This window comes from Nomascus leucogenys, chromosome 13 (assembly GCF_006542625.1).
Source record: "Nomascus leucogenys isolate Asia chromosome 13, Asia_NLE_v1, whole genome shotgun sequence".
Classification (NCBI taxonomy): Eukaryota; Metazoa; Chordata; class Mammalia; order Primates; family Hylobatidae; genus Nomascus; species Nomascus leucogenys.
The window spans coordinates 6,882,167-7,024,848 of NC_044393.1; the positions used below are offsets into that span (position 1 = coordinate 6,882,167).

General features: G+C 49.5%; 2 protein-coding genes across 2 annotated transcripts; one reads left to right on the plus strand and one right to left on the minus strand.

Annotated features, from left to right (window-relative positions):
• Positions 1 to 6,478: 6,478 nt before the first annotated feature.
• On the minus strand, positions 6,479 to 12,592 carry LOC115837975 (translation initiation factor IF-2). Its single transcript, XM_030826227.1, has 4 exons — positions 12,090 to 12,592; positions 11,797 to 11,940; positions 11,285 to 11,397; positions 6,479 to 7,059 (listed from the first exon to the last, which is right to left on the minus strand). The coding sequence occupies exons 1-3, from the start codon at positions 12,475 to 12,477 to the stop codon at positions 11,285 to 11,287; spliced, it is 645 nt and encodes a 214-aa protein (XP_030682087.1). The 5' UTR covers positions 12,478 to 12,592; the 3' UTR covers positions 6,479 to 7,059.
• Positions 12,384 to 109,678, plus strand: BMP7 (bone morphogenetic protein 7). Its single transcript, XM_012512018.2, has 7 exons — positions 12,384 to 13,027; positions 50,025 to 50,217; positions 76,439 to 76,587; positions 96,300 to 96,497; positions 105,127 to 105,203; positions 106,856 to 106,966; positions 109,061 to 109,678. The coding sequence occupies exons 1-7, from the start codon at positions 12,610 to 12,612 to the stop codon at positions 109,208 to 109,210; spliced, it is 1,296 nt and encodes a 431-aa protein (XP_012367472.2). The 5' UTR covers positions 12,384 to 12,609; the 3' UTR covers positions 109,211 to 109,678.
• The last annotated feature ends 33,004 nt before the right edge of the window (positions 109,679 to 142,682 follow it).

Sequence of the window (142,682 nt, forward strand, 5' to 3'; positions counted from 1 at the left end):
CTAAGCAAGGGACTCAAAATGTCCACACTAGATTGATTTCTTTTCTCTCCTTAAAAAAATGGAAATAAAATAACCAAATGTCTGTAAATTGAATTTTCTGGTTATAATGAGGCTTTTGAACCCTTGTAAATCATCCTTTTGTTTCTCTGGTTCCCACCCCACCCCGCCAGCAAATTCCTACGTGGCATTTGGGGATGAAAGAATATTACCCCACAAAAACAAAATCAGGGCTCCAGTGCCAGAGATGTGGAGGGTTGTAAGGAGCCATTACGGTGGGGTCCAGGGAAGGGAGGTGGTGGTGGCTTGAGGTGTAGGGTAGCTTCTACCCTTCACTGGAGCCCTAAAGAAAAAACCCTGGACTTGGTATCTAAACAGCAGCCTCAGGAAATGGTCTGGGTCTAAGGTGACCACAATCTTTTGCAAACTCTTTGATGTCTGGGAACATCATGTTTGCTGGCTTTGCAGATGCAGGCAGCTCGCTGGGAGCTTGTTGGGAGCAGAGATGGGTGGGGCAGAAGTCTGGCTGAGGAGGGACACTGAGCCTTGGAGGAGGAGAACAGACCGGGGCCAGCAATGCCCATGTCTGGAGACACTGTTCCGGGACAGGGATCACGGCTGAAAGTTGGGTCAGAGTTCTTTGGGCTGTGAGAGTTAGGCACTGACTCGAGCCACCCCAAGGAATGTGGTGGGATCATAAAGACACCTGTGTCTGGGGACCTGGGCACAGGGAACCATCGACTCCAGGAAAAGCTGGAGTTAGGAGGGGCTTCTGGAGCCAAGCATCCCAGATGCTCTTGTGGGTCACCACAGGGCCTTTGCACCCACTGTTGCCTCTACACACAGTCCCCTCCCCCTACTCCTCCTAGGCCTGGCTTTGGAGACCTCCCCTCCTCAGAGAGGCCTTCCCACCCTCTGCTCTCAGCCTCTCGCTGGCCTTTCTTTTTCTCCATGCACTTGTCAGTCACTCCTGCTTCTCGTCCATCTCCCCTAACTAAAATAGCTGTGTGAGAAGTCTTGAATATCTTTCCACTGCTGCCGTCTCATGGTCTGAAAGAGACTGTCACATGGTGGGAATAAATTAATATATATGTGAAGGAATCAATGAATGAATAAAATTTCAGGGCTGCTGGGTACAGTTGCTGCGAGTGTGTACTGCACAACTCCGGAGGTCACCGTTCTCAAAGGCAAGAATAGAAATGTTGATCCCAGAGTGCACAGTGTACAACCTACACTACTGGACCCCAGTGGCCTGAGCTCCTTTATAAGGCCAGCTTGCTCACCACCCATCATGGCCACACTTTCTACCTCTTGACCTGGCCTCACTCCTGTAACCTCGTTTTCTCTGGATTTCCTATTTCAAATACCCAAGGAAGTGAATCTGATAACTCTGGATAGTTGTCTTGCCTCAAGCTAGGTCATCAGTCACTCTGGGCAACTTAGAATAATGGTGTTCACATGACATCCTCTATCCTGATTATTTCTGGCTGGGGGGAGGGCAAGGTTGCCTGTGGTGGCCACCTGTGTGTGCAGCCTGCCTGGACCCATGCAAATACTTCACACACAATGTCTCATTTTATCCCCACGACATCCCAATAAGGCAGCATATTTATTTATGTATGTATTTATTTATATCTGAGATGGAGTTTTGCTCTTGTTGCCCAGGCTAGACTGCAATGGCACAATCTCAGCTCACTGCAACCTCCTCCTCCAGGGTTCAAGTGATTCTCCTGCCTCAGCCTCCCGAGTAGCTGGGATTACAGGCATGCACCACCACACCCAGCTAATTTTGTATTTTTTTAGTAGAGACCAGGTTTCGCCATGGTGGTCAGGGTGGTCTTGAACTTCTGACCTCAGGTGATCCACCCACCTTGGCCTCCCAAAGTGCTGGGATTATAGGCGTGAGCCACTGTGACTGGCCAGGCAGCACTATAATTATACCTACTTTACAGGTGAGGAAATGGGCTCAGGGACTGCTATCAGGCTAGCTGAATTAAAACATGGTTCCATTGCTTTCTGGCAGTGGAACTGATTAATCTGAGCCTCAGTTTCCTCATCTGTAAAATGGGCACAAAAATATCTATTTCAAAAGAGTTGTGAGGATGAAAGGAGGTGATGCAGATAACTGGACCAGACGTCTAGACTATTAGCCGTCATTGGTACTGATGTCTGTGGGTGTGCTATCCTTTCCTCTGACTTGGAAGTGCTTGATGCCACTGTCTGCAGTGATGACGGGGGTGGGAGGAGCTTGCATATGTTCTGAACACTGGACGAAAATGGAAAAATTTGTTTTTTAGGGTTTGTGTTCCCAGGCTCAGTTGTCTGGGGCATGAGTGCTTGAAGGAGAAGAGAAAAGCACACTGGAATGCTTGCACACGTGCTCTGGCAAGTTTGCATCTGACCCTCAAGGCTGTTTTGTCACCTGATCTCCCAGTGACTCTGAGATGTGTGATGAGTCCAGCTCAAGGAGTGGGGAGCTCAGGGGCATGCCCACTGCCACTCAGCAGGTGAGTGACAATCCCGAGTCAGGCAGTATTCCAGACAGAAACCAAGATGTGCTCGCAGAGAGTTCATTCGCTCATTCAGCGAATATTCACTGAGTATCAACTACATATGGGACACTGTTCTGGGCTCTATTCACGGTAGTGAACAAATCAGACCAAAACACATGCCCACATTTCCACGGCAGGAGAGAGACAATGAACAAATAAATATGTAACTATTGTATTTCAGGTGGTGTTAAGAGAAAAAGAAAACACGGGTTGCTTCTGACAGATGGGAAAGGGAAGCTTCAATGGTGAAATATTTGAGCAGAGACCCGGAGGAGGTGAAGGAGGTGAATATCAGCATGAGCCTTCCAGGCAAATGGCACAGCAAGTGCAAAGGCCCTGAGGCTTTTTGCAGAACCAAGGACATGGCTGATGCTTCTTGCTTTATGCATAAAAGCCCCTTAGTGTAGAACTGCCAGACAGAATACACGGTGAGAGGTTAAGTTTGCATTTCAGATAAATAAAGGCTCATTGTTAGTGTAAGTATGTCCCGTGCAATTTGGGACATATTTATTCTAAAAAAATTAGTCATTGTTTATCTAAAATTCAAATTTAACTGGATTCCTATATTTTTTATTTGCCAAATCTGGCAACTCAACTCAGTGGTTTGTTATCATGTGAGCTATGGAAATAAAAATCTCATGCTGGCTTTACAGGGGCAACTGGCTGGGTGAAATAGGGGATCAGAATTGGGTCATCCAGGTTTGAATGCTGGCTTTGTCATTTGTTAGCCATGTTTCTTGGCCAAGTCCTTTGACCTCTGGGCCTCCAGATCTTCATCTGTGAAATGGGAGATACTGCATCCAATTTCAGGGCGATTAGAAGACGAGAGCTAATCAGCAAAGCTTGGACATCAGATAGCCGTGTCATTCATGCTAACTCTTATTAGTTGTTGCATCATATGTAAGATGAGCTCAAATCTGTTAATCTTCCCATACGATCTTTTCACATGAGTTGGGACTAACCTGTTATATTTAGAGTAATGGTTTACCAATGGGGAGGGAATAAAGATAAAACTCAAAGTAAAAGAATACAATTTTTTAAATGAGCAGAAACACAGTGAAGGAGGTGAGAGAAGGAAGAGAACAACAGAGATGGAGAGAAGCACAACGTGGGGTGGTGAGGAGTTCCCAGGACTCTGGGAGCGAGGAGCCCAGTCTAATCCTAGCTCTGCCCTGATTCACTGTAAGACTTTGGGTCCAACAGTTTCTCTTTGGGTGTCAATTTCTCTATCTTCAAGATGAAGGAGTTGAACCATGTGTCTGCAGGACTTTTGTGGTAACTGACTGGAAACTCAGTACATAATGGCTTCAACTGAGTAGTCCTGGGTAGGGCTGGCTTCAGGGATAGTGGGCTCCAGGAGCTCACTGATGCTGTCAGTCTCCTGCCTCCTCTTGTTTTACTGTCCTGTGGCTTCTCTCACAGGGCAGGCTCTCCGAAAGGGAGGGAAGATGACTGCCAGCAGCAGCCCCTGACCTAGCAACCCCAGTGGGAGGAAAGACCCCTTTACGGGTAGTTCCAGCAAAAGTTCTAAAAGTTGAATCTCATTGGCCTGGATTAGGTCACATGACTGTCACCGAACCCATCGCATGGGCATCTCTGGTTGACCAGGCTGGGTCATGTGCCCACTCTGAATTTTAGACAAGAGGATAGTTCAACCTGAAATATAGGGACTGATGGTGAAGAAGGGGCATTTCCACTGAGGAAAACAGAGGAAGTCTTGGCCAGGCACAGTGGCTTATGCCCGTAATCCCCGCACTTTAAGAGGCCAAGATGGATGGATTGTTTGAGGCCAGGAGTTTAAGACCAGTCTGGCCAACGTGATGTAACCCTGTCTCTACTAAAAATATAAAAATTAGCCAGGCGTGATGGTGCACACCTGTAATCCCAGCTACTCGGGGGGCTGAGGAGGGAGAATTGCTTGAACCTGGGAGGCACAGGTTACAGTGAGCTGAGATTGTGCCACTGCACTCCAGCCTGGGTGACGGAGGGAGACTCTGTCTCAAAAAAAAAAAAAAAAAAAAAGAAAAGAAAACAGAGGAAATCTTTGCAGAAGAAGGAGAAAAGGCAGGGGTCTCAAATTAGGTGAGCTCCAAAGTGTTTTCTGTGGAAACCTGGGAGCAGAGAAAATGGTAGTGAAAAGAAACCAAGCCTGGGGGTTCTGGGCCCCTGCTGGGATCACCTGATAACAGGCAGGGTGTCCAGTCCGATTTGAACTTCAGATAAACAACGAGTAAATTTCAGTATGAGTATATATAATATATATACTCCAATATAATGGGATATACTCATTCTAAAATTCATTCATTGTTTATCTGAAATTCAAATTGAACTGGACACCTTTTTTTTTTTTTGCTAAATGTGGTAACCCTAGTCCCTCCCCTGCTCTATGTAACCGAAGAAGCTCTGTTTCTGTTTCCTGTGTTGAGCATGTGTGAAAAACTCCTTGACCAAAAGTTTTAGCTGCTGAACAAAAGAGAAGGCCTCTATTCTTTTAACTGACATGATTGCCATGCCCTCTCCAGCTCCCCAGTGCTGTATCCAGCAGGGCTCCTGGCTGCAGGCAACAGAAACCAGCTTGGGCAGGCTGGTGCAGAAAAGGAGACCACTAGAGGATCTTGGGGGCTCAGAGAACCCCTGGGAAGGCCAGAGAACCAGGCTTGGGGGCTCTGTAGTTGGGACACGGCCCCAGATCACTCTGCAGAATAGTCTGGGTCTGCACTGATAGCTTCTAGGGTGGGTGCCTCTGACTGGCTGAAACTTGGTCACCTGTCAGGGCTCTGGCTGCAAAGCAGGCTAGACTGTGCCTCTCTGGATCACCAGATGGGGCATCCTCAACCATAAGAGAGGGCTCAGATCTAGCTGGGAGGAGGGAGATGCTGAAAAGCAGAAGCAATGAACACTCACTCCTGCCCTTGCAGATGGAATTCTGGTTTTTGATGTTTCTGGGGAGAGGGGGAGTTTATCAGATCAGTCACCAGGGCTAAACAGCAGAGTTTTGCTGGGAAGGGACTCTGGGGAAGGTTAGGGTCAGATTTTGCCTAAAGGGGCAGACAGTTCCAGCCTTTTCAACCACTGGCTCAGTGGCCCTTGAATCATGAATTCAATGGAGCTGTCTGGAAATGCACCATCCTTGGTGGTCCTTTGGTTTGGGTGATGGGTTGGGGGAGGCTGGGCACATCCTCCAGACACAGCAGAGCCCTTTATGAGGCCAGGGGCAAACCAGATTCATCGAATCTGACTGGTAGATGTGTCTTCTTTGGTCTAATAAGCAAAACAAGTTGAATTAGTTGCTTCTTTGGTCTAATAAACAAAACGAGTTGAATTAGTTGCCAACAGATAAACATTGAGAGATGTCACATTCAAACTCAAGTTTCTAGCTTCTCTGGAAAATCAGAACTTTCTGGTGATGTTGAAATCAAATTTCTGGATGGCATCACCCATGGGCATGTGGTTTCCAGTTCACCCCAGTCTGCACCCTCCTTATTTATCCAGGCCAGTGTCTCCTGCCACCTGTCACCGTGTCTCTGCTCATGATTGCCTTCCATTAAATTAAGAGGAAGAGAAATATTCCCTGAGCCTCATGTTGCATCTCTGTATTTATGTTACCTGGTTGGTGCCCGTTGGCTTTTGAGTGCATGACTTCTGCAATAAAGGAGGAATTGAAGAGGGGCTCAGAGGTATGTTCCTCAAACACTGATAGGGCATCTACTGTGTGCAAGGTCTCTATGGGTACTGGGAGGTCCCTACAGGACTAAGACAAACCCTGTGTTTTGGTGTACCTCAATGTTTAAGGACTTAAGTCCTGGAACAAGATAGCCGGCGTCAGAATTCTGATTTTACCATTCACTCACCATTGGTGTGGCTTTGGGCAGGTTCCCTCAAGTATTTGAGCCTCGATTTCCTCATCTGTAAAATGGGGACAATAATAATAAAAATCATATAAGGTAGTTGGGAGAATTAATGAGTTAATTTAAAAAGACACCTGGAATCACAGATATTGAAGTTTTAATTTGAAGCCCCAATTTGTCACCTATAACTTCAGAAATCTAGAGCCTCGATCCTCAACATACAGCCTGAAGACCACAGCCTCCAAGCCCCCAGGAGCTAGTTAGAAGTGCAGAATCTCAGCCCACTCAGACTGACTGTGGGAATCTATGTTCTAACAGACCCCCAGGGGATTCACATGCACAGTTTGGTTGGAGAAGTGTTGCTTTAGGTTAAAGCAAGGAAGGAAGGGGCTGCTCTCAGGTCACTGAACGTGCACTGATGCTTAAAGGCCTGGGCTGTGTAGACAGATGTGGCTTTGGATCCTGGCTCCATTACAGATTGGCTGTCTGACTCTGGACAAGGTGCTCTCTGGACGTTGCTCCTCCTTCTCCAAACTCTGAGGAGCAGAACCAGCCTCTCCATGCAGTGAGGAGTTGTGGGTGATGTGGGCTTGGGCAGTGCAGGCTTAGCAGGTGTCCAGCAGAAGCAAGTGCTCCCAACAGGCGACAGGTAGGCCACTCCCCTGTCATGTTTTGAAAGGAGGAAAGGGCTACCTCTAATGCTGAACCAAGGATAGTTAGTGCTCAAAACCGTACCAGACTTCCTCCAATCAAGGAAGAAATAACAGCCCTGATAATAATAAACAAAACCACTGCTTCCCCCTAGCTGGCTTCCAGATCCTAGAAATCCTGCATGGTATCAGCTTTCTCTAGAGTGTGTGTGTCATCTGTATTTTCCATTTGGAACTGTGGCCACTGTCATGTGTACTTAAGACTGATGGAAGACGTTTAATCTCTTATTCTGCTGCTTTTAAAGTTGTGCAAAGAAAATCTCAGAGTGGGCAAGCGTGAGGAGTCCAAGCCTCCCATGCAATGAGAGATCTGTGGGGGAGACAAAATTTCACCACAGGTGCGCTCTAATAATTTCCTCTGCAGCGTCCACCTCTCTGCACACAAGGATTTTCAAGCCTGTGCAGGAGGCGGCTCTTGGCCCTCTATTCCTTGTTGGGGTTGGAGGTCCAGGTCATCTGGCCTTAGCCAGGTGGTGTGGACAGAGAGACAGCGGCCCACTGGCTTCCTTGGCTGTGCTCCCCAGGGAGCTCCCAGGCCAGCTGAGCCTCCTCTAGGGCAGATGGATGAAGATGAGGTCCCCACCTCGCTGAACAATGTGTGTGTCAGCAGAATTCTTTTCTTCTTTTTACTGCCTTAGAGAGACATGCTGACTTGGTCAAAATCGCTTCGGCAAGATGTGACCGATGATGTAGGAAATGAAAACTCCTGGCCCAGCACTGGGAGGCCAGCAGGCGAGGGGCGCGGACACTGGGATGGGGCCGCCTGACACAATAACACCCCTTACAATTCCAGGCCGTCTTTCATCCAGGCAAAGGCGGCCCCAGGTGTGGAGCAGACTGGGGCAGATCGGATTACGGTCCTGGAGCCCAGTGCTGGGTGCCCTGGCCAGGGGAACCACAACTGGGGGTGTATGGGTTGGGGGCTAGCTGCTGGGGAAATGAGATAGGCCCCAGGGAAGTCCCTGGGCCCCAGCTGGCCTGCAGTGGGCCTAGGCACAATGTGAGGATCGGAATGCAGTGATGACCCTTTCCTCTCTCATGCTCCCTTCCGCTTCACTCTCTCTTTTGCTCTTGCTTCCAGAGTCAGGATACATTTGCTTTTCTTTTTCTTTTTTTCTTTTTTTGAGACGGAGTCTTGCTCTGTCGCCCAGGCTGGAGTGCAGTGGCGCAATCTCGGCTCACTGCAAGCTCCACCTCCCGGGTTCACGCCATTCTCCTGCCTCAGCCTCTCCGAGTAGCTGGGACTACAGGCGCCCGCCACCACGCCCGGCTAATTTTTTGTATTTTTAGTAGAGACAGGGTTTCACCATGGTCTCGATCTCCTGACCTCGTGATCCACCCGCCTCGGCCTCCCAAAGTGCTGGGATTACAAGCGTGAGCCACGGCGCCCATCTGCTTGGCCAAAAAGCAGACCATCATGAAAAGTTTTGTTGTTATTTTGTAACTCAGGAGCCTTTCCTGTTACCATATTTTCCTTTTCATCCAGATGGTAACATAATAACATTTATCAAGGGTTTTCTCTGTGTCCCAGGCATTGTGCAAAGCCTTTTCCATGAGTTAACTTCTGAAATCTCACAGCCATCCCAGAAGACAGGCGCTATCAGTCCCCCCATTTTACAGATGGGTAAACTGAGGTGTACAGAGGTTAAGTCCCTTGCCCATGGTGCACAGCTGGAAGAGACAGAGCTGGGGTATGAATGCGAGTGGGCAGGCTCCAGTGCCCAGGCTACCTCCTCCACACAAGACTTGCCCTCGGCAATCTCAAAGCCTTTTCTGGTGGTGGGCTCAGCTCCCAAGCTGGCATCAGATGCACTCCCAGCCAGATATTTCATGCTTGCTGGTTTTCATTCATTCATTCATTCATTCGGCATTCCCTGAGGGCCTGGTGCAGTCTTGGGGTGCCTCTCGGGGAGGAAACAGGGAAAAGAAAGACCCCCCACCCCAAGCATGGATCACAGGAAAGATAAGGCTAAATGGGGGTTTGTGGGAGTTCAGAGGAAACCTTATCTCTTGAGGTCTTGGATATGAAGGGCATGTTGTCTCTTCCTCTTGCATGAGAAAAGATGGCGTCTCAGAGGAAGGGTTGTTGGGGTGAGGGATCTGGGAGATGCCTTAGCTTGGCACCTGCACTGGCGCCTGCAGTCAGCCCTCGGTCAACTGGTCTCTTTAGGTATTGGCTGTGCTTATTACTATTCATTCAACAGGTACTAATTGAGCACCAGCTGTGTGCCAGGCTCAGAATGGGCTCAGGTGAGATGCACAAAGAAAGGTAAACTAGAATCCTTGCTTAGACACTGACAGATAAGTTGTTTCATATGTAAATTGTAGCACCAAGACCTGCTGCCCCTGCCCCCAGCCTCACCTGCTTGTGAAGATCCCTCCAAAAGATTTGAGAGTAGATAAAAAGCAGAGACTACTGCTGAAGAGCAGGGCTGCTTTGGCTCCTTATTATTTCAGACTTTGGAAGAAAATGACCTCCTTTCTCTCCACAAGCACTGGAGGTGGCATAGCCTGCCCCTAGCAAGCCAGCGCTGGAAGGCGTGTGCAGGGCTGGGGACCGAGCCTGGTTTCTATTCCCTGCTCTGCAGGGCTCAAGCACTTGCTGTTCCTCCACCTGGGATGCCTTTCCCTGGAAAAGCCTGTCTCTTTCTTGTCTTTCAGGACTCAGGTCAGTGGCATCTCCTCCAAAAGCTCCCCTTCCCACCCTCCATCACCTCACCCTGTTTATCTGCGCCCCCGCCCCCACTGCCTGTCACTTATCACAGGCTGAAGTGACCCAGGCTCTCCAGTTGTACACTCTCAGATGGACCCTGGACGACTGTGGCACTTCTGCAATTTCCCCAGTCGCCCTGGGGTAGGATTCCTGCATGCCACGATGCCCACCTTTCCTTCTCCCTCCTGCATGTCCTCCTCTGCCTGGCTTCTGAATTGTTCCCAGAGAGAGTGATGGACAAGACCTGCCTCTCCTCCAGTCCCTGAATCTTATTTAAGGCTCTTGCTTTGCTTCCCTGGCCTGGAGGCCGGCTCCTTGATGGAGTCCACCATGTGGGTTCACTCATGGCCGTGTCTTCTTGCCCAGCGTCGTGCTTGGCCCTGGGACTGGCCACATAATATCTGGGCCAGGTGCAAAATTAGTACGGGGCAGGGGGCACTTTGTTCGTAGGTGATTCAGAACTGCATATGGTGACCCCAGATTAGGAAACCAAGCGTGGGGCCCTTAAGAGCTGGGGGACCCTGTACGACTGTCCAGGTTGCAGGCCCCACAGCTCCCCTCCTGATATCTTGTGCTCCATGCTTGTCTGTTGAAGGAAGGAGTGAATGGATGAAGAGCAGGTGGTGGGGGTGGTTTGAGGGCCTTGCCTGGTGGGTAGGCAGAGGCCCCTCCCTGGCATGGGGCCCGGGACCTGTTCCATCTCACAGCCTGGGGCCTGTGTGTAAATGTCCAGGACCCGAAGGCTGGCATTTTTCTGCTCCTTGCCTGGCCTCTGGCCTCCCCTTTCTCCACCCATGTGGCCCCTCAGGCTGCCATCTAGTCCAAAAGGGAGACCCAGAGGGCCACTTGGCCAAACTACTTCTGCTCCAGAAAACTGTAGAAGACCATAATTCTCTTCCCCAGCTCTCCTGCTCCAGGAAGGACAGCCCCAAAGTGAGGCTTAGCCAGAGCCCCTCCCAGAAAAGCACCTCCCCCCCGCCCGCCCCGTTCCCCAACCTCAGCCCTTCCCTGTTCATCCCGAAGGCCCTCTGGGGACCCACTCTCTCACCCAGCCCCAGGAGGGGAAGGAGATAGGATGAACTGTTACCCTGCTGCCCTCACTGCCACCCTGGGTGCAGTAATTCCCTTGAGATCCCACACCGGCAGAGGGACCGGTGGATTCTGAGTGGTCTGGGGACTCCCTGTGACAGCGTGCATGGCTCGGTATTGATTGAGGGATGAATGGATGAGGAGAGACAGGAGAGGAGGCCGATGGGGAGGTCTCAGGCACAGACCCTTGGAGGAGAAGAGGATGCGAAGACCAGCGGCTGGCTCCCTAGGCACTGCCACGGGGAGGGCTGATGGGGAGCCCTAGCGGTGGGGCTGGGGTGTCTGGTCTCAGGCTGAGGGGTGGCTGGAAAGATACAGGGCCCCGAAGAGGAGGAGGTGGGAAGAACCCCCCCAGCTCACACGAAGTTCACTTACTCAACAAATCGTGACTGCGCAGCTACAGTGGCTACCAGGCGCTGGGTTCAAGGCACTGCGGGTACCAGGGGTGCGGCGAAGATCGCTGATCCGGTCCCCAGTGCGCTGGGTGTCTAGCGAGGGTAGGAAGGCAATAAAGAAGGCACGGAGTAACTCAAACAGCAATTCCAGACAGCAAGAGAAAGTACAGGAAAGAAAACAAATGTGCGCGGGGTGAGGCGAGGAAACAACCTCAGCTTGGCAGGTCTTGGAGGTCTCTGGGAGGAGAAAGCAGCGTGTGATGGCGGGCGGGAGGTGGTGAGCGGGGAGAGGTCCAGGCGGAGGGAATGGCTAGCGCAGAGACAAGCTGGCAACGGGTTCAGGGAGGCGCGGAGGGGTCAGCGTGGCTGGCTTAAAAGGATACAGGGACTGAGGGGCAAGACCGGCTCAAGGGTCACCGCTTCCAGGAAGCCTTCTATTTCCGCGCCACCTCCGCGCTCCCCCAACTTTTCCCACCGCGGTCCGCAGCCCACCCGTCCGGCTCGGGCCGCCTTCCTGGTCCAGACCGCGAGTGCCGAGAGGGCAGGGCCGGCTCGGATTCCTCCAGCCGCATCCCCGCGACGTCCCGCCAGGCTCTAGGCACCCCGTGGGCACTCGGTAAACATTTGTCGAGCGCTCTAGAGGGAATGAATGAACCCATTGGGCACAGCTGGGGGGAGGGCGGGGCCGAGGGCAGGTGGGAGGCCGCCGGCGCGGGAGGGGCCCCTTGAAGCCCGTCCTCCTCCTCCTCCTCCTCCTCCTCCTCCGCCCAGGCCCCAGCGCGTACCACTCTGGCGCTCCCGAGGCGGCCTCTTGTGCGATCCAGGGCGCGCAAGGCTGGGAGAGCGCCCCGAGGCCCCTGCTATCCGCGCCAGAGGTTGGAAGAGGGTGGGTCGCCGCCGCCCGAGGGCGAGAGCGCCAGAGGAGCGGGAAGAAGGAGCGCTCGCCGGCCCGCCTGCCTCCTCGCTGCCTCCCCGGCGCTGGCTCTCTGGACTCCTAGGCTTGCTGGCTGCTCCTCCCACCCGCGCCCGCCTCCTCACTCGCCTTTTCGTTCGCCGGGGCTGCTTTCCAAGCCCTGCGGTGCGCCCGGGCGAGTGCGGGGCGAGGGGCCCGGGGCCAGCACCGAGCAGGGGGCGGGGGTCCGGGCAGAGCGCGGCCGGCCGGGGAGGGGCCATGTCTGGCGCGGGCGCAGCGGGGCCCGTCTGCAGCAAGTGACCGAGCGGCGCGGACGGCCGCCTGCCCCCTCTGCCACCTGGGGCGGTGCGGGCCCGGAGCCCGGAGCCCGGGTAGCGCGTAGAGCCGGCGCGATGCACGTGCGCTCACTGCGCGCTGCGGCGCCACACAGCTTCGTGGCGCTCTGGGCACCCCTGTTCCTGCTGCGCTCCGCCCTGGCCGACTTCAGCCTGGACAACGAGGTGCACTCGAGCTTCATCCACCGGCGCCTCCGCAGCCAGGAGCGGCGGGAGATGCAGCGCGAGATCCTCTCCATTTTGGGCTTGCCCCACCGCCCGCGCCCGCACCTCCAGGGCAAGCACAACTCGGCGCCCATGTTCATGCTGGACCTGTACAACGCCATGGCGGTGGAGGAGGGCGGCGGGCCCGGCGGCCAGGGCTTCTCCTACCCCTACAAGGCCGTCTTCAGTACCCAGGGCCCCCCTCTGGCCAGCCTGCAAGATAGCCATTTCCTCACCGACGCCGACATGGTCATGAGCTTCGTCAACCTCGGTGAGTAAGGGCAGGCAGGGGTACACGTCTCCTTTCGGGGGCACTTTGAGACCGGGAGGGAGGGAGCTGCTTCATCTATACAGCCCGCCCAGCTTTCCGCTCCTGGCTGAAATCGCAGTGCCTGCCCGAGGGTCTGCCACCCACAGCCCTGTGACTCCCAAGCTGTGTGCGCCCCCAGGTCGGGCACGCTGGGTTCGGTGGGCCTGTGGGGGTTACTGGGAAGGAGGGATCCCCCGAAGTCCCTTCCATGTTACGCCGCCGGCCGCATCTCTGGGGCTGGAGGCGCGGGCCGTTCAAAGCGCGGGGCTCGGTCATGTGAGCTGTCCCGGGCTGGCGCGGCTCGCGCTACCTGGATGTAAAGGGCCCTTCCCGGCGGGGCTGCCTTCCCGCCCTTCTTGGGCCCCTCTCAGCCCTGCCTGGCCCTGGCATCGCGGCCGTCGCACTCCCTTACCCGCCCTGACAAGCCCTACCTGTCCCCTCGTGGTGCGCCCGCCTTAGCGTACCGCGCGCTCCGAGCGCCTTGGGGCCCCTCTCCGGGCCGCCGGATGCCCCATTCTCTCTTGGCTGGAGCTGGGGAAGAAACGGTGCCATTGATAGTTTTGTTTTCTTTCTTTCTTTCTTTCTCTTTCTTTCTTTCTTTCTTTTTCTTTTTTCTTTTTTTTTTTTTTTTTTTGAGGCGGAGTTTCGCTCTTGTCGCCCATTCTGGAGTGCAATGGCGCGGTCTCTGCTCACCGCAACCTCTGCCTCCCGGGTTCAAGCGATTCTCGTGCCTCAGCCTCCCGAGTAGTTGGGATTACAGGCATGCGCCACCACGCCTGGCGAAGTTTGTATTTTTGGTAGAGACTGTGTTTCTCCATGTTGGTCAGGCTGGTCTCGAACTCCCGATCTCAGGTGATCCTCCCGCCTCAGCCTCCCAAAGTGCTGGGATTACAGGCGTGAGCCACTGTGCCCTGCCGCTAGTCTTGTATTTTTTAATATTTAGTGGTAGGTCCCGGGCCGGCAGAATCTATTTTCAGCATTTATCACGTGTGGCGCGCAAACCACAGGTTTTGGCGATTGGGTTGCGCGGGATCTCCGAGCTGACGCCGCCTGGGCGGCTGGGGATCCCGGTTTCCGACTGGAGCCGCGACGACCCCGGCGACAAGAGCCTGGGGCTGCGGCGAGGGCCAGGGAGCTCCCCCCTCCATCTGTGCGCGCACATTCTCCAGACTTGTTCAAACTAACCCCCCGGCAGCGCACTGCGGGACTGATGATCAAATATTTGGTTTTCGAGATAACACACCCCGATAGCGCTGTTTCCTGAGCCGCTTTCATTCTACTTGTGTAACTTGCTGCGAAAACCCGAACCAAGTCAAGACAGCAAACTCACGCCCACGGGCGCTGTGTCAACATGGAAATAATGATACTGAAGCCCCACGCTGGGCACCCAGGGCGTGGACTGGGGGCGCGGGGGAAGCGCAGATCCGCCTTCATGCTTCCCCCTCCTGATAAGGTCCCTGGAGTTCCCAGGAGGCCATTGTCTGTACTTAATAATAACTAAATCCAACTAGTGAACCAAGCTTCAGCGAGCAAGGGGTGGGAGGTTTAGATGCCAAAATACCTTCAAGAAAGTTTAAATTATACTAAGCAGCCAGTTAAGAAGGAAGCAGCAACATATGACCTGATTTAGAAGCATCTCCAAGATGTATGAGGTGGAAAGAAGCAAGGTGCAGATGCGTGGGCTGCATGTGTGCTTGTATATCATCGTGTCCTCCTGGAGGAAGACACCAGGAACTGGAGAGAGATTTTACTGGAGGGGTAGAGAGGCGGGGGCACAGCTGGGGCTTAGGGAGTGGGAGCTGGGGTCTGATTTTTCGTTGTCTGCACTTCTGTATATTTGTGATTTTTTTTTAAACAATGTGTATTTATTAACTATACCAAAAACTAAAGGAAAAGTCCAAATACATACACATAAATAATGAATGCAGAGCTCTGTCGCCCTCCTGAAGCCTGGGGTTAGCCAGGGCCCTTTCTCTGGTGGGGGATTTATAGCATCTTCCGTTCTGTTGGGTACCCCGGACTCCCACTGGATGTGCAGGTCCCAGTGGCTGCCTTCAGAGCCTGGCTGGGGTCATTAAAAAGGTATTTGTAATCTCTGGCTTTTGTAGAAGGCCCTGCAAACCAAGAGCAAAAAAGCTCCCAGTGCTTATGGGCCGGCAGTGTGGGCTAGGCCCTGGGGCTCCTTGTTCCCCAGAGAAAGACCAGGTTGCTCGGAGGGTGCCTCTGGGAACTTTGGTGCGGGCTATTTGCTCCCCCCACGGCGGCAGGAGCAAGCTGGGACTTGTTTGGGAAGGCCACAGCTGGGTGGTTTTCCTCCTCTGGCTGTACACACACCTTTCAATCCATTTCTTTCATCTTGAAAGGACAAAGACCGGCTTGTCTGAGCCTCTTAATCAGTCAGGCTGGCTTTGGGCTTTGTGGGACCCTGACTTTCTCAGGTCTAGCTTTCTGGGACATCACTCCAAATTAGATGGCAGAGTGGCTTTTAACAGAGTGCACTGACCTTGTTTTCTTTCTCTCTCTGTCCCTAAACTCGAGGTCATTAGGTGAAGACCTGGGCTGCAGTTTGGCGAGACGCTTCTTGTAGATGCTTCTAATGTTGGCCTTTAATTTCTGCTAAGCAGCAGCACAGGAATAAATTGCCTGTCCCTTCTATTCTGTTGTAGCTTGGAATTTCTCCATAGGAGGGACTTGGGGGTGGCAGTAGGGTTGGAGAGGGTTGGGGGGAGGTGTAGGAGACTTGTCTGGCCACTGAGTTTGCTGAGAAAGAACACTGCTATGCTGTTTTTCCTTGGATTGCAAATCATGTTATCTGTAGTATTCGAAGTTTTGTAAAGGCAAGTTTATTCTCACAATTTACATAAGAGTGAGAAAATATCACTTGCACATATCAAACTATTACTTATTATTATGATGGGACTTTGGCGGGGGCGGGGGGCATGGGTGAGGATCTTGGCAGCCTCTGCTGCCCCTTCCCCCTGCACTGCATAGCTCTGCTGTCTTGCAGGCAGGCGGCCTGCGTGCGCGGGGGGGACCCCTGCCTGAATTCTGAAGGCTTTTGCAGACCTGGTGCATTTATTCTTCCTTCTGTCTGCCGCCAAACTGGTTTTTGTTCCTATAAGTCGTTCTTGGAATTCAAGTTTTTTGCCAGGCTGAGCGGGATCTAAACTACAGGGAAAACTAGAGGGGAATTTACGACAAAACCAGGTGGTGGGAATGAGGACTAAAGGCTGCACCTTATGACAAAGCCCAGCCTGTACCATAAAGCCCCAGGCAATGTGAACTGAGCTGCCTGAGTGAGACTCCCATCTTCCCAGCCTGGGCCCCTTAAGTTCAATGGCAAGATTTGTAAACTGGTTTGGATTAACTACCCCGACTCCTCTGTGTAGACTTAATTTTGGAATTCAAAACAGCTACCCTCTCTTAAATAATCCCCAGGCAATGGCGGTTCTGCACACTGAATCTAGCCATAGCCCGTTACCATTCTTTCTTTGGGAAGATCCAGCAGCTCTGTTAGGAATCTTCTAAAGTAGCCGGCTGGCACTAGGGGAGTGGAAGTCATCATGTTTATCTCTGGTCCAGGTAATGAAGGCATGAAATTTGTGTAATCTTTGAAGCTAAATTGAAAAGAAGAGAAAGTTGGAAACCTATCATTATTGGAGTCAGCCTATAAAAGTGGCTTTTGTTAATGTAGCTGAAGAGTAGGGAGAAGGCCGTGCAGTTTGATTTTTGCTTTATGCCATCTGGCTGTCCTTTTTGTTGACAAGTGTTTGGCATTAAGACCTCTCCCATTGCCCCTCAAGAGCAGGCCCTACCACTGTAGAGTATTAGAAAAAGATTCTGTTACAGTTTAAAAATTTCCTTCAGGGAGTGCTTCGCAAAGGGGAGCATGGACTGCAGGCATTTGCAGCTGTAACCTGGCTTGTGTTAAAATTTGGAAGGGGCTGCTCCACATTCCAGCACTCGGAGCGCCGGCCCTCACTGGTGAGCAGCCAAAGGTTAATATAGATGTCACACAGCTCCCTCTTTCTTTCTTTCTTTCTTTCTTTCTTTCTTTCTTTCTTTCTTTCTTTCTTTCTTTCTTTCTTTCTTTCTTTCTGCAGAACGCCTTTGCTATAGGAGTGCACCAACAGCTGTGTTTTTCGTAACCCTTTCAAAATCACTTCTTTTAAACCTCATTTTCCTGCTTATATAAATCAAAGATTTTCCTCCACTTTTCCCAAGCATGTATGTGACCCAGCTTTGAACTTTTTTCATCTTCTATGTATTTTCCTTCTGGAATCAAGGCAGGGTAAGGCTGGGCCCTGGATGCCAACTTGGGTAGCTGTTTTTGGTTTTGGTTCCAGGGTTGTCATTCGGTTGTGGAGCGGTCCCCATGGAAGGGGTAACAGAGATGGCCCACTTGCAAATCAGTTTCAGGGCATCAAGGGGGATGATTCTCTGAATGCACAGAGAGAAGAAACCACTTTTGAGATGCAGCCCTCTCAAGCTACGGTTTGGGGCTTTACCATGGCGTAGTAGGCTATCAAGCCTTTGCCGAGATAAACACAGCTGGTGCGCGATCCCCTGACCACCGGAATGCCTGCGATGTGAGCAAATATCACATGTCTGCTCAACTCAGAGACAACTGATGACTTCATTCCAGGGAGAGTCCCATCTAAGTTGATTGATCACTCCTATCGCTTTAATATCTCCCCCTCATTTGGTAAGGTCATATTTGGCCCATTGCAAGAATCAGTTGTGTCCTAAGTCTCCCCCGTCTCCACCCTTCCCCGTCTGCCCATCCGTGTAACAGGCTGAATATTTTGAATGGGGAGCCCTTTGCACCATGCTTCTGGCCACATTAATTCTTTCACACTCATTCTTCAGTCTTAGCGGGGGGGCTGTCGGCACACTGGTTTCTTGGCAAGCCACTGCAAGGCTTCGCCCTAATGCACTCTGGCACTGTCACCGGGGTTAGGGCACAGGCAGGGATGTGTGGGACCTGTCATGTTGTTGTCAGAAGGAATGTGCGGATTAGCCTTTACAGCATAGTGGTGGGAGAGCACTGCAGCTGTGTACACTTATTATAAAAGATTTAAGTCCCACTGGTAAAATCAATATATTGAATTGCACAACCCTCTGCTTTTAATTAGTTTAAATCAAATGCGCCGGTGCCATTTTGCCTTCTCTCGCCTTCATGGGGTGAGGAAATACCAATATTTACATAGAAACTGTTAATTTGTGGTGAAAATGATAACACATTTAGCTTTACACACTCAAATTGCTCCAACTTGATGGATCCCAGATCAACGTGGAGTTGAGCTGAGGAGATGACGTCACCAGGAGCAGGGCGGAGACACCCGTGATGTCTGTTGCCTGGACCCTGAATTCCAGATGCAGGTGGACATGTGTGTAGAGGCAGCGCTTGGGGATGCTGGTCCTTCAGGAAGCGAGCTGGTTCTTTCTATTGCAGGTCGGAAACCGTGAGATTTACCTACATCATCTAAAATCCTTTCTCGGAAGCATTCTTACAAAATTGCGAAGGGGGCGCTTGCTCTTGGGTCATTTTGAGCCTGTTCTCCCAGCATGCGAGGGTCATTTGTACTGGGCAGCTCAAGGCACGGTGCTTTATTTATTCCAGAGCTTCACATGCTTTTCTTTCCAATCCCTGAAACAGTTTACAGAGGAAGGGGGTTTGTTCACTGCAAATGATCCCACGTACGACCGCGGCTATTATATGAGCCGTTTGGTATTAGCTGTCTGTTCAAGCTGGGACTGAATTCCGGGTTTTGCAGCAAATGGCATCTGACAAATAATATTTGACAAAAAATATGACTTGGTATTTCTTAATATGGAACAGATAGTTCATTTAAGCTTCCCCGGCAAAAAAAAAAATTGCTCAAACCCAAACCGAAACAGCAATGCCAGGGAATACCAGGACTGCTGCTGTGTATTTTTTCCCTCTCCAAAGTAGAGTGTTTATGATTTGGGGGGATATTAGAGCGCATGAAGTTTGACACTTACTTATGCGAAACTCAGGCAAGCATGTGCAATACCGCCTTTTCAACATTTGTGTCGGAAGGCATTGTGGGGAGCCGCGCAAAGCCTGTGCTGATCCGCGTGGAGTGGATTGAATTAATGACAACTCCGAGAGCACCAGCTTTAGGGTAATTGCTTTATTGTTTTGGAGCCAGGGTGCTTATAATCCGGTTCCTGTGCAAACATGTTGAACGTGTGTTAATGCATTTCCAAACCAGAGCCTCTCACACAACCCTGCTTTTCATTAATTGATGTCGGTAGCATGGTACAGTATTTCAAAGGGCTGGCCAAGTATAAACTGTGTTTCCAATTTCCTTCCTTTCCTGTGTTTGGAATGCCAATGTTAATTTGTTCCCATGCAGGAGCGGGGGCTGCCAACCGCGGCTTTCTATAAAGGGCTTCACAGTGAAGGCTTCCAGCCCTCGCTGATGCTTGGGGCTGCCTGGCCAAGTCTCCTGACACTTTGCAGCTAATTCTGGGTGATATATGGAGTGGGGGGTTGGGGGCTTCACTGCCGTGTAACGGAAGTTCCCGGTGACAGCAGTGGGTGTGACTTGGCAAAGGAGATTGCAACGGCATCCACAGTGATTCTCTTTAGACACAGCCTAAACCCATGTGTCTGTTTCCACTATGACTGCATATTAGCTGTGTGACCTTGGGCAAGTTACTTAACATCTCTGCATTTCTGTCCTCATTTTATAAAGGCTACGAGAGAATCTCTTCCTCAACAGATTCTAAAGAAATAGAAATCATGTCACCCATGCGCAGAGGCCGTCACCTAGTAGGTGTAAAACAAATGGTAGCTCTTGTTTTTATTGTGTTGGCCAAATGAAGATTTACGTTGGTATATTAATCCAAATTTCAGTTTTTAAGTACTTAATCTTAAAATACTGAGATTAAACTGCCCATGTTATTTTAAATGTCAAGAAAATGGTCCCCAGAGCGTGAATATGTGTGCGCCTCCCTCTTTCAGAGATCACTGGAATTTGAATGAACACACCAAACTTATTTGAGGATGAATAGAGTCTAAGGCTGAATCTTTCCCCCAATTTTAGCATCTGTGGTTATTTAATGATTTTACTACTTGGGAAACTGGAACTCAGTGAGAGGGTATACCAGAACTCTCTGTAGTGCCTTTGCAACTTTGAATTAAAAATTAATTTCAAAATAAAGTGTTTCATTTAAAAAATTGCATTACTGAAGTATTTCTTCCCAATCCTTTCTGGAAGATGGTCAAAGTACAAATTGTCTTTTCCTTCAAGGGAGTGACAAGCCCAAAACATTCATTAACAGAACTGCACAACTTCCCCACTTTTTATTGGAGCAGGTGCAAGGCTGCCCAAGGCTCCCGCAGCTGGGGTTAGGCTGCAACAACAAAGCCCTGTGTGGATTCAGTGTGTTTAGAAGCCTCTAGAGACCAGAGGACGAAAGAGAATGTCTTCAGGGCCAGATACCGAGGGGTGGCATTTCTCATTCAAGACTTTCCGTAAATTCCCTTCAGCTCTTTCTGTTTGAAAAATCCGACTTACCAAGTATTAGGTTTCCCTGCATCTCTGAGGTCACGTGTTCTATCACATCTTTATCTCCCTGGAGTAGCTTTCAAGTTTCAATCTTTTGTTGCCTGGCTTAATTAAATTTGGCCACGAATAAAAACTTGCACCGTTTCCAAAATCGAGGACTTGCATGTTTCTAAGCGTTGGGTTTAGGCCTGCCCTGTCTTGTGCTTCCAGCCTCTCTTCTGCTTGCATGTAGTTTGGACTACATGAAAAAAAAGAAAAAGCTAAGCTCTTAGCATGACAGTTGGCATATAATGGTCCAAGTGCTCACCCCCCTGGCAACGTACACAGAGGCAGGCAAGTTTTTTTTTTGTGGCTTGTGTTTTGGCCTTCAATAAAGGACACTTTTCCTGTTTTTTTTTTCAGACAGCCTTATTCTCCTGCCCATGCACAGCCTTGCAGAATTCTCATGGCATAGAAGGTGCTCAGATATTGGTTGTTTCTGTGCACGTATGGCATGAAGACATTCTAAGCAGTCTCTTCTAAATGCTTTTGATCTCTAATTCCCACTACTACCTTACCCTACATAGTAATAAGTTGTATAACTACTGCAGGATAGCTAGGATAGCTTGTGCTTCATAAAACGTAGACAAAAATAGAAATTTAGGAGACACTAAAGCTAAAAGCAATACAAAATTTTGGTGTTTGTTAATTAATACAAATTTTAACTAATGAATCGTTTTAATTGTTAACACAGTTTTAATTAACAATATACATTTAATTAAAATGTAATTAAATTTTAATGTAATTTAATTAAGTTTGCAGTCACGAAAATTTGCAATGCAATGGACTGTTCTTTGATGTTTTCAAAATCATGATTTAACAGCTTAGGATCACTGATCGAAAGGTCTGGTTCCGAATTTTCATGACCCTTCATCTGGTCAGTATAAATGAAGTCATTGTATATGAAGAAACTCACAATCTTGGTGGGTTAAAAATCCCAGAAGTTTGTTTTTCATTTGTATCAAGTTATAGCTGTATCGTGGGTTCAGGGTGGAGGCGTGGAGTTCTGCACATTGGTTGCAGCAGAGTCCCTGGGAGAGGCTGAGGTCCTCAGAATGTCACGAATAAGGTGCCAGAAGGAAAGACAATCTGAACTGTGCATTGGCTTTTAATATTTCTACTTGGAAGTGACTTTCTCTAACTTCAAAAATTTCTATTTTTGTCTGTTTTATGAAGCACAAATGATCCTAACTAGTAGTTATATACAACTTATTTCTTTTTTTCTTTCTTTCTTTCTTTCTTTCTTTCTTTCTTTCTTTTTTTTTTTTTGGCAGAGTTTCGCTCTCATTGCCCAGGCTGGAGTACAGTGGCCCGATCTTGGCTCACTGCAACCTCCACCTTCCGGGTTCAAGCGATTCTCCTGCCTCAGCCTCCCAAGTTGCTAGGATTATAGGTGCCCACCACCACGCCCAGCTAATTTTTGTTATTTTTTGTTATTTTTTATTTTTAGTAGAAATGGGGTTTCACCATGTTGGCCAGGCTGGTCTCAAACTCCTGACCTCAGGTTTTATCCACCCGCCTTAGCCTCCCAAAGTGCTGGGATTACAGGCGCGAGCCACCTTGCCCAGCCACAACTTATTTCTATTTAGGGTATGTACCCCAAAATTTACTCTTCCACCTGAAAGAGCTTCTGTTCACATTTCATGGGTCAAAGTGAGCCATGTGGCCAAACCTGACCCAAGGTAGGCAAGGAGATGACGATGCCACCACTTGCTCAGAAAGGCAAAGCACCAGAGAATGTCTAGGAAATGGCACAGATGACACCACGCTGTCATGACTGAAGCATCTCTCACAAGATTCAAAGGCAGAAATGTGAGAAGTAAGTTGTGGGGTGCATTACTGAAACCAGAGCTTCATTTTTCAACCCCACCTGTCAATTATGCAGATATTTTTGTTGAAGCTAGTGAACTCCCATGATTGTCAGTTGGAATTTGCTTAACAATTGTAATTGTAATATATCTTTCCCTGACTCCCAATGGGTTCCTCTTGCCTCCTCGCCTTTTGCACTCCATTTTGGAGACTGATGTTCTGGAAGCTTCCATCTCACTGAAGTACTCAATTGGTTCAACAAGAATAACATCTCTTTCCATTCCCACTTGTAAAGTGACTTCCCTGTTTATGACTTGTCTTTCAGCAAAGGCAAGCTTCAGCTTTTGTCTAGTTCACTACCTAGAGAATTAAGGAGTGTTACTCTGCTCCTGGCTAATGAGGTGACTGCTGGTGTTTCCCCGGAAGGTGCAGGTTATCACTTTGCCATGAAATCTTGTCCACAATGGAAGAGCTGCTTGCTTTCTCTCCTGGGCCTTAGAGACATTCCTTTTGCTTTCTTTCTTTTTTTTTTTTTTTTGAGATGGAGTCTCTCGCTGTCCCCCAGGCTAGAGTGTAGTGGCATGATCTCTGCTCACTGCAACCTCTGCCTCCCAGGTTCAAGCAATTCTCCTGCCTCAGCCTCCTGAGTAGCAGGGATTACAGGCTGCCACCACCACGCCCGGCTAATTTTTGTATTTTTAGTAGAGATGGGGTTTCACCATGTTGGCCAGGCTGGTCTTAAACTCCTGACCTCAAGTGATCCACCCGCCTCAGCCTCCCAAGGTGTTAAGATTACAGGCGTGAGCCACTGCAACTGGCCCCTTAGAGACATTTCTTAGTCCAGGCAGGATCTTGCATGGCTGAATCTAGAGATTAAATTCAGAGACCCCTTCATCATCTAAATGCATCACTGAAATGGACTGTACACCTCAGAGGGCTAAGATCTTTCTGTGTAGCAGCAATGGATTCAGAGTAGCCATCTTTATGGGGCCCTCATGCAGTTCTCTCAGCATTCTGCAAAGTAAGCAGTGTCATTTCCATTTTAGAGAGGAGGATGCTGAAGGGGCCCAAACATGCACAGCCAGGAAGTATGGGGCCGATGTGTCTGTCCAGCTCTTGCTGGGTGCAGAGCTGCCCATTCTTTCCTCCTGAACCTGTGGGGTATTGAATAGTAGCAGGGAGCGTGGAGGAGATGATGTTGAGACCATTAAAACAGAAGCCGAGCCCACGGCCTTGACTCTGTGGTCCTGTGTTCTGATGAGTGACATAGAGATAAGCAGGCACACACCTTTCTCTTCTGTTATGCACCGTGCTTGTGATACCTCCCCTCTCCTTGGTCTTTATGGTTTAAAAATAATTGTCAGGGCATAGGGCCCTGAGTGCCTGTGGGGGGCACCTACATGTACCCCATACCCCCTCCATGGGGAAATTCCAGAGCCAGCCAGAGATTGGTATTTTAATAGCAATTCCTCAAGATGCTGTACAAAAAAGACCACAGAAACAGTCTTTTCCATATGTCCCAGCATGCCTTTGTGTATGGTTTGTAATATTGTAAAGTCCCCCAAATCAAAATGTGCATGAATGGGGGATTCGAGAGAGAAGCAGGTGTAGCTCTGGGAGGGGATATGGAATAGAGTTGCCCCAGCACAGGGACTTCTTTTCATTTTTTTCTTTTTTCTTTGTTTTTTTTACTGTATCAATGTAGACTGGAAACAATGTCAGAAGGGGAAAGCAAGTAGCAGAAGGATGTTTAGGATGTAACCATTTGTTAATTACACATATAGGCACCCCCCCAACCTCCCACACAAGGGCACCAACTCATAAATGTATTGTTTGTGGGTTCATACACATTGCAGTAATACCGTGGACACACGGGCAGGAAGGACTCCCTACCTTCAGGGTGAGAGCTGCCCCTGGGGAGGAGGGAAAGGATAGTTTTGATGAGAGTTTCAAATAAATCTCACCTATTTCTATCAAGTTTTCTGTCTTTTAATAAGAAGAAACCAAAAGAGGCTGAGCGCGGTGGCTCACGCCTGTAATCCCAGCACTTTGGGAGGCTGAGGTGGGTGGATCACCTAAGGTCAGGAGTTCGAGACCAGCCTGGCCAACATGGCGAAACCCCATTTCTACTAAAAATACAAAAATTAGTGGGGTGTGGTGGTGCACACCTGTAGTCCCAGCTACAGAGGAGGCTGAGGCAAGAGAATCGCTTGAACCCAGGAGGCAGAGGTTGCAGTGAGCCGAGATCACGTCACTGCACTCCAGCTTGGGTGACAGAGCAACTCTGTCTCGGGAAAAAAAAAAAAAAAAAAAAACCAAAAGAAAGTACAATGTGGTATCCTGGACTGGATCTTAGACCAGAACAAGGACTTCTGTGGAAATACTGGTACAGTCTGAAACAAATCTGGAGTCGAGTTGACAGTTACACAGCAATGTGAACATCTCGGTTTTGTCAAATGTCCTGTGGTTGTGGAAGATGTTCACTCTGGGAGGACTGGGTGAAGGGTACCCAAGAATTCTCTGTACTAGCTTTGCAATGTTCTTATAAAGTTATTCTAAAATAAAAGGTTTATTTATTTTTTTAAAGTAAGCAACTATGATGCTACCTCTCATCATTTCTCTGTTATGGGTGCATGGATGTCCACGAGCTCAGCCACCAGCTGCTGTTTGTGGTGGTCCTGCCATTTCCTAGGCTGGGGGCAGGAGAGCCAGTCCTAGAGCCTGTTCAGTGTGGTGCCCTGAAGGCCAATAACGAATCAATCTACGGACCCATTAACACGACAGGGACTCAGCAAGTAAAACAAAAACCCACAGGACAGTGCCCTGAGAACTTTAAAACTCTCTTTTCCCCATTCATAAGGTGCCCGATATAAAGCAGCTGTTAGTTTATGGTCAAGAAAGAGGGGGTAGGGTGGGAGGAGATGTGGAAGATCTTTCAATTTTCTTCTTGGTCCTGAATTTTGTAAAATGCCCCCCACTCCATTCCCCAATCTTCTCCCTTCTCAAGTTTCAGTTTTTGACTGACTTGACCTAACATTTCTTGAGAGAGAAGCCCTTAAAAATGGCAGCAGGGCCTCAGAACCTTCCAGGCTAGTAAATGTTTATGGGATGGAGGCACTGGCTGGTCATTTCCTTTAGGAGGAAACAATAAATGAAGCTACTTACCTTATGCCTACTCAGACCCTGAGCTCCTAATTATCGTAATATACTGGCGGGAAGTGGGGGTGGAAGGGGGTGGGAGACCCAGAAATCTCTGCGCCTCTGGAACTTGGAAGTGCCCTTTTTAGTACATTTAGTGTACAGTTTCTCAGCCTGGGCACTATTGGTGTGTTTAACCAGATCGTCCTCTGCTGGGAGCTGTCCTGTGTATTATAGGATGTTTAGCAGCATTCCTAGCTGTTCCTCCAGGATCTGACAACCAAGTGTATCTCCAGACATTGCTAACTGTACCCTGGGGGGCAAAGCTGCCCCCAGTTGAGAACCACTGGTATAGGGTAACTTGCCTCAACCTTGGGAATTCATCTGGGAGCCTTAGCCTCAAACCCATTGACCCACAGTGGTGAGTGGGAAAAACTGCATTTCTAGATGGACGGGTTATTTTCTGGCTGAAAGGAGCACAGATTGCAATCAAAACTCGAGCCTTCTCCTGGGAACACAGCTCTACCTGGCTTTGAAACACCCTGGAGACTGAAATGGAGCTGAAGTCTCTAATGAGCAAGCATTGTCTCCTGGGAACCAAAATACTTGACTGCACCTTTTGCTCGATGATGCTAAAAGTTTATTAAACACACATTGAAGACTGGCCCCTCTTTTACTTTTATCTTCAGACGTTCCTCAGGAAGAATAGGGCAGATCTCTCTCTTACCTTGTTCCCCTCTCTTGGCAGGTAACTTACTCGGGGGTGGGAGAGGGAGGGTGAGCATAGAAGCTATATTTTCCCGTGTCTCCTTGTAGCTTAAATGCTGCTTGGAGCAGGGAGACCTGCTTGCTTCAGACCCCAGCCCACGGGCCAACTCCAGCCCACAACCTGTTTTTGTACAGCCTGTGGGCTAAGAATGGCTGGTACATTTTTAAGAAGTGTGATAAATACTCAAGAAGAATCATATTTCATGACACTAAAATGACATGAAATTCAAATTTCAAGGTCTATAAATAAAGTTTTATTGGAACACATCCATCCACTTATGCATTTGCTCTGACTGCTTTACTGCCGCTGCAACAGGGTTGAGCAGTTTCCACAGACACGATGGTGACCGAAGCCTGCAATAGTTTCTGTCTGGCTCTTCATGGAGTTTGTTGATCCCTGCTTTCCACAGGCTATGTCCCCTACCTGGGAAAGTGCAAAAAGTAAAAAAGCCTGAGTTTTGTTTTGTTTTGCTTTGTTTTTTTGAGACAGAGCCTTGCTTTGTCACCCAGGCTGGAGTGCGGTGGCGCGATCCTGGCTCACTGCAACCTCTGCCTCCCGGGTTCAAGCAATTCTCCTGCCTCAGCCTCCCAAGTAGCTGGGATTACAGGCGTGCGTCACCATGCCCAGATAATTTTTGTATTTTTAGTAGAGACAGGGTTTCAACATGTTGGCCAGGCTGGACTCAAAGTCCTGACCTCAAGCGATCTGCCTGCCTCGGCCTCCCAAAGCACTGGGATTACAGGCGTGAGCCACCGTGCCCGGCCAAAAGCCTGAGTTTTTTTTATCTGTCCCTTTTGTCCTTCTGCAGACAATGACTCAGCCACACTTCCTGCCCCCCTCCATGTTCACCGGAGCTCCTCGGAGTCTGCGGAAGCTCTGGGTTAAAGGATGTGCCCTCGGAAGACCCCTCTGCGTCTTTAACATGAGGCATGTGCTGTGAGTCCCCACAAGGGTGATGTCGAACACAGTGAGGCTTTTCCTGCATTTGCTCGGGCCCAGCACCCTGTTCTCCTGTGTTCTGTTTTTGAAAAAATTCTAAAATGTCTCAGATGGTAGTTAAGAGTTTGGGTCTGAGTCAGACCATCAGACTGCAGAGCCCCCACCGCTCTGCCCCCACTTCCCCGACTGAGGCAGGTTGTTAAACCCTGGGTCTCCTGTTTCCTACTCTGGGGTTAATGTGGATGCCTGTCACCTGGGCTGCTGTGAAGATCCCATGTGGGGAGACAGGAGGAGGGCTGACCTCGGGCCACCTGCAGCTGGTGCCTGGGGATGCCAGTGGTAGGCAGCAATGCTGTCATTTGCTACACCGTAGCCAATCAGGAACCCACCGTGCACGGGACCTGCCTGTGCCCTCAGCTCAGCTGCTCTGTTACCCACCGTGGTGGGATGTGCTGCTGGTTTGTGCTGGGATCCAGAGCAGGCAGTGGGCACGGTGGCCCCTAAGCCATGTCTCCACAGGACTTGGATCAGGGCAGCTGGCCTTCTCTTTGCAATGATACCTCAGCTGAAATGGGAGGCTTGTCGGTGTCGACTGGGCACAGGCAAAACAGGAAACTGGCTGTATTTTGATGAATCCTGTTATACTAGAAAATTGCCTCCTCCTGATTAAGATCTGTGTTTATTGGTGCAGAGTTTTAAAGAGACACCCAGATCTGCCCACCCTTGCCAGCTGGGGGCACAGGCAACCTGTTGGGTTTAGACAGTTGACCATGGGCTGGCCTACTCCAAAAAAAGCACATAAATAAAACTTTCACAGTAAAGTTGTGTATTTTTCTTTTATTTCTCTGAACACTGTTCATGTCAGACTTAGTGGGGTGGCATTTCTGTGTTTCGCCCACTTTTTGATATGGGCAAATGAATTTCTCCTTTTTTTTTGAGTCAGAGTCAGGGTGACAGGTTCTGTCACCCAGGCTGGAGTACAGTGGTACGATCTTGGCTCACTGCAGCTTCTACCACCTGGGCTCAAGTGACCCTCCCACCTCAGCCTCCTGAGCAGCTGGAACTACAGGTGTGTATCACCATGCCTGGCTAATTTTGTGTGTGTGTGTGTATATATATATATATATTTATATATTATATATTTATATATTTATATTTTAATATATATATATCTTTATATTTATATGAATATATTTATAAAAAATATTTTTTTGTAGAAATTGGGTTTCACCATGTTGCCTAGGCTGGTCTCAAACTCCTGGGCTCAGGCAGTCCTCCTGCCTCGGCCTCCCAAAGTGCTGGGATTATAGGTGTGAGTTACTGCACCTGGCCCATTTCTTCATTTTAAGTGAGGACCTGCCCATGCCAGATGTTCATTAAATAGCATGATTTCAACATTTATTTTTATGTATGTGAAAATGGGATCAGGAATGACAAATCACTTGCCCAGCTTTGGGGATGGCAAGTCTGTCTGTCTTTGGGTCCAGGTCACTGGTGTGTGTCTTCAGGCAAGTTACTGAAAGGATCGGAGTGCTCTGGGCCTCAGTTTCCCTCTATGGTGGGCGGCTCAAGGCTCAGGACACTGGGATCAAATGAGATTGTGGCAGGAAGGGGCTCAGTCCTCATCTGCAGGGAACTCTCAATAAATAGGACTGCTCCTGGCTGCCTTGGGGTTCCAGTCTCACTGCAGAGCCTCTTCTAGGCTCATCTGTGAACATGACAGTAGACCGATGTCATTGGGGAACATGACAATGGCCTGATGATGTTTTAGTTCAGCAGCTGCAATTCATTGGAGATGCCTGGAAGTTCGTGACCAAATCCAGCCCTCATATCCAAGACTATACACTTCCCTAAGTACCTTCACATTTGAAACATTATATGTATCTTATTTACTCAACTCTCATCATAGATTTTGAAAAGAATCCGGGGCATTTGAAAAAGTGTGATGCAGTCACCCCTGCATCAGGGGTAGGCTAAAGACAGCAGGTAGGACAGACATTGGGCAGAGTGGGAATTACCTTTGAATTCCCATGGGAAGCTGTTTCATTATGCAGTGTCTCCATGTGGCTGAGTCCCTTCTCCCAGTTTCTCTTTCAGTGTTGTAGCAGATCACTGCTTCTTCTGTTGCACATGGGATGAAATAATCTGCTTGAGTGTAGGAACTGTATCGTACCAAAATACTTACCTTCAAACACTAGAAGGTAAGAAGTTTGGTATGATACAGGTCCTACACTTAAGGACCCTCTGGGTGTTATACTTACACTTAAGGACCTATAACACCCTCTGGGACAGCAGATACTATAAGAGATACACATCCTAATGGCCACTACCTGCTTCTGTGGAGAGGAATGGTGTTTCATTTAGAACTCATTCAGCAGTCGGCCGGGCACAGTGGCTTATGCCTGTAATCCTAGCACTTTGGGAGTCCGAGGTGGGCAGATCATGATGTCAGGAGATCAAGACCATCCTGGCTAACACGGTGAAACCCCGTCTCTACTAAAAATACAAAAAAAAAATTAGCTGGGCGTGGTGGCGGGCACCTGTAGTCCCAGCTACTCAGGAGGCTGCGGCAAGAGAATGGAGTGAACCCGGGAGGCAGAGCTTGCAGTGAGCCAAGATCGCACCACTGCACTCCAGCCTGGGGGACAGAGTGAGACTCTGTCTCAAAAAGAAAAAAAAGAAAAAACAAAACAAAACAGAAACAAAAAAGAACTCATTCAGCTGCAGTTCACAGAACACCTGCCTAGCATGGCTTCAGCACAAAAACATGTCATTATCTCCCCTAACAGCAAGTCTTCAGGGAGGCGAGTTCACGTTTGCAGAGGCAGCTCAGTGATACCATCCAAGCATCCATGAGCTTCCCACCTCCCCCTACCACCATCCTCAAATTCCTCATGTCTCTTACCTCATGCTTACAAAATTGCTGCTGCTGGCCCAGCCAGTTCATCCTAATGCAATCTCACAGTCAGGGCAGGAGGATGGGGAATGGCACAAAGAGCTCTCCTTGCCTGCCTGCCTACCTCTTGGTTTCCTAGAAGTTCCTTGGAAGACTTCTCCTTAAGTCTCTTGGGCTAAACTGTGTGTAAGCCCCTGTCTTATTGCTTCGAAAGAAGGTATGAAGGTATGCAGCTGGCATCTAGCCAGCATAGTGGGAGGCAGGGGAGGGAAAAGTGGGTTGGAAGTGGTTGTTGGGTGGCCACGTTCAAATGATTGAAATGGTTTCTCTCTCCCTCTTTGTTGTTGTTTCCTGTGTTGTATACAGTTAGATTTACAAAAGGCATTTGTACATGTGATGTGGCTCCACTATATGCACATATAAATAGAGGCCCTAAGCAAGCTTCCAAAGCCTCCAGGTGATAGTGTTCCACTGTGAATATATACAGAAGGTTGGTTGCATATTGACATTAATTTAACCAGACCCTCTGTAGCCCATAGAGAGATTTTAGTTATTCTTTAAACTCAAACCTGCCTACAAGTAGGTGCAACATTAGCTCTAACTTTGAAGACTATATAGAACTCTAGCCAACAGCCAATTGTTTGCTGAAAACAAGCTTTGTTTTATTAACATAACCTTCCTGATCTCCTGAGATAGGGGCAAAATTTCTTGAAAATGACCCGAGGAGGTCAGGAATTATTGTCCCCGGGGAGGAAGCAGAGGCTGGGGTGGAGCTTGGTTTGAGTTCTGCTTGTGGGACAGGCGGCTCCTGTTTCCCCTGAGTGGAGGATGAACAGAGCAAGAGACTCAAAGCATTTTAAGAATCTGTGTCAGTGTTTGTTAGCCAAGGGTGGAGAGCTGCTTGAAAGAAACGCCTGCCTGCCCTGGTGAAATGGTGGAACCTCATGCTTACACTGGGAGCCTGATCAAATGTTTTCTAGTAAAGGGTTCTGGCCACCTATATTCCTTCTGCTTATTCCCATGGGAGACTAATGTGATAGGGTCTGGGTGCCTCCTTAAGCCCATTGGTTGGAAGAGATGATTAGGGAGAAGCTGAGAGGTGGTTCTGAAAAATATTTTGCTTTCTAATAAATGGCTGCTGAGCAAACGGAACTCTCTGTTCTCTTCCCCATTTTCTTGCCTTGAATGTGGTTTTGTGAAGACATGTTGCTTGGAGCCACAGTAGCCATCTTGTGACCATGGGACAAGAGGCCTAAGAATTAAGTCAACATGCAGACAATGATGGAGCAAAAAAGACAGAAGAAATTGGGGTTCTTAGTCATATGGTTGAACTACTACATTCAACTACAATTCTTGGGGAGAGGCTCTTAAGCAGTTTTAATCACATGTTCACTCATGAATCAGTTGGTTCTAAAGGGTAGACCAGGCTACATCAACACACTTGCTGGAGTCAGCCTCTGGCCCTTTGTGCCTGGGCTGGGGTGCGGAGGTGTGTCTACTATCTGATTACAGCTGTGTTAGCCATTGTATAATCATCCCAGTAGCGAACATTTGTCAAAGACTTACTATGTGCCGAGCACCCTTTGTCCTCTTTTGGTGTTTTTTTGAGATGGAGTCTCTCTCTGTCACCCAGGCTGGAATGCAGTGGTACAGTCTTGGCTCACTGCAACTTCTGCCTTCTGGGTTCAAGTGAGTCTCCTGCCTCAGCCTCCTGAGTAGCTGGGACTACAGGCACGTGCCACCATGCCCGGCTAATTTTTGTACTTTTAGTAGAGATGGAGTTTCACCACGTTGACCAGGCTGGTCTCAAACTCCCAACCTCAGGTGATCCACCCACCTCGGCCTCCCAAAGTGCTGGGATTACAGGCGTGAGCCACCGCACCCAGCCTGTCCTCTTTAGTTAATATTACCGTATTTAATTTTCATGACAGCCATTTCAGGTGGGGGCAGTTATTATCACCCCTATTTTACAGAGCAGATAAATGAGCAGAGAGCAGTAGTTGGCCCAAGAACACATACCCAGTTAAGTGTCATTGGATTTGGAGATCCAGTTCCTGGAGCCTTCCCTCTTACACTTGATCCTGAACTGCTTCTCAAGCCTGAAGGATAGGTTGGAGCAGGCCAGTCAACAGCATTGCTAATTGGAGAGTCTCACATGAGGGCAGGAGGAAGCCACATAGGGGTTTTACGGTTATGCGTGTCAGGCCTAATGCCCCGTATCTTTGCTTATCAAAGTTTCTGAAAACCAGGATGTATTTAAATTGATTAAGATATTGGTATCTTTTCCCAAAGAGCTTCTGTTGAATTGATTGTGCCTCTTAGTATGGTGACAAGCGTGTGTTGAATAGAGCTGGCAATGGGTAAAGCTAACAACAATTATTATGAATAAAACTGCTAATTGAGTTTTAATGAAACTGCTTATCGAGGTGTAATGTGTGCAGAACAGCACAGAAATCAAGAACACTTGTGAGTGTTTGCAAGGCAATCACACAGGGTAACCAGTGTGTAGATCAAGAAGCAGAAGCGACCAGAACCCCCTCGTACTTGTACCCAGGGGTAACTTGTCCTGTTTTCTAATGGCATAAATTAATCTTGCCTGTTTCTAAGCTTTATATAAATTTAATTGTACAATAATACTTTTAAATCACTAACCATGGCCAGGTGCGGTGGCTCATGCCTGTAATCCCAGCACTTTGGGAGGCTGAGGCAGGAGGATCACTTGACCTCAGGAGTCCAAGGCTTCAGTGAGCTGTAGTTACATCACTGCACTCCAGTCGGGGGTGACAGAGTGAGACCCTATCTTTATAAAAAATAAAAATTAAAAAAAAACCACCACTTTTTTGTTTTGATCTCATATCCTCCTGCTTCCCACACCAGAAAGAGGTTCAAAGGACAACCATGCAATTTGAAGGGTGTTTTGATTGTTTAGCTTAGGAATTTAAGTTTGAGTTCTTACAATGTGAATTTGAAATGAGTGAGGCTTTCCAAGATTTCCAGTTCCACCAAATCTCCCCTATCAGCCCCTGGGGCGGCTTTTTTATGTCTCTGCACCTTCCTGTTTTCAGAAATGAAGCTGATTACTCTGGTCCAGGGACAGAGTGTGGCTTTAAAGAATACTCTTATTTTGAAAGGGAGACAGGGGCTGGGCATGAGGGAAAGGCAGAACCATCTTTTCCTTCGCTGCACCTGCATCTCCTGGGCCTAATGAGTTTAGGCTGATGGAACCCAGGCCCCAGGAAGGATTATAAATTCTCATTTGATTTGATTTGCCTCTAAAATACCTTAAACCAGCTGTGCCTGCCCAGCTGACCCAAGCCTCTCTGGCTGCTCTGGGGGGAAGGTCTGAGCAGGCCCCTCCTGTCCTGGGGAAGGGAGGGAGGACTGCAGCTTCACTTCCCCCACCTGGCTGCTCTTGGGGCCTGCTCTGGCCTGGCTGGGAGCAGGCAAGGCACAGGTCTCTGCTGCCCTCCCTGGTGGCCAGCCTCCATGTCCTTGAATTCTCCCAACAGCCTCAGAACTGGGGGCATCCCCATTTTATAGAGACAAAAAGTTGAGCATTCCAGAGGTGGGTTAACTTGTCCTGGGTCACTGCTGGTGATTGGCAGAGCCTGCATGTGACCCAGACCTCCAGGCCCCATGGCGCACGCTCAACCCCAGTTCTCTCCTGCATCCTGGGCTGAGTGAGGCTAAGGAGCGGGTGTCTTCCTCCTGATTTGCTCACGGAGAGAGTTTCAAAACCCACTTCACTAAGTCTCCGGAGAAGCTGCTGAGTGCCCAGCAAGTGAGCGTGGGAGATGGTGTGTGAACAGTGCTAAGCAACAGAGCAATCAGAGCGAATAGCTTCCAAGACTATTACATGTGCCAGGCACTCCACGGACACTCTCCTTTCCTCTGGTTCTCAAAGTGGGGTTTCTAGACCTGCATTATCACCATCGCCTGGGCATGTGTTAGACATTCATGCTCTTGGGCCCACCCTAGACCACCCACCTTAGACATGCTGGGAGTGGGGCCCAGTGGGCTGTGCTTTAATAAGCTCGCGTGTGACTCTGGGCATCCTGAAGGTGGAGCATGCCTGGTCTACTTTACTCCTGGGCTTTAATTGGCAGCCCAGTGGAGTCAGTGCTATTACTAGCTCCACCTGCATTTTACAGAAGAGGAGTGACGCGCCCCAGCAAGTGGCAGAGCCGAGACTCGCCCTCTCGCCCAGCTCTGCTCTGGAAACCTCCTGAGTCCTGCTCCTTTGCCCAGTTCTTACTCTCCTGGAGTTAAAATCTAGAAGAGAGGACAGTGGAGAAACAGGTCAGCAGGCCCGTCACCAAAATAATCTCAGTAGTTAGGCTATGGGAGGGAAATGAAAGGGGCTGAGAGGGAAGGAGGCCCAGGGAGAGTGTCAGTGGGGGTGAGACCAACTCAGCCATGGGGAGGGGCCGTGGTGCCCGGGCAGGCCTGGAGCAAAGCCTCTGTGGTCTTGAACTTGGCACATCTGACAATTACCAGCAGGATACCACTCGCCAGGTGCTTGGTGGGGAATGTTTGCTCCCTAGGTGACCCCATGAGCAGAGTGAGGATCCTCGTACCTGTTGAACAGCCCCCATCCCAGGCCTCAAACCCACAAGTCAGGAGTTAAATTCCTGAATGTCTCACACCGGGAACGCCATTTCATTATTTTTTTTAAATTTTTTTTTTAGGACAGAGTCTTGCTGTGTCACCCAGGCCGGAGTGCAGTGGTACGATCTCAGCTTACTGCAACCTCCACCTCCCAGGTTCAAGTGATTCTTGTGCCTCAGCCTCTTGAGTAGCTGGGACAATAGGAGTGCGCCACCATGCCTAGCTAATTTTTGTATTGTTAGTAGAGACAGGGTTTTGGCATGTTAGCCAGGCTGGTCTCCTGGACTCAAGTGATACACCTGCCTCGACCTCCCAAAGCGCTGGGATTACAGGTGTGAACCACCAATCCCACAGTTTTAAAGAAAAACTTTCTCCTACATCTCTGAGAACATAGTCAGGGACCCTCATTTGCAGTGGCCCCCTGCAAACCCTTGGTGCTACAAAGCAGTGTGGGCGACAGCACCTCTGCAGTGATGGGGACACCTGCAATCTGGGCTGTCCACTAGGAAGGCCATAAGCCACATGCAGCTGTTTAGATTTTATTTTATTTTTTTGAGATGGAATTTTTGCTCTGTTGCCCAGGCTGGAGTGCAGTGGCACCATCTTGGCTCACTGCAACCTCCACCTCCTGGGTTCAAGTGATTCTTGTGCCTCAGCCTCCCAAGTATCTGGGATTACAGGCACGTGCCACCATGCCTGGCTAATTTTTGTATTTTTAGTAGAGACGATGTTTCAGCATATTGGCCAGGCTGGTCTCAAACTCCTGACCTCAAGTGATCCACCCGTCTCGCCCTCCCAAAGTGCTGGGATTACAGGCATGAGCCGCTGTGCCTGGCAGCTGTTTAGATTTAAATTAATGACAATGAAATACAATTAAACATTCAGATCTCAGTCACGGGAGCCACATTTCAAGTGCTCAGTAGCCCCACGTGTCTCAGTGTGCCTTACCAGACAGCACAGATAGAGCCTCCAAGCTGCCCCGAGGTGTTAGGGTGAACCGCATACAGGTCAAAACTGGTAGAATATCAGCAGCTTTACATGGTACAGTCTAATAGGCGAGAAAAGGGACTTCAGAGAAATTCAGTCCTTTCCTTTGTTATGGGAGGAAACCGAGGCCCAGTGAGCCTGGGGTTATACCAGCCAGCTCACAGCTCAGATGAGGCCAAACCCCAGGTTTCTTTTTTTTTTTTTTTTTTTTTTTTTTTTTTGAGACGGAGTCTTGCTCTGTCCCCCAGGCTGGAGTGCAGTGGCGCGATCTCGGCTCACTGCAAGCTCCGCCTCCCGGGGTTCACGCCATTCTCCTGCCTCAGCCTCCCGAGTAGCTGGGACTACAGGCGCCCGCCAACACGCCCGGCTATCCTGAGCATTGTGAAATGTTTAGCAGTGTCCCTGGTCTGTACCCACTACATGCCAGGAGCACCCCCTCCTAAGTTATGACAACCAAAAATGACTCCAGACATTGCCCAAGGTGCCTTTATGGGAGTGAGGGGAGGAAAAAGTCAGCTCTGGCTGAGAACTACTGGTTCTTTTCCCTCAATTTCAATGAGCTGAGGATGGGGTTGGAACCCAGAGATCCCTGGAGACTGCGTTCCTCCCTCTGGGAGGTGGGAAGCCGTAGGCCAGGGGGCTGCCTGGGTCTATAGTAGAAAGAGCAACATGTGCTTACAGCCCATTTTTCTTTTCAGCTCTACAGGCATCTGGGTCTTTTTAGGCAAAGAACTGGCCTCAGCTCTAGAGATAATTAAACCCATCTTTTCTCCCTTTCCCTGCCCCATCCCCTAAACCCTTTGGTTCATTCAATTCACAATGATAACATTGTTCAAGCAGCACTGCACACATGTTGACATTGAAGTGTTTAATCTTGTGGTACAATCATTCCCTCTGGCCCCTACCCCAACATCTGTGCAAGCTGCAGGCTCGGGGCTCATGACAAGAGGGTGGCCAGGGAGATGGCTGCCTGTGGTCTCGCCTCCGGGTCTCATGTCTCTGGATGCAGCCCCCCAGCACCTAACAAGGAGGCAGTGTCTCCAAAGACCCTCTTGGAGAGCCAGGAGGGTAGGACTCCAGGTGGTACTGCTGGCAGCTGAAGCATTTGGTGGAAAGTTTGAGAGTTGAAGCAGTTCAGGGACAGGGGAGACAATGCTGCCTGTGTGCCCTTTGCCAGGCAGGGCCCTGCCCCCCAATCTGGGGGCCTGGGGAGGGGTGACGAGGAGATGGGTGAATGCTACAAAACCTTCAGGCTGTCAGCCTCCCTCCCTCCCTCAAGGACTGGCATTAGGCAGGAGCAAAATTTACAAGCCTGAGAGGGAGCTGAGTCTGATGCAGAACCTTCACTTTGAGTTTAGCTTTGGAGATTTATGTGGCGAGCGCATCGAGTGTGCCAAGAGCAGAGCGTAGTTCAGCTCAGAGCTGTCCTTATCGAATCATTGCCACAGCTAAGAGGTCACTGGCAGCTCCCATGTGAGGAAGAGAGTTGGTATGGCTGAGTGGGGAAGAGTATGGGCCTTTGAAGATTCAGATCAGCTGTGTGACCCTGGGCAAGAGACAGTCTGAGCCTCAGTGTCCTCATCTGGAAAGTGGGCACGACGTGTCCCCCTGCCTCTGAGAGGGGTTTTCATAAGGATTCAATGAGATGATGTACAGGACATGTGAAGTGGCAGCCAGGCCACTGCCTGGCTGCTCACCTCACAGCCATCAGGATGGTCACTGATATGGTTTGGCTGGGTCCCTACCAAATCTCAACTTGAATTGTATCTCCCAGAATTCCCACGTGTTATGGGAGGGACCCGGGGGAGGTAATTGAATCATGGAGGCCAGTCTTTCCCATGCTGTTTTCATGATAATGACTAAGTCTCACAAGATCTGATGGTTTGATCAGGGGTTTCCACTTTTGCATCTTCTTCATTTTCTCTTGCTGCTGTCATGTAAGAAGTGCCTTTCACCTCCCGCCATGATTCTGAGGCCTCTCCAGCCATGTGGAACTGTAAGTCCAATTAAACCTCTTTTTCTTCCCAGTCTCGGGTACGTCTTTATCAGCAGCATGAAAATGGACTAATACATTAATTGGTACCAGTAGAGTGGGGCATTGCTGAGAAGATACCCAAAAATGTGGAAGTGACTTTGGAACTGGCTAACAGGCAGAGATTGGAACAGTTTGGAAGACTCAGAAGAAAACAGGAAAATGTGGAAAAGTTTGGAATTGCCTAGAGACTTGTTGAATGGCTTTGCCCAAAACGTTGATAGTGATATGGACAATAAAATCCAGGCTGAGGTGGTCTCAGATAGAGATGAGGAACTTGTTGGGAACTGGAGCAAAGGTGACTCTTGTTATGTTTTAGCAAAGAGCCTGGTGGCATTTTGTCCCCACCCTAGAGATTTGTGGAACTTTGAATTTGAGGGAGCTGATTTAGGGTACCTGGCAGAAGAAATTTCTAAGCAGCAAAGCATTCAAGAGGTGACTTGGGTGCTGTTAAAGGCATTCAGTTTTAAAAGGGAAACAAAGCATAAAAGTTCAGAAAATTTGCAGCCTGACTATGCGATAGAAAAGAAAAACCCATTTTCTGGGGAGAAATTCAAGCTGGCTACAGAAATTTGCATAAGTAGCAAGGAGCCTAATGTTAATCCTCAAGACCATGGGGAGAATGTCTCCAAGCCATGTCAGAGACCTTCATGGCAGCCCCTCCCATCACAGGCCTGGAGGCCCAGGAGGAAAAAGTGGTTTCATGGGCCAGGCCCTGGGTCCCCCTGCTGTGTGCACCCTAGGGACTTGGTGCCCTGTGTCCCAGCCACTCAAGCCATGGCTGAAAGGGGTCAATGTACAGCTTGGACTGTGGTTTCAGAGGGTGGAAGCCCCTAGCCTTAGCAGCTTCCATGTGGTGTTGAGCCTGTGGATGCACAGAAGTCAAGAATTGAGGTTTGGGATTCTGCACCTAGATTTCAGAAAATGTATGGAAATGCCTGGATGCCCAGGCAAAACTTTGCTGCAGGAGCGGGGCCCTCATGGAGAACCTCTGCTCAGGCAGTGGGGAAGGGAAATGTGGAGTCGGAACTCCCACACAGAGTCCCTAGTGGGGTGCAGCCTAGTGGAGCTGTGAGAAGAGGGCCACCGTCCTCCAGACCCCAGAATGGTAGATCCACCAACAGCTTGAACCGTGTGCCTGGAAAAGCCATGGTCACTCAATGTTCGACGCCAGCCCGTGAAAGCAGCTGGGAGGGAGGCTGTACCCTGCAAAGCCACCAGGGTGGAGCTGCCTAAGACCATGGGAAGCCACCTCTTGCATCAGTGTGGCCTGGATGTGAGACCTGGAGTCGAGATCATTTTGGAGCTTTAAAGTTTGACTGACCTGCTGAGTTTCAAACTTGCATGGGCCCTGCAACCCCTTTATTTTGGCCGATTTCTCCCATTTGGAATGGCTGTATTTAACTGATACCTGTACCTCCATTGTATCTAGGAAGTAACTAGCTTGCTTTTGGTTTTATAGGCTCATAGACAGCAGGGACTTGCTTTGTCTGAAATGAGACTTCAGACTGTGGACTTTTGAGTTAATGCTGAAATGCGTTAAGAATTTGGGGGACTATTGGGAAGGCATAGGTGGCTTTGAAATGTGAGGATATGAGATTTGGAGGGGCCAGGGGTGAAATGGGTTTGGCTGTGTCCCCACCAAATCTCAACTTGAATTGTATCTCCCAGAATTCCCATGTGTTGTGGGAGGGACCCGGGGGAGGTAATTGAATCATGGGGGTGGGTCTTTCCTGTGCTATTCTCATGATAGTGAATACGTCTCACAAGATCTGATGGGTTTATCAGGGGTTTCAGCTTTGCTTCTTCCCCATTTTCTCTTGCTGCTGCCACGTAAGAAGTGCCTTTCACCTCCCGCCATGATTCTGAGGTCTCCCCAGCCATGTGGAACTGTAAGTCCAATTTAACCTCTTTTTTTTTTTTTCCCTGGTCTCGGGTATGTCTTTTTGTCAGCAGCATGAAAACAGACTAATACAGTCACCATCAAACAAAACAAAACAGAACAGAAAATCACAAGTGGTGGTGGACATGTGGAGAAATTGGAACCCTTCCCGACTGCCGGCGGGAAGGTAAAATGCTGTAGCCACTATGGAAAACAGTATAGTGCTTCCTCAAACATATTGAAAATAGAACTACAATATGACCCAGCGATTTCACTTCTGGGTATGTCCCCGAAAGATTTGAAAGCAGGGTCTCCAAGAGATATTTGCACACCCATAGTCACAGCAGCATTACTCACAATCACAAAAACGTGGAAGCCACATACCATTCAGGGATGAATAAACAAAACGTGGCCCATCCATACAGTGGAATATTATTCAGTCTTAAAAAGGAAGGACATTCTGACAGGCTACAGCACGGATGAAACTTGAAGACATTTTGTTAAGTGATATAAGCTGGTCACAAAAGGACAAATACTGTGTGATTCCATTTACAGGTGTTGCCCAAAGCAGTCAGACTCACAGAGACAGAAAGTAGAAGGGTGGGTGCCTGGGGCTGGAGGAAGGAGGAAGAAAGGGGAGTTAGTGTTTAATGGGGACGGAGTTTCGGCGTTGCAAGATGAAAAGAGTCCTGGAGACTGGATGCGCAAGAATGGCATCCTGTGTGTTTAAAATGACGGAACTGTACACATAAAAGTGGTTAGGATGTTAAATTGTATATTCTGTGTATTTTACCACAATTAAAAATAAAAGTTTTAAAAAATGGTGGCTGTTTACCTGGCTTAGGGGTTCCATGTGTTGTCAGAGCTGCAATCTAGGCGAGCTTCTATGAACTACTCTGCTACAGTACACCTGAGGGCTCTCACGTCCATGCTGGGGTGGCCAGAAAGTCCTTGTTGAATGAGTACAGTGGAGGTGTTATCTGAACAACGCGTATCATTGTCGACTTCTAGGCGATGTTCTGTTTCTCTGGGCATAGAGCATTCTTCTCCCTTCTCCCAAGAGCTGTGTGTGTCAGTGTGGCCTCCCCAGGCTGCTCATGTTATTAAGAGGACATTTTCCTGTTAGAGTAATCAGGTATGTCTGTTCCACTTTCCAGAATTCCCAATTTATTGCATGCCTCTGGCGGCTTTTTCAAGCTCCTTAATCTTGCCATGTAAATCTTTGAATGAATGAATGAAGACCCATCATCAAATTTCACATCCCTGAAACTGCGGGCCATAAACTGCCTCCTAACAGCAGCCGGGATAAGTCAGCTCCAGTGAGTTCTGGTGTGTGCCAGAACCTTCCAGATGAGCTGTAGCCCTCCAGGGAAAGAGCGAGCCAGGGTTGGTAGTTTCAGAGTTAAACGGGCACCGGGAAGTTCCGGGATATGGGGCCCTAAGCAGTCCTTGGGTCCGTGAAAACCCAGTTCTAACTTCTGGTTATAATGTAGACTTCGATTAGTTCTTTTAGCTCCTTGAGCCTCGTCCTCATTAAAGTGGGGTGTGGGGGTCTATCCCCAGCCCCTAACTGGAGCCGAAGAACGCTTTGGACTAGTCTGTGCTCACAGAAACCAGATTCTGAGTGAGGAACGTGGAATTCTAATGCTGGACTTGTGGTTTTTGCCTGGAAAGCATCCCTTTGCTCATAAAATATTTGTTCCTGCCTCGTAGTTTAGCGGCATCTTTGGGGCCAGTGAGAGGACCGCATAGTCTGGAAGGTTAACCAGATTTTTTCTGAAGACCATAGAGTTTTGGAAGGAGCTGCTGGGTGATTATTTACTATCCATTTATCAACTCTTTCCAGCCCTGGCTGGGAGAGCGGCTTCAGGAGGAAATGAAGGCGGCTTTGCCTGGGCTGACGGTTCCCCTTTTCATGGATACAAATATCTTTCATATGCAACTGGCCACGGTCTTGCTCATCAGGTGTTTTTTTTTTTTCTGCATGACTGTCCCCGTGAGAGCTGCTTCCTGAGGTCTCTGAGCAACCAGTGACCAAATCCAGTGAATAGTCCCCGGAAGAAGGGTCTCCCGGCCCCCTTTCTCTGAATCTGGCCACTGTTGGGCCATCTTGCCCTGCCAGTCCTCTGGTCCTGCCCTTCCTTTGGACCAAGTCCTCCTGGTGGCATCATTCTCCCCCTCCCAGGTAGCCCCCAAATACTGCTCCAAGGTCATGCTGGTCTTTCTCATCATAAATGCATTTTTCCTGCATAACTTTATCCATAAACCCAATTCAACAGCTCCCAGCTTGAGCATTCTTGCCAGGGTTATCCAAACCTCTTTTTCCAACTGTCCAGTTGAACTTCCTGCAGGTCATCTCAAGTTTCACCTGTCTGCAGCCACACGTGTTTTCTTCCCTACCACTTCACCTCCTGAGCACTCTCTCCTGTGTTGGTATCTACCGATGGTGTTATCGCCCTCCTGGCATTCCAGGCCAGCAGTGGGCAGCATCCTCTAGTTCCCCCTCTTCATATGCTTGCTTGTGATTAACTGTCTTGTCTCTTCCCCTAGAGAAGCACTTCTGGTCCATTACAGTTCTGGGGGCCTGACAAGAGATGGAAAATGCTGACATCTTTTCTCTTGAGCCAGTCAGGATTGATAGTGGCTGCCTGGGTGCCAGAATTAAGAAAAGAGTGTTGCCATTGTTTAGTGATGCCTACCTCGGGTGCCAGGAGGGAGGAGGAGGGTGCATGTACTGGGTATGCATCATCTCTGATCCAGAGCCTCCTCTGAGCTCCCTGCCTCTGTTCTCACTCCCTATAATCCACTTTCCACAGGGTCACCAGTCCTCTACCTAAGATAGATCTGGTCAGGGTACTGCTTTGTGTCTAACAAGGGACCAAGCCATCATGGTTGACGACATCAATGATCAACCCCTTAGCTTGACGTTCAAGCATTTTCCCAATGAGGAATGTGTTGCTTTTTTCTTGTTGTTCTCAGCAAACTTCTTACCTAAACTCCCCAGCATGTCCTGTTTCTTGTCTCTTGGGCCCTCGATCATGCTGTTGCCTCTGCCTACAGTGCCCTTCCTTGTCCTCTGGGACTAGTGGGCCTCCGTTCTTCCTTAAGAGTCCATTCAGCACCTCTCCTGGGAAGAACCCCAACCTGCAGAGCTGCCTCCCACCTTCCTCAAACCTGAACACAAGCACTGGGATTTGCCAAAATCAACGAAAATGAATGATCTCTTTAGGTACCGTGTCTCCTTTGGCCTCATACCCTGTTTCCCCAAAATTGTTGACATGGAAACAGTCAGATGTGGAACTAAAGCTGAACGTGCCTACCCTCTGACCCAGAAATCCTGCTTCAAGACATTTACCCAGTGGACACATGTTCACCAAAAGCCATGCACAAGAGTATGCATTGCAGCACAGTTTGTCTCAAACTGTAAACTCCCCAATGGCTCAAACTGTAAACTCCCCAAATGACTATAAAAAAACGAGTTGTGTCATATTCATATGACAGGGTTCTAGACAGCAGTGGGAATGCATGGACCACTGGTACACAGAACCACATGAGTGAGGCTGTCGAAGGCTGCAGACACAGAAGAGAACACATTTGTGATTCCATAGTCAGGTGTCATGGAGGCAGAGCCAGTCCATGGTATTGGGTGTTAGGAAGGCAGTCAGCCTTAGGGGAGGAGGGACTGGTGTTTGGGAGGGGCCCCTATCGGGACGACTTTGGAGCTGGTAATAAATGTTTTGTGTCCTGCTCTAGGTGTATTCACGTTGTGGAATTTCATCACACTTCATGAATGCTTGTCTGTGTGCCTTACTGTGTGTATGTTATCAACAAAGTAGTTTACTTGAACTAGAAAGGAATTGCATGAAGAGTAATGTGTTCAGTGCAGAGATTTATGAGACCCTGCTAAGCATCAGGCTGTGCAGGGCATGGGATCCAGAGCTGAGACAGTCATGGGCCCTGTTCTTACAGAGCTCAGTCAAGGGGGATGCCTTACATGTGGGAATGATCCAAGTCCGAAGAAAGCAGTTTTCATGGTGAATGGTCATCTGGAGAGAACACAGCTACCTGGGAGTGTTTCCTGCCCATCCATTTCCACTTCTGGGTGTGTATACAATTGGGCTTGTGTGTGTTTTGCTCAGGACTGCCTTGGTTGCAGTCAGGCAGCAGCCTGACTAGGGTTAGCTTAAAGGGGACTTCTTTGAAGCATCTCAACATAACTCATAGATTGGAAGAGCTGAAACCCCAAACTTCAGGAAAGGCAGAGACTACCAGACCAGGGGATCAACCCAGCAGGTCTCTCTCCTCAATTCCAACCTCAGTCCTCCGTGCTTGGAAGCTTCTTTCTCACAGACGAGCCTTCCCTGCAGGGCGCTGGCAAGGGGTTTCCCAGAGCACTGGATTACATCCTTAGAGATCAAGGCAGGGAGAGCGAACAGGGGCTCTTTCATACCAGATTCCAATAAAAATAAAAGAAGGCTTATGTGTGGCCAAGGTTAAGGCTGGCTTCCTCCCATCCCTCAACTGGAGAGAAGAGGGTCATGGAACAAGATGGTGGCTCCCTTGGAGTTGCATGGCTCAACTGGGACAGTGATGATGGACTCTCCAAGAGAGACAGACACACGAGGGATGGGAGGTGGGGGTGGGGGGACAAGGGCAAGGCTCGTTAACAGTTGTGCATCACAGTGAGCCATGCCCCAACTTTGCTCATCCTGATGAGCTATGCCCAGCACAAAATGATCCCTCAGGAAGCAGGAGAAATGTATCTTCTGTATCTGTTTTCTCATGTTTGTAGCAATTTATTCATTTAGTTTTGTGTATTATGATGTACGACTGTACATATGCATATATTTGGGTTCATACCCCTAATTTTTAGGGTGTTAAATACTGTCCCATAAAGCACGGCTCTGAATACTGCAGGTTCTGTTTAAGCATGAGCTGCCCTTTGCAAGTCTACACAGTGGGTTGCCAATTTCTTTGGTTGTGGCCCTCCCTTTGTATCAGACAACTATAACTTAGTGAGGGGTTTGCCTGAATATTTCTCATAACTGTAGGTGGGAGGAAGAACCCCAGATGTTAGGGAGAGGCAAGGTACTCCTGAGAGATGCTGGGGGCAGGTGTGACTCCCGTCTGGGACAGAAGTCTTCCCTGACATGGCAGAGGATCGTGAAAGGGGGGCGCCCAGGTGGGCAGCTTCTTGTTCCTACCTGCTCTAACCCATTACTGACACCCTCCAGCTCAGAATTTCCCCTCTTAGGGCTAGCTTTGGGGCTATTTTGGGTTTTTGTAAAAGAAAGACACTGAACTTGTCTTTGGGACAGTGATGGGTCTGCTTGCTGTCACGATGGTGTTTTCTGGAATCCACTTTCTTTGGACTTATCTTTTGGTCTTGGGGATTTAGGCCCTTTTCATTTTTTGAAGATGAAAGTCCTTTGTTAATTCCTATAAGCTCTCTCAGCCCTTGGGGTGCTGGGATGTAACTGAAGGTAGAGGGAGGAAATGCTGGAATCCTAGGCTCTGGGCTTCCTTAGGAAGCTTTTCTCTGTGGGCATGGGGAGATGTCAACTCTAGACATTTAGTTTAAAACTCAAGTCTTGGGTAATCAACTATATACAGTAACTTTAGAAGAAAGTATAAAGACATATTTTCACCTGAAAAATACATGCAGGCTTCTACCTCTTTTAGTGGTAGCAATTCAATTGTCTTGATACTTGAGTTGAAATGGTGTAGATTTCACGCTGTAGAGTGGCTTCCATAGAAAAGGGAAACCTTGGAAAGATGAGATTTGGAATTTGGTTTGGACTTTGAATTATCCACTGCTTATTTGTGTGTGTGTGTGTGTGTGTGTGTACTTCATTACTGTTCTTTCTTTGATAATGGATACAAAATTATTTTCAGAACATGTGACAATGTGGGTTTCAGGGAGAATAGAGTAGCATTGTAGTTCCTGCTTCTCATAGTCTCCAACTAATGAATGAAGGAAATCCTCTCAGAAAGCCATACCAAAGAGCCCACAAACATTTCTAAGAAATTTGGTTCCTCACTTTATCCCTGAGTTTCTTTTTAGAAAAGAACCTTGTAACTGATACCTTAACAGTTAAGATACAGTTCATCTTCTATATTAAAAACAGTTGTACCTGCAGCTGTTGTAACCTTGTGTTTGTGATTATGTGTCAGTGTTTTCTTTCTTCATTGGGCGTGACTCTAATGATTGTACCTGTGTTTATGTCATGCTTATTCAAACATATCTTTATTGTTTGGTCTATTGCACTTTTTTTTTTTCAAATGTAATCATAAGTGCACTGTGTAAATGCCCACAGCACATGTTGCTTCTTCTGCATTGGTTGTCATTCTTCTGGCTCATTGTTTTAGAGGCCCTGTAACAATGGCAGACTCAAATGGCTCACCTGTGGCTTTCTCCTGTCAGCAAATGGCTTCTGTGATCTTCCCAACAACTCCATGAGAAAGGGCCATTGTTACTATCTCCAGGGGGAGGGGAACACACAGGGATTAAGTAGCTTGGGGAAGGTCACACAGCTGGTAAGTGGCACAGCCAAGATCAAACTCAGGCCACCCGGCTCTAGAGAGTGTGAAGGTCAAGAGGGTGAGCTTTGGAGTTCAGCCACTCACCTGACTTGTGAACTTTGAAGGTTTCCCGGCCTCCCTGAGCCTCAGTTTCCTTATCTGTAAAATGGGGATCAGTCTTGCCTCATGGGGTTCCCTCAGATGATGGCAAAGAATGCTCAGTGCAGGGCTCACAGAGTAAGCACTCAGCAAACATGCACTTTGCACTTTCGGGCTCTTCAGCCATCCTCAGTTGTACATCCTCAGATGTTCCCCAGCCCCTTTCTCTGCTCAGGCTGATTGCGTATCTGCCCGTGGGGCTGTTGTGAAGCTGGGTTCATCCAGTGCTGGGAGCAGGGAACTGAGGTCTGCTGGGGACCCACTGTGTTCAAGGCATTGGACTTTGCTCCTGTGCGTGATTGTGGGAGCAACCCTCTCTGCTGAAAGTTGAATCATGGCACAAGGGCTCTTCCTGGTCTTTGGAGGTCTGGCTGTGCTGCGGTGGAGAACAGAGATGTTTGGAACAAGACTTCATCTGTGCTTCACCTCTCCTGGTCCCCTGGAGAAAAGCATTTGAGAAGCCATGAGTTGTCCCAAGACTGTGCCACCTTCTTCATGGGGTAGACCTGGCCTCTTCCACCTCTCTCCTAGCACACTCTTGAAAACCTCTCAGATGCAATGCTTTGGGAGAACAGCTTCCAGGGTGACTAAAGCTGCGCACGCACAATTCCACTTCAAGGCATGAAACACATGTCCTGTGATGTTCATAGCAGCACTGCTTTCAGAGCCCCAATTTGGAAACTCCCTGAATGCCTATGAACTGTAGAATGGATACATGAATTGTGCTCTAATACATTGATGGACTATCATATGACAGTGAGGATGAACGAACATGCACGGTGACATGGATGAATTACACAAGCACTGTTAAATGGAAGAAGCCAGATACAAAAGATGATATAGTGTATGAGGCCTTGCAGGGGCTGTTCAAAAACAGGTGAAGCTAACCTATAGTTTGGGAAGTCCAAGGAGGGAAAGGGGGTTGGTAATGTTCTGTCTCTTGACCTGGAGGAATCTCCATGACTGGGTTTACTTTGGTTTACACACACGCTACACGTATGCAACAGTGCAGTTAAAAAGTTCTAGCAAACGGCCAGGCATGGTGGCTCACGCCTGTGATCCCAGTGCTTTGGGAGGCCGAGGTGGGTGGATCACGAGGTCAGGAGATTGAGACCATCCTGGTTAACACGTTGAAAACCCCATCTCTACTAAAAATACAAAAAATTAGCTGGGCATGGTGACGGGAGCCTGTAGTCCCAGCTGCTCGGGAGGCTGAGGCAGGAGAATGGTGTGGGCCTGGGAGGCGGAGATTGTAGTGAGCCAAGATTGCGCCACTGCACTCCAGCCTGGGCGACAGAGCGAGACTCTGTCTCAAAAAAAAAAAAAAAAAAAAAAAAAAAACCCAACAAAACAACAACAACAACAACAAAAAACTACAAACAAGCAGAGGAACGGCCTTGCTGAGCTGTTCAGCTGTTCCTGCAGCCACAGAGATGAGTGGTGGTTCAGGCCTCTGGTTTGGGCAGGACCTGGGCTTAAATCCCAGGTCTTTGGCCCTGGGGAGGTCACTGGACACCTCGTGGGTCTCAGGTGCATGCCTCACCTACCTATGCGGGATTGTACTGACTTCCTCGGGCTGCTCACCTTTTAGGGCTGGCATGAGGGTCGACTGAGCTGGAAAGGTGACAGAGGACTGGCCCGGGGCAGTCCCACGGTGACACAGTCAGGCCCTTTGCCCCGCCTTCCCACCTGGGGTCACCTTCCGAGGCTCACTTGGTTCCCAAGTGGCTGCCCTTTACAGAGACTCCTGCCTTCTCTGTAAATCAAAGCGGGGGATTGGTGATGTCCCCATGGCCTTCTCTCCCATTCATCTGGCCTGTCCCATAGATTGGGTCAGGAGAGAAGGGATCCTTGTGGGCGTGAGGGGTGTGTTGTGACAAGCAGAGCTGTCATCTGGAGGGACCCACCCACGGTTTCTGGAGAGTCCTTCCCTCCTGCCAGCTCTCCATATAGGGCCCAGGATTCTAGCAGCTGTGGTTCAGAGGTCATCTTCCCAAGGTCTTTCCAAATACAGGGATGCTCCTGTGCCCAGCCAGAGACCCCAGCCTCAGGGAATTCATCTGCCCCTTCTTCCTGAGAGGGAACAGCCTGAGCGGGTAATTCCCCCATGCTCCCTGCCCTCACCCTGCTCTCTTTTTGGGCTATTGTTAAGGTTTAAACCAGATTGTTTTTTAATGGAGCTGTGCAGCCAGGGTCTTGGGGCTGCCAGTGCTGTGAACTTCTTCCTCAATGGTGTTCCCATCCTGCTGTCCCACTTGGAACCAGGCAGCCATAACCCAGCCTGAGAGCTGAAGCTTGTTGATTGTATTTCTCCTTTCTTCTGACCAATCTGCTGGCCAAACTGGTTCTGCTCTTTCTCCCTCTCTCTGCAGTTCTCCACCCCAGACAGGAAGTGGAGATGGGCTTGTATTTTCCTGCAGATGAAAGGTGTCTGGAGGTTCTTCTCACTGTCCCGAGTGAGAATGGTCATTCTGCCCCTTCCAGCACTCTGTGGCTCCCAGTGTCATTCCTGCTCCATGTTGGTCCAGAGGGGGCACGATCCACAGGAGCCACAGGTCCCCGCCCAGAAGCACCATTCCTGGGCTTTCATCTTGGTGCTTATCATCTGTGAAATGGACATGACATCTTAGTCTAATATTGCTGCCACGAAAAGGGAGAAAGGTGGAGGCCTTTTGCCTTATTTTGTCCTGAACTCACTTTCAACCCCCATCCCAACTCTGCCATTCACTCCTTTTACTGCTGTTAGTCTGCTGCTGTGACTGTAAACCTTGGCACCTCATTAGAAATATCTGGGGGTGCTTTAAAGAGATATGGATTCCCTTGGTTCAGGAGGGGGTCGGAGTAGCTGTGTGCTGGAGCCCACTGTGTGCTTCTCTTCCCATCCATGTCCAGCAACCTCACGTTGGTAGCTTGAAATCTGCCAAGATGGCAGTATTTACACGGTGGAGTCAGCAGGCGCTTCAGATCAGGTCCCTGAGAGTCGGTTGTTAAATGTTTACCAGCCCACACCTGGGCCAGGACATCAATATTTTCTAAAAGTTTCCACAGTGATTTTCATGTGCATTCAGGGCTGAGAACCCCTGGTCCTAGAGATGTCTCATACTAGGCACAGTAAGGTTTATGCTTACCAACAATAGCTAACAGTTATCCAACCCCAGCAGGTGTTAAACTATTCGTGTGAATGAGATCATTCAACCCTGACCATAACCCATGAAGGAGGATTACAATCCCCATTTTTTAGATGATGAAATCAGGTTCCATAGAGGTTTTCTGTTACCTTCTCTAGGGCCACTCTGTTGGTTAGTGGCTGAGGCCAGATTCCAACCCAGGCCCGAGCCCCTGGGACCTGAGTCTGGCCAGGACCTCTTGGATAGCTGTGGTTAGTGCCCTACTTTTCCCAGCAGGTTGGACGCAGAATCATGCTCTTGTTCAGGATGACCATGGGGACCATGGAGTCTGAGCCTGTGACCCTCCAGTCTGCAGTGTGTCGGTGCAGAAGGAGCAGTTGTCACTGGGGTCACTGGCAACAGGCATGCCGCCATCTAGCTTAGGCAAGATGCTTGGACTCAGAGCCAGAGAGTGAAGCCTAGACACTAATGAGCTGTCGGTGTTGGTGTGTGTTCTCTTCCTCTTCCAGTGGAACATGACAAGGAATTCTTCCACCCACGCTACCACCATCGAGAGTTCCGATTTGATCTTTCCAAGATCCCAGAAGGGGAAGCTGTCACAGCAGCCGAATTCCGGATCTACAAGGACTACATCCGGGAACGCTTCGACAACGAGACGTTCCGGATCAGCGTTTATCAGGTGCTCCAGGAGCACTTGGGCAGGTGGGTGCTGTACGGGTATCTGGGAGAGGTGCTGAGTTTCCTCTGGGGGCAGAGGAAGAAGGGGGTGGTGACGGCCGGAGGACGAGCCAGATTGGCGCAACCACGTGCCAGGCCCTGTACCAGATTATCCCTTCTAAAGAAGCTGTGTGGTGTATGTCACTTCCTTAAAACCATGACCGACAACAAATTCAGGAATAGTAGAAGGCCAGGGAGCCCCGGGATGCCTGGTGCCTTGTGGCTTTTTATAGGCAGTCTAGATCTGGCTGGGTGGATCTAAGGGACATAGAAGAAAAGGGGACGGGGAAGAAACATTTTTGAAGGGCTACCTCTCTCCCGTTCCTCACTCTGAAACCCACTGCACGATGTCAGGCAACCAATTAAGGTGGCCATCTAAAGTAAAATGTTAGGGGAAGAAAAAAACCCAAACCAAAAATAAACAGAGAACTTTTAGCCTTCCAAGAATCACTAGGTCAGAAACCAAACGTGTGTGTTGAAAGTCTTTAATTTATCAAGATCCATTAATTTCAAGGTCTTGTGAGAGGTAAGGAGGCTAAGAAAAAGGGCTGGGACATTTAGCAGGTGCATTCTATTCAGACAGTCCCGAGGCGGGAATGACCAAGGTCCTGTTACTCAGTGGCTGGTTGCTGGACCCCTCAGGCTGTCAGACGTCTACCGTCCCCACTGGGCAGGGAAATTAATGGAAGAAAGTTGGTGTGGGCACCTCCTTGTGATGTGCAGGCCTAGCATCTTCAGCTAGAAAGGGGACTTGTTACCATAGACAGGGACAGAAGAACCATCACAGCTATGTTTGCCAAGCACTGCTATTTGGTGGGGGCGGGGGGGGCGGTCATCTAGGGACCAAGAAAACAAAACTGCTCTTGAGCATTTCCAGAGTGTTTTGCACTCGATATCTTGTTTCATATTCACAGTAGCCTTCAGAAGTGGTGGCTCATCTGTAAAATGAGGAGAACTAAAGTTACCTGAAGCCAAAGAATGAGGCTACCCAGAGAGAACGTGGCCACATTAGGATGTGAGCCCAGGTTTGCAAAGCTGGAGCCCATGCTTATGAAAGATATTTATTTCAAAAATTTGTTTTTAGGCCGGGGGTGGTAGCTCACGCCTGTAATCCCAGCACTTCGGAAGGCCAAGGCGGGTGGATCATTTGAGGTCAGGAGTTCGAGACCAGCCTGGCCAACATGGTGAAACCCCGTCTCTACTAAAAGTATAAAAATTAGCCAGGCGTGGTGGTGTGTGCCTGTAATCCCAGCTACTTGGGAGGCTGAGGCAGGAAAATTGCTTGAACCCAGGAGGAGAAGGTTGCAGTGAGCCGAGATGGTGCCACTGCACTCCAGCCTGGGTGACAGAGCGAGACTCTGTCTCAAAAAAAAAAAAAAAAAAAAAAAAAGTTTTTGAGTAGGCAAGACATGTTCATGGTATAAAATCAAAAGGAAAGAAAAGGAATCACAGTGAAAATGAAGGCTTCCAGCCCCTGCTGAGGCAGCCCCTGCTGCCAGTTTCTTGAGTCTCCTGAAATCAGCGAAGGAATCTGTGTTGCTGTTTTCACCTGTGGAACCCCACAGCGCACTCACTCCTGCCCCTGGCTTTCATCGTTGGATGATGAACCTTGGCAGCCCTTTCCAGTGGTTCACACAGGGTGCCCTCGTCCTCTGAGTCACCTCACTGTTCCACGGCATGGGTTGTGCTGCGTTTAATGTGTGCATGCTGGCTCCTCTGTTCTATGATGGACGGTGCCGCAGGGCAGATACCCTCACTGACATACCTGTTCATGTCTATCAGTCAGGTAAAGTTCTAGAGATAGAATTGTGGGGTCAGAGGGCCCACACATGGGTGGCTTTGGTAGCCACTGCTGAGCAGCTCTGCTGGGAGGTGACATCGACATCTACTCCCAGCAGCCAGGGAGCTTCTTGCTTAGGATGAAACCACAGCCTCTGTGTCCAGGCTGTTATCTGGATTCTCCACTCAGCTCCGGCAGCTCTTGGTCCTTCCTGCTGGCTTCGTGGGCACCTGGTCCCATCATGGTCTGAGATGCCTCTGCTGTCTTGCCTGAGATCCATGGGGTGGATCCTGAGGGCTGCAGGGTTGGGCAGCAGGCCTGAGCACTGCGTTTGGAGGAGGGGTGGGCGTTCCAGGTGTCCTCCCTGCCAGGCTGCTGGCAACAAGCAACTTGGGCTGGGGGTGCCCATTCTAGTGCTGGGATCCTGCTCCTGGGGGCTTCTGGGCTGCTGGGTGACTGAGTCCCCCCACAGCACAGGTACCTGCTGCATGCCATGCCTGAGGGCGTCGACCAGAACGAACTAGATATGAGTCTCTGCCCTCTGGAAGCTCACGTTCCAGCAAAGGAGAGGACGTGGCAGGTGGGAGCATTGAGCAGGGAAGGGTATAGGGTGAGAAGCAGTGGAGGGGAAGACAGAGCCACTTTCTTTAGGTTTCTACATGTTCTTCCTGTGCCTCCTGCAGCAAAGCCACCATTCTTCAGAAGTTAAATGGTTAAATTAAAAAATATATATTATTTATTCATTTTTCTGGACACGTTATTTTGTTTTTGAACCTAGAACCAAGATACCCCTATTATGTAATTCCCCAGCTATTAAGAGCATAGATTCAAATCCTGCCACCAGGTACCCGTGTGGCCTTGGGAAAGAGTCATCTCTCAGAGCCTCAGTTTTTTCCTCTGTAAAATGGGGATAATAATTGAATCTCCCTCCCAGAGTTGTGCTGTGGATGAAAGAGGGTGACATACTTACAACAGTGTCTTACACACAGGAAGTGCTCAATAAATGGTCACCTGCATTAGTATCATCGTCATCACAGCAGGAAGTGGAGCAAGACCTCTTTAGGAAGACAAGAGCCCTGGGTGGTGGCTGTGGCACTGCCTTCCCGCGTATGTCCATCCAGCCAATTCCCCTAATTCTGCAATCTCCCAGTGGGAACAAAGCCCTGAGCTTGAAAATGCTCTTCAAATCCCCCCTGCTTCCTCCAGCTCGCCTGTTCAGAGATGGGGCTCTTCTTTGCATGTCCCCAACCTGGCCCCACACAGCTTCTTCCAGCTGAAGGCCTCCTGCAGACCTCAGCCCAGGGGAACCCAGAGCCTTCCCTGCTGCCCCCGCCATGTGGCTGCCTCTGTCTCTGTGCCGCCAGCTGCCCAGCTGTGCAGGGCTGGGACATCTGACGAGCTGGGCCTGAGCTCCAGGAAAGCCCTGGGGGTGCCGGGGATTAGCCGGCTTTCGGTCGGCCTCAGCGTCTGTCCCATTGTGGGAGTCACTTTCCACTGAGTCCTCTTGATCTCTCGGAATCCAGATTAAATTCCGATAATGAGCCGAGCTGGAGGCCTTCCATAGCCCTGCGGCTCTGCTTAAAGCGCGGCCTCAGACAGCTGGAAAGACACGTTGGAGCCGCCCTTGGCGGGCTGTGGAGCAAGTGGGAGCGCAGAGGCAGATCTGGGGACAGTGGCCTTGGCTCCAGAGGCCTTGCTGGGGCGAGAAGGAGCTGCTAAAGGATCGGAGTCTTATCCTCATTTTCTGAAACCCAGGCATGAGGCCAGGCCAGCTGGGGCCTGGCTTCCAGGAGCTGGACTCGCTCCTGTCCCCGTTGGTGCAGACTTTGGTTCCAGGTGAAGGTGAGGATATTTGGGGTAGGGGTCGTGCTGTTTGCCCTGTTTCTGCTGTGGAGCTGGGACCTGGCATCTTCCATCCCAGCCTTCCCCGTCTCTCCCTGAGCATGTCCCAGGCTTGCCCCACTCCGCAGCACTGCCCCACATGTAGGCGACACACTTCTGCTTTGGGAGCTGGCCTCTGAGAACCTCCCTGGGAGGCCAAGGCCAGCCAGGGCAGCAGAATCTGCTCCAAGGGAGTCGGCCGCCACCAAGGTCGAGATGATGTCGGCAGCTGGATGGAAATGTCCCTGGGTTCATCTCAGTGATTTTGGCTGCCAGGAGGGTGACCTCAGCGTGGTCTCCAGGGCCAAGATTTGGATCAGCTGCAGCCTGAGTCACTCTGAGGAAGAGGGAGCTGCCCACTGCCTGTCCCCACCACACAGGATGGATTGGCAGAGGAGGCCTGGGCTCAGCTTCCTGGGTCCCTTCAGCCCAGGCAGAGGCTCTTGCCCTCGACTAGCCCTGGGATGGGGGCTCTGAGTTTCTGCCTTTCTGAGAAGCTCCCTGGGGATGCCCTGATGATTTTGGTCCATAAACCTGAGAAGGTAGTTGGGGCTGGATGTGGTAGGAGGGACGATGCAGCCCCATCACAGGGCGGCCCTCGGGAAGTGGGCCAAGGGCTCCTTGCCCAGTCCTCCCCTGGAGATGCTGGGGTGGCGGCAACTTGTGATGTGCAGATTCATGACTTGGTAGCAAGACTCTGGGCGGGTTTTGCCCTGCTGTTAGCCCCCATGAGCGTGTTTGGGCAGAGAGCCATGGTCACGTTCCAGAGCACATCTCCACCCTGTGGTTGAGGCTTCTCGTTGCGTGGTGCTTACTGTTTATGACTGTGCTGGACACTTCAGCTTTGTTTCATGCCTTGGAAAGGTTCCTATGAAGATGTATCATCCCCATTTTACAGGTGCAGAGCCTGGCTCAGAGGTGGGAAGTAGCTTGCCCAAGAGCACACAGCCATAAAGTGGCAGAGGTGGGACTCGAACCCAGGCTCTTAGATTCCAGCACTCAGCATCTTAGCCATGGCCGCGCCTCAGTGATTCCCATAGTGCTGATTCCCTCACCTGGGGCTCAGATGGGTCCATTGATGAGTCTTGAGCTGGTTTTCAGTCTTGGCTGTGCATTAGAATCACAGAGGCTTTTAAAACTCCTGATCCGTAGGGGTTGAACTGTCATTGGTGTGCTTTAAAAGCTCCCAGGTGATTCCCTGTGTGCTGGGGTGTGAACAGGTGGCTAAGATCTCTCTAATTTCTCACCCATGAGCTGTCTTACATGCCCAAGAGGAAGGAAAGAGATTCCTTTTTTTTTTTTTTTTGAGATGGAGTCTCACTGTGTTGCCCAGGCTGCAGTGCAGTGGCACGATCTCAGCTCACTGCAACCTTCACCTCCCAAGTTCAAGTGATTCTCCTGCCTCAGCCTCCCAAGTAGCTGGGATTACAAGTATGTACCACTACGCCTGGCTGATTTTTTTATTTTTAGTAGAGATGGGGTTTCACCATGTGTTGACCTTCTGTGACACATTCCATGTTCCCTTCAGCTTGGTGTCTCAGAGACTTTTTCTTCCCATAAGACTGAGCCCAAAGTGTAGTCCAGACCACAATTGTCAGTCTCAATGGCAGAGGAAAGGGACTGGCTAAGGGTGAAGATCCCTTTGGACTCTGGCTCCAGAGGCTTCTAGAAGCTTCCGGAAGCCTCTGGAGCTTCTTGCTGCTCCTGAAGGCTACGTGCCTGTTTCCTCATCTCCTGGCTTCTACCCCTTGCCACTACACCTCAGCCCCAGGGCATGAGCTCTGGTTTTGAGCTGCCTTCTCAGGATGTGCCAGGTCAGCTTCTTGAGTAGCCTTTTCAGAGGGCAAGGAGGATTCCTTCTGGCTGCTGGGAACTTCCAGGATGTCCTGGAAGGTCAGAGGAGAGCAGCCCTCATCAAGGAGCCTTGGTTCTCTGGGCCCCACTCCAGAACCCAGACTGAAGCTGCCTGAGCAGGAGCGGCAGGCCCTTAATGCCTTTGGTTCCACTTGGGGTCCTCTCATGGATCTGTAAGGATCCCTCTGGAAAAAGCCACCCAGCTGGGCAGAGATGGCAAACCACTGTGTTCAATCCAGTTAATGCCAGAGACACGGCCAGCATCCCCTACTCAGCATCCGGGGGCCAAATGCCTGTTGGCTTCCTGTCCTGTGGCCTGAGGCCATCTGGTGGGCCTTGGTGGCTTTTTTTGATCTCTGTCCCTGTTATTTCTTCCCATAATTCATCCCAAGCCTGGCTTCACAGGGAGCATACGGGTGGTGGCTGGGAATCAATGGCAACAGATTCCGTTCGCTGAGTGTTTGCGGCGGGCGAGGGCCCAGCAGGTTGCCCGCATTTTCCCTGATTCCCAGTAGGTGTTATATCATGTGCAGTGAAGCTGAGCGGGTGTCCCTACGAAGTGGTCAGTCCTGCCCCTCTTGTAGACCGCCTGTGGGAAAGATCTGCTCCCTTTATGTTTCTATCGATTTAGCCGGGTCCACAATGCGATCCTGGAGCCTCCTCTCTCCCATGACACTTGTCTATACTGGGAGAAGGGATGGCTGTCTTTGGGAACAGTCATGATGACAAAAGCTAATTGCATGCAACGGGGACTCTTTACTGCTTCCCACAACAACCCCCCATGGAGACACCCTTATCCCTGCCCACCCCTCTTTTTTTTTTTTTTTTTTTTTTTAGAGATAGACAGGGTCTTGCTCTGTTGCTCTGCTGGAGTGCAGTGGAGTGATCACAGCTCACTGCAGCCTTGACCTCCTGGGGTGGAGCAATCGTCCCGCCTGAGCCTCTCAAGTAGCTAGGACCACAGGAACACACGACTATGTCTGGCTAGGTTTTTACTTTTGTAGAGATGAGGTCTCGCTATGTTGTCCAGGCTGATCTCAAACTCTTTGCCTCAAGTTATTCTCCTGCCTTGGCCTCCCAGGGTGTTGTGATTACAGGCATGAACCACCGTGCCTGCTCCCACACCCTTTTTCACAGACAAGGAAATGAAGGCACAATACTGGGTTGGGGATTAAGGATGAGAAGCTTGCATCTTTCCCCAGTCACATATGTTTTTCTTCCTTGGCTGGTGGATACACTTTTTTCTTTCTCCTCATGGCAGTCCAGTCCTGTAAATTGGGAAATGGTGGGGCAATTCGTATTTTCCACACCAGGAAATTGAGGCAGAGACCAGTGACCTGCCCTGCCTGTCCCAGCAGTGTGTAGTGAGGCTTTGCAGACACACCTGGAGCCGCCTCTCGTTCCACCCCTCAGAAGTTGCATGGACTTTGACAGTACGTGGACCCTTGCTGAACCGTGTGGGGCTGCATAGTGAAGATCTGAGCGGGATCTGAGTGGGCCCAGCAGAGACAGTGACAGGGGCTCCACAAGGGGACCAGTTTTGTTTGTTTTGCTTACTGTGGTATCCATTTTGCCTAGAGCCGGGCACATAGTAGGTGCTCAGTAAGATGCCAAATGCGTGAAAGGATGAAAGCACGACCCTGCCTCCCCTTTGAAGATATGGGCTTTCTGAATTCACAGACCGCATGGTCTGGTCCCGTGTGCCTGAGCGCATGCACAACAGATGCCTGCTGGATGAGTGAGTGCCGGCCACAGTATCTTTGCCCTGGGGCTAGTCCGTCCTAGCAAATGCTCCAACGTGCTTTTTCTCTTCCAGAACTGAAATTCGAGAATGCCTTGCTTGCAATCTTTCTTCAGCATCTGAGCCCAATTTCCAAAAAGTGAAAATTGCCTGTAATTATGATACTTTTTGATCCTATGGATGTTTCCCTGTGATGATTATAATTACGTTATTTAGAGCTGTGTGCCAGTGGGTGCCCAAGGGGTAGGTCGGTTCTTGTTTGCAAATAGGGGAGACATCAGCGTGTGCTGCCGCCTGGGGTTCTTTACACTGGAATGCATTTGGGGAGAATGGGCTTTCGTGGAGGCAGCTCTCTGGATAACTTGATTTGGCACTTTGATTCCAAAAGCACTTCATGCTTGGCCCTGGGCCTCTGCTTGCCTATAGAAGCTCATTTTTCCAAATGTATTAACATCTGTGTTTTGAATCAGGATCTGTAATTGCTTTAGCCTTTTTGGCAGGAGACAAAGAGAATTAATATTTTTCAATTTGGTCATAAGCAGTCATCTGTAGCTGGGAAGAAAAGTGTCTGCTCAAATATTAACTCTAAGGGTGGGGAATACAGGCTTACCAGGAAAATGATGTTTTAAAGGAGACAACCACAGTTAATGAAGCTAGTTCAAATTCAGATTGGAAGTAGGCGTGTGGGTAAATACTCAAGGTTCTTCCAAACCCTGCTTCTTCCTTTGTCTTCCTATTGCAACATCCATCGGTGCCATATTCTTCTTTTTCCTCAGCAATGCCCATGGCTTCCCATTTTGCCACCCCAAGAAAAGAAGAAGGAAAGCTGACACCCGGTCTTGCATTCCAGCACTCATGCCACCCTTCTCCTCCCGGGACCAAGGCAGGCATTGCTAATGGATCCCAGCCCTCCCTTTCCCTGGATCCTTGGTACAGGTCTCTAAATAAGGCAGCCACTGCCAGTTGAGTGAAGCTGCCATCAAGTGAAACCTGTTGGCCACTGGTTTCAGGTCAGGTTTCTCCGAAGCTCACCCTCAGCTGAGGATTGTGTGGCTGTGAGAGTGAAGGATTAGAAAATGTTTCCAGGAAAGGCCTTTAGGAGCATTGGGCAGTGGGGAGATGGGGAGGCCAGGTGAGGGAGCAGTGCTGCGCAGAGCACCCTGAAGGGTGACATTGGCTCACTCTTCCTGCTAGAGGTTCTGGAGACAAAGTTGCACCCTCATCCTAGTCCCGTCAAGAGAGCTGAAGTGTTTATACCCTGTCATTTGAGGCAGGGTTTTGGTTTCCCAGCCTCTGCAGTAGTGACCTTTGGGGGTGGCTCATTCTCTGGGGTTAAGGGCCATCCTGGGCATTGTAGGGCATTCAGTAGCAGCCCTGGCTTCTGCCCACCAGATGCCAGTGACACATCTCCACACTCAGTTGTGAAACCAAAAATGTCACCAGACATTGTCAGGGTCCCATCTTTAAAAGGGCCTCTAACTAGGCCCTGGGGAAGAGTTAGGAGATGGGGGCAGAATGGCCCTGACTGAGAAGCACAGGGTGGAGGGAGGGATGTCAAGTACCTCTGGGTGACACAGCCGAAGTTGAACATACTTAAGTGGGAAGTCCCTCGCCCACCCTGTCTTCTTCCCACCTTCCCATTCACCTTGCTCACTGCTACCTACCACCAAACACCACCTACCAGCAAACACTAGCTACCAGCAAACACCAGCTACCACCAAACAAACACAGCTACCACTAAACACCAGCTACCACTGAACAAACACCAGCTACCACTGAACCCAAACACCAGATACCACCAAACAAACACCAGCTACCACTGAACAGCTACCACTGAACACCAGCTACCACCAAACACCAGCTACCACCAAACCAAACCAACACCAGCTACCACCAAAACAAACACCAGCTACCACCGAACAAACACCAGCTACCACCAAACACCAACTACCACCGAACAAACACCAGCTACCACCAAACGCCAGCTACCACCAAATGCCAGCTACCACCGAACAAACAGCTACCACCGAGCACCAGCTACCACTGAACAAACACCAGCTACCACCGAACACCAGCTACTACAAAACACCAGCTACCACCAAACGAACACCAGCTACCACTGAACACACACCAGCTACCACCCAAACACACCACCAACACCAGCTACCACCAAACACCAGCTACCACCAAACACGAGCTGTGCAGCTCCTCACACACATCTGTCTGGGGTGGTGCTCAAATCCACCTGTTGTCAGAACCTCCTGGAAATACATTGGAAGAGAAAAATACAGGTTCCCATGTTTAACCCCAACTAGTCAGGTGTAGGGGCTAGGAGTTTTCATCATTAATGTTTAAAAACAAGCTCCCAGGACTGGCTGTGTCACTTTCAGGGCCCAGTGCAAAATGAAAATGTGTCAAAAATGTATAAAGGATTTCAAGACAGCAACAGCAGAGCATGAAACCAAGCTCAGAGTTCTTCTGTGTGTCGGGCCCTGTGTGACTGCATGGGTCACATGCCCATGAAGCCTGCCCTGGCCTTGCCATCTCCCTGGATATAGATGTCTATTGATATCTGTGTTGATAGATATCTTTATACAGATACCTTTCAGCCCCAGCCTCATTTCCAGCTGTCTCCTGTACACATAAACACGTGGAAACACAGATCCACAGAAACACAGACACAGACACAGCACACGGACGTGCAGACATGCCTGGTTTCCCCTATTTTAACACCTTACATCAATAGGGTACAGTTTTCATAATTAAGGACCCAGCATCTGCATTTTTATTAATGAAAGTCAATCATTTATTCCGGACCCCTTTGCTTTTACTTCTTGTCCTTCTGTCCTGTCCAGGACGGCACCTACCCTTCAGTGGCCACATTCCCTGGGGCTCCTCCTGCCTATGTGTTTCTCTGGCTTTGCTTATTTCTGAAGGTGACAGTCACCCAGCGTTTGGAGGGAGTTGATGCAGAGTCCTCTCCCACTATCACTCGGTCTATCTCAGCCCCACCTATTTTAAAATTCAACCTGAATCCTTATGCTCTGGCTGTGGCTCGATGTCTTCTGAACTTGAGTGACCTGGGTCACAGCCACACGGGGTCCCCAGACTGGAGTCCTTGTAACCCCTGGGCTTTCAGCTATGGCGACCCCAGTGCCTGGCACAGAGCACTCCATGTGGCTTTGCTTCTTGAGTGGAAACTAGATTATAAGAGCCTTTTTGGGGTAAGGGTTCTTTGTCTCCTAACTCTTCCCCAGGGCCTAGTTAGGGGCGCTTTAAAGATGGCACTTAAGGTGTCCTCAAAAGCAGGCTCTTTCCCCTCCATGCTGTGGGCTTAGGGAGTGGGCTCAGCCTCTTGCTCTGGGGTTGAACCCACAGGTCCCGGAAGTGGGAGAGGGTGGGTGGGGTGGTTTGGGAGTCAGGTTTGCAAGTGGGATTGAGGGCTGGAACCAGGAGCCTCCCAACAAATCTGTCATGGCCATTCTCCTTGGAAAGCTTTCTCCAGCTGAGTCCTGCCTCCATCCCTTTCCCCTTGGGTGTTCCACATGCAGGGGCTCACCGTGCAGTAGGAAAAGCATCTCTGAGGCCCTAGTCTTGCTCCTGGACATAAGAGGGATCCTCCAGCTTCCCCAGCATCACAGGTGTTTGAGTCTTTTCTCTGCAGATGCCACCACATGTCCTGGCGGGGGTCGCTGCCGTGAGTGTAGACAGCATTTCTCCTCCAGCCCATGTCTGGCTGCTCAGGCGGTGACTCCCAGCACATCAGCCTCACCAACTGCCACCTTGGACAGGGCCTCCACTCCTCCTCGGAGAGATGGACCCGCTGAGCCGCAGACCTTGAGGCTTCCCCTCTCCACACACCTTCCCCTATGCGGGAGCTCTGCTGGGAGCTTTCTCTGACCCACTGAGGAGTCAGAGTCGAGGTCTGTGGAGAATTCCCCAGCCCCTCACCCTCAGGAGACAGCCTCACCCTCAGGAGACAGTCCCCCCTCAGGAGACAGTCCCTCACCCTCAGGAGACAGCCCCTCACCCTCAGGAGACAGTCCTCACCCTCAGGAGACAGCCCCTCACCCTCAGGAGACAGTCCCTCACCCTCAGGAGACAGCCCTCACCCTCAGGAGACAGCCCCTCACCCTCAGGAGACAGCCCCTCACCCTCAGGAGACAGTCCCCTCACCCTCAGGAGACAGTCCCTCACCCTCAGGAGACAGCCCCTCACCCTCAGGAGACAGTCCCTCACCCTCAGGAGACAGTCCCTCACCCTCAGGAGACAGCCCCTCACCCTCAGGAGACAGTCCCTCACCCTCAGGAGACAGCCCCTCACCCTCAGGAGACAGTCCCCTCGCCCTCAGGAGACAGCCCCTCCCTCAGGAGACAGCCCCTCACCCTCAGGAGACAGCCCCTCACCCTCAGGAGACAGCCCTCCCTCAGGACGTCCCCCCTCAGGAGACAGCCCCTCACCCTCAGGAGACAGCCCCTCACCCTCAGGAGACAGCCCCTCACCCTCAGGAGACAGTCCCCTGCCCTCAGGAGACAGTCCTCACCCTCAGGAGACAGCCCCTCACCCTCAGGAGACAGTCCCTCACCCTCAGGAGACAGCCCCTCACCCTCAGGAGACAGTCCCTCACCCTCAGGAGACAGCCCCTCACCCTCAGGAGACAGTCCCCTCGCCCTCAGGAGACAGTCCCCTTGCCCTCAGGAGACAGCCCCCCCCCCCCCCCCCCCCCCCCCCCCCCCCCCTCAGGAGACAGCCCCTCACCCTCAGGAGACAGTCCCCTCGCCCTCAGGAGACAGTCCCCTTGCCCTCAGGAGACGGTCCCTCACCCTCAGGAGACAGTCCCTCACCCTCAGGAGATAGTCCCTCACCCTCAGGAGACAGTCCCCTTGCCCTCAGGAGACAGTCCCCTCACCCTCAGGAGACAGCCCCTCACCCTCAGGAGACAGTCCCCTCGCCCTCAGGAGACAGTCCCCTTGCCCTCAGGAGACAGTCCCCTGCCCTCAGGAGATAGGCCCTCACCCTCAGGAGACAGTCCCGTCGCCCTCAGGAGACAGTCCCCTTGCCCTCAGGAGACAGTCCCCTTGCCCTCAGGAGACAGTTCCCTGCCCTCAGGAGATAGCCCTCACCCTCAGGAGACAGTCCCCTTGCCCTCGGAGACAGGCCCTCACCCTCAGGAGACAGGCCCTCACCCTCAGGAGATAGTCCCCTTTCCCTCAGGAGACAGTTCCCTGGCCCTCAGGAGACAGGCCCTCACCCTCAGGAGACAACCCCCTCACTCTCAGGAAACAGCCCCCTGGCCCTCAGGAAACAGCCCCCTCGCCCTCAGGAGACAGCCCCTCACGCTGAGGAGACAGCCCCTCACCCTGAGGAGACAGCCGCCTCGTCCTCAGGTGCACCCCTCTGAAGCTGCTCCAAGAGGTTCTGACGGGCTTAAGTCCCAGGCCCACAGTGTTCTGTTTTGACGATCTCCAAGCCTGCCTTACTTCCCCGCCCTCTCCAGGTGGTTCCTGGGGTCACCTCTCAGACTACTTGCATTCAAGTCCTTGACTCAGGATCTGCCTCTGGAGTCACTGAAGCATGACAGAGGCTGAGTGTCAACCACACAGGGCAGCCGGGAGGGCTCTCTGGCAAGGGGCAGCTTTGGCACAGGCACAGCTCCTGGGACCTGGTGAGGGTCTACTAAGTGCAAGCTGATGTCCTCAGCCTGCCCCCTTCCTCGACCCCCCTGGCTTAAGGATGCTACCATGAGAATAAGTCTTAGAACACCCCGCTCTGGCCTTCTCTAGATGTTCCAACCCAGCCTCTGTTTTTGAGAATCTTGAATTTGGAAATTGCGTCACTTGTTTCTGTCTGCAAAGCACTGTCAAATTTCTTTCCCCTTGTCGCCCTGCTTTGCTGCACTTTTTCTGTCTCTGGGTTTGGAATCTTAAAACAGCCTGTGGTTCTCTTAAAAAAAAAAAAAAATGAGGTTGGAAAGATGACCCAGCCCGAAGACTGTATTTGTGGTGCTTGTTTATTCCTTGAGTGTGCTGCATGAAAGGGGCTGAATTTACCTCATTCTATTTTGGTCTGGACCTGGAGGCTGGAGGAAATGCGGTCCCCAGGGGAAGTCTAGAAAGATGAGTCTCCCCATCCTCCATGGCTGCCCGCCCACCTCCACAGTGCCAGACGCAGGGAGCTGCCCATCCGTGTGGGATTTCCCCCAGAGCCGTGTCAGAAGCTCTGCAGTGCCCCCCAGGTTTTTCTGGGGGGACCCCCCCAGAGTTCTTGATGTTTCACCAGAGTTCTTGGTGTGTTCTGTGAGCCGGAATCCAGCTCGTGGCTCAGTTCCACTGGATTTCTGGATGGATCATGCCTGGGTTGAATGGAATGGTAGAGCCTCCCGTTTCCCAGAAATTTTGGGGCTCAAACCCTGGTATCCTAAGCAAAGAGGGACAAGAGTCAGGTTCAAAAGGAAATGTGAGATGTGCTTTCTTCCCAGCTGTTGCTCTCTGCCCGCCTGAGTCCTCTTGACTTTTGCCTGATGTGGGGCAAGGAGGTGGCTCTGAAGAGGTGATGGGGACAGGAAATGGGGCACTAAACCAGAAGCCCATGCAGCCTAGCAGTTTCCAGCGAGGGGTCAATTTGAGGTAATTTGACAGCCCCCTGGTTCCATAGCCAGGCCTGTGAAGGTGGAGGGTATGGAGGTGCCCAGGGGCTGATGAGGGTCTCCCTTCAACTAACTTGTGCAGCTGGGTGCCCATGGCCTGGGAGTGGGCGACCAGTGGGGCATAGGGTAGGCTGGGTGGGCTACGGCCCCAGTGAACTGTGAGTCAGAGCCATTTCTGGAGCTATCTGAATAATCTGAAAAAGTATTTACCATTTCTCTTTTAATAATATAAACTATTGGAAGTGAAACCAGAAAACCTTACTGGCCGTAAGGATGCAGAGGATACCAGCCCATTTGTCCAGCGTGCATCTGAGGCCTGCTTTGTACTAAGCTGTGTGCTTGGTGCAGAGGCTGCTCCAGGGCTGAACAAAATAGGGCTGGTTCTTGCTGACAAAAAGCTTAAAACCTGGCAGGGAAAGAGGAAAACCCAAAAAACTATACAAACAAACTGAAACTCCAGCCCAGATGGCGCAGGGGAGAGGACTTGGGCTTGGAGGGTGTCTGACGTGGGCGCGCCATTAGGGCATCAGTGGACGCTTCCCTGGGATGCTCAAGAACAGGCAGGTGTGGGGGAGGTGAAGAGGCAGGGAACAGTGTTGCAGGCAGCAGGAACAGCATGTGTGAAGGGCGGTGGTGGGCTGGAGACTGGCACAGATGAGGAGGGCTGGGTAGGAGGAGACTGTGGAGACAGGGGCCGGACCATCCAGGGCCTTACAGGTTGGATGACCTGAAGTTGACAATAATGCCTCCTCTCTCTCCCCGGTTTCTCGGTTTGGACTGTCAGTTCCATAGTCTTCTTTATCACGGAACACATTAGAGAGCTTTGGCTTTTTATCCTAAGAGCTGATAAAGGGTTTGAGGCAGGGAAGTTAATTGCTCAGCCCCTGCAAGCTGCTGGGGCAGGGGGAGTGCGGGGTGAGAAGAGTGGAAGTGGAACCCCTGGGTTCTCTGGGTGGTAGCTCTCCCTCCACCATCAAACATCACCGTGCAGGGCTGACACTTTGCTGGAACAGGGCTCTGGGCTGGCTCCATTCACTGCCTGCATTTCTCTGAGCCTCAGTCTCCCACTGTGAGAGGGGACAACAGTGCTTGCCTCTCAGGTACCATAGGGTTCAGTGGGCTCGCTCCACGCCTTGTTCTAAGATGGTTCCATCTTGAGCTGGGGTCAGCTCGCTGCAGCTGTGATCTTGCTTTAAAGCCAAGGCAGCTTGAATCCCGTGGTGGAAGATTCACACTGACATTGAGGTTTGCTCCAACCAGCTGGGAGCCTTGAGTCTCTGGCCATGCGCTGGCATCTCAAGCATATCTTTCCATTTAACTCATTCTCAGAATAATCCTCATGGCTACCTCCATTTTACAAACAAAAGAACCTGATGGACAGAGGCTGACTTGCTCAAGGTTACTTCACTGAGATTTAATTCCAATTTTCCTCAACCCAGAGCCTGGAGCCCTACAGCCTACATCCCTGAGCACCCATTGTGGGACCCGAGGACCACCCTGGGGATTTCATCACAGAGAGGATTCCGGGCCTCTGATGCTCTGATTGTCTCTGCTGGTGGCTATGTCTCTAATAAGGGAGAGCCTTCCACTTGTCGCCGTATTTCTCTTCCCTCTTGACCCCCTGCCTCTGTGATCCACACCTTGACACAAGTTTGAATGGCTCATTACTGTGCTCCATTGCCGGAGCAGACATTTCTTTGCAGCAGGACTTCTCAGAGCCTTTAAAGAGCTAAGATGCATTATGACATCTCTAAGGAGCAATGTGTTGTGTGGCGCTTCCCAACCTTATTTCACCGCAGAGCATTTTGGATTTTTGACCCTCTCATTTTCCTCTCTTAGCTATCCTCTTAATAAGTTGCAGTTTTTCAGACCTTGATAAACTCCAAACCCTTTGTCTTGTGGATGGAGAAACTGAGGGCTAGAACATAAGGGCCACTGACTCGCTTTCTGACTGTGAGAATGCTGGCCTCCGGACGCTGGACGGGCATCTTCCTGACCTTCCCATGAGTGGCTGGGTTGGTGCTGTCTGCAGTCAGCTGGCCCTGCCCAGAGGGAGACAGACAGCTGGGGTGGGTGAGAGGGCCATGGGTGGCCACCCGAGCTCTGTCTGGGGCAGGAGGATATTGTGCCTCTTTGTGTATTTTTCCACCTTACTCCCCAAAGCTTTAATTTTAGTCTTCCTGGATATACACCGTCTTCAAGAAAGTGTATTTTAAAAAAGCTTTGGACCTCCCTGACTTCATCTTCCCATCTGGGGGATGCCAGGGACTGTTCTATGATTTGGCAGGAAAGCAGGGCATTCCCTGAAGCCAAGGTGGGGGAGCCTGGGGCCCGGGCTGGGTCCTCCCCAGCCTGTAGCTCAGAAGGGGCACCCCTTGGACCCGGGAGCTGGCTGCCAGGGTGGGGCCGGCTTCCTTCTGGGCTCCTTTGATCTCCTTCCCGGGCTTCCCTGCAGGCTGGGGTTGCTGCTGGGCTGTATCCAGGTGCACGGCGGGTTGCAGTTTCCCGGCCTGACTCACCGCAGCCGCAAGCCTGTGCTCCCTCCATGACATCATGCTAGCCTGGGAATGCTCTGGCCGTGCTCGCTGGCTCGCTCTCCTGCTCCTTTTCTTCTGAGGAATATCCTTGCAGCCCAGCAACCGTTCACAACATGCAGGCCTTCAGAATGTCCGGCCTGCAGTTTTCCAAAGAGCAGCTGGGTGAGGCGAGGGTGAGGGTCAGACTAGGGGTCGGGGAGCGAGTCAGCTGGGTCTGCGAGTGGCAGAGCCCGTGATCTCCACTCCTGCTTAGAACTCCTCCCGGCTTCCCAGCGCTCAGCAAGACCTGACCTCCCGCGGCCAGAGGCCCTGGAGGGGACATTGTGCGCCTGTGCCCTCTCCTCACTACTTTCTCATCATGACTTCTGCATTCGGTTCTCTCTGCCAGGAGCACTTTTCCCTGCCCTTTTAGCTGTGTTAGTTCTGCTCATCCTCTGACCCCCTTCGGGAGATGTTGCTGTGGAATGTCCTCCCCGTACACCCTCACACCTCACATCTAGGCCTTTTCTTCTGTCTTGCACACCCAGAGGACTCTTCCCTCCTTCACGGAGGGAAGAGGGTTTGAATGACACTCTTTTGTGCTACACACGCCCAGCCTCTGGACCCAGAGCTCCATCTCTGGCTGCTGTTGTGTCTCTGGCTCCTAGCAGAGCACCTGTGGAGAGGAGGCGTTTCAGTGTGGATCTCAGGAGGGAAATTGTATTCGTTCCTCTAGCTGCTGTACCAAGTGACCGCCAACTTAGTGGCTTAAGACAACACACATTTATTCTCTTAGAGTTTGGGAGGTCTAAAGTCTGAAATGGGTTTTACTAGGCCCAAATCAGGGGGTCCATAGGGCTGCATCTTTTCTGGAGGGGCTGGGGGAGGATCTGTTTCCTTGCCGTTTCTGGCTTCTAGGGGACAGAGCCCCCTTTCTTGGCTCAAGGTCCCCAGATGCAGTCACACCACCCTGACCCCTGCTTTCGCTGTCACAGCTTATTCTCTGGCCTCCTGCCTCCCCTGTTATCGGGACCCTTATGATTCCTTTGGGCCCACGAGGATAATCCAGGATAATCTCCCAACTCAAAAATCTTTCATCGCATCCGCAAAGTCCCTGCTGCTGTGGAAGGTGACATACCTATCTATAGCTTCCAGGATCAGAACATGGAAGGTGGCATACCCACAGCTTCCGGGATCAGGACCTGGAAGGTGGCATACCCACAGCTTCCGGGATCAGGACCTGGAAGGTGGCATACCCACAGCTTCCAGGGTCAGGACCTGGAAGGTGGCATACCCACAGCTTCCGGGGATCAGGACCTGGATGTATCTGAGGGGGTGTTATTCTGCCTACCACATCATCTGAAGTGTGTTTTCCTTTTTTTGATGGTGGGCCTAGGCCAGCCCCATCCTCTCCTGCCCTGCCTCCTCTAACTTGGGTGGGGCTCCTGGAGATGGCTTTCTGTGATTCAAGTAACCTCTGGCCTGGGGCCTGTTGCTCCCAGCGGAGGCGTGTCCTGAGCCTCCCTGCCCCTCAGTTTTTGGTACAATCCCCATCCCCATGTAATAGCTGGTATTAAGGTGATATTAAGTGGGGATGCGATTGTACTGACCTCACTGGAGGAGGGAGGAGGAGGTGGGAGAGTGTCCCTTAAGAGCCTAGTGTGCAGTGGGTGCCCAGGACGAGGTGTCAGGGTGCTGAGGGCCCCCGGCCACCAGCCAGGTGATTCCAAATGTGGCCCTTCCAACCCTGGCTTGCGTCTGCTACCTGAAGGTGGTGGGGGGCTGTGTCTGAAGGTAGCAGAGGGGGAGATCAGGCTGGCTCTCAGGCTGTGATGGCGAGAACATTTTTCATTACACTGCCCTAAATTATGGCCCAGAACTGGTATCTAATCCTCATTCAGCCACCAGCTGCCCATGCGCAAGACAGAAACTCTCTCATCTTCCAAGCTGAAAATTAAAATGACCAGAATGGATTTCCAAGGGCCTGTTCTGCTCCTAAGACCCTGGATGGCTGGGCCCAGGGGCAGGAGGCTGAAGGAGCCCTGACGGTGGGCACAGACTGGATGGGAACTGTCCCAGGTAACGAGACAGTGTGCACTGCGTGGCCATGTTGAAATTCGTGTTTCCTATGGCTCCAACGCCTGCCTGGGTGTCTCAGGGCCAGAGAGATCCTCAGACTCCCAACTCCGCTGTGTTTTGCCCTGGGGCAGTTTCAGGGCTGTCTTTCCTGGATCTGTGTTTGCGCTGAGGCCGGGTCCTGCATCCCACATGGGAGTCTTACTCCCCTGGGAGGGGGGTGGTAGGTGAAGGCCCATGAGGATCAGTCTCTAAATAGCCTCTAGGTAGGTAGCCAGAGGCCAAAAAAAGGACTTCCTGCCTTCCCACGTTTGAGATTTTAAAATATCCCCTTTTCCATTGTGGTAGAACTTTCCAGGGGAAGGTGGGCTGGGAGACACTGGAAACGAGCCTGGGGATGTGCGGTTCCTCGTCCTGCTCCCTCTAGAATTAGATTTCAGCCAGTTCACCTGGGTGTCCTTGGGAGGAGGCACCCGAAAGCCCAGCAACGCGCTGTCCCCAGGCTGGTGGTTAAATATTAACGCCTCTCAGTGCTGCAGCACTGGGGTCACCAGCGGTTCATGCCTTGCAGAGCAGGGCTATGGGAGAACCCAGTTTCAGAAGAGAAGAGAAGACGACTTTTGAGGTCTTGCTGTTTCTTTAATCAGAAACAGCCTGAGAAAGTGGAAGGATCATCAAGTTTATAGACAATAGACGTGTGGCCTGTCCCCTGGCTCTGCTGCCTTTCTCTGAGATTAGAGGAGTGGGAAAAACCGTCCGAACCCAGGAAAGCAGGTGAGAGCCAGGCTTGCCCCCTCACCTATGTTTGTTCTGCTGATCAAGTATAACATGGAAATGTGTTGCACCATACAGATCTAGCTTTTTCCTGAAATAGGGCATGCTTACTAAATTGAGACAATATTGATGTACATGTGTTAGCTTGTAAAGGGAAGCGAAATACTTCACAGTGAATTGTTGCTACCACTCTGGTCTGTATGCATATAAATGTTTCATGCAGATGTGTGTATACTTTAAAACAATTATTAGCATAATGGCACCATACTCTATATTTGGGGCTTAGATTGGCCTTATCCATTTTCAAAAAATAGCTTTATTAAGACATGAAGTGAATAATTCAGTGGTTTTTGGTACATTAAGTGTTGTACAACCAACACCACTGTCTAATGTTAGAATGTTTTCAGCACCCCAAAAGGAAACTCCATACCCACTAACAGTTACCCCCATTTTCCCTACCTCTCTAGCTGTTGGCAAACACTACTTTCATTTTTTTTCTTTTTTTTTTGAGACAGGATCTCACTCTGTCACTCAGGCTGGAGTGCAGTAGCATGATCACAGCTCACTGCAACCTCTGCCTCCTGGGCTCAAGCGATTCTCCTGCCTCAGCCTCTCGAGTAGCTGGGACTACAGGCATGTGCCACCAGGCCTGGTTAATTTTTATATATATATATATATGTTTATTTATTTTTGAGATGGAATTTTGCCATTGCTGCCCAGGCTGGAGTACAATGGTGCGATTTAGTAGAGACGGGGTTTCTCCATGTTGGTCAGGCTGGTCTCGAACTCCTGACCTCAGGTGATCCACGCGCCTCAGCCTCCCAAAGTGCTGGGATTATAGGCGTGAGCCACCACGCCTGGCCAATTTTTATATTTATTGTAGAGATGGGGTTTTGCCGTCTTGCCCAGTCTGGTCTTGAACTCCTGGGCTCAAGCAATCTGCCTACCTCTACCTCCCAAAGTGCTAGGATTACAGGTGTGAGCCACCACACCTGGCCCTACTTTCTGTCTTTATGGATTTGCCTGTTTGGGACATTTCATAGAAATGGACTCATACACTATGCAATCTTTTAAGTCTGACTCCTTTTTCTTCGCATAATGATTTCAAGATTCATCTGTGTTGTAGCCTTTATCAGAACTTCATTTTTTAATGCCAAATAATATTCTGTTGTATCAATTGACTATTTTGTTTATCTGTTCATGAGTTGATGGACACTTTGGTTGTTTCTACCTTTTTGGCTGTGAATAATCCTGCTATGAACATTGGTGTGTAAGATTTTGGGTGGACATATATTTTAATTGCTTCTGTGGGTAGTCGAATTGCTGGGTCACACGGTAATTCTACATTTGACCTTTTGAGACACCACCATACTGTTTTCCAGAGTGGCTGCCCCATTTTCCAATCCTACCATTAGTGTATGAGAGTTCCGCTTTCTCCACATCCTTGCCAGTAACACTAGTTATCATCTGTGGTTTTGGCTGTAGTCATCCTAGTGGGTGTGAAGTGCTGTCTCACCGTGGTTTCAATTTGCATTTCCTGGTTGCTGATGATGTTTAGCATCTTTTCATGGCTCACTGGCTATTTGCGCATCTTCTTTAGGAAAATGTCTGTTCAAATTAGCCTTCTCTATTTTGGGAGTCAGTGGTGTGCTAGCTTTACAATATGGGTTTCAAACTCTCCCTCTTCCATGTTCTTGATCAAATTGTATAAGAAAGAATTATCTGTTGATAATTTGCAAAATCTGTGGTTATAAAACCAACTGGGGTATGGGGATGGGAAAGACTTTCCTATTTCAATTTCTTTTGGGCAAGTCAAAATTTTCATTTCTTTTTGCATCAATTTTTGCATTTTGCATTTTCCCAGAAGTTTACATCCTACAAATTCTGTTTCTTAACACCTTCCTATCATATTTCCACCTTGTCAACAAGTGTAGATTTATATGGTCCTTTGAAGTGGCTGTGCAGGGCTCTGTTGCCTTGGGCATGCCATACATAATGTTTTTACCAGTCCCTCTCACTGGATGTTCTCAGTTTTTCTGTTATAAACAATGTGACTGTTGTTTGGGTTATCTATCTCTGAAACTAACCACTCACATGTAGTGGCTTAAAACAACATCGTTTTATTGCTCAGGAATTTAGGCAGGGCTTAGCTGGGTGGTTCTTCTACTCTTCCTGGTATCTGCTGTAGTCACTGATGGAGCTAGGAGCTTGACTAGGTCTGGAAGGCCCGAGATGGCGCCTCACTGGGGACTGGCTTGGTTTTTCTCTCTATCTCTGGTTTATAGACACTTTTCCTCCATGGACCTGTGCCTCCTTCCCCTCCATGTGGTCTCTTCCTTCAGGAGTGTAGTCAGATTTCTTGATTCAGTGGCATGCTTCCCAGAGGGCAAAAATAGAAATGATAGGCTTCTTAAGTCCCAGTCCTGAGCCTGGCAGGGCTTCAGTTCCACTGGGTCCTACTGGTCACAGCAGATCACATGGTCAGTCCAGACTTCAGAGGTGGAGAACAGGCTCCACAAGTTTATGGGACAGCAGCATGTGCATATAGAGACAAGGAATTGTTGGTGGCCATATTTGCAGAAAATCTAACACTACTGTGAACATAGTACACTTTTCTTACAAATTTTGGAGTCCACGGTAAACATTCTTGGAATGGACAAGTGGTCTGTTGACTGGAGAATCACAGGCAAGTCATGTAACCTCTGGGGCCAAGACATGTAAAGTCCCCATCCTAGGATTTCCTGAAGTTTAGCAGAGAATAGACGCCAATGCTGACATACCTTGTAATAACTATAGATGCTCTTCCAGGAGCGTCTTGGAGTTTGCTGCCAGGCTGGTCTTAACTTGGCTCTTCCTAATCATTGAAGAAGATGGCATTATTCTCATTTTACTTAAGAGGAAACCAAGACACAGGAATTATCTGGCATAACCTTGCCTTATTCCTTCTCCATCACCTGGTTTCATCCCCCTCTAGTATTTTCTCTGCCCCACACAATGCTGTGATGACAACACGTATCATACAGGATTCAACATCTTCCTATGTGTCTCATCCCCAGGTGAGTGAAGGAGGTGGCAGGGTTTAAGCGCTCAGGCTCTTAAGTCAGGTTACCTGTGCTGTCGCCTGGTTCTGCCACTTATCAGGTGTGTCACTGCAGACAATTGGCTTTATTTCACTGACGCCAACTTTTCTCATCTGTAAAACAGTAACATGACTTTGATCATTTCATAGGGCCGGTGGGGAGATTCAGAGAACCGAAGTGTGGAAAGCACCGAGATTCTCAGCAGTGGTGAAGGTGAAAAAACGCATTTAGGTTCCTCAAGGCCTTTCACCCTGAGCCTTCCCTACCTCTTCTTTCACCTGGGCTGGGCCGGGGAGGCCAGTGTGTTCAAGGTAAATAAAAATGTTACAAAGGGCTCCTTCAGTATTCTCCTGGTTGTAAGAACCAGTGTTCTTTTATGATGCTCAAGGTGGCAGCTAGAAATTCCCCCTCTCCAAGCCGTCAGACTGGACCTGGCTGCTGAGTAATTCCTTCCTTGTCCTTTCCATGAGGTCCAACCTCATGCCTGGGCTCTCAGTCTGAAAGCAAAGCCCGTGTTAGCATCTCACACTGGACCCATCTCAGCAAGGCTCCCTTCTCCCGGTGCCTTCCGATGAAGATTTGGCTCTCCTAAGCGTGCCTGGGACAAATTGCAAACTATGACTTGAAGGAGGGGAGTTGATGCGTTCACGTTGATTCATGGATGAGTCAGCGCTGGCCTGTAGCATCTGGCCTCAGTGTCATAGCCTGCAATAAGAGAATGCTCAGTATCGTTTGGCGAGGCGTTCTCTGTTTAAAGGTCTCACTCTGTTCCCCTGGTTACCATTCATTGTTTTACTGTCCTCGAGGGCTTGTCCAGATATCTGGTCACATTTTCCTACTAATAACAATTTTCCAGGAAAATCACCACCTGGATTTGTGACTTCTGTGCTGAGGTGTGGGTATTTCCTACAGGGGCCTTGGGAGCCTGATTCAGTGGAGAAGTTGTTTCGACTTGGAGTGGTACTTCTTGTCTCATCTGTTAATTGTTGAGAATAGCTAATGGTTCATTGACAACCTTGGTAGCTTTTCAAAGCCAGGAAAGTCATCCAGGCAAACTGGAGATAAGACAGCAGGAAATTCTTGTTTATAAGTTTAAAATCTATGTAGACATCCCCGAAGCCAGCCTGAAACTACCTCTAAAAGAGCATGGGGAAGAAGAAGTAAATGAGTTATGAAAAATCATCTCATGATTTTAATTCAGTTTGGATGTGAAAGGTAAACTTAGGGTCTTCAAAGTCCTGTGTGGTTCTAAAAAGACTTTCTTGCTTCTGTCATCTCTCTGTGCTTGAGAGAGGAATGAGCCCTTTACAATCTTTAAAAAAAACAAAAAACACCTCATTCCTTATAGTCCTGGAGACTGGGAAGTCCAAGATCTAGGTGCCGGCAGGGTCAGTGTCTGGTGAAGGCTGCCCTCTGCTTCAAGGTGACACCTTGTTGCCATGTCCTCACGTGGCCAAAGATGGAAAAGCAAAAAGGGACCAGACTTACTCCCTCAAACCCATTCATAAAGACATCAATCCATCCCCAATGGCCTAATCACCTCCTAAAGGGCCCGCCTCTTAATAATGATGAATTGGGGATTTTCAACATGAGTCTTGGGAAGGACAAAACATTGAAACCACAGCAATAACAGAATTAAGCATTTTCTGAATCAGGTTCTGGGGGGTCATTGAATATTACTTAAAAAGGAGAGTTTGAGGTGGCATGGGATGAAGTGACTCCTGTGCCCATCTGTGGTCCTGGTGATGCTGTCCATTGCTGTGGGGTGCCCACCCTCCCATGGCTAGGAGTGGGCACATAGATTGACTAGGCCAACTGGATTCTGTCCCCCAGAGTTTTGGATGGAGAGAGGCCCAGAGGGAAAAGCAGCTCCGATTCGTTCCTTCTGTGCTTGTGCCTGAGAAGATTGCCCTGTGCCCTCACACCTGCCTCGGTTCCTGTCTGTTTCTGACCCTGGTTCTTCTTCCCTGTGTAGGCTTCTCCGGGTCTGTTAATCTCCCAATACTTGCTAACATTACAGATCTGTTTCCTGTGTGTCTTCTCTGAGCCTTGTTCACCTTGATGTGCCTGACGAATGTCTAACATATTATGGCATGCAGCAGAAGGATGATCTAGCAGACCTCACAAACCTAGAGTTGTCCAGGTCAGACAGGAAGATAAATAGGGGTGGCTGTCTGCAGTGTTAGTAGGGAGAGCTGGGGGCTGGAGCCAACCGGAGATGTGTGCCTCATCAAAGGGACATGGGTGGCTCGGCTCCTGCCCGTGGCTTAGTGGGTTACATTCCAACGAGGTTGACTGGTGAAAGGCTCTGAAAAAGCAGTGTCCAGAAGAACTGTCTTTGTGTACAGTTGCAAGCTTGGGCTTGCAGGTAGCCTGGTTGGTTTCCAGTCCTGCCTGGACTGTCCTAGTGGCATAACCCTGGGCAAACAACTTGACCTTTCCGAGCCTCAGTTTTGAGTTCTGCACAATGACATGGGGAATATTATCTACCCTACAGAGTATTGTAAGAACTAAGTGACATGAGACTGGTCAGGCATTTCAACCTGGAGCCTGGCACATGGTAAGTGCTCCATAAAGGGTATGCCTGACATCTTTACGTGTGAGCAGAGAAGATTCACTATAATCACCGGGAAGATTAGATAACTCCAGGTATGATAGAGACTGTTGTTGCCCTGGGGCAGGGACCAGTGTCATGTTGTTCATCATTATGCCTTGGTTTCTGGTACAACACAGAGGTATAAATATTCTAGTTGACTATTAAAGGACTCAAAGAATTGAAACTTTGAATCCTTATTAAAAGTGTGCAAGAAATGTTATGAAGATCTTTCATACTAGAATTCTACTATCCAGAAATGTAACAATTCACTTATTTACCCTCTTATTCATCTACTCATCTACCCATTCATCCATCCATCTACCCATTTACCCATCCACTCATTCACCTACCTGCCCACCCATCTACTCATCCATCCATCCATCCATCCATCCACCCACCCACCCACCCACTCATCTACCCATCCATTCACTTATCCATCCAACCATCCATCTGTCCATCCATCCATCCATCCATCCATCCATCCATCCACTCATTCACCCACGTACCCATCCATTCACTCACCCATCCATCCAACCACCCATTCACCCTCCATCCCCTATCAAGTTAATTATGATTTTACCCATTTTGCTACTGTAAAAAATGAGGAAGAGAGAATGAAAGGATTTTCACTATTAATACCATCAGTCCAGAGATTCACCTCCTAATCTTGGTGGGCTCATGAAGATGGTGCACGTCTTGGAAATGAAGAGTATCTGCCCTGGTACACAGGTAACTGGGCTGAAACCCCAGCTTGGCAACTTCCCGGTTAAATGACCTTGGCAAATCATGGCTTTACCATAAATTGAGTGGAAATGATATTCCCACAACTTCGGGTTATGGGAATTGAATGAGATAGTGTAGTGTTGAGCCCGTGGGACAGTATCTGGCACATGGTGAATAGTTCAGTCACTATCAACTTCTGCTCTCTGAGACTCTTCCAGCCACACGGAGGCTGCAAAATCCCTGTCTTCCTGTACTCTGTCCCACTGGGATGCCCCTAACAATTTGTAGGGTGAGATTGCCTTGTAACAGCTGCCTTTTCCCTGAGTGTATCTCTTTGTAGCTCTTCTGCACTCTCTTTCATCACCACAGCTACTGAGGGGTCTTTGTGCCTGGATCTTGGTCTGATGTTCCCACTTGTGGGGAACCAGTGGACTCTTTCCCTTCCCTCCCACCCCATGAGGCTCTGCTTCCCATCTGTTGGGGTAGTGGAGCTGTGACCTGGCTAATGCGAAGCACGTGTCTCTCCTCCTCTCTCGCAGGGAATCGGATCTCTTCCTGCTCGACAGCCGCACCCTCTGGGCCTCGGAGGAGGGCTGGCTGGTGTTTGACATCACAGCCACAAGCAACCACTGGGTGGTCAATCCACGGCACAACCTGGGCCTGCAGCTCTCGGTGGAGACGCTGGATGGTGAGTCCCCCGGCCACTGCCAGTCCTAACGCAGCCTGTGCCCCTGACTTCAGGAGGATCTCAGCAGTGCTCATGCTTGCTTCACTACAAACAGGCTTCCCCACCCCTCCCAACCAGTACTCCATGTTCAGCCTTTTGATCCAAACCAGAAGCAGCCCCTTCCCCTCTTTTCACAAGAAGATTACATGATTGGTCATAGCAGAATTGGGTAAGGCTTCATTACAGAAAGGGTGGTCCCATATCAGCAGGGGTGAGGGCAGCCCTCTTATGAGAAATGCAGAATCCTGGGCCCACCCCAGACCTGCTGCATCAGAACCTGCACTTTAACTAGAGCCCCAAGGTGACACCACAGGACACAGGACATTCTGGACTGTTCCGTGCACTGCAGGGTGTTTAGCAGCATCCCCGGTCTCTTACTCACCAGATGCTAGTAGCATCTCCCAGTTGTGACACCGAAAATGTCTCCAGACATCGCCAGATTGTGCCCTGTGGGACAAAATTGCCCTTGTGCAAGGCATTAGTCCCTTCCACATTATAACCTGAATGTGGGTCTGACTCCCCAATTCCTGGAGAATCCATTGTGAGTCTGCCCTCCCCAACACCTCTCATTCCCACCACAGTTCTGCCTCCTTTGAGAAGGGAAGAAGGAAGGATGGTGAGTGGAGAAGTGGGAATGGGCTTCTCTATGCTAATTTTTCCCCACCCCAAACAGATAACAAATGATATCTTGTAGCTTGACTTTGCTTAAAATTCAGTGGTGATGGTTTCCAGCTGTGTAGCTTCTTCCTTCCACCAGTTTTATGAACAAAAAATTTTTTTCATTTATTTTTGAATAAACACCTTCACAATGTTTGCCTTTGGAGCTATGAGCAATACATGTGTAACACTAAATAGTTTCCCTCCCACTTTCTTCTCCAGCTGCTGAGTTCCACTTCCCAGGGACAACTGCTGTTTCTGTCTTTTCAGAGATGCTCTCTGGGTATTTCAGCAATTACATGGAGATTCGGTTTTCTGTTTTTCCCCTCTCCCATAAATGGTGGCCTGGCATACACAGTGTTCTCCAGCTGACTTATCTCGGAGATTGGTCCTGTCAGCCATTAAAGAGCTTCCTTGTTCCATGTGTTTTGTGTCCATGTAGCTCTGCCACCCACACACTGTGTGACGTTGGACAATTTCCCTAACCTGTCAGAGCCTGGGCTTTCTCATCTCCAGCATGCAGGTGATGAGAGGGTTTGGGCCACTGGGTTGTTACAAGATGTAATGGGTTATTATGGGAAGAGTTTTTAAAAATAGTGCCTTAATGTACATAGGATTTTCCTGGCATCTTGGCAAAATGCAGATTCTGATTCAGCTGGCCTGGGGCAGAGGAGTCTGTGTTTTCAGACAGCCACCAGGTGACAGAAGCTGCTGGTCCCTGGACAGTGCTTTGAGTAATGAGGCTTAGAACAGGACCTAATTGTAATACACATGTAAAGGAGAGCAGTCATCATCATCATCATCATCACCAAAACTGACTAAACCAGCTCTCCTGGGATAGATGCCTAGGTGTTTTCTAGTCTTTTGGTCTCACAAACAGGGCTTCAGTGGGAAACCTTGGTGTATAGGTCATTTTTCATTTGAATGTAGCTCTAGGACCATTTCCTGAGGTGGCATTGTCTATTTGTAGTTTTATTTTTTTTGAGATGGAGTCTCGGTCACCCAGGCTGGAGTGCAATGGCACGATCTCAGTTCACTATAACCTCCGCCTCCCAGGTTCAAGTGATTCTCCTGCTTCAGCTGCTTGAGTAGCTGGGACTACAGGCGCCTGCCACCACACCCAGCTAATTTTTCTGTTTTTAGTAACACATTTCTGTGGACTTGTAGATGTTAGGGAAACCTTCCAACTGGGCCCCAGTGGGCTCTGTGCTTCTCTGTCTTGCCTGTTCTGCTGGCTCAGGTGATTTTCTCTTAGTTGACGCCAGCCCTGTGGCCAGCTCCTCCTACTACCAGTCCTGCCCTCATCATTCCCCCCAGACACAGTCAGAGTCCTTTTGCCCCTTTCACCTCCAGCACCTACTCCCCCATTGTCCAGGTTATGGAGAAAGGCTCAGCATTGTTAGAGGCAGTGCTGCCTGTTGGTTAGAGCTCGGGCTCCCGAGCCAGGCTCCCCAGGTTCAAATCCTAGCCCTGCTATTTCCGGCCTTGTGACCCAGGGTGAGTCACTTAATGTGTCTCATCTGGAAAATGGGGTTAATAATAGTTTCCATCTCCAAGGGTGGTTGTGAGGGATTAGATGAGCTCATGCAAGTGAAGAGTTTAATTGCTCAGTGTGTGGTTGCTACGAAGCACCACTGTCTCTTGTGATCGTCACAATTACCCAGCAAGGTAGATGCTATGGCTCACATCCCCGTGGTGCAGGCAGGAAATGGAGGCTCCTGAGAACCCACCGGGGCTCCATATTTCAGCAGCCCACCTGACACCCTCTCCATTCCTTGCAGCCTAGTGGCCGTAAGTTGCTATCTAGTGTCAGATCAAGGATTAAATGCCGTGTCCCTGACCCCCTCTGACTCCGGGACACCATCTTTGCTCCTCCTGGGCAGGGCCCTGGGGGCCAGGTGTTGTGCCACCGCCCAGGGACTTGGCTTGTCCAGGTGCTGTGCGCGCCCAGGCAGTGAGTTTTGTGTGGTTGCCCAAGTCAGGGGAGGATCACCCACTCGGATTGTCAGGGAGGGGCAAAGTGTATAATGGCCAGTTGGCTGTGTGGAGCTTTGGACCTCTTGGGGATGAGCTAAAGAGCAAGTGAGTCCAGGATTTTCGAGACTTCATGGCTGTGAAAATGCTTTGTTTTCCCTACCGTGGAGGATCTCAAGCCTGGCGTCCATCAGGGTCACCCTAGGGGGCAAACTGCACATGCGGGTGCCTAAGCTCCATTTCAGACCCACCGTAGGGGATCTCTGATGATGCGCCCAGGAATATGCCCTTTTTCCCCAGTAGCTTTAGGGGTACATGTGGTTTTGGTTCCATGGACAGATCATAAAGTCTGAGATTCCAGTGCTCCTGTCAGCCAAGTAGTGTACACTGCACCCAATATGTAGTTTTTTATTCCTTAGCCACCTTTTAAAATAAGACTTGGGTAACTTGAGGCCTGGCCCAGTGACAACACTCTGGCAAAGTCGTGCACGGTGCTTGGGGCAGCCTGTTTATGAGATGGTGCCTGGGCTGACAGGTGCCCCTCGGGTTCTGGGTCTCAACCCTCCCCTGCCAGATCCTGCACGGGGAAGGGCAGCAGGGCCTGTGGGAGGCGGTGTGCATCCGACAAATCAGTGCACACCTGCTTTGTGCCTGGCCCGGAGCTGGCTGCAGAGACCCTGGCCCCTACCCTGGGGACTCTTACTGATATTAACTCAGAGGATATCCTGCCTGCACCAGCACCCAGAGAATACAGGTGCCCAGGCAGCAGCGCCCATGTCATCATCCAGAAGGGGTAGAGACAGGGTCACCTGAACCTTACAACCACTAGGCAGTTACTGTGCCTGGATGGAGAGGGGCCCCCAGCAGCTGCTGGAATTTGGAGGCTGGACACCTCCTAGGGCCTTACTTTTGTCATGCACACAATGGGCATGTGGAGTATAGTAATTTGGGCCACAGGACAGCGTGCTTCCATTCTAGTGGGGCGCAGCCATCACAGACCTTCTTTCAGAAGGCTGCTGTTTAACCCCACGTGAGCCCCTGCCTGCCAGTGGTCTCCAAAACTCCAAAGCCCAAATGGCGCCCTCCTTCCCTCCCATCTGGCCACGGGTGGTGGGGGGTCTCGAGGTCAAAGTGCGGAGGTGCCCTTCTGAGACCACCCAGGAAGCATGTGTCTGTTCCCTCTTCCTCCCAGCTGGGCCCTCCTGTGAGTCACCATGTGGAGCAGCCGCAGCTGGGGCTCTGCTCCAGGCCAGCGTGCCCTCACGGGGAGAAGCCTATAAACTCCCAGGCACCTGCAGCTCATCAGGAGGAGGCCGAGCGGGGAGCCTGGTCTCATCTCCCTGGGGATGGGCTGGCGCTGCAGGAATGAGGGCTGGAGTCTGTTTGTATTTCCCTTAGTACAGAAGAGAGGAGAGGCAGCCTCTCCACTTGATCCAGCCCCCAGGCTGTGCTTCCCACCCATGGACTGGCTGTGTCCTACAGCCCATGCTGGATGCTGGTGTCAGGGACCTGGGGTGAATCTAGCACTGCCCAGAGCCCTGTGAGAAAGGAGAGGATAGAGAGGAGAGCAAGAGGAGAGGATAGAGAGGAGAGCGAGAAGAGAGGATAGAGAGGAGAGTGAGAGGAGAGGAGGGGAGGGGAGAGGAGAGTGAGAGGAGAGGAGGGGAGGGGAGAGGAGCGGCAAGGCACCCTTGACTGGAGGGAATCCTGCAGCTCGGGGCTCCTCCCACCTTGTGGCCTTAAGGCAGAGGAGCCCTCCCTGCAGGCCAGGCCCTGAGCTGGCAGTGTGGGTGCAGCTTTTAGAAGCAGGATGGACTAGCAGCTCCTGCACATACATACTCTGGCACCATTGGCCCTGTCATATCACAGCTCCTCAGTCACCTTTGTGTGGTCTCAGCAGCTACTCCAACTTCTTGGGGTCTTGTTCCTCTGTCTGTTCCATGAACATAATAATATCACGGATTCTGTAGGCGGCTGGAAGGAGAAAGTGAGTTCACAGAACATGCTGAATCCCGGGCCCAGCACCCTGTCTGTGCTCATGAGTGTTAGATGTTCTAATTGTTGATTTATTTAGTTCTCACAATAATCCTGCCCAGGTAGCACAATTGATATCACCAACATTTTATAGATGAGGAAATAGAAGCTGAGAAGGCTGGGGAACTTTCTCATGACTCCCAGGTGTAGACCTGGGCTTTGGCCAGAGGATTGTGACTCCAACCCTCTTCCTTTTTGCTGGAAAATCTTCCAAGGAATGTGTTCACCAGGATGCAGCCTCAGGATGGGGTTTGGAGGGGCAGATGAGCCCCTGCAGGGGATCCAGCCTGGCCGTCCGGAGGTAGAGACCCCAGGACCCTCTAACATGTTAGGTCTTACCTGGCTTTTCACCTGGGAAGGAAAGTGTTTCTAAAAAGCACTCAGAAGACAGTAGGCTTCTTGCAGGACTCACTGTAGGAGCCCCCTTTGCAGAAGTGACCAGGGCTGCACTTGACTTCCATGGGCTCCTCCCTCCATTACAAAAAAATAAAATTAGGGCCGGGCACGGTGGCTCATGCCTATAATCCCAACACTTTGGGAGACTGAGGCTGGCAGATCACAAGGTCGGGAGTTTGAGACCAGCCTGGGCAACATGGTGAAACCCTGTCTTTACTAAAAATACAACAATTAGCCAGGTGTGATGGTGCACGCCTGTAGTCCCAGCTACTCGGGAGGCTGAGGCAGGAGAATCACTTGAACCCGGGAGGTGGAGGTTGCAGTGAACCGAGATCATACCACCACACTCCAGCCTGGGCAACAGAGTGGGACTCTGTCTCAAAAAAAAAAAAAATTAATTAAAAAGTATGTTTTATGGCCATGTTGATATCAAGATGAATATTATAATTCTGGGTGAATTAAAAATTAAATATTATTTTTGAGATGGGGTCTTGCTATGCTGCCCAGGCTGTCCAGGCTCAAGCAATCCTCTAGCCTCAGCCTCCTGAGTAGCTGCAATTGCTGGTGCCCAGTTTTGAATTAAAAAACAAAACTTTCTTAGATACTAAAAGTTCATGTTTTATCTTCCGATTTTAAGAGACATTATAGCGTTTTCATGGGCCCTGCATCCCAGCATAGGGAGTGAATGATGAATGATGGTCTTCCCCCAGCTCCGCATCTGGTTGTTAGAACAAGTTTCCTATAGCTAGAACAAGTTTCCTATAGCAAACAGCCTCTCCACCTATGTTGGAAGCACAGTTATTCACTCAACAAACATTTCCGTGCCCCTACAATGAGCGAAGGACTGTTCGAGGCAGCAGGGGCACAGCCTGAACAAAATGAAGATTTGGCTGTTGTGTTACTCACATTCTTCTAGGAGGAGGCCGACCAGGAACGAGAGACCGTGTACTGAAGGGCAGGGGTGAAGCCATGCAGATGAGGTCTGAGGCTCTGAGTATGGCTCAGAAGGGCTTCCTGCTGCTCTACAAATCAATATGCCCATTTTCCTTGTGCCGTCTTCTACCCGCAAAGCCTGCTGCAGAGAGATGAAGACCGGTTTGGGCTGGGGAGACTGTCGTCCTTGCAGACATGGAAGCACCAGGTCATTTGTCCCAAATAAGGGACTGCAGCCTTTTGTCCTGGTTCATGGTGTCCCCCTCCTCTTCCTTGTTTGCAGAAGAAATCACTCGAGACTCGGGAGGGCCATGTCAATCAGCCCTGCCTCTCAGACCCAAGAAGATGATCGGGGAGCCCTTGTCTGCCTCCTGTTATACTCCCTTGTTGGGGACCCATTTCTCCAGCTCCTGTGAGCGCTGGCTCTCCATCCCCTGAGCTCCAAGGCCATAGGGCACCTCTCTCCCTCCTGCATCCCATCTTTGCTTCCTGAAGTCTGCTGGGGGTCAGGAGCATGTGCATTTTGGCTATCTGCGTGCAGAGAGCCCCAAGCATCTCTCCTGTGACACACAAGAGCACGTGTCCCACTTCCTGCTCATTCCAGATTGAATTGGATGGGATTGCAGAGCATTTAAAGGATTGAAGGGCATGTGCTGTCCTAGTGTGACGCTCAGCTGTGGCAGCTGAGGAAGGAGCCAGGAGGTGAGCCACTCGCCTGCGGCAGCTGCAGAAACTAAGCCCCACAAAGCCAAGGCTGGTGAGCGATGCTGCCCACAGCGCAGCTGGCTCCAAGGTGCCTTCGCTCCATGCGATTGCTTCACATCCTGTTTGTCCAGAAGCCGGAGAGGGAGAGAAAAGAGAAGACCTGATGACCCAGTGGCTGGGATCGGTCCTTCCAGGGCTGGGACGGCAGGAATGGGGAGGGCGGAATTGGGTAATTGGGGCCAGGCAGATGTCACAAGCGTTAACTAAGTTCTCACTTGTCACTTGGTCCTTGGTCCACCGAGAGAAATGGCTGGAGTGAATGTGTTTTTCACAATTGATGAGAAACATTCTTGAGCTGTGGGCCTTGGAAGGGTAGCCTGTAGCCCTGGGCCTGGAAAACAAGCCACAAGGAAACCGAGCTGCCACCCCTGTGCGGTGTGGGTGGGCTGCATCCCCTCCTTTACCGAGGGGCCTCACTGTGCTCCCTGCCTGCTCTCCAGGGTCTTGCCACAGAGTTTGCGGGTCCCTCGGGCTGGCCATGCCGATTTTGCTCAAGTCGCCTGGGGTTTGCCAGCAGTGCCAGGATGCACTGGCTGGGCCCTGTCCTCGGCTCACTCTGAGTCCTGTCTCCACCAGGCTCCTCTTAGAAGGCCTTTCCCTCTATGCCTCAGTGAATCTCTCCTACCTTTGGGGTCCCCGTAGGTCACCTACATCCATGCCTGGGCAGTCTCTCTGAATTTTGGGGGATCCTTCTCCCTGCCATCGCCTGGACTTATTGGCAGGTGGTGCAGGGGTCAAGCTCGCAGGCTCCAGTCGGCTGGGCCAGGGTGTGGACTCCATCTCTGCACTCCCTAGCATTGGGTCCCTGGTAGGTGACTTTGCACCTGTGACCTTGCTTTCCTCCTTTGTAAATGTGGGGTCACAATTCTACCTTGTGAGATTCCAGCGAGGAGCGATGCGTGGAACGGGCTTAGCACGGTGCTTGGTGTACATTGGTGGGTTTTCATTTTTGTTGAGAAGCAACGATGGAATCAACTGTACCCAGAATACTCATACTGGCAAATAATAGAAAATAATGATGCCTTATCTCATGAGGCCACTGATGGTTTTCCCTACAAGTCTGGAAGTAAGTGGATCTAGGGTTGGTTAGAGTCAGGGTCAGCAAAGGTTTTCATTTTCGGTAAAGTACCAGAGAGTAGATATTTTAGGCTTTGAGGGTCAGACGTTTGTTTTTGCCTGCTGTTTAGTGTGACAGTAGCCACAGATCATGTGTTCCAGACTGTGCATCGACTGTGTTCCAATAAAACTTTATTTGCAAAAACAGGCAGTGGGCTGGATATGGCCTGCAGGCTGTCATTTGTTGGCCCCTGGGCTAGAGTATCAACAGACTCAAGACTTTTTCCCTTCCAGCCCCATCACCTTGACAGTGTTGACATTTTGTCCTGAGGCTCTCTCATCATGGTTGGCAATGTGGCTGCCTCCATGTCCCCAGGCGTGGAAGAAAAATGCAGTAGGCAAGGAGGAAGGATGTTTATCTCATCACGTGCCTGCCTTTTTCGGGAAGAAGACACTTCTGAGAAGCCTGCAGCATCCATCCCCAGCAGGAGCTGCAGGGGAGGCTGGAAAGGGTCTAATGTGCAGCCTTCATGGATGGAGGAAGGCCAGGCACGAGGGGGCTGGGCATGGCTGTGGGGTCCACACCAGCCGCTTCTGCCTCACCTCCCTGCAATGATTGGGCGTTCTCCACTCTGCTCTGGACCATCGGAGCAAAGGTCTGGTCAGACAGCTTTCCTGGCCTCTTCAGACAATAGTAGCTGTGATGCTTTGTGAACAGAGGGTGCCTACAGTGTGCAAAGGGCTGAAGTTTTGGCAATGTAAAGGGCTCAATTTCTGCTTTATGTTGGAAAAATGCCAAGTAAGTTCACCCCAAAACCTGCACACGATGTCTCTCATTATATACGTAATCACCAAAGCTGGCAGCCACCAAATGGATGGATAAACAAATTATGCTACTTACATACAGCAAAAAGGAATGAACTATTGAAACACGCAGCTACGTGGATGATCTCAAAGGCATTGTGCAGGTTGGAATAAGCCAATGCAAAAGGGTGCAGGAGTCCATTGGTATGAAATATCTAGAAAATGCAGTTATAGGGATGTGAGTGGGTCAGTGTTTGCCAAAGGCCGGTGGTGGGAACCATGTGACTACAAAGGGGAGTTTCCCAGCCTTGGCACTACTGGGTAGTTCTCAGTTGTGGGGCCGTCCTGTGCATCGTAGGATGCTGACAGCTTCCCAGGCCTCCACCCACTCAATGCCAGTAGCAACTACTCAGTTACGACAACCAAAAATGTCTCAAACATTGCCACATGTCCCTTGGGGAGCAGCATCACCCCATTTGGGAGCCACTGAGCTAAAAGGCAGCTCGGAGAGTTCTTTGTGGCATGGAGCTGTTCTGTATCCCAACTGAAGCTGGGTACCAGCATCTGTACACGCGCTAGTGCTTACAGATGGGCATACCAAAAGGGGTCAATTTTACGGTACGGTAACTTAAAAACTAAGACTTCCAAAAGCAACAGAACACATCACAGAGAGACAAGCACTGAGTCCCAATGAAGAAACCAGCAAAGCCATGACCTCGGGGCCCCTCTTCCTGCCTGTCAGGTAGGCCGGGCCCCTTTCCCACCTGGCTGCTGCAGCCTGCAGAGGGCTCAGTTATTACACCACGGGAAAGCCTTTCTATCCCAACCTTAAGGAGAATCTCTTCGCAGATAGAATACAAGATGCCCAGTTAAATTTGAATTTAGATGAACAACAAAGAATCGCTTAGTTCAGCATGTCCCCCTTATTGCAAACATTCTGTGTTTATCTGAAATTCAAATTCAATCAGGCACCGTGTTTTTTTTTTTTATTTGCAAAATCTGCTATTCTTGGGCAAATCTGCAGGCTTTTTTAAAAAAAACCTATTAAACCTCTGCTAAAATATATTTTCCAACTTTCTCAAAGATACAGATTTTATGATTAAAATATGATGCAGGTCCCGCCTCCCTGCCTACATCTTTTGTTCATCCACCTCGCCCCTATGCCTTACAGATGCGGGCTGGCTCCCTAGCCAGCGTGACTTGTTCAGGACATTTAAATACAAATAATCAAAGTAAATAGTTACATGCACTGACTAAATCTGATATTTTATAACATAAAATGAAAAGGAATTGTTCTCCTGCAAAATAACCTTTCTCAGCCCTTCCTGGGGTATTAGAACAAAATAGATGTTACATCTGTACACAAGCACTTATGTTAGTATGTGCTTTATATATATACATAAAATACATAATATATATTAATATATCTTGTAGATTTTATATATAATATATTCTATATCTTATATAGAATATATATTTAAAATATAGAATATACTATATAGAATATATATTTAATATATAGAATATATTATATAGAATGTATATTTAATATATAGAATATATTATATAGAATATATATTTAATATATAGAATATATTATATATAATATATTATATATAATCATGCTATAATATATAGTATAATATATTGTATATATTATATATAATTGTACATATATACTAATATATAATTATATATATAAATATATATAATATATAATTATATATATAAATATATATAATATATAATTATATATATTTATATTTATATATAATATATAATATATTTACATTTATATATTACATATATTTATATTTATATATTATATATACATATATTTATATGTATATATAATATATATTACATATATTTATATGTATATAAATATATTACATATATTTATATATATATTTATATAATATATATAAATATATATTATATGTTATATTGTATAATATATATAAATATATATTATATGTTATATTGTATAATATATATTATATTATATATAATATATAAATATATAATATATTATATATAATATATTTATATATACATATATATTTTATATAATATATAAATATATACATATATATTATATATATTATATATAAATATATAATATATTATATATAATATATAATATATTATATATAATATATAATATATTATATATAATATATAATTTATATATAATATATAATATATAATATATTATATATAATATATTATATATAAATATATTATATATTATATATAATATATAATTATATTATATATTATATATAATATATAATTATATTATATATAAATATATTATATTATATATAAATATATTATATAATATATAAATATATAATATAATATATAAATATATTATATAATATATAATATGTAATATAGTATATAAATATATAATAATATTAAATATAAATATATATAATATAGTATAAATATATAATTATATAATATATAAATATATAATATAATATATAAATATATAATATATAACATTATATATAATATATAAATATATAATATATATTACATTATATATAATATATAAATATATAATATATATTACATTGTATATAATATAAATATATAATATATATTACATTATATATAATATAAATATACAATATATATTATGTATAATATAATATATAATATAATATATAATATATAATATAATATATAATATAATTAAATATATTATATATTATATTATATATAATTAAATATATATTATATATTATATTATATATAATTAAATATATATTATATATTATATATAAAATATATATAATAATATATATTTAAAAATATATAATATATATTATATATACAATAATATACAATTATATAATAGTATATACTATATTATATGGTATATACTACATTATAAATATACATACTATAATATATAATATATAATATACTATATATAATATATATATTTTATATTATAGTATATTATATATATATATTTTTTTTTAGGTAGAGTCTCTGTCACCCAGGCTGGAGCACAGTGACACGATCTCCAGCTCACTGCAACCTCTGTGTCCCAGGTTCAAGCGATTTTCGTGCCTCAGCCTCCCAAGTAGCTGGGATTACAGGCGTGCACCATGACGCCTGGCTAATTTTTTTGTGTGTTTTTAGTAGAGATGGGGTTTCTCCATGTTGGCCAGGCTGGTCTCAAACTCCCGACCTCAAGTGATCTGCCTGCCTCGGCCTCCCAAAGTGCTGGGATTATAGGTGTGAGCCACCTCACCTGGCCTACATTTCTTTCTTCCTAGGTGTAATCAGGCTAATTTGCGTGCTGCTCCTCATTGAGTGACTCATGGGAGGGAACTTTCCTTCTGTTGGCCCCACCAGAGCCTGGGCCTGTCTTGCCCTGGAGCACCCAGAGCACACGGTAGTGCTGGGCTCAGTACCTGAGGCATGAGCACGTGTTCAGCAGATGAATCTTCAGGCACTGGTTGATGCTTCTTGATGCGCCTTCTAAGTTCATTAATCTCATCTTGATAAAGCACTACATTCTCCCTTGGGTTTTGTAGATCAGACTCGGCTGTGATGACTCACCTTTACCCCTCTTCCTTTCTTGGCTTGTTTAGGGAGTGTGTTTGTACAGCCATGGCTCTTGACCAGGGACGGTTTTCCTCCCAGGGGACATGTAGCAATGTCTGGAGACATTTTTGGTTGTCATGATATGGAGAGGTGCTACTGGCATTAGTGAGAAGAGGCCAAGCGTGCTGCTAAACATCCCACCATGCCCGAGGCAGCCCCGATGCCCACTGCACCGGAGTGGGCAGGCCCACCATGCTGGCTGTGGCCTGTCTGGTGAACAAGCTTTGGAGCCAGCGTTAAAGCTGACTTCTGTGCAGGAGCAGTGGGTGCAGGAGACCATCCTTCCCCTGGGTTGTTGAGCTTGTTGGAGGAGGAGGTAGTATGTGTGAGGGTCCCAGGGAGGCTGGCCCTGAGCATGGTGGGGCCAGGAGGAGGGGCGGGCAGGAGGGGACGCGCTTCTGGACCACCACTCTCTCTCCCAGCCCTGTTGGTTCCCCACACGGCATTCAGAATGGGTCTCCCACCACAGAACCCTGGCCACGTCGCCCCTTGCCCAAATCCCCCGCTGGGCTGGGAGAACCCATGTGACCCAGGCCCTACCCACCTAAGCCTCACCCCATTGGGCTCCTCACTCACTCTCTCCAGCCTCACCCCCTCTGATTCCTCACTCACTCTCTCCAGCCTCACCCCATCGGGCTCCTCACTCACTCTCTCCAGCCTCACCCCATCGGGCTCCTCACTCACTCTCTCCAGCCTCACCCCATCGGGCTCCTCGCTCACTCTCTCCAGCCTCACCCCATCGGGCTCCTCGCTCACACTCTCCAGCCTCACCCCATCGGGCTCCTCGCTCACTCTCTCCAGCCTCACCCCATCGGGCTCCTCGCTCACTCTCTCCAGCCTCACCCCATCGGGCTCCTCGCTCACTCTCTCCAGCCTCACCCCATCGGGCTCCTTGCTCACTCTCTCCAGCCTCACCCCATTGGGCTCCTCACTCACTCCAGCCTCACCCCATTGGGCTCCTCGCTCACTCTCTCCAGCCTCACCCCCTCTGATTCCTCGCTCACTCTCTCCAGCCTCACCCCATCGAGCTCCTCACTCACTCTCCAGCCTCACCCCATTGGGCTCCTCACTCACTCTCTCCAGCCTCACCCCATCGGGCTCCTCGCACACTCTCTCCAGCTTCACCCCATCGGGCTCCTCGCTCACTCTCTCCAGCTTCACCCCCTCTGGTTCCTCGCTCACTCTCTCCAGCCTCACCCCATCGGGCTTGTCACTCACTCTCTCCAGCCTCACCCCATCGGGCTCCTCGCTCACTCTCTCCAGCTTCACCCCCTCTGGTTCCTCGCTCACTCTCTCCAGCCTCACCCCATCGGGCTCGTCACTCACTCTCTCCAGCCTCACCCCATCGGGCTCCTCGCTCACTCTCTCTGGCCTCACCTCCTCTGGTTCCTGGCTCACTCTCTCCAGCCTCAACCCCTCTGGTTCCTGGCTCACTTCTCCAGCCTCACTGGCCTCTTCACTGTGCTGAAACACACCGTGTATTTCTCATGAACCTGGCATGTGCCATTCCCTCTGCCAGGAACATTCCCTCTCCAAAGCCTCCATGGCTCACTCCGCCCTGTACACTGTGCCCCACTGTCGTGTCCCTGCCACCCTGTCTTAGGTTCTTCCTAGTCCTTGCCACCATCAGACACAGCACTGTACACCCCTGAGCTGATCTCCCTTGCCAGTCAGCTCCCAGGGTGGTCGCATTCTCATTCACCAATGTGCCCCAGCCCCTGGCACATAGTAGGTGCTCAATAAATAGTTGCTGAATGAATTAATCAATGAAAAAACAAGTTAGTTGTTCAAGCCTGGGACATAAAACCTACATTAGGAGAAGAGGACGAGGCAAAGGATGCTTCTATCTCAGTGCTTCCAGATGCGAAGCTCCTCTGTGGCCACCAGGGAGGAGGTCAGTGTGTGTTTCATCGACGTGGAAATATGTCTGCAATATATTACGTAAAGGGCAGAGTGATATGAAACAGAATTGACGGTGCAGTCCCAATCACATGGAATTGCACCGTGTCTCTGTGTCACACATGTGTGATGGGGCCAGCCTCACGGGTGTGGGTGAACTTAAAAGGGCCCTGTGCTGGGTTTGCGTCTGTTGTCCCCACTTTGAAATGATGAATCACTTTTGAACAAGAGGTCCCGCGTTTTCATTTTGCACCAGGCCTTGCAAATTGTATAGCTGGTTCTGGTGCCTGGGGGTGGATGGGAGGTCACTGCCCGCAAATGAGCTCTGAGCAAGATGTTCCAGGGCCTACGTTCTTCTCTGCGATTTCCTCTGTTTGCAGTCATTAGGTATTGTTTTCAGAGCCCCCTGTACCCCAAGAAAAAGTCAGATAACTGAGTTCAGAGTCTTTCAGTCCAGTTTCTTCCAAATGACTATAGTCAGGCATTTGACATTTCAAGGAATAACAGGGAAAAAAAGACCTAGCTGTTGGAAGAAGTTGTCCCCTCCCCACCCCTGGAGTGCTGACCTCCAAGCTTATGTGTAGGCCCCACCCCCTTCTGGGGAGCCTTGACCCTAGTTGAGTACTGACTGTAAACCCAGATGGAAGGGAGGCCTTGGGTGTGTTTGCAGCATGAGGGCTTGTGGTTGTCGTGGCAGAGAATGCAGGCTTTGGTTTTGACAGACCAGGGTTCGAATCTTGGCCTTGCCATGGACCAGCTCAAAGGCCTTCCTCAGAGTCTTGTTCCTCCTTTGCAAAGTGAGGTTGCAGCATCTGCCCTGGGGCTTTGTTGAGGACGGGGTGGGCCGTGAGCTCCCAGTCTGCTGCTGGTGAGGCAAGGAAGGCATTTATTCCCTGGGTAAACAGCCAGACACTGCGGTAGGCATCTTACTGTTTATTCATACAAACTGTCCCTCTAAGGCACACTGATTGGGTCATTCCCACCCCTGTTTTGCTTTTTAGTTTTTTTAAAAATGTGAGATCTAATTTTCCTAACATAAGACTCACCATTTCAAAGAGTACAATTTGGTGATTTTTTTTTTTTAAGTATATTCTCATTGTTGTGCAGCCATCCCATTGTCTGATTCTAGAACGTTTCCATCACTCCGAAATATCCCTTAACAGCCACTCCCTGCTCCCCCAACCCCTAGCTCTAGGCAACCAGTAAGCTAGTTTCTATTTCTATGGATTTACCTGTTCCGGACATTTCACAGAAATAGGATCATTCATTGTGTGGCTTTTGTATCTGGCTTCTTCCATTTCATGTAACGAGTTTAAGGTTTGTCCGTGTTGAAGCATGGATCAGAAAATGACTCCTTTTTATGGCAAACAATATTCCACTATATGGATTCACCATAGTTTGTTTATCCATTCGTTAGTTAATGGACATCGGGTTGTCTCCACTTTTTGGCCATCATAAATAATGCTGCTGCCAACTCTCGTGTACAAGTTTTTCGTGTGAACCCCTGTTTTCAGTTCTCATGGGTACATGCCTAGGAGTGGAATTGCTGGGTCATGTGGAGACTACATATTAAACTTTTTTTAGGAATTGCCAGTGTATTTTCTATATCCCTTTGTTGTCGTTGTTGAAGGTGAATAAGTGTCTGCTGTGGTGTTGTTCAGCCTTTAGGTTAAAAACCTGAACCTTTTCCCAAACTTGGTGACAAAGGGGAAGATTCCATACCTGCCCTTAGAGCACCTGTTCCATGTCAGGTCCCAGATGGCTGGCACCATGCTCCCTGTCCCCAAGTCTCTAGGAAAGGGGCAAGAACAACCCAAAATACCAGTTCAGACTAAGCAGTCGAAGGGTTTTTCATCTTAGTGGCTGGGGTGAGAATGCGGGCTTCAGGGCTGGCTTGATCCAGTGACTTAGCAATGTCAGGAGAGACCCGGTCTCTCTGTTCTGCATTCTACCAGGGTGGCCTCTTTGGAAACATGGTCACCTGTGGTTGCCAGATGGTGGCTGTTTCTGTGGCTCCATCTATCGCTCCTCCCTCAATCCTGTTGAGAGAGAGAGAGAAAGAGAGAGAGAGAGAGAGAAGGCAGGCTTCCTTCTGGACACTAGAGTGGGAGGCTTCTTTTCCAGAAACCTCCAGGATACTTCTCCTTCATTTATTGGCCAAAATGGGTCATGTGCTCATCCCTGAACTAATCACTGTAGCCAGAGGATTAGTTACCTTTTATTAAACCACAGGCCCCACCTCTAAGGCCAGGGTGGAGGCTACGTAAGGCACAACTGCCTCAATGAAAATCTGGTTGGCTACCATGGAAAGGTGGGGACAGATGAGTCTCATGGCATCATCCCCATCGTACAGATGAGGAAATTCAGTCCCCAGCATACAACTTGCCTCTCTCAGCCCACACAGGCTGGTTAGTGGCAGATGCGGGTTTAAACACCCTTGAGACCCACTTCTTGCCCCTCTGTCCTGACATTTCTCAGCTGAGGCTGTGGCTCCCTGGATGTGGCTGTCCTGACAGCCACCCAAGGCAAGCCAGACACCTTCACTCAGACGTGCAGAGACTTTTTGCAGCGCGTGGATTTAAAGTATCTGGAACAGCATCAGCTTTTCAGGCCAGGCATTTTTATTTTGCCCTAAAAGCCTTCTAGGGGGGGAAACACAATTCCTAGGGGCTCAGCTTTAATGGTTTCTTTTATAGAACCATTCAAATTATAGATGGGTGAACTCCGGGAAACCCCGCTCAAGAATGCAGGAAAGCCGAACGTTAAAGGGGGTTAAGGTAAAATAGCGGCGGGTGGGGGGAAATTTGTTCTTTTAAACACTAGTTGTTAAAAAACCAAAGTGAACCCCCTGGTGCCGGTCTGGTCTTGGGAGGCTGGGTTTCTTGACTTCTGGCCCGTCTGGGGGACTCCAGGTGAAGTTAATTCCAGATGTGAACGGGCCCATCGCTTTTGCTGGCCTCTGACCCCTCCCACCTAACTTGGGGGTACCGTATCTGCAGAGGTTCAGCCTCCTAACTCCCCGTCATCCTCATCTGGGTTCAGATTCTGCTTTGTTGCTTCCAAGCCGGGTATCCCTCGGGGGGTTATTCAGCCTCTCTGAGCTTGTGCTGTCATGAGTAAAACAGGCTTTGTTTCCACTGGATGCTTTATTTTTGGCTTTGAAATACTCATCACCCCCAGACGTGGTATTACATATATATTTGCCAATGACCTCATGATTGTCAAAGCCAGTGGATAGTGTGTTCTTAGGTCCATCTTCAGAGCACAGGACACGTAGTTTGCTCCCTCTACTTTCCTCCCCTGTTTTCCGGGACCCCATACCCTGTTGGTGTCCCCATTCTTCCTGCCCAAGTGTCTTCCAGATCCTTCCTTACCGGGTACTCCTGCACAGTCTCTGTTGCATTCCCCTGACCTCTCAGTGGAAGACAGAGGCCACCTTCACATTGCTTGTCAGGCTGTACACACTTCCCCCAGGCGAGCTCATCCAGTCTTCTGGCTTTAAATGCCATCTCTATGCTGGGGACGCCCAAGCTTACATTACCGTCTGGACCACTGCCCTGAGCTAGTATTTATTGAGCACTTAGGGTATGCAAAGCTCTGCCCTGAGCTAGCGTTTATTGAGCACTTAGGGTGTGCAAAGCTCTGCCCTGAGCTAGCATTTATTGAGCACTTAGGGTGTGCAAAACTCTGCCCTGAGCCCCAGCTGTGCATTAAGTGACAGAGGCAGGGCTTTGAACCTGCCTGGGCCCGGCTCCCTCCCTCACTAGCCCAGAGCTCATCTCTTCCAATTGATCAATTGATCAAGCCTAGGCCAGACCTCTGCTGCCCACCTGACACCTTCCTTTTGGTGTCAAGTAGGGATTTCAGACAATATCTGCTAAACCAAACTGCATTTTGTCTTCCACCCTCTATTTCCCAGCTTATGCTCCATTGCCTCAGTTTCCCTACCTTGGTAAACAGCCCCTTCCTTCTTCCAGGGGCTTGGGCCAAGAGCATGCCAGTCTCATGAGACTCCCCTTTTTCTCACACCTTTTATAATCTCTTCCCAAATTCAGTCCTAAATCTGCCACTTTCGTGGTTTGGAGGCTATGTTCTTGTTATTTGAGACGTCACCTTTGGGGGAAACTGGATGAAGGGCACTTGGGACCTCCCTGTACATTGTCTTTCAACTTCCTGTGAATCTATAATCATTTCACAACAAAAAGTTAAAACCGAAATAAATTCTAAAGATGGATTTTAAAAATGAACTCTTGAAGATCTGGCCGTTTCTCACCAGCCTCCCTCCCCACTGCCCTGGGTCCAGTCTCACATCACCTCCCACATGGACCATTCTGTTGCCTCCACCTGGTCTCCCTGCTTCCAGGTTGACCCCTGCAGTTGGCTCTCCAGAGGCAGCCTGAGTGGCCTTATAAAAACCACTGAAAGTCCCACCCTAGTGGTTCTCACTTCTTGCAGAGCACCTTGGTGTCCTGACCAGGGCCCTGAATGCGAAGTTCCACTCACTGGGTGGCTTGAAACAACAGGGCTTTATTGTCTCACAGTCTGGAGGCGAGAAGTCTAAAGGCAAGGTGCCACAGGGTTGTCCTCTTACAAAGGCTCTAGGCAGGAATCCCTCCTTGCCTCTTCTGGCTTCAGAGGCTCCTGGCAATCTTTGGCGTTTCATGGCCTCTGTCTTCCCCAGGCTGTCTGCATCTGTGTCTTTACGTGGCCTTCTTATGGGGACACTAGTCACTGGATTAAGGCTCATCCTAATCCAGTATGAGCTTATTTTAACTGACGACTGCAAAGACGCTGCTTCCAAATGAAGTCACATCCTGAGGTTCTGTGTGGGTGTGAATTTTAGGGGACACCAGCATTGCAGGACACTGGGCTGAGGCAGGTGCTCGTGTTGCCCATAGGACCCGACCTGTCTCTTGCCCCTACTGCTCCTCCCAGTTGTCCCTGCTACTCGCCCCTGCCCCTTGAACACACCCTCCTTGCTCCTGCCTCCAGGCATTCACCTCTGCAGTTCCCTCTGCCTGAAATACACTCTTCCCAAACATCCATTGGGCCCCCTTACTCACTGTTACCCAGATCTCTGCTCAGATGGCCCCTGTAGTCATTAGGGTTGTTTGCAGTTGTTCCCACCTTCCCTGGCACAGAGCAAGATTGCCCCCCAACTCCCTGAAATTAGGCAGGTACCACGACCTGCTTTGGCCAATGGAACATGAGTGGCACTTATGGGGTTCGCTAGCTTGCCACCTTCCACAGCCCTCAGCCTGGTTCCACACCCCTTAGATTTCCTGCCTGCCTTCCCCACTTGCATGGAAACCCAGAGAATAGGATGTTTTCTTGGCTGCTTTCGCAGTTGTGTTCCAAGTTCCTTAAACAGTACCTGGCCTAGAGTGAGTACTCAGTAAATACTTACTGGATGGAGGAATAAGGAGGTCATGAATGAACTGGGAGGCATAGCGTCTCTGCAGCCCTGTCCCGCTCGTGGCCCTCCTGTAACTACTCTTCTGTGCACTTGGCTGCTTCCTGTCCAGGACAGAGCATCAACCCCAAGCTGGCGGGCCTGATTGGGCGGCACGGGCCCCAGAACAAGCAGCCCTTCATGGTGGCTTTCTTCAAGGCCACAGAGGTCCACTTCCGCAGCATCCGGTCCACGGGGAGCAAACAGCGCAGCCAGAACCGCTCCAAGACTCCCAAGAACCAGGAAGCCCTGCGGATGGCCAACGTGGCAGGTACGCCCAGGTGGGAGGGATCACAGAGCCACCACAGGAACCCAGCAGGGCCCCAGCGGGACCCAGCAGGGGACTGACTCCAAATCCATTCAGGTGCTCACCAGATGGCTCTGGAACAAATATAGCAGGAAGAAAACCCCAAAATCTCCCCCTACACAGAACATCTTAATTCTGTAAAAGTAATAAACTAGCTTAGAAACGCAAGTAGCAAAACATTCGTATAACACAACGGCAAGCATGTAGTTATTTAAATAGACAGAACAATGGCGGCACTTGCAGCTACACAGAGATGAAGGAAGACCCTGAAACATGGATGGGAAGACCCCCGGGGGGCTTACCCCATGGAAGGAGGGGGAGGAAGAAATGGGGAGGTAGAAGAGTTTGCTGTATCTTTATTTCATAAATGAAAAATATTTTAAATTCATGGCAAACTTTAATACTTGATAAATATATATATATATATATATATATATATATACATTTTTTTTTTTTGAGACGAAGTCTCACTCTGTCACCCAGACTGCAGTGCAGTGGTGTGATCTCGGCTTACTGCAACTTCTGCCTCTCAGGTTCAAGTGATTCTTCAGCCTCACCCTCCCGAGTAGCTGGGACTACAGGTGTGCACCACTGTGTCCAGCTATTTTTTGTATTTTTAGTAGAGATGGGGTTTCACCATGTCAGTCAGGCTGGTCTCAAACTGACCTCAAGTGATCCACCTGCCTTGGCCTCCCAAAGTGCTGGGATTACAGGCGTGAGCCACTGCACCCGGCCAGGTGGTAAGTTTTTTAAGAATGTATGATTTGCGATACTTTTCAGTTTGTTTGAAATGTTTATTTACGATAAGTTTTTAAAAAAATAAAGGTAATATTTTTATTGCAAGCAAATCAAACATTAACAGTAAATATAAGTAAAGTTAACGCATTGTGCGAAGGAGACTTCCAGGAGGCCCCGCTCTGCAGGTCCTCTAGAGCAGACAGCTTTTAGCCCATCACGTGGTGTGGTTCTTGAGGCTCTGAGGTAGATGGCCTCCCACTTCACAGAGGGGAAAACTGAGGCTCAAAGAGGGTAAGTCGCTCATCTAAGGGCACAGTGTAGGTAACTGGCAGCCCTGGGATTGGGTCCCTGGGGTCTGGGTTGTCCCTTGCCCCAGGCCCTCTTCCCTGTTGGGCATTGCCGGGGCCATCTTCCTGGCCTGGATGAGCTTCGGTGTCCCCAGCAATCCCATTGGGTGCTGTTTGACAATTCACCAGGCATTTGTGGAGCTCCCACAGGAGCCTGGCTTTGTCCCGGACACTGGGGTTGTGGCTGGGGTGCAATCCCTTTCCCCATAAGCTGATTGGGAAACCGACATTGACAGCCTCTGGTGGCCTGGGGGTGCTGGGATCCCAAGAAGGTGCATTCTGGTTTTGAGCTTTGGAGGTGGGCTGGCCTGGAGCAGCCCTGCTGGCACCGTGGGCGTCTGTGGACAGCTCTCCCACACCCCTTGCCTGGCTCATGCCCCCTGCACATGCAGTGTTAAGTCTGCCAGAAGATGCATCTGGACTCCTCCCAGACTAAAACCAAAGCTTCGAATCGATGAACCTCACGACAAACCATTTTCCAGTGGACTGGAGGGGTGACATCCCCCCAGATCCAAGGAGCCCAGTTTGCTCCCTATCCCCAATCCCATCGCGCCGGCCAGGGGAGCTGCTGCCCGGGAGTGCCGTTTCTCTGGCTCTTCAGGAAGCCATTTGCAATGAGCTGGGCAACAGCCTCTCCAAGATGCCAGTGTCTTAATCTCTGGAACCCGTGAATGTGTCACCCTCCAGGGCAAGGGGGATATGGCTGCCCTTGGAATCACAGGTGCTAATCAGCTGGCCTTCCAATATGCGGGCTCTGTGTAGCAGGGTGGTCCCGTCAGTCCTTATAGGAGACAGCCTTTGTGAGCTGTGGTTGGAGCCATGTGAGCACAGAGGACAGAGGGGTGGAGATGAGTGGGGCCACCAGCCCTGGGATGTGGGTGGCCTGGAGAAGCTGCACAAGGCAAGGAAGGGATCCTCCCCTAGAGCCCCCAGTTGCATTTACCTGCTGAGACTGGTGTTGGACTTCAGGGCCACAGAGCTATAATCCGTTTGTATTGTTTTGATAATTTGTTTGGTTAATTTGTTAAAGCAGCGATAGGAAAGAATACATCTTTGTTGGCAAAGTGGTTTTCTTTTTCTTTCCTTTTTTTTTAGAGACAGGGTCTCACACCGTTGCCCAGGCTGGCATGCAGTGGTATGAGTATGGCTTACTGCAGCCTTGACCTCCTGGGCTCGAGCAATCCTCCCGCCTGAGCCTCCCAGGTAGCTGGGACTATAGATGCATGCCACCACACCTGGCTATTTTTTGTAGAGATGGGGCCTCCCTATATTGCCTAGGCTGGTCTTGAGCTCTTGGGCTCAAGCTATCCTTCCACTTTGGCCTCCCAAAGTACTGAGATTACAGGCATGAGCTACTGCCCTCGGCCTCCTCAGAGTGCTTCTCCCCTCCTGGTAAGGAGCTGGGACACAACCGTCTGGGGGCTGGCTCAGGAGCTGCAGCCTTCTTGGCTCCAGGTTGATCACAAGGCAGAAAAAGGTCTGAGGTGCAAATCTGCCCTGCCACCATGTGGGAAGCTATTAGCTGCTTATCAGCTCTGGGGCCTGCGGTCCCAGGAAGCACCCAAGGGGAGCAGGGGGCTATTGAGAAAGGTCCTGGTGAGGGGACAGCAGCAGCCTCACCCCCAAATTAACCCTCTAGTGCCAATAGCTTCTTCCTCCTCACCTAGCCTAGCTTGAAATTTATGTTCATTTTACTTTTCAAGGGAGAAGGCAGGTCAGTGGGGTTGGTGGCCTTTTTAAGACAAGGCTTCCTGACCCCTGGCGGGTGTCCTGGGGCCCCCAGATGGACCTCAGTGGGTCTGTGTGGCCCAGAGTGTGTAGGGATTTTCTGTGTTTTCTTTTCTGGCAGTGGATCCATTTTTCCAGGTTTCTCAAAGGGGTCTGTGATCTCCCAAATCAAAAACCAACCGAATTCCTTCATTTGTATTTGAAGCCTCTTTTATGCTGGACTCTTGAAGGCTGGGGTTCAATGCTGAACACCCACACAAAGGCTGCCCTTGGGGGTGTTAATTTAGGACAGGAAGGAGGGGGTTGCCATTCACATCCATACATAGTAACAGGCCCAGAGTCAGGGTGGTGCCTAGGGAACGCAGCCCGTCCCGAGGGCTGCAGACAAGATTTCGTGGCGAGCGAGCTGAGAGCTCTGGGCCCAGTGGGTGCCCACGAGGCCAGGCTGGTCCGGAGAGGATGCTCTGGGCTATGGGACCTGCAGGGGCAGAGGCCTGTGCTGTGGGGTTTCCTGGCACCTTTGGAGAGTGGGGAGGAGGCTGTGGGGGCTGAAGCAGGGGAGGGGAGTGAGGGTGCGTGGGTCAGGCATTCTCCTGGGAGCCACGTCTTGAGTTTGAACTTCATGCCAAGCATGTTCAGAAGTCTTTGCAGAGATTCAAGCTATGGTGTGGCCTGCAGGTGGTAAGATCGTTCTGGCTGCTCTGAGAAAGGTGAGGAACAGGGTGGGTGCCGAGGGGGTGCTCAGCGCCCGGAGACTCCTTAGAGGATGTTACAGATCATCCAGGCAGGAAGTGTAGGCAAACTGCATCCCGGCAAAGACTTCCGTGTCTTGGAGCTCCATCGGGTGCACCTGGGTAATGAGGGGGAGAGGAAGTAGGCCTCGCAGGCTTAGAATTCAATCTGATTTTCCCCACCACCTCCTCATCAAAGCCCCACCAAGTCTCCCATTTACACAGCCCCCAGGACGGGGCTCTCACTGTTTCCCGTGGCAGAAATTCATTGCTGGGAACCTGCCTCCTTCCCGCGGATCACTCCTGGCCCTGTTTGAAGTTCTTCTAAAACCTGCCTGGAAGTTAAGAAAAAAATAAAATAAAAATACCAAGGCCCGGGCCCCACCCTCGGCTTAGGCCAGAGTCCTTGAGTGTGAGTGTGTACGCGTGTGTGCCTTCTCCTTTGAATCGCTCGTCCCCCGCCCCCTCCGTGATGGGCTGGAGCCCTGCCGTGGGGCCACACAAGTTGAATCTCTCGGCAGCCCTGTGTGTGCTGGGGCGGGGGCACATGCTCCGGCATGCTACCCCACGTGGAGCTCGCTTTCCTGCCCGCCAGCCCCCTCCCCCGGGGCTTCACGTGCTCTTCAGATGGTGTGGTTTGGGGTTGAGAAACTGGGTCCCTGCACTTCCTTCTCCTCACCCACGTTTGGACCCAGCTCCCTGGTAAGCAGCTGCCTTTGCCAGATGACCCGTGGGGGCGGGAGCTGAGCCTAAGCACCAGTCCTGACTTGTCTGCGGCCCAGGCAGGGGGTTGAGGAGGTGGATGAATCCCGGTGCTGGCATCCGGGCTGTCTCCTGCTCACTTTCTGTTGCTTGGGGGCGGGTGGGGCAGGCTTGGAGGGACAGGGGAGCTGGGAGTCTTTCCTTCGTTTCCTTTCCTTGCTTTCCTGCTAATAAGTCCTAAGGATACACAGGAGCTCCAGCCACTTTCTGCTGGGACAGCCATGATCAAAGAGCCCTGGAAGTACAGAGCAGGGTCTGGGGTCCCTGGTGGCAGGGCCAGTGCCCATGCCTCACTCGTACACCACAAGTAGCTTCATGAGCTGTGCTCGGCCTTGGTCTGTTTGGCCTTGGGTTTGAACTAAGTTACGCCAAATGTCGTGGCTTTACTTTAAGACAGGGTTGGGGAAAGTAGCACTCAGGCCACTCCTTGCCCCTCCTGTGCTCATGACAGACATTGCTAATAGATCATGGGACTTCCTTCTGACGGAGCCTGAACACAGCTTCAGAATCCCCCTTGACTCAGGACACCAAGGAGTCAGCAATGTCCCTGGCTAGAGCTAGCAGCTTCACCTGACACATCCCTGAGCTGAGGGGATGTTCCTTCTCCTCCGCCCTGCCTTCTGCCTCCCCATAGGGAAGAGGGAGGAGGCTCGTGGAGTGGCATGGCTGCCTGTGGCCCTGGGCATTGCCACAGCCATGGAGGCCATGTTAGGTTTCTGCTTGGCATGGTGTGCTCTAGAGGGCAGGCTGTAGAGTCCAGCTGTTTGGGCTCCTCCCTGATGGTTCCTTGACCTTGAACTTCTCGTGTTGAGGACACCCTGGCCCTGGGGAGGTTCCTGCTGCCCCAGAACTGGTTCTCTCCCAGCCCTGCTACTCTCCTACTGAGGGTGGGGACCAGGGGCCTCTGGGCTCCCCCTGGCTGCCTCCATCCACTCTGAGCACCCCCTTGCACCACTGAGCCTTGGGGCTGGTTCCAGCCACGCTGTCTGCTGACCCAGGCCCCAGCTTTCTCATTCCTTGCCGGGCTTAGTGCCTGCCTCTGATCCTCTGTCCGATGCTACTCCAGCAGCCTCAGGCATGGAGGGCGCCTCGTCCCCACTGCTCAGCATCCTCATCCAGGAATGCCTCACCCTTGGATGCCTCCCCACCCTCCTGTCTCACTTCCTTTTGGTTCTTACCCACGTGTCACCTCCTCAGAAGAGCGCCTGCTGGCACCCCCAGCAGCACGCCCGCTCGCTCCAGCCTCTCCTGCCTTGTTTTCCTCTGTAGCCTTCATCTCTGTGTAAGTCATGTGCACTTACCTGTCTATGACTCGCCTCTCGTTCTGGAAAAGCCCCTGAGTGGCAGGGCTTTGCTGTCTTACACCCGGAACTCATGCCTGCACACCAGGAAGCAGCCCCTAGCAATGGCTGAATGAATGAGTGACTCCACAAGGCATGCAGGCTGCGAGGGCAGGGCACCCAGGGGCAAGCACTCCTGTCCCACAGCCTGGAGGCCACCGGCCCCGCCCCAGCCTTCACCGAGTTCACTTCAAAGAGAGTCTCGAGTGTCTCCTCAGGACCAGGTCTAAACACACGTGATTCGGTTATAATCAATTAAATGTAATTTCCTTATTGGTGTGCATATCTTTCCACATTGCTTTTCTGAACTATAGATAAGTTTTATATCTGTATAAATAGATATATCCAAAAATGGCATTTTGGGAGGCCAAGGCGGGTGGATCATCTGAGGTCAGGAGTTTGTGACCAGCCTGGCCAACATGGTGAAACCCCATCTTTACTAAAAATACAAAAATTAGCTGGGCATGGTGATGAGTGCCTATAGTCCCAGCTACTCAGGAGGCTGAGGCAGGAGAATCCCTTGAACCCAGGAGGCAGAGGTTGCAGTGAGCCAAGATTGCATCACTGTACTCCAGCCTGGGCAACAGAGCAAGACTCTGTCTCAAAAAAAAAAAAAATTTGCTGATGAAAACAGAAGCAGCCTGCTTTTCAGTCCCCAGCAGGGAGCATGGTGCTCCTGTCTCAGCCTGAGCCTTGGAGGCCGGTTCCTGACTCCTTCTGTGCTCTCCATGCTGTTCCCTTCTCTCCTGCCTCCTTCCTCCTCAACCCTCTTCATTCTCCTTCTTTCTGCTTTCCACTCTTGGCTCGCTGCCTCTAGCCCATTTCATTCCAGAATTGTTCTCAGCCATGCGGTAGCTAAGGCACACTGAAGGTTTCCAGGACCAACAGAATGTCCAGTCTGTGTCTGAGGAGGTGTCCTAATTTGCAATGTGTGGTCCATGGGAGGCTAGCTTACTGCACCACTCCTGTCCCACCCATTTTACAGATGAGGAAAGTGAGGCTCAGGGAAGGGAGTTTAACAATGTCCTTATCTTACCATTTCTCATTATCCTAGAAGCCATGCAGATAGAATTCTTGTGAATCAGAGAAAAGCCAAAAATTGAGTGGTGTTCCACTCTTTGACATATACCCTACTGGCACGTAGTGGGTGTGGAGGAAAGAGCCATGCGTTCAAACCGTTAACAGGTGTGTGTGTGTGTGAATGGAGAATGTGCGTAGTTTCAAATTTCCCTAACAAGTGGGCTAGAAGAAGAAGAAGAAAATGTGAAACTGCCATGAACACTCAAGGCTACCACAGGAGGTATAGGAGCTCTCTTCATTTTGCAAACCAGGAGTCTAAGATCTAGGAGAGCTGGGGTTTGACTCCAGAGCTGGAGCAGTCCCCAGGACCTGGTCTTGACTCACGAGTTAGGCTCCACTCAGAGGCTGACTGTGCTCCAGGGTCTACACCTCTAAGGGCGACACCTGGGCTCAAGTGGACCGCCGTTTTCTATGTGGGATGAGCCTTCACAGGGCAGCCAGTTGGGATGGGTTGAGGGTTGGCTGCAGATATCAGAAACCCAAGTCAAATGCGCTTCAACCAGTAGAAAATTCATCAGCCCGCAGAGCCGAGGTTGGGTGGACATTTCAGTTGGTTGATCCAGGAGCTCAACAGTGTCCTCTGAGCCCCATCTCCTTCTGCCCCCACCCCACCATCTTTAGTGCTGCTTCCTCTCAAGGCCACAGCTGTAGTTGGCCATGGGGACAGCCAGGGGGGCTTCATTATTTTTTGCTTCTGCGCAGTAGGAGGAAGAGAATAAATGTCTCTCCATGGGTCTTTCTTAGGAACATGGAAACTTTTTCCAGAAGTCCCTATGTCTTTTAGTTTGTGTTGGTCACTTGCCCTTCCCGAACCACTTCCTGACTCCTGGACAGCATGTGCACTGATGAGCTTAGCTTTGGAGATCTAACAGTGACTTTACAAAGCCTCTTTGAGGAGGTGACATTGGAACCAAGGCTTGAGCCAGACACAACAAAGATTGCAGGATGGGGCATTGCAGGTGGAGAAAACGGCACATGCAAAGGCTGCGGTGGGAGTGAGCGTGGTGTTTGGTCAGTCGGTTGTCAGAGCACACCGGGCCCTGTGGGCCACAGGCACAGCCTGGGCCCTGCTCTGAGTATGACAGCTCCTGGGAAGTTGTAGGTGGAGGAAAGACAGGTCATGACTAAGAAAAAAGCAATCCCTCTGTTGTGGGGTGGAAGGAAGGTTGCAGTGTGTGTGAGAGAGACAGACAGACAGACAGAAACTTCTGCAGTGTTTACAAGTGCTCAGGCCCTGACCCAAATGCTTACAAACTTACATAGTTCTGGAAAACCCCAGTGTATAATTTTCACTACTCAAAGAAACTTCGGGAGTGTTTTTTTTCTGAAAGGTCATCAGGTTTTGACTCTCTGCTGTCTCATTTCTTCTTGCTGGTGGTGGTGATGGGTGCTTGTCCCAGGCCCTGTCCCGCATCCTTTTGCCCCCACAGAGGGATGAGTGTGTTGGGGCCTCACAAGTTGAGGTTGTTCATAAGCAGATCTCTTTGAGCAGGGCCCCTGCAGTGGCCTCGTGTGAGGTGGAGGGGGTTTGATTCCCTTATGGAATCCAGGCAGATGTCAGCATTTAAACAACACACGTGTATAAAAGAAACCAGTGTCTGCAGAAGGTTCCAGAAAGTATTATGGGATAAGACTGCGTGAGAGAGGAATGGGGGCATTGGCACCTCCCTTAGTAGGGCCTTTGCTGGGGTAGAAATGAGTTTTAAGGCAGTTAGACCCTCAAACTGGCTTTTGAATCAGGAAATTTACCCCCCAGCCATCTGCTTCATTGCTGTTCACATCACTGCCTAAGACGGAGGGAACTTTGATGTGTGTGTGTTTCTTTCTCCTCACTGGGCTCTGCTTCTTCACTTCCTTGTCAATGCAGAGAACAGCAGCAGCGACCAGAGGCAGGCCTGTAAGAAGCACGAGCTGTATGTCAGCTTCCGAGACCTGGGCTGGCAGGTAAGAGGCTGGCTGGGTCTGTCTTGGGTGTGGGGCCTCTGGCGTGGGCTCCCACGAGGCAGCGGGTCTGTGCTCGGTGCTGTTTCTCGTCTCTGCCAGTTAAGACTCCAGTATCAAGTGGCCTTGCTAGGGAAGGAGACTTGGGCTAAGGATACAGGGAGGCCTCATGAAATCCAAGAGCAAAAATGTGGTTGGGACTTGAACTCGAACCAGGAACCCAAACACTTTGGACTCTGAACCCCCATTCTCTGCATGCACCTCATTCCCTTCCCTTGGCTGGCTGCCTCTCAAGATGATGCTGGGCTGTGTGGTTGAATCCAGATACCTGGGGAGCCATCTCCTCCTCTGCCCTCTGTCCTCACTTACCCCATTCCCATTCCCACGGGAGGGACAGATCTGCCCAGCTTGGTTCAGGCGCTTGTTCCTGAACCAGTCAACTGTTTTAGGGGTGGGGTTATGTTACTGGCACATGGCTGCCCCCTCTGGAGCCATTTGCTTGGAGTGAGGCAAAAGGTGGGGGATGAATCCTAGGAGAGGAGTGAGGGTCATGTGATCCACCATGTGTCTGCCGTGAGCTCTGGTGTGATTCTCATTCAGCAGTCGTGCAGCATCTGCAGCGTTCTGGGCCCTGTTCTAGGTACTGGATCAGAGATGCAGCGATGAACATTGCAATGTGTCTGCCCCGTGGGGCTCCAATATCCCTGGAGAGGGTATTGTCATGAGGTCATCAGGGCAACTGGTGGTATTCTACCCTCAGGGAGCTTGTAGTTCAGTGGGAGAGTCCAGAATCTTCCCTGGAGATTATGCCCAGACACATTCAGGGCGTACATGCGCACAGCCAGCTCTGAGCCCCCCTGCGAGCCTGCCCTCGGGACTGATGACCACATCTACCTGCTGCTTGGACAGAACCCAAACTCCAGGGGACTCTGCTGGAAGATTCCATGTGCTTAAGCATCACTGAGGGGTATATTGATTATTGGGCAACATTTCTGTGCCACCCAGACCCTAGAGGCAAGGATGGCACATGGATGCCTTACTGATAGTGCACATACCTATCTACACTGTCACTGAATTCTCACCCGGAGCCCGCATGGGGATGCCATTATGAGTTATTAGCCTCTGGCAGGTGGGAACACCGAGGCATGGAGGTTTGTTTAAGGTGAACTGCCAGTGTGTGACCACCTAGTGGGGGTAGAGCTGATGATTGCCTCACACCAGAGGCTCCTTCCTGTGCCACCTTCTGTCCAGAAGACACAGCCATGGATGTCCATTTTAGGATCAGCCAAGCCCCATGGGCTTTCCTTCATTTTTATGTTTTTTTAGAAATGGGGTCTTGCTCTGTCACCCAGGCTGGGGTGCAGTGGTGTGATCATAGCTCACTGCAGCTTTGAGCCGTCTTCCCACTCAGTCTCCTAAGTAGCTTGGACTATAGGCCAAGACTATAGAATGGTCCTCCTTTCCATTCTTTTGGGCCCATGAGAGGCCACCCATGTTTCCTGCCCCTGCTGGGCCCCCTGCTGCTCAGAAGGCATGGTCTGAGCCTTTGACCTTGGGTTGTGAGCCTGGCGTGGTGGCTTCTGGCCAGCATGGGGGTTGGGATGCTGTGGCTCAGGCCTTCTGCATGGTTTCCCATACTTTCTTCTCCTCCTCAGGACTGGATCATCGCGCCTGAAGGCTACGCCGCCTACTACTGTGAGGGGGAGTGTGCCTTCCCTCTGAACTCCTACATGAACGCCACCAACCACGCCATCGTGCAGACGCTGGTGGGTGTCACGCCATCTTGGGGTGTGGTCACCTGGGCTGGGCAGGCTGCGGGGCCACCAGATCCTGCTGCCTCCAAGCTGGGGCCTGAGTAGATGTCAGCCCATTGCCATGTCATGACTTTCAAGGGCCCCTTGCCCCATTAAAAAAAAAATTCAAAAATTGTGTTTTATGACTGGTTTGGTATAAAGAGGAGTATAATCTTCGACCCTGAAGTTCATTTATTTCTCCTAATTTTAAAAGTAACTAAAAGTTTTATGGGCTCCTTTGAGGATGCTTGTAGTATTGTGGGTGCTGGTTACTGTGCCTAACACAGCACTGGGCCCTGCTTCATTTTCCAACAGAGGAAACAGGTAAACAGATGAGAAATTTCAGTGAGAGGCAGAGTGATCAGAAGCTGGCCAGCAGGATAACGGGATGGACAGATGAGTGGGGACCCATGGGGCCATTTCAAGTTAAATTTCAGTGGGGTGACCGGGAAGATTCCATGTGATAATGAGATTAATGCGCCCAGCACGTGGCGACACTCAGTAGGTGTTATTCCTGCTCTGCCAACAGCAACCATAATGATAAGAGCTGTAGGGATTTTGTTCTTTTGCTTAGAATCCAAGGTTCAAGGACCTTGGTTATGTAGCTCCCTGCCAAGAACATCATCTGAACCTTCCCTGCCACCTGATCATCCACCCTGCCTTGAATGCTTCTAGTGACAGAGAGCTCACTACCGGGACTACTCCCTCCTTTCATTTAGTAATCTGCCTCCTTCTTTTCTTGTCCCTGTCCTGTGTGTTAAGTCCTGAAGAAAAATCTCATCTATCCCTTTCATTTGGTTCTGCCCTTTGAGGGCAGGGGTTTTTGTTTCTTTGTTTGTTTTTTTAAGCATTGATTTTCCAAAGCCCTCTCTCCCCTCCTCAGTTGTAAGCTCCAAAGCCCTACTTGGGATTGAAGGTCCTTAGGCTGGAAACAGAAGAGTCCTCCCCAACCTATTCCCTGGCCTGGATGTGCTGTGCTGTGCCAGTATCCCCTGGAAGGTGCCAGGCATGTCTCCCCAGCTGCCAGGGGACACATCTCTATCCTTCTCCAACCCCTGCCTTCATGGCCCATGGAACAGGAGCGCCATCGCCCTGTGTGCACCTGCTTCCATCAGTATTTCACCAGAGATCTGCAGGATCAAGTGAATTCTCCAGGGATTGTGAAATGATGCGATTGTGGTCATGTTTAAAAGGGGGCAACTGTCTTCTAGAGAGTCCTGATGAAATGCTTCCAGAGGAAATGAGCTGATGGCTGGAATTTGCTTTAAAATCATTCAAGGTGGAGCAGGTGGGGAAGGGTATGGATGTGTAAGAGTTTGAAATTGTCCATCATAAAACGTGTAAAAAGCATGCTGGCCTATGTCAGCGGCCACAGCCTGGAGGCTGTGAACAGAGTGCCAGTCACTGATGCTCTTGCCTGGCACCTACAGTTGCTAGAAACCCAGAAGTTTCACATTAAAAACAACAGGACAGTGGAATCTCTGGCCTGTCTCGAACACGTGGCAGATCTGCTAACACTGATCTTGGTTGGCTGCTGTCAACTTAGATTGAGTGGCGGCCTCTTCCCTTAGTTTGCCTTAGTCCCCACTATTCCCTATTGTCTTACCTCGGTCTACCTTGCTCATCAGTGGCACTCCTGTGGCACTCACAGGCATTTGAGTCTGTGTGTCCCTGTCCCACATCCTCTGTAAGGTGCAGAGAAGTCCATGAGCAAGATGGAGCACTTCTAGTGGGTCCAAGTCAGGGACACTATTCAGCATTCTACAGTGCAAAGGGCAGTTCCCCAACAGAGAATTACCTCATCCTGAATGTTGGATCTGGCCCCTTCCTTCCCAACTGTATAGTGTGAAAACCTCTATGCTTTGGTTCCCTTGTCTGCAAAACAGGGATAATCCCAGAACTGAGTTGTCCATGTAAAGTGCTTAGAACAGGGAGTGCTTGGCTTGGGGAGTGTCACCTGCAGTCATTCATTATGCCCAGACAGGATGTTTCTTTATAGAAATGTGGAGGCCAGTTAGAAGGACTCACCGCTTCTCACCACTGCCCATGTTTTGGTGTGTGTTTCAGGTCCACTTCATCAACCCGGAAACGGTGCCCAAGCCCTGCTGTGCGCCCACGCAGCTCAATGCCATCTCCGTCCTCTACTTCGATGACAGCTCCAATGTCATCCTGAAGAAATACAGAAACATGGTGGTCCGGGCCTGTGGCTGCCACTAGCCCCTCCGAGAATTCAGACCCTTCGGGGCCAAGTTTTTCTGGATCCTCCATTGCTCGCCTTGGCCAGGAACCAGCAGACCAACTGCCTTTTGTGAGACCTTCCCCTCCCTATCCCCAACTTTAAAGGTGTAAGAGTATTAGGAAACATGAGCAGCATATGGCTTTTGATCAGTTTTTCAGTGGCAGCATCCAATGAACAAGATCCTACAAGCTGTGCAGGCAAAACCTAGCAGGAAAAGAAACATGCATAAAGAAAAACGGCCGGGCCAGGTCATTGGCTGGGAAGTCTCAGCCATGCACGGACTCGTTTCCAGAGGTAATTATGAGCGCCCGCCAGCCAGGCCACCCAGCTGTGGGAGGAAGGGGGCGTGGCAAGGGGTGGGCACATTGGTGTCTGTGCGAAAGGAAAATTGACCCGGAAGTTCCTGTAATAAATGTCACAATAAAACGAATGACTGAAAATGGTTAGGACGTTACAGATATATTTTCCTAAACAATTTATCCCCATTTCTCGGTTTATCCTGATGCGTAAACAGAAGCTGTGTCATGTGGAGGGCGGGGAGGTCCCTCTCCATTCCCTACAGTTTTCATTCTGAGGCCTGCAGAGGCCCAGTGTTTACCGAGGTTTGCCCAAATCCAAGATCTAGTGGGAGGGGAAAGAGCAAATGTCTGCTTGGAGGAGGGCAGTGTGTTGATCTCTGGAGGAAAAATATGTTCTGTTGTTCAGCTGGATTTGCAGTGGCAGAAATGAAACTAGGTGTGTGAAATACCCGCAGGCATTTAGGACTGGCTTTTCAGCTCGCCCCAGTGGTAGTAAATTCGTGTGAAATTGCAGAGGGGACAAGGACAGCAAGTAGGATGGAACTTGCAACTTGACCCTGTTGTTAAGAAGCACCAATGGGCTGGGAATGGTAGCTCTCACCTGTAATCCCAGCACTTTGGGAGGCTGAGGTGGGCGGATCATTTGAGGTCAGGAGTTCGAGACCTGCCTGGCCAACATGGTGAAACCCCATCTCTACTAAAAATACAAAAATTAGCCGGGCGTGGTGGCGCGCATCTGTAATCCCAGCTGCTCTGGAGGCTGAGGTAGGATAATTGCTTGAACCCAGGAGGCGGAGGTTGCAGTGAGCTGAGATCACCCCACTGCACTCCAGCTTGGGTGACAAAACAAGACTCCATCTCAAAAGAAAAAAAAAAAACAGCACCAATGAAGCCTAGTTCTCCACGGGAGTGGGGTGAGCGGGAGCATTGCACATCCCCCCAGTGGACCCTCTGGTCTTTGTCTGCAGTGGCATTCCAAGGCTGGGCCCCAGCAAGGGCATTTGTGGCCGTCTCTTCATTTGCAGACCTTGATCAGAAGTCTCTGCAAACAAATTTGCTCCTTGAAGTAAGGGGGAGATGGCATAATAAGAGGTCTGATGGGTGCAGGATGTGCTGGACTCACATTGCAAACAGAAGCCTTGTTGAGGGTAACATCCTAAACAAGTGTCCCGATTTGGAGGTGGCGTTTCTGACGTGGCTCTTGGTGTAAGCCTGCCTTGCCTTGGCTGGTGAGTCCCATAAATAGTATGCACCCAGCCTCCCGCCACAAACACAAGGCCTCGGGGAGGGCTAGACTGTCTGCAGACAGACAGTTTGCAGCCCTCGGGGAGGGCTAGACTTTTCTGCATCTGTAAAGAAAACAAGGTGATCCGAGACTGTGGCCATGTGGAACCCGGTCTTGTGGGAGACTGTTTCTCCATCTTGACTCAGACGGTTCCTGGAAACGCTGGGGCTCTGTTTTTATTTTCTTTGATGTTTTTCTTCTTTAGTAGCTTGGGCTGCAGCCTCCACTCTCTAGTCACTGGGGAGGAGTATTTTTTGTTATGTTTGGTTTCATTTGCTGGCAGAGCCGGGGCTTTCTGTGTGATCCCTCTTGGTGCGAGTTTTCTCACCACTTACTGACCCAACCAGCCTCTGGTTAGCATCATTTGTACATTTAAACCTGTAAATAGTTGTTACAAAGCAAAGAGATTATTTATTTCCATCCAAAGCTCTTTTGAACCCCCCCCCCCTTTTAATCTCTCGTTCAGGACGACGAGCTTGCTTTCCTTCAACCTGTTTGTTTTCTTATTTAAGACTATTTATTAATGGTTGGACCAATGTACTCACGGCTGTTGCGTCGAGCAGTCCTTAGTGAAAATTCTGTATAAATAGACAAAATAAAAAGGGTTTGACTTTGCAATAAAAGGAGACGTTTGGTTCTGGTTCTTTGGCCTGTGTCTGTCTGTGTGTGTTGTGTTTTTCTCTCAGTTCTTGGACACTGAAGTTCTCTCACACTGCTAAGAGCTCCCTGCCTTCGCCTCCACTGTGAACGCTCTGTTTAGCATCGAGGCCTTGGGGGGAAGTGGCTGCTCGTCAATATTTGGTGCAGCTGTGTGGGGCTCTGGGCAGGAGAGATGGAACCAAGCAACACATGTGAATTTGGTAGGCTCGACTACAAAGGTCCTTGATTGAATTACAGTGCAGCTGTCAGCAGCTGTTTCAAAGAAGCAGGGGGTAAATTAGCTGTGTTTACTGCTAACATAGTTGAAAGATTTAGTCATCCCAATAAAATAAAGGCACCACAGAGAGAAAAAGGGCAGAAGGTGCACGCCCAAAACTTTAAAGCGGTGCCGGCCCCAGAGCTGACACTGTCCAGTGCAAATGATTGGGGCAGTTGGGGGCAGCTGCTGGAGCGCGGCTGTGGACGTGGATGGCCCCCAGCAGGCCTGGCGAAGGCGGCCAGGGCCCAGTGCCTCGCCGAGCATGGAGCAGCACTCGGCCGTGTAGCGTGGAGCAGCATTTTGGACGCCTTTCCGCTTTGAAGTGCACACTCAGGTCACCTGATGGCTGTTGCTGGGATCCCCGCCTGATACTTGGACAGGCCACCCATTCTTCCCCTGTTGCCCGGAATAAAGCGGCTGCTCCTAACAAGTCCCAGTCCTTGTGATTTCCAGACCCTCCCGCCATTGTCCGGACGAGCAGTTTAGCATTTGTTCCGTTTTCCAGGCTGAAGGCCAAAGCCACACACTGGAGGTCTAGATGTGGCCTGCACGCGGGTCTGACTCCCCCAGCATGGTGGTGTTTATCCATGTCTTAAAATGTGGATTAATTGCCAACATGTTTTCGAATATCAGAAGATGGGGGTGAAGAAAAACTCCCCAAATCTGGCTTCTCTTGAGAATCAGCAGGCCTGGCCACTCCGGGCCCCACACACACATGGCCGCTCTGGGTGGCTGCAGAGGGACAGCTGGTGCCCAGTCTCCACTGCTCCCTATTGCCTCTCTTACAAAAGGGTGAATGTCAGTTGCTGTTTTTAAAATTGTAGATGCCTATTTATGTGCATCCATGTCCCTAATGTCCCTATTAATATCAGGAAAGTAAAGGCTAGCCTGGGAGAGCTGGGCACTTTGGAAAGGACATTCTTTTGTTACCGCTGTCCCACTTCCCCTTTGGCCCTCTGGGCAGGCCCTACAGGCATGTGTGTCTGTGGCTGTAGCACCACAAATGGCCTCACCTTGCCTCCTCATCTTCCCCTCTCCTGGTTTCCGCCTCTCTTGCTCATTTTCCCCCTGGAGCGTTTTCTCGTTGCCTCTCTTTTCAGTCCCGCTCACTGTCAGGCACAGAGAGGTGAAGGAATTTACTCAAAGTCCCCCAGCTAATAGTTACTGGAACTGAAATTTAAACCTCAAAACCTGGGCTCAACCCCAGGCTTTCCTGAGCTGGAATCTCCCGGGGCTGCTGGAGAAACATGGGGATTCCTGGCCCGCAGCTCCGAGCCTGCCAGTGTCCGTCCGCAGTCCTGTGTGTCGGGCCCTGACGACTGAGTTCCTGGACCATTACTCAGGGCTCGGTCTCCCTCCCGCTTCCAAACTGCCCGAGGGCCTTCCTCCGTGCGCACCAACACTGAGTGTTAGCTTCCCTGGTGGGTGGGGCCAGTGGCCAGCCTGCTGTACCGTGGACGCTGCACACGGGTAGTCCTTTCCCTCTGTCTTCTCCTCCATCGCCTGGTGACAATAGTGTGTGGACCATGCTGGGGGGCTGGGAGGGTTAGCAGTGGTCACTGGGGCCATCTACAGAGTGGATTCTCACAGGCATGTTTTGAGTCCTGCCCTCTGTTCAGATCTTTTGGAGACAGTGAGCATGTGAGTTTCCTGGGGCTGCCATAACAAATCACTACAAACTGCTGGCTGGAAACAGCACAGATTCCTTCCTGTGGCTCTGGAGGGCAGACGTCCAAAATCCAGGTGTCAGCAGGGCTGTGCTCCCTCTGGAGGCTCTCAGGGAGGACCCTTCCCAGCCTCTTCCAGCCTCTAGTGGCTCCAGGTGTTCCTGGGCCTGTGGCTGCATCATCCCATTCTCTGCCTCTGTCTACACATGGCCTTCTCCATCGCTCCTCTGTGTGCCTTTTTTTTTTTTTTTTTTTTTGAGACGGAGTCTCGCTCTGTCGCCCAGGCTGGAGTGCAGTGGCGAGATCTCGGCTCACTGCAAGCTCCGCCTCCTGGGTTCAGGCCATTCTCCTGCCTCAGCCTCCCGAGTAGCTGGGACTACAGTCTCCTGCCATGATGCCCGGATAATTTTTTGTACTTTTAGTAGAAATGGAGTTTCACCGTGTTAGCCAGGATGGTCTCAATCTCCTGACCTCACGATCCACCCGCCTCGGCCTCCCAAAGGGCTGGGATTACAGGCGTGGGCCACTGCACCTGGCCCTCTGTGTGGCTTTGATAAGGACACCTGTCATTGGATTTAGGGCCCACCCAGATAACCCAGGATGACCTCCTCCTCTAGATACTTTATAATATCTGTGAAGATCTAGATACTTAATGATATCTGTGAAGACCCTCTCTCCAAGTAAGGGCACATTCACAGGTTGCTGGGATTCAGACGTGGGCATATCTTTTTTGAGGCCACCATTCAATCCACCACGAGACCCTCTCCCTTTCCCACCACAGGGTTCTCAGGCCTCACAGAGCTTCTCCGTCCAGCCTCAGTCGGTCCTCACTGTTCCTGGTTGGTGCCACCGCTGCAGCCCATGCTGGGCAGAGTGAACTCTGGAGCTCCCACGGCTGGAGCCCAACCTCAGCTTCCCACTAGCTCCAACCTTTCTGACGTGCACTGCTGGGGACACTCTCTGCGAGGGGGCTGGCAGCTGGAGGGGGGCTCCAGGCCAGGGTCCCCCATCCAGGAGCAGGTGGCCATAAATAAGGATGACCACGGTGGCTTGGGGCAGCCAAACTGCAATGCGATGCCCTTTCTAGGAGCAGGGTGGGCTCTGGGGACAGCACGAGCTTCCTCTTTGGCCGGAAGTGTTCATTCTTCATCTGCTCACTCACTAATTCATCGTGTGTCCACCGTGCACCAGGCACCATGGAGGGCAGTGGGTACAGGTAACAGGTGTCTGTGTTTAGGGGAGTGGGTCCCGATCAGGGGATACAGCAAACAAACAGGACCCAGCCCCACGCCAGGATGGCTGTGGCCCCTCCTCCATCCAGAAATAAGACAAATTGTTATTTTTGACTGTGTTGGCATAAAGATGAATATCAACCAGGAATAGTTATATTCATTTGTTCTGACTTTAAAAGACATTAAAATATGTTTGTGGGCCCCTGAAAGTCCCATGGGCCCAGGCACTGTGTCTACCATGTTTAGTGGAGAAGCCAGACCTGATCGAGCCATTTAATGCCAAGGAATGACGTGTGTCGGGAAGCCACAGCATGTAGGGGGACAGGGAGGACAGGGTGGTCAGGGACAGACCCTGAGAAAGGCCCTTTCAGCTGAGACCTGAATGCAGGCCACGTGGGCTGTGACAGGGGCAGAGGTACTGCAGGGAAGAGCTCTTCCACCTAAGGGAGGAGTGTGTGCAAAGGCCCTGGGGTGGCAGGCGGGAGGAACAGTGAGAAGGCCATGTGGCTTCCGCACAGGGAGGCAGGCAGGACGTTAGCAGAGAAGGAGCAGGCTGGTTGTGCATGGCATTGAGGACCACAGAGGGACCCTGGGTTTCATCTAAAGTGCACTGGGGGCCATTGGAAATGCAGAGACCAGGGGAAGCCATGGTGGGGAGGGTTAAGGGTACCCGGAGGAAGCAGGGTTCCAATCCCACCTTGCACCAATCAAGCTGTTCCCCCTTCCTCCTCCTCGTCCTGGGAGTTTGCTCTCCAGAGACTGGCCGTGGTATGGGTGCACAAGCCCACTTTGTCCGGTGTTTAGAGCGGGAAGTGGCACCCAGTCAAGGTTGTATGTGGAGGCGGCTGAGAGGACAAACACTGACTTCCCCTGGGGAAGACATCTGCTGCCTTATTATCTGGGACAAAGGAGAATTCTCATGCCACCAGGCAAGAGGCAGCATGTGCTGGGCAGAGGGACCAGGGTTGGCTCCAGCTCAGAGCCCAACCCAGTTACTTAGCCAGCTGTGGGACCTCGGTCTTGGACACCTTATCACCTTCTCTGTGCCTCAGTTCCTTCATCTGTGACATGGGTATGGTGCCTACCTATACTTAGGATATTTAAGAGCAGCTGCATATAACAGAAAAACCCCAAGTAATAGTGGTTTAAAGAAGATAAAAGTTTTTCTCTCATCTAAAAGAAGTCTGAAGGTCAGCCATCCAAAGACAGGATGGTAGTTGTCTTACTCTGCCCCTAAGGATCTTGGCTTCTAATATTCTGCTCTGCCATCTTAATTCATGGCTTCATCCTCACAACCCACCTCATGGTCCAAGATTGCTGCTGGAGCACCAGTCAGATCTGTTGTATTAGTCTGCTCTCATGCTGCTGATAAAGACATACCCGAGCCTGGGAAATTTACAAAAGAAAGAGATTTAATGGACCTTCAGCTCCACATGGCTGGGAAGGCCTCAAAATCATGGCAGGAGGCAAGGAGGAGCAAGTCACATCTTACATGAATGGCAGCAGAGAGAGCTTGTTCAGGGAAACTCATGTTTTTAAAACCACTGGATCTCATGAGACTCATTCACTATCATAAGAACAGTGCAGGATAGACCCACTCCCGTAATTCAATCACCTCCCACCGAGTTCCTCCCACAACACGTGGGAATTGTGGGAGTTACAACTGAAGATGAGATTTGGGTGGGGACACAGCCAGACCATATCATCTGTGTTCTAGATTTGTGTGCTTTCTTTAAGCAGCCAACCCAAAGATCAGATGCAAAAGGTCCACTTACCTCTCATTTAGCACAAATGCAGTCACACTAAGCTGCAAGGGAGACTAGGAACTATAGGTTTTTATTCTGGGTGACACTAGGCACAGCCAAAAATCAGAAATCCAAGTCCTATTACCAGCAGAATTTTAAAGACTCTGGCAATTGGCAATTACCTATCTGTATTAGTTTCCCATGATTGTAACAGTTACAATGGCCTTAAGTGGTTTAAAGCATCACCCATTTATTCTCACAATTTCCATGGGTCGGGAGTACAGGTGTGGCCTCCCTGGGTTCTCTGCTCAGGATCCCACAAAAGCTAAGTGCAAGGTGTCAGCACTGTGTTCTTATCTGCAGCTCAGGGTCTTTGTCCAAGCTCATTCAGGTTTTGGCCAAACTCAGTCTCTTGGAATTGAAGGACTGAGGCCATCTTCATGCTGGCTGTCAGCCAAGTCAGTTCCAGCTCCTGAGGCTTCTCTCAGGTCCTTTCCATGTGGCCCTCTTGCAACTTGGCAGCGAATCCTTCAAAGCCAGTGGGAGAATATCTCTTACTTCTTGTAAGGGCTCACCTGATGAGGTCAGACCCACCCAGGATCATCTCCCATTGTTTAACTCCAAGTCAGTTGATTAGGGACCTTAATTACATGGGCAGAATCCCTTCACTTTGGGGAGCAATACCCACCGTATTCATTCAAACGGTGGAGATTATATGGAGGGCAGAAATCTTTGAGGCCCTCTTGGAATTCTGCTTCCCACAGTACCTAAGCTACACTACACACTGCAGGTTGCACTAAGAATAAAGTACCTGGTAGAGAGGAGGTGCAAAATAAAACAACAGGGACTGCAGTGGAATCCAGGGGCCTCCCACTAAGAATCCCCCCACCCCATCCGATGATTTCAACAATTTGAGGCCTGAGTTTTACGTGCTTGGTGTTATTATCTGTAGGCCCCCAATTCTTTATAGAGTCAATTGTCACCCCAGTTATCCTACATGTGCCTGGGAAGGAGGATGGGGATGACTGGTCTGAATCTTTGCAAAACACAGTAAAAGCTTCTGAGCCTTCCCTCTGGGCCAAGGACCCTGCTCGAGGCATAACAAGTGCTTCACACTTGATCTCACTCACTGAACGCTCACAAACCTGAAAGCTGTGCCACAAACTGCCTTTGCACCGCTGTAGACCAAACAGGACCTTTAAATGTTTGCTGGGCTGTGTCCTCACAACCCCAGGGGGAGCTGTTCACACAAGCGTCAGTGGAAACAGCTCCTCCAAGGTGGGGTGGTGCAGACAGGGCCTGGGCAGCCCTAGGCCGGGGCATCTGATGGCAGGACGGACCCTCTCGCACGGGACCCAGCCCTTGTCAGGGCCCAGCCCACACTGGGGTTGGTGCCCATCTATCCCTGACAAGGACACTCACGGTGACCTCCTTCGGACATGTTTTTCTTCTTGCCTGTGGATCAATTCCTCCTGGCTTAGACCCCTCCAGGACTCTGGCGCTGATCTCTCTTGGTCTCAGATTTGAGGAGATAAAAATAGAAGAGGAAAAACACAGAACTCTCCAAAGCTTTGGAGTGGCTGCAGCCATCTGGATGGAGGCAGCATGCACCTGGGCTGGAAGAGCCACGGTCCCTTGACTGAGTCTCGGTGCTTCTCCCAGCCCCTCTCAGACACGGCTCTCATGGTAGACGAGATGGGGCCAGATCTTAGGCCCGGGACTCTGCAGAATGCAAGGCCCAGAGCTTGCCTAGCTCTGAGTGGCTTGGAAACTGGTGTAGGGACTGAGGGTGTCCACAGATCACCAGCCCACACCGGCAGCCTGAGTTGGAAGACAGGTACGAACCGGCTAAGAGTCCCTCAGGTTCTGTGCTCAAGAGGGCCTGGGGTTTGGTTTCATGCTTTTGTTCTAGCTGTCTTGAATTTATTCATACCTTCTGAACAAGGGCCCCGCATTTTCATGTTGCCCTGGGCCATGCAGATTCTCTAGCTGGTCCTGTGCCCAAAGGACAGAGCAAGGACTCAGAGTCCAATTCGGAGTCTGCCACGTTCATCATTCAACAAGTCCGTCTTGAGCACCTGTGAGCTGCAGGCAGTGTTCTGGGCAGAGGGATAGGCTGGGGTCAGGAGGAAGGGGTGCCCGGGCTCTGGAGTCAGTGGGGAGGAAGCCCAGGCTCTGGGGTCAGGAGGGAGGAGGCTCCAGGCTCTGGGGTGACGTGTCCCCCTGCCTGGACAGGCTCCTGAGTGCATCATCAAGGAAACCCTCAGGCAATGGCAGGTGTGTAACAAAGTAGGCTGGGCGAGGTGGCTTACGCCAGTAATCCCAGCACTTTGGGAGGCTGAGGTGGGCAGATCACCTGAGGTCAGGAGTTTGAGACCAGCCTGGCCAACATGGTGAAACCCCGTCTCTACTAAAAATATAAAAATTAGCTGGGTGTTGTGGTGCACGCCTGTAATCCCAGCTACTCGGGAGGATGAGGCACAAGAATCTCTTGAATCCAGGAGGTGGAGGTTGCGATGAGCCAAGATTGTACCATTGCACTCCAGCCTGGGTAACAAGAGCGAAACTGTCTCAAAAACAAAACCAAAAACAAAAAAGTCGCCTGGGCAACATAGTGAAACCCCATTCTACAAAAAATACAAAGGTTAGCCGAGTGTGGTGGCATGTATCTGTAATCCCAGCCACGTGGGAGGCTGAGAGGTAAGGATCATTGGTCCTTAAGGCTGCAGTGAACCGTGATTATGCCACTGCACTCCAGCCTGGGCAACAGGGTAAGACCCTGTCTCAAAAAAACGAAAACAAAACAAAACAAAACAAAAGGATTAACAAAGAATCCCTGTAGGAAATAAAATTGGCTCAAATTAGGACCAACCAAAGGCGGAAGGTGGAAGAGAAGGGGCTGGGACGTGTACAAAGTTGTGTAAGGCGGAGTGCACGGAATCCATGTAAAATGCCCCCAAGCCTAAAGGGATGAGGGAGACCCCGAGGGAAAGAGCCAGAGGAGACCCTTCCTGGGGAAAGGCAGTAAAGCTGGAGAAGAGAAGTCAGCCTTGTCACTAGTGATGTTAGGGTTTGGAACACTGTTTGTGTGGGGCCATCCTGTGCATTGTAAAGTGTTTAGCAGCAGCCCTGGCTTCTACCTACCAGATACAAGTAACATCCCCCAGACATTGCCATGTGTCTCCTGGGGGACACAGTTACCCCCAGTTGAGAACCACTGCAGCAGAAAAGCCGGAGTCACACGATGAGGCTGGAGCCTGAGGCCTGGGGCGAAGCCCGGGGTTTCGATGGTTGGGGTCCACTTACTCAAGGATCTTCAGGTGGACAAGTGAAGGAGCTGGGGTTGAACCCTGTCCTGCCTCCTGGAGACCCCACTGACATCCAGCCTGCTGGGCTGGCCATCAGGAGCCTGTGTCTGCCAGCGTCTGCCTCCTCATGAGAGCTGCAGGGACCTACAGGAGGCTGGGAAGGGGCATGGAGAGCTGCGAATTTATTGAAGGGAAACTCCTATAACAAACAAGGCCACTGGACAAAGGACCTTGTGTGTCTTTTTAAAGGAACAATTTGGAGCCTTTTGTGAGCTGCGTGACCACAGGCACATCACGTAGTTCCTTGAAGCCTTAGTTTCCTCTTCTGTAAAATGGGCACAGTCATAATAACCTTCTAGGTTGCTGGGGTCATTCATTAAGGTGATGTCAGCAGAGCATTTATCACAGAGCTGGCTTATTGAAGCTGCCACCGTGATCTGATGACACTAGGGTCCTCTGCTCAAAGCCCTCCAAGGGCTCCCCCCTCACTCGGGTAAAATCACCAGAAAGGCCATACAGGACACACCCCCGCTCCCCGCTGGCATTAGTTCTGCCCCCTCCACCCCAGTCTTCATTTCCTATGACTGCTGTAATACATGGCTGCAGACTTAGTGCCTTAGAATGACACATATTTATTTTTTTAAGGTCAGACATCTCGGAAGAGCTGGCTTCTTCGGGAAGCTCCCAGGAACCTTGCCTTGTCCAGCCTTCTGGGCACCCCCGCTCTTTGGCTCACAGCCCCTCCCTCCATCTTCACAGCCAGCACTGAAGCATTCCCCACTCGTTCACATTCAGACCTCTGCTCCCGACAGTCTTGTCATCTCTCTCTGACCGTCTTATGGGAACCCCGTGACGACATGGGGCTCACCCACATATTTCAGGATAGTCTGCTCATCTCAAGATCCTGAACTCCATCGCACCTGCAAAGTCTTTTGTGCAAGGTGTGATATAATAAAAAATAAATATTTGGTCCTGGCACAGAGTTTCTAAAACCCTTGGAATTTCCTCAGAGGGGTGATGGGAGCATCGATTGTCACTCAGACCAATCCTCTCCTGACCATACCTGAGTTTATGCTAATTAGGTAACACTTGAATGGCCAATGGAATCAACCCTGTGATTAGAGGGTTAGAACTTTCAGCCCCACCTCCTGACCCTGGGGAGGGGAGAGAGGCTGAAGGTTGATCTAATCACCAATGGCAAAAGATTTAATCAGTCATGTATACCCCTCCCTGAAAGAAGGGGTTCAGAGAGCTTCCAGGTTGGTGAATGCAGGTTGGTTCTGGGACCAGGAATGCTGTTTCTGCAGACAGCTGCAGGGCTATTCCCTCGGCTTCTTGAGGTCTTTGTCCAAAGTCACCTTGCCCAGAGTCTTCTGACCCCTGTTGACCCCGAGTCTCCTCCTGAGCATCTCTTTTCCCATGTCACTTGCTTTCTCTCCTTAATACTGATTGTCTCCCAACGATGGAATGCCTTACAGAAGACTGGAGAGCAGCAACTTTGTCCGTTTTGGTCACTGTGTGTCCCCAGTTCCCAGCACAGTGTTTAGCACACAGCAGAGCTTATTTGACATGTTTTGATGAATAAATGTCATTGTTGTTACCAACAGGCTGGAAATCAGGACACGTGGGCTCTGCCCTTCACAGTTGAGTGACCCTGGGAAGGGCCTTAACCCTGGTCTTCTGGGCCTCCCACTTTCAGGTCAAGGTTACAGTCAGGGGCCTGTGGGTGGGCTTCATCTGATTGGCCCCTTCGGTAGTGCTGGGCGGCATCTTCCGGTCTTCAGTGAAAGCGTTCTCAGGTGTCCCCAGAGCACGTGCCCCCACAGAGCAGTGACCTTACCTGCTGACCCTCATCCCAAACCCTGTAGCTGTTTCCTCTGCTCTTTTTTTGTTCTAGAAAAGGAAGTGGCTTTAGGAAGGAAATTACGTGTGATGAATCTGACCTTAGATGCATGTTTGCTCAAACTCACATCATTGTTTAATGCCACAAGCAAGTCACTGAGTAACAGACTAAATAATTCCCAAGAAAAGTTTATATATGTGTGTGTGTGCGTGCATGTGTGTGTGTTGGCAGGGGGTATCTGTGGGGATGAAGGTGGAGATGGATGGTGGGTGGTGACTTTGGCCACAATTTGCTCCAAGGTCCACACCCTTGTACTTGACCCTCAGTGGTGCATATCTAACACAATCAAATTATAGAAATGCTGGGCCGGGCACGGTGGCTCACACCTGTAATCCCGGCACTTTGGGAGGCCGAGGTGGGCTGATCACCTGAGGTCGGGAGTTGGAGACCAGCCTGACCAACATGGAGAACCCCCATCTCTACTAAAAACACAAAATCAGCCGGGCATGGTGGCACATGCCTGTAATGCCAGCTACTCAGGAGGCAGGGGCAGCAGAATCGCTTGAACCCGGGAGGTGGAAGGGTTGCGGTGAGCCAAGATTGCACCGTTGCACTCCAGCCTGGGCAATAAGAGTGAAACTCCGTCTTGAAAAAAAAAAGAAAGAAAAAAGAAATGCTGAATAAAAACGGTTTGAATGCTAAAGCCAGCAGAGAAATTACATATTTGAGCTCTGACCCTTCCTCACAGAATCCAGATCTGCAGCATCTCTATTGTGGGAGGTTTTAGCCTCCTACACATTCCCTCTCACCAAGAGTTAGGCAGCAATGTCTTTGTCCTTCCACCTTGCAAGGTCACCCCGACCTGTGGGTGGGTCACCCAGAGGTGCTGTGAGTGGGACAGAAATAGCTGCTCTGAGCAAATGCCTTTCCCAGCAGTCTCTGGGGAGGATAATATTCCAGCTTGGCAGAGCCCCTCCAGCCCTGCAAACAAGTGCTGGTCTCTGTTTGACCCTTATTTAGTGTGTCGATGAAGGAAGGAATGACAGATGACCCAGGCCCCAATCCTGGCCTATCCTTTGAGTGGTCCCTAAAATAATACCATTAGTGGGGCCAGGCACAGCTTCTTATCTGTGGAGTGGGTGCGCTGATAACACTGAGCAGGTCCTCACGGAAGCCCTGGGTGAGGAGGGGTAGCAGCTGCGGGCCTTGGACGTGTTGCGAAGGTCTTTGCCTCCTGGCTGGCCTGCTGATGTTCCAAGGGGTATAAATAGTCCGACGGGCTCCACGTCTGGCTGTGCAGGCATGGCAGCAGCGGCGGAGCCTGGCACACCTGGTATGTGACACCCAACCAAAGCCACGGTGCACAGACACCTGCTGCTGCCTCTGCCACCATGTCCTCAGCCAGAGTGGGCCCTGTGAACTCCTCCTCCCAGCCTTAACCAGCTGTGACCTCCTTGTCCATGTTTCAGGGACAGGGATATTGAAGGGTGCTCACCTTCAATGTCGTGCCTTAAGCATTTCTCTGGCTGCCCACAGTTCATCATCAGAATGCTTCTTTTGTTCACATTTATTATTCTTTGTCCTAGATTTGAAATAAAGAACAGCACACAGGAAAAGGTAAAAAAAAAAAAAAAAAGTTGTCCTTAAATCTGACCTCTCCTTCCACTAGATATTAGCTATACTTATTTCTAGACTTTTTTTCTATCCATACTTACATTGTTTTGCTGTTGTTTTAATACAAAAGGGATTATACTCAATTTTTGTAGCCTTCTCTCTTCACTTACTGAATCACAAATGTTGTCCTGGGCCCCAGACCCCCCTGCAGCCCCGTCTTTGATGGCTGCCTGGACCACCTGCAGAAGAAGCCCCTCAGAAGATGGGTCCCTGGAGCCTTTGTGCAGATTTGCTGAACCTCAGGAGTTCACTCAGCACATCGTTCACTCCCAGCTGCCCCAGCAGGAGCTGTGCAGAACCACCTTGGAGGTGAGCTCAGAGGACACTTCCTCACTTTTATAATGAATCGTGAGCACTCTCTCCTCGCTTGGCCGGCAGAGCCTGCCCTCTGGACACGTGGACGTCTTCATTGCAGGGTCCTGCTGGCCCCTTGACATCAACAGGCATGAAGCTGCAGCCATCCTCTCCCCTCCCCAAGTTTCAGGCACCACCATCTCCTAGTCTCTTGAGACTGGCCCCTGGCTTCTCCCTTTACCCCAACCTCAATCCCATCCAATCAGATCCTCATTGAGAAGTCCAAGTGGACCCTCTTCTCCGGCCTCACTGCCCCCAGCCCACTCCTCGGACTCCATCCCAGCCTCTTCCTTGGCGGTCCCCCAGCTACTCTCCAGTCCTACGTGCAGCTGCATCTTCCAGATCCACCTGGCACGGCATCTCCTTCTGCCTCAGTGCCTGGGATTCATGACCTTGGTCACAGCTGGGTTTTGGATAGAAATAAATAAATAAATACAATTGGAAGAAAAAAACATGAAATGTTAATATTGATTATATTAGGTTGGTGGGATTATAAGTGATGTTTATTTCCTTCTTTATGATTTTCTGTGGTTTTAAGACTCTCCAATGAGTACCTACTTATAGCATCAGAAAAATACATATACATGAAATATAAATATGTAAAGTAAAAAATATGTAAAAATTAAAAATATATTTTCAGCACAAAGACAATTTGGTGGCCTCCTATTGCCTTCATGGTGGGGTCTCAAATGGCCCGGAGGCCCCGGGGCCTCTCACACCATGGTCTAGCCTCATCCACCCACCGCGCGGCCTCATCTCCCAGGCCTCTGACGCTCCTGTCTGTTCAGGGCTTGCTTGGCCCCAGAACCTGACTTGGGCATGTGCCTTTCCACGCCTCTGTTCAGTTGATCAATTTGTGACTAGCCCTTTCAACATCCACACTCACAAGGACTCACTTAGCTCCTTACTCTGTGCCAGGGACTGTTCTAGAAACTAGCATGCAGCAGGACGCAAGACAGACAAGGCCCCGCTCTCAGGGCTCGCCATCTGGGAGGTGAGACAGAGGAGACACCATCCGCCAACACAACCAGACAAGCCCCAGACAGCCCACCACAAAGGAAGTGCCGCTCAGGAGAAACAAGCCCTCGCGGATATTTACAGAGGAGTGGCGATTGTGACAATGCTTGGGGACAGTTTTCATAGGTGGCTCCCCTGAGAAGGTGACATTTCAGCTGAGACCAGAGCAACAAGGGAAGTCACCGTTAACCAAGTCCCCACAACCCCTGTTCACAGGGGAGCCATGATCCTGTTTATGTGATTGTATTTTATTTTTAATTTTCTATTGAAATGTGATACCCCTACAAAAGAGCACATTATAAGAATGAATACTCCCAAAGTGAGCCCTCCGCACCTGAGAGAGATGAGCAAACAGCATCGCAGTCCCCAGAGGTGCTTTTGTGCCCCCCCCACAGCTTTCATCCCCTTCTCTGCAAGGGTAACCACTACCCTGAATTCTCACCCTGCAAATGGGTTTTGCCTGTTTTAGGAGTTATGTTAACAAAATAACATAATATATGCTCTTGTGTGGCTGAAATTTTTCTCAATGATGTGTTTGTGTGAGGTTTACCAATGTGGTTGTGTTTCCTGTAGTTCATTCATTTTCATTCCTGTATAATATTCCATTATGTGAATGGAGCAAATTGGTTTCTCCATTTTACTGTTGACGGGCATTTAGTAGTTTCTAGTTTCTTGCTAATGAGAAAATGCTACCATGAACATTCTTGAACACATCTTTTGGTGAACATACGTCTGTGATTCTGTTGGGTCTAATCCTAGAAGTGGAATAGCATAGCTGGACCATAGGATATGTAAATGATCCACTTTAGTTGAATCTGCCCATTAACTGTTTTCCAAGGTGGTTGAATCTTTTACACCCTTACTAGCAGCATGTGGAAGACACATTTGCTCAACATCCTTGCCACCGTGCGATACTGTCTTTTTCATTTTACATTTTCTGGTGAGCTATTTTATTGAATTTTGCATTTACTGATTTGAATTTGTTTGGGGGGCTTCACAAACACACATAAGTATATGAGGATACGGTCAAGACTAGAGACAGAAAAGGCGCAAGCTCTCTGCTAGTAGTTTGCTGCCGTGCATTGCAAACCTTCCATGAGCCAGGTGTGGCCTGAGCACTTCCATCCTTTATCACAGTCCAGCCTGTAAGGGAAGATGCTGTTATTGGCTCCAACTGACAGTGGGGGCTGAAACCCAGCCCAGCTCCACTCCCAAGGTGTGTGTGGGGTCACATCTACCCAGAAATGTAGGACCCTTCCTCCTCCCACACAAAGGCACGGGATGGGCTTATCGACGGCCCAGGAGAAAAGTGGATTGGCCCAGAGACAGTAACTTGCCAGGGGCTCACAGCTCAGTGCAGGGTCTGAGGCCAGATTTGTCCCACCCCAACTCCTGCTGCTAACTCCTGCACTATTCCGTCTGTTGGAATGGTTCCCCTGCCCAGGTAAGAGAGCACCTGGATTCTACTCCCACAGACCAGCAATTTGTTTTTCTCCTCTTGGCTTCTGCTCCAGGCCTTGAACATCACAAACGTGGGGCCTCTTGATCAGAGAACTTGAACTGGAACCCAGGCAAGAGCCTCGTGCCCAAGTCTGGATGTGGATGAATTAAAATAAAAACAAGTGACTTTACTGGTAATCCACTGAGCGCAGCATGAGGAGGAGGTCTGGCCGTTTTCCTGCTCTCTGGCCACACTAGATGAGCAAACCTGATCATTTAGGCTAAAAAATTCACTGTGCTCTGGTGGTCCCCACTGATCAGGGAGCCTGCCAGCTTGCACTGCCCTTTTCCCACACCATGACAGCTGTGGGAAGGAGAGGGAGGCGTTTATTTATTTAGGATTTATAGATGGCCTGTTTCCAAAAAATGGTTTTGAGGAAGACTTACTACAAAGCTTAAACGTGAAAAGCAGGAGGTTGAAAATGAAATTGGAGTAAGATGCTTTTTAAAGGGAGCAGAGAAGTCGGTGGTGGTCAGTAACGGGATAGGAGAGTCACACCATATTGCTGAAGGGCCACCTTGCGGGGGATCTGAGCACGATGCTGCTGATGCTGAGAAAGCAGGTCAGAGAAAGAGGAAAACGGGGCCCTGATGAGGATACTGGCACTGTGGTTTGCCTGGGACTGGTTCATAGACAGCACCTTTTTGGTGTGTCTTCACATGGTAGATGGGGTGAGGGGACTTGCTTGAGCCTTTTTAAAATAAGAGCACTAATCTCATTCATGGGGGCTCTGTCCTCACACCCTAATCACTCCCCAGAGTCCCCCCACCTTTTAATACCATCACCTTGGCAGTTAACATTTCCACGTACGAATTCGCAGGGGGTGAGGGGACATGAATATTCAGACAAGATATGCTATGGGTTTTCACAAGCTGCAGAAATTTAAGTGTTAAAACTGAGAAAGTCCCAGGCAAATGACATTGAGTTGGCCACCCTAGGTCTTGGTGACATCATTTGAGCTGCTGAATCCAGCTGTACCTGAAAGCAGGCCACTCCAGCGTTTTGGGGTGTGTATACCAGTGAATGCCTTTCGATGCTTTTTTTCCCTGTAGAAAACTGTCTTTTTGTTACTTTTTAAATTGAATTTATATGTGTACAACAGTAAATAAAAAGTTAAACTTTAATACAAGATTGATAATAAAAAGCAGCTGTGTCCTACCCTGTTCTCCACCACTGGTTCCTCCTCCCAGTGGGGATACAAACTGGTATCTATCATTTTGCAATTTATTATACTAGACACTTGATGGAATCTTTGAATCTGGACTCATATCCTCCAGAGGTAACTCCTTTTTATTTTTACTCTTTTATCTCTTTCTTTTTCTTTTTCTTTCTTTTCTTTTTCTTTTTTTTAGACAGGGTCTCACTCTGTCACTGAGACTGGAGTGCAATGGCGTGACCTTGCCTCACCACAACATCCGCCTCCCAGGCTCAAGCAATTCTACTGCCTCAGCCTCCTGAGTAGCTGGGATTACAGGCGAGCGCCACCACACCTGGATAATTTTTGTGTTATTAGTAGAGACGGGGTTTCACCGTGTTGGCCAGGCTGATCTCAAACTCCTGACCTCAAATGATCCATCCACCTCAGCACCCCAAAGTGCTGGGATTACAGGCATGAGCCACTGTGCCTGGCCAGTCCCCCTACCTTTTAATACCATCACCTTGAGGTACTGGTCGCCTACTAAAAATACAAAAATTAACCAGGCATGGTGGCACGGGCCTGTAGTCCCAGCTACTTGGGAGGCTGAGGCAGGAGGATCGCTTGAACCTGGGAAGCGGAGGTTGCAGTGAGCCAAGATTACACCACTGGACTCTAGCCTGGGCAACAGAGTGAGACTCCATCTCAAAAAAAAAAAAAAAAAAGATTAAAAGGTGGGGGGACTTTGGAGACTGATTAAGGAATGAGGGCATGAATAAGATTAATGCTTTTCTTGAGACCCCTCATCCCATCTACCATGTGAGGACACATCAAAAAGGCCCTATCTATGAACCAGAAAGTAGACTTTCACCACACATCAAATCTGCTGGAGCTTCGATCTTGGAATTCCCAGCCTCCAGAACTGCGAGCAGTAAATTTCTTGGTGATTTTTATAAATCACCAAGAATGTGGTATTCGGTTATAGCAGCCTGAAGAGACTGAAATGTTTATTGACCACTCCTGTGAAAAATGATGACTGAAAACCTTACACCACCTCCATACATAGACTCTCCCACATGCTCTTGATATACTGATCATAATTTTTGGTAAAGTGATTTTTTAGTATTTACATAATTATGGTCACATAAATAATGTTTATCTCTATACCATATAGTATTTTATGGCATCATTTCCTTTCTTGCACAAGCTTTTGTTTTTCCTGGAGTTTATAATTGCTTTAGAAAATAATCTGCTTAGTTTTCTTTGTATCCATCATTATATCTTCCCCCAACTATCCAAAAGTACCCTAAAACTTTTCTCTGCACAAACACATCAGGTAACCTACTGAGTAATTTTCTTTTTGTTTTAGTTTTTTAAGTTATTTCTTGTGGTTCTCTCTCCGTGGCTCCCGGGCTGGCTGTACCATTGGGACTGTCAGAGGCGTGTGAACCAGAGCAATTCCATCTTAAACGAGAGCTGGGTAAAATGAGGCTGAAGCCTACTGTGCTGCATTTCCAGACGGTGAAGGCACTCAAGGTCACAGGATGACATAGGAGATCAGCACAAAATACATGTCATAAAGACCTTGCTGATAAAACAGCTTGCAGTAAAGAGGCCAGCCAAAACCCACCAAAACCAAGATGGCCACGAGACTGACCTCTGGTTGTCTTCACTGCTACACTCTCACCAGCACCAGGACAGTTTACAAATAGCCTGGCAATGTCAGGAAGTTACCCCATTTGGTCTAAAAAGGAGAGGCATGAATAATCCACCCCTTGTTTAGCATATCATCAAGAAATAACCACAAAAATGGGCAACCAGAAGCCCTTGGGGCTGCTCTGTCTATAGAGTAGCCATTCTTTTATTCCTTTACTTTCTTAATAAACTTGCTTTTACTTTGCCCTGTGGAATCGCCCTGAATTCTTTCTTGTGTGAGATCCACGAACCCTCCCTTGGGGTCTGGATCAGGACCCCAACCTGTAACAGGACTTCTCTTCAAATTCTCATGGAACTTGCTGTCACTTCCCTCCTATGACAGGTCCCCATTCCCGGATCCTGTGCCTTCCTCTTTCATGGCTCACAAGTTCTCCAGAAGATGTCCGCAAAGAGATACAAGGGAGGCAAACTTGTGAAGCATTTAAAATCAGAAAACTTCATTATTTTATCTCATACTTTGTCAACCCAATTCTAGTTTGACGGTAATTTTCCTTTAGAAGGCTAACAAGGTTTGGCTCTACACTGTTCACAGTTGCAATATTTCTAGCATTGCTGTTAAGAAATTCAGGGCTATTCTAATTTCTGTTAATTTGCACGTAAACTTTCTTCCTTATTTCCCTTTAAAAACCTGTAGTATCTTCTTTGTTTTCCGTTTTCTGAAGAATTTTAATATTAGGATAATTTCTCCCTCCATTCAATCTGTTTTCTTTTTCCGAAACTCCTACAAGTTGGAAGTTGGGTTCCAGGATGGATCCTCTAATTTTCTTGCCTCTTACTTCTTGTTTTCTATTGCCATGTTCTTTTGCAAAATTTTGGAATATTCCTTCACCTTTACCTTCTGACTATCCTATCGACTAATAATTTTATGAGAGTGAACACTTGCTTCTCTGAAGGATCTTCTTTTTTAAAAATAGCATTTCCTTCTTGTTCCATGAATTCAATCTTCTGTCGTCTCTGTGAGGGTATTAACAATGTGCGGCCTAAACTCTGACCTTTTTCTTCTCTTGCCCAGATTTCTATCTAAGAAGCCTGGGGAGTCCCCCTCAGCAAACCATGAAGTCTCATCAGAGCTGTCTTGTTTAACCCTGTGTAACATGGCTCACTTTCCAACCTGACGCTGGCATAACCTCACATGACAGATAAAGAAGGAAATCTAAATATTATAACCCCAAATACGTTTATTTGCCATATCTTGAAATAGCCCTGCAAGGCTGTCTCTTGTGAGGAAAATCTGCCTTGTGTAGAGAATCCCCTTCCCTTTCCAGGCCTTTTTCCTGATCCAGGAGAGAATCAACTAAGAGTCTGGCACGTTTTCTTTTTAAGTCTGATAACGAACATTTACAATGGATTCTGAATCTTGCTACCTGGAGGCTCCATCTGCATAATGGGAACCTTGGTCTCCACAAGCCCTTATTTTAACCCAGAGCCTCCCTTCTATTGATTCTAGGTCTTTAGGCAATAACTTAACTCTTTCAACCAGTTGCCATCTAAAAAATTCTTGAATCCACCTATGACCTGGAGGGCACTTTCCTCCACTTGGAGTTGTCCTGCCTTTCTGGACGGAACCAATGTACAGCTTACGTGTATTGACTGATGTCTTATGTCTCCCTAAAATGGATAAATCCAAGCTGTAGCGCCACCACCTGGAGGCGCATGTTCTCGGCACCTCTTGAGACTGTGCCTTGCACTATTGGTCACTCATGTTTGGCTCAGAATAAACCTCTTCAAATATTGTACAGAGTTTGACTTTTCACTGACAAATGTTTCTAGCTTTTCCTTTCCCCGCATCATTGCTTCCTGCGCCTTCCCTCATTTTCTGCTTGTGGGTTTCAGCTTCTGGTTCCGTGTGACGGGAGGCTGGAGTCCTCCGCACACTCCAGGTCCTGTTTTCACTGCAGGGTCGCCCCCACCCTTCTCTGTGCCCGCATCTCAGTCTTTGGAGTCTCAGGTTCAAAGCCTCTGCGGGGCAGTCCTCCCAGCTCCTTCTGGGAAGGCAATAGTACTGGGGGCCTGATTATCTGGGCCTCCTGCTGTTGTCCCCCAGCCCATGCTTCTTAACGGTCAGCTTTTCCGCGGGGCTATGGGAGGTCCCCTCCCACCTGCTTTCCACCTTCCCGCATTTGGCGGGGCCCTTCAGCGGCTGCTGTTGCCTCCTCTTTTCCTGTTTATTGCTCGTCAGGTTTATACCTTTGCTGAACAGTTTGTTCCCTTTATAGAAAGGTCTCTGGACGGAGCAAAGAAAAATGCCTGTATTCCAGTCCCTGCATTTAACGCGAACAGGGTGATCCATTGTCCAGGTTTGCCCAGGGCTCGCTGGTTTTAAAACCGGAAGTTCTACCTCCCAGGAAACCCCTCAGTCCAGGGGAGAGCCTTTCTTCAATCCATGCTCCATGGATTTCTGAACCTGTTCGCGTTCAGTGTTCCCCAAACAGCCCCTGCCAGCATCCCAGCTCATTCAGGAAGCGCGCCCTCGCGGCCTCAGAGAACGATGCAGACGGAATCACTCACGTCAGACACCCGTGAGTGTCTGGAAAAGTCCCTGTATTTCTGGAAACCCCAAAGATAAACGGTGTGCATGACTATCATTACTGAAATTGCTGGCTGCAGCAGAGACGTGCAAGTCCAACGGCCGCCTGGCAGCACAGCCCCCGCCCGCGCAACCTCTGTAATTATAAGACAGCATTTCAAATGGTTCCAGTCCAAACAAGACCTGGAAGTGCAGACAGCAGGCTGGTCGTTAGGGCTGAAGATTAACAACCACCATGGAAAAGCCTGGGAGGACTTACTCACGGCCAAGGGCAGGGCTGGAGGTGGTGTTCTTGCCGTCTCTGCTGCAGTGGGGTTTGTAGCTGGAAGTGGGAGGCAGCTGACCTTTCTCAGGAACCCTGTCCACCCCATGCCGTGAGGATGGCATCAGGAGATGCCCTTTTATTCGGTTGGTGCTTCTCCACATTCTACGAATAAAGCACACATTTGGATTAGGACTTAAAAAGGCAAATATCTTTAGGATGACTTGAACTTACCAGTCACTCACATGTTAGAATAAATTAATTTACACGGAGATGAAGGAAAGCCCAGTGCAAGGCAGTTGCTGGAGGGCAGGCAGGAGGGCGACATGGCAGAGGAGGGGCTGGTGGGGAAAGAGGACCATCTGGTGTGTGGCTTGACGGTTAGCTCCCACATCCACCCACTCATTGCCTGTGTTATTTGGCCTCCCTGAGCCTCAGTTTCCTCATCTATAAAATGGATGTAATTATAGCACCTACTCCATAGGGCTGTTGTGAAGATGTAAAAGAAAAATAAATGTCATGTACTTAGCATATTGTGATAATATGCACATAAAGTACATGATGACTGGTATTATTATGGCTCTTCTTATTATTACCATGTTTATTTTGTTATTCTTCAAGAAACACAATCGACTCTGTGTCAGTGGGACTTATCCCTGCTCTGCTGTAGGTGGCCGCTGTCTGATTTGGGAGGTGCAGGAAAGAGCAGACCGCGAGTCAACCTTCAGCTAAGCAAGACTGTCTTAGTCCATATGTGTTGCTGTAAAAGAATACAAGAGGCTGGGTCATTTCTAAAGAAAAGAGGTTTATTTGGCTCAAGATTCTAGTGGCTGGAGGGTTCAAGACTGGGCAGCTGCATCTGGTGAGGGCCTTATGCTGCTTCCGTTCACGGCAGAAAGAGGAAGAGAGAAGGTGTGTGCAAAGAGACCACACGATGCGAGAGGAAGCAAGAGAGTGAGACTGAGAAAGCCAGGCTCTTTTTAACCACCTGCTCTCATGGGAGTGAATCCATTCCGGGAGATTGACAACTCACTCACCTTTGAGGGAGGGTGCTATTCTATTCACAAGGGATCCATCCCCACGCCCTAAACACCTCCCACTAGATCCCACCTCCCAACATGGCCAAATTTCAACCTGAGTTTTGGCAGGGACAAACCGTGTTCAGACCATAGCAGAGACCACAATTAAATTGGCGTTCAATTCATCAGCCTACCCATTGAACAGATTCTGCTCTGCACCTGCCCTGCACTGACACATCTACTCTTCACAACACATGGAGAACAAGCTGAGGGCCAGCAGGTCCTGGGAGAGGACAGAGTCCAGCCAATCTCCTAGAAGCCTCTCCATCTGCCGCCACTCTCAAGGTGATGTGCTAAGCCTTGTAAGAGCCACAGGTGCTAAAGAGAGATCCAATCAAGTCAATCAAGTTCATGGATCTTGACCATGGCAGAGAGAGAAGTCAAGGTATCTCAGCAAGATATCCACCATCAAGGGATCATGGAGAAATGTGACTGGAATGTTCACTATCCCCATTTCCTCTGATCCAGAGATTTCTGGTTAGTTGAGCTTTGCCCAGCCAGGGTCCTTCCCAGAGAAGCCTCATGACGTGGTCCCTGCATCCGTTCCTTTGTCTAATAAACATGCAGCACACCAGCCGCCTGGTCCTTGAGAGACTCAAGGAGCTCAAGTCTCATGGAGGACACTGACAAGTATAAGGCAATCACACTGCAGCTGATGAGGTAAAGCCCCTTGGTTTTTGTTAACATCGAAAAGGGAATAAATAAATGAGCACGTATGTCAGTTAATGAATGTATGAATGAATGCGTGAATGAATGTATGTATGAATGCATGAATGAAGTATAAATGTATGAATGAATGAATGCATGAATGAATGAATGTATAAATGAATGTAGAATGAATGTATAAATGATTAAATGTATGAATGAATGAATGTATGAATTAATGTATGAACCAAGGGGAATGAAGGAAGGAATGTTTGAATGAATGAATGAATGAATAGAAGAAATCAAATACTTGATATGGTAGAATAAGTACAGGTTTGGTGGAAGCCCAGAGGACCAGAACAAACACAACCTCAAAGATTCTGCAAGCTGAGTTAGTTCCTCATTTCCTGTGACTCTCACCTCACCAGTCTCTCTGTCCCTATCCATCAATTCTCACTCATATTTCTCAAAGGCCCAGAAACAGGCTGGGCTGTTTATGGAGCACAGAAGAGAGCAGAAAATTGGGCAGGTGAAATAGAAAATTCTCTTTGGATGTGGTAGCTGTGGAGTGCATAAGTAAAAGAAGGAGCATTCAAACATTTGTCAGATTTTTGTCCCTGTCACAAATATCTGGAAAGATATTTTGATGCATGGATTAATGTTCCTTCAATCTTTCTTTCCTATGTGGAACGTGGATGTAATGTCTGGAGGCACAGCTGCCATCTTGAAGCTATGAGGAGAGAATCAGAAGATCAGAGAGGGACACACCTTAACACTGGGGTGGGGGGTGAAAAGGGAGGTGAAGACCACGCCACAGGAGTCACCACAAATTTATTTGAATGTTGACTGTCCTGGGAAGCCCTCCATCTGGCCACCGCTGTCCTGAGCCCTCTATCATCCACATTCTGAACCAAGACATGACGACTCTTTGCCTCTGGCACAGTCAGAAATCTGATTCTGCCCTGAGGAAGGGCCATGTCACATGTTGTCCCACTGGGTGCTTTTTCTGACCTCTGTTTCATGCAGGGTGCAGTAAGCAGCAAGGAAGATGCCCCAGCAGGGCCCCTGATCGCTCCTTGCTGGTGTATTTATTTGGGATCTCTCCCCGCAGGAGTTGGCAGTGAACGTGTTTTCCCAAGAGTGAGGACTAGACACAGTGAACCCAGCAGGAGAGCAGTCAGGTTGGGCACTCTAGCGGCCAGGGCACATGAGTGTGTGTCTGTGTGTATGTGGATGTATGTATGCGTGTCTGTGTGTGTGTGTTGTGTGTGTGCATGTGAAGTGTGCAAATGTGTGTCTGCATGGTGTGGGCACAGGAGTGTGCTGTGATCATGCATTATTACAGGTGTCTGCACCTTAGAGTTTGCAAAGCACTTTTAAACTTACACATGTCTCTATTTACATATATGTGCGTGTCATATGTATAGATATATAAAGCTGCTCTCTCTCACTTTGTTGAGAGATAGTTCACATACCACACGTCTCACCCACTGAAAGTGAACAACTGAGTATTTTTAGTATATCCAGAGTTGGCAACCACAACCACATTCACTTTTAGAATATTTTTATCAACTCCAAAAGACATCTTGTATCTATTAGCAGTCACTCTGTGTTATGACTGAATGTTTGCGTCCCTCTAAAATGTATCTGTCGAAATCCTAACTCCCAGTGTGATGGTGTTAGGAGGTGGGGCCTTTGGAAGGTGATTCAATGGGATTAGTGTGCCCTCATCAAAGAGGCTGGGGAGAGACCCCTGGCCTTTTGCGTGAGGATGTAGCGAGAAGATGGCTCCCACCACAACTCGACCCAGCTGGCCCTCGATCTTGGGCTTCCCAGCCTGCAGAACTGCAAGAAATAAATTTCTGTTGTTTCCAAGCCACCCAGTCCACGGTATTTTGTTAGAGCAGCCCGAACTGATGAAGACATTCCCCATTTCTACCCACTTTACCCTCAGCTCCTGGCAACCACTAATCTACTTTCTGTGTCTATAGATTTTCTAATTCTAGACATTTTGTATAAGTGGAAACTTATACAGTCTTGTGTCTGGCTGCTTTCACTTAGCATTGTGTCTTCAGGGCTCATCCATGTTGCAGCAGGCATCAGTACTGCCTTTGTTTTTATGGATGAATAATAATCCATCATATGGATAGACTACATTTTGTTTCTCCTCTCATCAGTTGATGGACATTTGAGCTGTTGCCACTTTTTGGCTATTACGAATAATGCTGTTGTACATATTTGTGTATGAGTTTTTGTGTGTGGATATATGTTTTCATTTCTCTTGGGTGTGTACCTAGAAATGGACTTGCTGGATCAGATGGTAACTATTCTTGGGGACTTGCTAGACTTTTCCAAAGGGGCTGGCATCGTTTTCCATTCCCACCAGCATTGTATAAGGGTTCTGGTTTCTCCACATCCTGGCCAACGCTGGCTATTTCGACCATAGCCATTGTGGCTGGTGTGGTTTTGATTTGCATTTCCATAATGGCTAAACATGTCGAGTGTCTTTTCATGTGCCTATTGGCCATTCGTACATCTCCTTTGGAGCAATGTCTATTCAGACCCTTTGCCAATGTTTTAATTGGGTTGTGTGTCTTTTATTAGCGAAGCATTTTTAAAGCCGCACACTCTTCTGCCCCATGATGCTCCCGCAGGGTCGGCTGACTGTGTTATCACTCTCATCTTACAGTTAAAGAAACTGAGGCCCAGAGAGCACTCACCAGGACCAGCTGCATCATTTGCAGGGCCCACTGCAAAGTGGAAATGCAGAGCCTTTAATTAAAAAATCGTTAAGCATTTCAAGACAGCGAAAGGAGAGCATTAAACCAAGCACGGAGCCTTGAGTGGCTGCAGAGCGCTCTGGCCCATAGAGCAGCCCCTGGGTCTAATCTCCTGTAATCGAAATATTAATAGATAATCTTTGTGCAGTGGTTACTGTGTGCCAGGATCTGTGCTAGACATGACCTATAGAATGTAGTGAGTCTTTACACCTGACCTACGGGGTGGCTGCCACTCTAATCTGCATCGTGCAGATGAGAAACGAGGCTCAGAGGCATTGCCTTGCTTGCCCAAGGTTGCAGGTACAAGTGGCAGAGTGGGGATCCCGCTGAGATCTGACCAACAGCATCGAGGGCTGATGCTGTTAGCACAGTCTGAGCCATCTATGAGGCTCAGCTGATCCTGAGTCTGCAATGAGGAGTGCATGTGGGAGGCAGGAGAGGAGGGAATTGAGGCAAGAAAGGGAGGAATCCATCAAGGGTGCACTCGGGGACAGGCCATGGCTGTGGGGAGCGGAGCTTCCCTCTTGCTGGGGAACTCTGGGGAAGAGTGTGGCCCTTCCAAGCAGCATGGTGGCTGAGGTATTTATCCAGAACTCTGTCCATCAGAGTCAAGGGCGACTCTCAGTACTTGAATAACATTTAAAGAGTGCTGCTATGCACCACATGTTGTGCTAAACACACCCTCACTTCCCAGCAACACCGTATGGTAGGCACTATTGTTTCTACTTTGTAGACAGGGAAACTGAGACCCAGAGAGCCGGAGAGGCTACACCTCCCAGTTATTTGTGAGGCTGGGCTTCCAGCCCAGGCCTTCTGGTCCACAGCCTGTGCTGCCGCCCTCTGCATGGCCTGGCCACACACACTCCCTCCTGCAATGCTGGCGCTGCCACCCTGCTGTGGCCCCACTGACCCATGAGCCTGGCCCATCCCCTCAGGCCGGGAGATGCAGGAAGCATGAGTTCCCCCCAATTCTTAGACCATCCTGGACCTGGACCCACTCAGACCACCGTCCCTGCTGTCCCCAGTTCTGCAGGGCTTTGGTTTTTGTCACCGTGCCATATACTTCCTCGGTCCCCTCCCACTCCAGCCCCTTTGATGTAGTTCCTGTTCCCTGTCCTGCATCTGGCATGCACATGGCAGGGCAGGCATCTGAGCCTGTCCCCACAATGTCCCTTCTGCCACTTCTCCACAGCTGCTCATGATCCCAGTATCCTCCACACTCAGTCTTCCCATTGGGAGCTCTGTATTTGGGGGTGGGAGTGAGAGTCAGAGCTTGGAAGAGGCTTCCCAGGGGAGACAGGAAACCCTGGCATCCAGCCTCTTCTCCAGGCAAAAGAACAGGGCTGGTGTTCACTGTGGCTGCAATGAAAAACTGCAAGTTGGCAACGCTGGCCCTGAGCCTGCTGGATGCCTCTCCCCATTGCCCTAGATGCTCCCCCCATCCAGCATCTAAAAAAGCAGCACCCACACAGTGGGGACTTTCAAACACCTGCTCCATCCGTGCCTTGCTAAATATTTTGTAAAACATCCTTGCAAAGCAATGGGCAAGGGTTGGTGGGGTGAGTCTCTAGGCTAGAATAGGCCACACACCACCCATCCACGGGTCGCAGTCTGCAGCTAGGGCCTCTCGCTGTTTCCTGGAGCCCGTGGTGAAGCTCCCACAAGCAGCTGTGTGATATCGGCCAGTGAGCGCATCCACACGTGGGCATTCTGCAGGCCAAGTGTCTCCAGGCTGAGTGACCGAGCCCCTCTGAACCTTCATTCTGCATTTGAATATGTCCATGGCAATGCCCTACTTGCAGGGCTGTTTGAAGACTCAGTTAAACAATACACTCAAAGTGTTTGCCTTAGCACCCAACACACAGTCAATATTACGAAAAAGTAGTGTTATGTATAAATTTAAAACAAAGAGGGACAGCCATGCTGACTTGTGACCTACTTTTAAACATGAACTCATAGAATTTGCCATCCTGGTGGATGTAGTTCTACAGAGCAGTTGTGAGCCTAGGTAGCTGAGAGCACAGACTCTGGGGTGAAGCTGCTTGGATTGCAAATACCAGCTTTGGCAATTGAAAGCTGTGTGATCTCAGGCAAGTCACTTAACCTCTCTGTGTGTCAGTGTCTACATCTATGAAATGAGAACAAAAACCATACCTAGGTCAAAGTATTGTTGTGAGAATTAAATTAGTTAATATGTAGAAAATGCTTTGCCCTGTTTCTGGCAAGATGAGAGATGTTTACACAGATTGATTACTCCTTTATTATTTATCCATGGAATAGATATGCCTTCTCTTTGATTATTCCTTCTAATTGATTCCTTCTAATTGACTATTCCTTTATTATTTATCTGTGGAATGGATATGATTTAGTTTGACTTATCAAGCAAATTTTAAAATTTTAATTATATTCTCTTTTTATCTTTTGTTCAGTTTTTATTTATAGCAAAGTACATAATACACGGTCATTTTGTGACCACTAACAATGAAGGTAGGGCGGTAAAAAGAAAAGGAGGAGGAGCAAGCATCTTGAAGGACCAAAAACAACAACAACAACCAAAACCTAAGTTAGAGCTGGGGTTTGGACCAAGGCCTGTCTGTATGGCCTTGAGCTAATCAAAAAAGCCCATTGAGCTAATCAAGGTGAAAACCTAGAAACTTTTAACATTGGGATGAAAAGCCAAAACAAAAACGAAAACAAAACAAAACAAAACAACAACAATAAAAAAACCAAATGCATGTAGTAAACACCTAAATTGCTAGAGAATGCTTTCTTGCAATAAAGACAGGCTCAGACCGGCTCCGTTCAAGCCTCACTCCACCTTTAGCTAAATGACCTCAGTTAAATCACTCCCTGTCTCCGAGCTTCGGTTGCCCCATCTACAAAATGGGGATAATAAAAGAACCTACCCAGGACGTTGTGAATCAAAGGTGGCCATGAGTGTGAAAGCAAAGAGTGTGTAGCCGATAAGCTTCTCTGGATTGAAGGTGAGAAGGAGCTAGATTGGAACCCAGATCAGCCACTTCCTTGTTATTTCAGCAAGTCAGTTCCCCTCCCGGAACCTCAGTTTCCTCATCTAAAGCAAAAGAGGAAGAAAATAGCAGTTTCCCTAATAATCAAATGTAGGCCAGTGTTGCCCTCACCTGCGAGATGATGCTATTGGCTCAGGGTCACCCTTACTATTGGCCAAGCCTCTCTGGCTGTAGAGGGAACAACAGCTTCCCAGGATGGTTCAGCTCCAGCCCTTGACGCCCCCATCACTCCTGTCTGTGGGAACAGCATAGCCCTAGGCCACTGTGGGGCAGTGGCCCCTTCCTCGGGTTAGTTTGATGAAACCTCAGTTGTCACTCTGTCCGTGTGCTGCTCTGTCGCTGACTTTACTGAGGATACAGAACAGCTTCAAAAGTAAGAGCTGCTTAGTGCATGTGGACCTTGAACCAGGTGTGTGTGTGTGTGTGTGTGTGTGTGTGTGTTTTAATATATTCGCTTTAAAAAATTATTTGGCATGCAAGGAGCACACATTACTTTTATAAGTTTTTGTTTGTTTGTTTGTTTGTTTTTGAGACGGAGTCTCGCTCTGTCGCCCAGGCTGGAGTGCAGTGGCGCAATCTCCGCTCACTGCAACCTCTGCCTCCCGGGTTCCCGCCATTCTCCTGCCTCAGCCTCTCCAAGTAGCTGGGACTACAGGCGCCGCCACCCGCCCGGCTAATTTTTTTTGTATTTTTAGTAGAGACGGGGTTTCACCGTGGTCTCGATCTCCCGACCTCGTGATCCGCCCGCCTCGGCCTCCCAAAGTGCTGGGATTACAAGCGTGAGCCACTGCACCCGGCCTGTTTGTTTTTAAATAGAGATGGGTTGTCACCATGTTGTCCAGGCTACTCTCAAACTCCTGGCCTCAAGCAATCCTCCCACCTCGGCCCCCCAGTGTGTTGAGATTACAGGCATGAGCCACTGCACCTGGTCACACGTTACTTTCACAGTGAAATAAAATTAAATCAAGAAATTATAAACGTTAAATTAGATAAATGAGGAGTTTTTTTCTTGCCATAACTCCATCTACAATTTCTCCCAAGGCTCACTGATGACAGATGGGGAGACCAGTGGTTATGGCCTTGTGGCTGGGTTCAAATTCCAGCCCTAATGTTTACTACTCAATGGTCTTGGACAAGTTTGCACTGAAACTCAGATTTCTCATCTGTAAAGTGGGCCCACAACTGTGTGTCACATAGAGTTACCGTATGACTCAGCAGTTCCACTCCTAAATATATGTCCAAGATAATTAAAAGTGTTAATTATGTTTCAAAGGTGTTCAAACAAAAATTTGTACATGAATGTTCATAGCAAAACTATTCCCAATAGCCAAAAGGTAAAAGCAACCCAAACATCCATAACTAATGAGTGGATAAACAAACTGTGGTCTGTCCATACAATGGAATATTTTTTAGCCATAAAAAAGAGAGAAGTCCAGCTACCTGCTATAGCATGAATGAACCCTGGAAATAATTCTGCTAAATGAAAAAAGCCAGATGCAAAAGGCTGCATATTGTGCAATTCCATTTATAGGCAATGTCTAGAACAGGCAAATCCACAGAGACAGAAAGAGGATTAGTGGCTGTTAGGGGCTACGGGAAGTGGGGAATGGGCAGTGACTTCTCAATGGATATGAGATTTCTCTCTGGGGTGATGAAATGTTCCGGAATTAAATAATGGTGATGGTTGCACAATTTTGTAGATGCATGGAAAGCCACTGAATCGTACATTTTAATATGCTTCAAACAGTGAATTTTGTTATATGAATTTTACCTCACTAGAAAACAAAAAATAAAACAAAAAAGTAAAGAGTTGGGCCTGAGGCCAGGCGCAGTGGCTCACGCCTATAATCCCAGCACTTTGGGAAGCCGAGGCAGGTGGATCACCTGAGGTCAGAAATTCAAGACCAGCCTGGTCCACATGTTGAAACCCCATCTCTACTAAATATACAAAAATTAGCCAGGCGTGGTGGCAGTCGACTGTAATCCCAGCTACTCGGGAGGCCGAGGCAGGAGAACTGCTTGAACCCGGGAGGCGGAGGTTGCAGTGAGCTGAGATTGCACCATCGCGCTTCAGCCTGGGCAACAAGAGCAAAAACTTCGTCTCAAAAAAAAAAAAAAAAAAAAAGAGTTGGGCCTGAAATGAAGTTGCACCTGTGAAGCATTTGCACAGCCCCTGGCATAGAAGAAGTGCCAGCTGAACTTAGCTCCCGGGAAATAAAAGTGAAGACGTGCACAGTTCTAAAGTGTGCCCTTTACTCCAAGCCTGAAAGCTTTGCTCCAAGAAGCCGGCAGTCCGTCCTGGGCCTGGGAAGCTGAACAGAAGCCCTCTCCATGAACTCTTCCAATCCTAGTTTACGTGGCACTCGAGGACTCAAAGGAAATTAAGGCCAAACAGGGAAATTGCAGGGGAAGTAACTGCAGTAAAGGAGAATGATATGAAACAGTGGTGAGTCCTCTTTCTTCATGAAGACCGACTCAGGAAAAATAAAAATCTTATGTGTGGCATTCTTTTTCCCATTTAATAATGAAAGTCGTTAAAGTGTGTCCCATAGAAAATATATAATCTTACAACATAGACTACATACTGTTTTGAATAACAGTGCAGGCTCCAAAGCCAGACTGCCTGGGGTCAAATCCTGTCTCTGAAGCAGAGGCTGTGGCGCTTCAGGCAAATTGCTTAACCTCTCTGTGCCTCAGTTTCCTCATCTGTACCTACCTCATGGGGTGGTTGTGAGAATTTCATGCAAAGTTGTTGGGCTGGTATCTGGCACAGCAAGAGGGCTCCATAAATGCTAGTGCGTATTAGAGATATTATTATACAACAGCTATTCCTGAGAAAACATTTCCTATTTTTTTTAAGCCACCAAAATGTTAATTTCTGGGCAAATGTCAGGAGCACAACAGGGAGACAGCTTTCCTTTGTTGTTGTTGTCGTTGTTGTTGTTTTAGAGACAGAGTCTCACTATGTTGCCCAGACTGGTCTCAAACTCCTGGCCTCAAGGATCCTCCTGCCTTGGCTTCCCAAAGTGGTGGGATTATAGGTGTAATCCACTGTGTCCAGCCAAGAGACAGATTTCTGATCCTTCAGTCTGAGATTTGATTTTTATTTATTTATTTATTTTTTTGAGACGGAGTCTTGCTCTGTCACCCAGGCTGGAGTGCAGTGGTGTGATCTCGGCTCACTGCAAGCTCCGCCTCCTGGGTTCACGCCATTCTCCTGCCTCAGCCTCTCCGAGTAGCTGGGACTACAGGCGCCCGCCACCACGCCAGGCTAGTTTTTTTGTATTTTTAGTAGAGATGGGGTTTCACCGTGGTCTCGATCTCCTAACCTTGTGATCCGCCCGCCTCGGCCTCCCAAAGTGCTGGGATTACAAGCGTGAGCCACCGCGCTCGGCCCTGAGATTTGATTTTGTGAATGAAATGGGTCATGGTG

Bases quoted from the DNA above. Each gene is read 5' to 3' on its own strand.
- LOC115837975 (XM_030826227.1), bottom strand. From the start codon at position 12,477: ATGGCCCCTCCCCGGCCGGCCGCGCTCTGCCCGGACCCCCGCCCCCTG. The intron at 11,941-12,089 runs GTACGCGCTGGG...CATTCCCTCTAG, and splicing joins GCCTCGGGAGCGCCAGAGTG to AGCGCTCGACAAATGTTTAC. The intron at 11,398-11,796 runs GTGGGCTGCGGA...TACCCTCGCTAG, and splicing joins AGGCGGCCCGAGCCGGACGG to ACACCCAGCGCACTGGGGAC.
- BMP7 (XM_012512018.2), top strand. From the start codon at position 12,610: ATGCACGTGCGCTCACTGCGCGCTGCGGCGCCACACAGCTTCGTGGCG. The intron at 50,218-76,438 runs GTGGGTGCTGTA...CCTCTCTCGCAG, and splicing joins CTCCAGGAGCACTTGGGCAG to GGAATCGGATCTCTTCCTGC. The intron at 96,498-105,126 runs GTACGCCCAGGT...TTGTCAATGCAG, and splicing joins GCGGATGGCCAACGTGGCAG to AGAACAGCAGCAGCGACCAG.